The sequence below is a fragment of the Gouania willdenowi genome, chromosome 16 (genome assembly GCF_900634775.1).
Source record: "Gouania willdenowi chromosome 16, fGouWil2.1, whole genome shotgun sequence".
NCBI lineage: Eukaryota > Metazoa > Chordata > Actinopteri > Blenniiformes > Gobiesocidae > Gouania > Gouania willdenowi.
The window spans coordinates 12,245,867-12,363,904 of NC_041059.1; the positions used below are offsets into that span (position 1 = coordinate 12,245,867).

Here is a 118,038-nt window from a genome sequence, read left to right on the forward strand (position 1 = left end):
AATGTAATTGATGTTCTGAGGATAAAAAATAATTAAATTTAATTGTAATTGGAAAAATTGCTGGTCACTGTAATGGTAATTGAACATAAACAAGAAGACCGTTATCAACATAGCCTGCCAAAACGGAATAAGGGCAATAACTTAATTGTGTGCCTTTCATTTTTGAACTCCATCAAGGTATTGATGCTCTGAAGCCACATGACAAATTTGGTTGTCATATCTTAAACAGTTTCTGAGAAAAGCTGTCCCCTTAAACTCGGACGCAGACGACGGAGCTCAAACCGATAGTCTAATTATTCTCCGTCCACACTTTGTGGTGGGGAATAATTATTGAAAATGTAATTGTAACTGAAAAATGTATTTGACCCCGACCCTGGTTCCAACGCATGCAAACGGACAGTATTAAACATAATATTGTGTGAATGGTGGCCAAAGTAACACAGAATGTAGATTAAATATGGGTATGTTAGGCTTTTGTACAATCTTTTATTCCAATTTTCCTTGAACAAGATGTTGAGGACCATAATGATCCTACATCAGCTACGTCAGACTTGAGGCCTGATCAGATGATTTAATTGGGCCAAATTTGCACCAAGTAAAAATTTCAGGGAAAACTGAATGTTTCATACATAAGAAACAAGTCATTTAAATGTAGAGTGTTTCATAGTTTAAAATTAGGGCCAGCTTTCTTAAGTACCCAGAACCAGATGAGTGGATAACAAGAACTTTCTTCAAGTATCGTAATTATATTTCTCCTCTTAGAAAGTACATAGAGAAGTTTTTCTTCACCTTCCAACAAAGTGATAAAAATGTGCAACCAAGCACGTATTTAAACAAGAATCAAAGATGCCTTGAATAGTTGACACATCTGTGGACCAGACCAGGTTAAATTGCAAACATGTGTTGTGCCCGTGTTAGCAAATAAATGTCTAAGAGGTTTATTACGTACATAAGTATGTTATTTATACACACACTATTACAAGTTTCCAACAGTCCTTGATAAACACACAGGAGATATGATTTTTTTTTTTTTTTTTTTTTACATATACAAAGGCTGTACAATGTGTTTGTTTTTAAGAAGAAGACTCCTGGGACTAGACAGATATCGTCCTGAATATGTTGAATCCTGACAGAGCAGTGGAGACCATCACCCCTGGGAACTGAGGGTGCCAGTGAATCTCCTTGATCTCCTTTTGCCCCTGGTGCAGGAAGAGCAACTGGGGAGGCAGGTCTTTAACCCCTTCCACTCTGGCACCTACATCACATGACTCTACTGACAAATCCCACTGGCTGATGACATCATCGGCTCCGGAGGCAGCGAACACGCTGGAGTCTTTGGGGTTCCACTCCACTGACGTGATGGGAGCGCTGTGCTGCTTGAAGTTAGCGACGGGTCGTCCGGTCTAAAGGTGGACGGGAGCAGTGAAGTGTGAGAACTGCTCTCAGCCAGATTCCTCAGAATACACTATACCTCTACGTCACGGGTGTCAAACTCATTTTAGTTCAAGGGCCGCAGGTTTTAGGGAGGAAAACGAACAATTTCAACAATAATGTGCCTGAGTTTGCACTTCCAATTAAAATAAACAAAGTTTGGAAGGCATCAACAATATGTGACAGATGATTTATTTATTTTTTGACCAATTTTTATTTAATTTGGGAGATTTGGTGAAATAATTTGAGAAAAACTGCAGGATTTGGAGAAAAAACACTTCAAGAGTTCTTTCAACAACAATTTACAACAGAATTATTTGGTAATTTACACAATGACGATTGACGTTTTTGCTGTCATTTTAACTTTCTCATGCGGGCCGAATCGGATTCTATGAAGGGCCGGATTTGACCCCTGGGCCTTGAGTTTGACACAGGTGCTCTACGTTAACTTTCAAAGCTCTCTGGGAATGTTTGAACATATATTTGAACATTCCTGCAGAACTAGTTATGTATTGGTTCATCCTTTTTGAGTTAGTTGGATTTTTAAACTCTTTCTAAACACTCAAAGCTCTTAACATGAAGCCTAACTAAGGAATGCAAACTGTAGTAATCATGGTCTTCTATTGGGTAACACAGACCAGATATAAATCTAGGCAGTGAGGTGTTGCATTTCATGATGATGTAACTTTAAAAGCCTTTAATACTGGTAAATCCTGAAGTAACCAGAACAAATTACTTTAATATGATAAACAAATGAAAAAAGCTCAATTAAATATTAAAGGACTGCCGATAGTTTTTTTTTTTACCTTAAACTGCCGAAGGTCCCACACTTTGAGAAGCCCATCGTCCCCCCCAGACAGCAGGAATGGTTCGCTCCTGTTCCAGCTGATCACGTTGATGTCTGATGAGTGCGCTTCATTGGCTGACAGCATTGAGTTGGGAGGGGCACGGATGTCCCAAATCCTAATTGACTGATCCACTGAACATGATGCAAAAACCTGCAGGATATGACAGACTTCAGGACAAGGAATTTGAACTTTGAGCTCAAATATTTACTAAAACAGGCCAAACGTGGTTCTCATTTCAAACCAAAGGCCAAAGACAAGTATAAGGTAATAATTTAATGGTCTCACAATGGGAATGTGGGGAAATTCTGCATATATTTAATAACAGTCCAGTTTAATTCATAAAGATTCACCCCATTTAATGGAGTTTAGTTTGAAGAAATAATAGGTTTTTATTAAGAGAAACTTACAAAAGTAAAAACTCCAAGTGTAAAAACCAGCCATCAACCTAAAGTAATCCAAACACACTATCTTGCTACTAGCTGATTTTAGTTGCTTGATAGTCACACTTTGTTTTAAACAAGCACTCAGTATGTTTCTCAGCTCTACACACACTTTTCTCTCTCATTTTTCTTGAAAACTGCCCAAAAGCATTCTGGCTCCTGCTTTCAAAATTATTTGTGCAGTTTAAAGAACTGAGCTCATCCCAGAATTGGAGTTATATAACTAGCAAAGAAAGCAACGTGTAAAACTGAAGAAGCCAGAAAGGAACAAGCAGCCTGTTGGTCTGCATGATACAAACCTACATACCACAAAGGCCTTTAGTTGGAGACAAACAAAGAAGAAATAACATCTTTACATTCAGCTATGTGTGGGTACATTGCAACATTTTCAACAGCTGTTTTTAAGGTCGACGTAGTTTCATTCATACCAGTCATTCCAGTCCCTTCCCCACATCCTGCTCTTACACCAGAACACAAAATAACACACAGCTGACTTCAGCTTGACAAACTGAACCCTTCTGTAGAACTGCTTTGTTTAACATTCATCAGGAGAATTAATGCAAACAGAAAAAGCTTGGACTGGCTCTCGCAATGTGGCCAAGAAGGACAATTGACATGCATGTCAAGAGGTATTTATGAACATGTCTGTTTAGGTGTGGGAATTTCCAAAGACATTGAGGAGATTTACTACTGAGAAAGGTTTACTTAGGCTAACCACGCACGCACGCACCCACGCACGCACGCACGCACGCACACACACCGTGGCTTCTGTCGGAGACCACTGCAGATCCTCCACGGATTTGCTGTGGGAACTGAAGGGTCGTTGGTCAATCTGCCACGATGTCCCTCCCTCCTGAGGCTCCCATACATGAATGTTTTTTTTGGAGTCTCCGCTGACAAGACGACCTGTTCAGTTAAAAAACAGCTTAACATTTAGCATCCTCAATTCAAGACAGATAAACACATACTAAGCAGCTTCATTCATCTAGATCAGTGATTCCCAAACTTTTCACAGTCCCGTACCCCTTTGGACATTTACTCCTGCACACTTAAAAAACATAATGTAATGTCATACACAATATATCCCTATAGTGAAATTTGTCTCTGCATTTTAAATATCCTGTTGACAATATAAAACATCTTATTCAGAATTATCGCTTGATTTAGCCGACTGGCATTTTCGGTGAGAAACTATTTATTTCATTTTGGAAAAAGAAATCCAAACATTTTTGTTGATTCAACATATACCAGTAATATAACACATTCATCACCCTGAAACTGTGAATTACAACTAGCTACAACTTTAAAGAGTAACTTAAACCCAAAACCACGTTTTTCTGCTGAACACAAATGTATTTGGGTAAGAAGTAATGCTGTTGATTAATCCTGGTCCAACTCTCAACATTTTAGTCAAAGTATTTCATCTTGGCATATTATTTAGTTGTAAAAAGTCGGAGTGACTGCCCTCTATGGGTTGAAATCTGGCAATTACTATACATTTTTGCTATTGGCTGAGAACAAGATCATGTGACGTTTTGGGACCCTCTTGCATTACAAACAAGCACTGTTAGCCCCGCCCCTTTGATAAAAGCTAGCACTTACGGCTCTAGAATCTGTGGTGAGTAGGTTCTATTGAGAGAAGAGTGAATAGAGAAGTATATTAAGTAATGAGTAGCTAGTTAACATAGCATAGATTGTTCATTAGAGATTTTATTGTATAGACTGGGTGTGTCTTACCTGCTCCAGGAGCCACTCCCATAATCAAGGCATTTTTTTTAAATTTCCCTTCTAGTGGCAGGTCAGGAGAAAGCAGGGGTTTAGTTACTCTAACTCATTCAGTGCCAGCCATTTTCAGAATTTCTACCCACTCAGTGCCAGCCATTTTTGAGCATTTTGACTGATTTTTAAAAACCCTCAGAATATTTTGTACTATGACAATCTGATTCTGAAAGATTAAAGTCTCTAATATCATGATAAAAAATTATTTTGTTTCTAGCTTGTTTTGTTCCTCCATAATCAGCAGTTGAATAGAGGCAAGTTTCACACAGATCGCCAGTTTGTGACAAAAAGCTGAAAAAAAAAGGGCTTTTTCTGACAAAACCTATTTAGTGACTTTGAAGCATTTTTTTTTCCCTTTAGGAACACCTCAACATTGTTTTCCTTCTATAAAACTACAAAAACAACACTGAGCCCGGACTTTTGATGGCAAAATTATTATTATTTTGCTATCTAGGTGAGAGTTGAATGGTTTGCTTACGGTCTTTTGGCCGTCCTCCAAGTCTCTCCCCCCGTCAGTCTCCACACACGCAAATTCCTCCTCATCCCGGACATGCCGGGTCTCACCACTTGCCCTGTTTTTTGATCGTTTTCTCTCACCATCGCCACACTCAATAGTCCACTTAGTTCCACACATGATCGCGTTAAGTGTGCGCTGCTGTGAGCTGCTGGGAACTTCAGCATCAACTCTCGTAGCGCCATTTTCTGTCTTATAAACTCCTTTCCTCTCCCTCTGAGCTCTGCCCATCACGGGTGATCTCTCATCCAAAGGTGCACTGCTACCACCTACATGTCGCCTATTATTTTGCTGGCTCACAAGTTGTTTTTCTGTATTTTGTTTTCATGTTTTGTCAAAACTGAAAATCCACTTTCACACAAGCACGTTTGGCTTGCGCAAAGCAATGTAGCTATTTGCACTTTTTTGTTGAGATTGCTTTTCTGTCACCACTCGTGGTTAGACTAACAGAGGCCAATGTGTAATTTGTGGCAATGCATGGAGGCTCCTGACTGCTGCTCTATTTATATTACGTATACAATGTTGGTACATTGTTTCTATTTTTTTTTTTGCATACCCCATGACAATTTGTTTACCTCACTTTGAGAACCTAGAATCTAGAGCCTTTAAGTGTTGCAAACAAGCATGTAATCTGGAAAATACGATACTGGTTATCAGTTTAGTTAGAAAACATTTTCTAACGAGCCATAGGAGCTAAGCTAATTACAGGCTCTTTGCATTTATTCCAGATAGCTTCACAGTAAAAACCACGGTTACATGCTGTCAACTTGAATGTGTGAAAAGTTGCCAAGTCTTTGTGACAGTGGCGTGACGCAAAGCAATGTGAGAAAGGAAATGACACCTCTTATTAAAAAAAACAAAAGGTCTTGTTGTGTTACTCACACACTCATGGGAATCTGAGAGCAGTCAACACTTTATAATCAGGTCATAACAGATGACATTAAACGGTCGATATAATTAAAACACATTCCCTTACCCGGCACTTTAGGTGACCAGTCGAGAGCGAAACCTTCACTCATGTGTCCTGAGAAGCTGAAGATTGCTGTAGCTTCTTCCCGTCGCTGGAGAAAGTTGGTCATTGCAACAGAACTATGGACGGCCTCCAGCTGAGCTCGGAGATCAAAGATTTCTACTTGTCCTTTGTCTGACCACACAGCTGCCAGTGACTGTTCTCCACATCGACATACCTGGAAACAATTACGGAGATAAAGCCTTTAGTGCAGTGGTGGCAAACTCATTTTAGTTCAGGAGCTAAATATGGGCCAGTTTGTTTTCAAGATTATATTATAAAGAATTTTAACATTAATATGCTCTCGTTTGCACTTCCACTGATGATAAGTGACAGATATCAATCCCTGCAGGATCTTCACCTAAATGTCCCTAATAATTATTATTATCATTTTTTTTTTTTTTTTTTTACCAATTTTTATTGATAACGGTTCAATATCAGCCAGAAAATGAATATTGGATTTTATTGGACTGGATCTAAAATCCCTGATAAAAGCGCTCCGATAAGTTTTTGTTGTTTTTGTCCCCACCGTCAGTTGTTCCCACCATATACTGACAGTAAAAAATAAGTGAAGTGAATTTGAATTGTTAACTATTGTTCTCTGTTTGATCAAGCCTTTTCTAACATTCCACACTACAAAATATGTAATGAAAGTATGTATGATTCGTGCTGATATTGTATCGGATCGACATCAACCAATACTCAAGGCTGCAATATCGGTATCGTATCGGAAGTGAGAAAGATGTATCGGGACATCCCTAAGGAAAATTGCAGGATTTTGGAAAATGTCTAGAGTTTTTTTCCCCTCCCAAAGGATTAAAAATGACTGCCATTATGCAATATCAGCATGGGAAAACTGAGCCATGGTAAATATTTTGGGATTTTATCAAATTTGTGTATCTGGAGGGGCTGAAATACTGTATATCTACAACTGAATTAGATGGTAATTCAAACAAGAATTAAGGTTTTCTCTCCGATTTTTACTTTCTCCTGCGGGCTGATTAGGATTCTTAAAAGGGCCGGATTCGGCCCCCAGGCCTTGAGTTGGACACATGTGCATTAGTGTATGAATAACAAAACAAATAAACATGTATTTCGTTGATTCATAAGCTAAAACACACTTACTCTGACTCTGTTGATCCCTCCATAGTGAGGCAGCATGGCCAGTTCCATCTGCGGTTTCTTATCTTCATCTTCATCATCGTCTTCATCACTCTCCTCCCCGCTGCTCTCTGCTTCCTCCGTCTCCGTTCCATGAAGGTTATACATGCGCATGACCAGCAGTCTGCGAAGAAATACACTTTTTAAAGATGCAAATTTGCACAACAGAGACTGCAGAACAATTTTCCTGTCGCTATTAGTTTAGTTTTGCCAATGTGAAAATTTGACTTGGTTAGCTGATGGTTATAATCCGTGAGGTTTGGCGTAGCAAAATATAAAGTTCTGTGTTGTTCTGGCTCAAGTGTTTCACTGCAATCAACACTGTGTCTTAATTCACACATGCACACATTGTGGTGTGGGCTCTGTCATACACTAGCATCCTGTTCAGGTTAGAGCAAGCTTGGTGTCTGAGGTTAGCTGAGATGGAAAAGCAGACCACCTGTACTGGTTGAGCTGGTAGAGAAAATAAATCAATGAAATTTCCTTTATGATCATTCTTGTTCATATTATATTATTAATTCAGGTGTGGTTTGCAAATGCAAAAACATTATTCACAAACTAATTGTTTTTTTTGCAAATAAGAAACGTAACCATCAAACAAAAAGAGTGTTTCACACAAAGAGAAACATATCTTTGATTACAAAAAAAACCTTCAAGTACAAAACAGGACATTCGCATGTGTATATGGAAAATTAATAAATTTGTGAGAAAAGTCATTTTTCTGTACCTAAAATCTGTCACAAAATGCATTACTTTGAATAATGTTTTGTATTTGCAAACGACACTGAGTTTGTTTGTAAATTATTGTTTAAGGGTAAAACATGTTTTTTGACGTTTGATTTTAACCCCATAAAAAAACCCCAGAAAGTTTCATTCCTCTGGGAATCAGAAGAACAGTTCATCCATGTAAACCACCAAATGTGTAACATATAAAAATGTGCCAATACACCTGATCACATCATCCTTAGACAGGAAGACAAGTACCTGTTTGCCATGGCAGTGTCTGCTTGGGTTCCTGCACACATCAGCATGGAGAGGGGAAACTGCTCTCTGCCGTCTCCGTCTCCATCCCTCAGAACGTCGAAGCTCAGACACGGCGCGCCTAGACAAAGTAAACAAGGATTAAATGGAGCTGTACACAGATAGGATGGAGCAGGCTACAAATTCATAGATTCAAAGTGAAACATGTTCCCCTGTACAATTCCATTCTGACTTTGCTGTCCACACTGGATGCCACAAACATTAAAAACAATTCAATTCAACTTTATTTATATAGCGCTAATTACTACAAGTCATCTCGAAGCACTAAAAGAAAGAAACAAATAAAAGTATTGTAATAACGATAAAAATTTAAAAAGTGATTAAGATATATGTGTGTACATGGTAGAAAAGATATATAAAGTGTATTGTGCAGTATCATATGCAATCACCTATTAATAAGTGATTTATAATTAAATAAGTTATTTGGATGCTTGAGGAATACCTTTTATCTTTTCTAAACATTTAAAATGATATACACACACAACTTTATAACCATTAAATAGATACTCTCTTAGTGGTGCTTGATATATGATATGCGCTTGCAAGCAACAAAAACATTCATCTGAAATTCAAAATAAAAATGTTCTACATATTTTCAGAGTTAAAAAACGAAACAAAAGCAAGCATAAACACTACAGCAGTAATTTACTAAAAGAACAATTGTGAATGAATAAATCCACATCTGAACTGCTACCATTCTTTAACACACAATGTGCTAATAATTACATATGTAGTAGCACTTTCAGGAATGAGGTGAAGAACTGAATTAGTTTGGTTGTGGCTTATTAAGAGAAAAGTTGATTCAAACAGTGAATGAATTTAGCAGCAGTAACAACTTTCTACTTTAGTGTTGATGCGATAACAATCCTTACTGTATTGGCCCTTTACATGAACTAGATTGTATTGTTTATCATGGACACGGTCCACGTTGTGTCACGTGCCTGTCTGACACTCGTGGTACATGCGGTAGGCTGAGCGGTCCATCTCCAGCTCCTCCCCGGGCTGAAGCGGCTCTATCCCGGGCACGTACACCTTGTTCTCCCGCTCTCCTTCCTCCTCCATGGTCTCTCCATCGTCGCTGCTCGCCTCGTCCATCTCCTCCACCGGTTCCCCCGCAGCAGGCGCATGTTCATCGGGCGCAGACATCTTGAAATCAACTCCACACTTACTTCCGGTTTGGGGGGGGGGGCACGCACACGTGGGTTTAGCTTCCCTTCTATTCCTCCCCTACTACCTCCTCTGTGTGCTGCTGCCCACGATGTTTCCTACTTTACGGGAAACCGCCTGGCCTGGCTTCTTCCTGCCAGGAAATATTAGACCAACACGTTCATTGGAAGTTTTTTAACTAAAGTGAGGTGACATTTGGGGTCACGTGGACAGTGACCCGGGACAGAACCTGTGACTTTCCTGAGTGAGTCCAGCTCCTAAGTTCACTTACACGGTCACATCCACACACACAGAAAGCTGGACCACAAAATAGGTTATGGATACAGTACTATATATGATCATATAATATGATAGGATAATAACTGATATTATACTTTAATAAATATTATAATATAAAAATGCACATAATAAAGTAGTTGTGTGTGTGTGTGTGTTTGGGTATGAGCACTTCTAATGTGTTTTTAAAAATTTAAAAGTGTATTTTTTTTTAACGAATAAACCTTCATTATTATGATTTTTTAATTTGTCAATATAATCAACTTTAATAAATGTTTTGCTTGGGTTAGCTAATGACAACTAACATTTCCCCAAAATTCATTTTTTTGTCTGGATATAAACACTTTTAATGTGTTTTCTATTTTAAAAAGTATTTATTTATTTATTTATTTTTTTTTTTTTTAAAGAATACGCCTATATTAATTATTTTTTACAAATGCTCATAATCGACATGAAAATAATTCACTCGGATTAGCTGTCAACTAGCATTTCCTTAAAACTCATTATTTGTGTGGGTATAAGCATATTACTACTAGTGATTAGTGGTATTATCAGGCCGATATGAGGTTGTGGTGATGGGGGAGAAAATTGGTAATCAGTCAATCGCAATTTTATTTTTGACAGTTGTAAATCGATTCTTAATTATCCAAAAATCAATTATTCACAATTTTATAATTGTAATACAAACCAGGTGAGGCTTCCTATTTGAGATATTTCAGTTATACTATACAATATTTAATGTGCTGTGAGGTGTTACTTTAAAGACAATAATTCAGCAGCTGAAAATTGGTTTGTAATGGAATCTAGACTTCAGAAATCAAATCGAATCAGGAAATTGTGCTGAAATGTAATGTAATTGCATGAAATGTCGTATCGTTCTTCATTGGTATCGGTTTTTCCACTGATAATTAAGACAGATATGTGCTGTTTTTTGTGATGACATATTAAAAACAAATATTACACTTTTTCCATTACTAAAGTATAACAAGTTTTTCTATTTTTCACGGATGACGTTTATTTGTGGAATACGTCCAGTGAGGCATCACATTCAAAGTAAAATTAAAATGTTATTTTCATGGAGATATATATCATGTGACCTAAAATTAGATTGGGGAGTGGGTCTATGTATATATTGTATCGGTTAATATTGGAAATTTGAATTTTGATGTTGGAAAAAAATCGGCACATGGATGTCAGCAAAAAACCGATACCCCTAATATTACACATACTCAACCTCAACTATCAGTGTGATTTCCAAAGAAACTTGAATTTTCCGACCAGGCAAACTTCCAGTTCAGAAGTGCTGCCACTGCCTGTATTTCAACCCTATCTGTGGAGGAGCATGAACACCCTCCCTTTATGCATAATATGTATTCAGCACATCCCATTATAGTTGATGGATTGAGACCAAGTATAGCCGCGTTGTGTACTTTAAAACTTTCTAGAACACAAGACTTCACAAGAATAGGCGCCTCACCACCTGAAATGGTGTACTGGAGTTTCTACCTTTATGTAATTGACTGGCAACCATTACTTCTGCCTGGTCAATGTATAGATAGGCTGTTGAAACTGTATAGAGGGGTGATTTCAGTTTCTTCCTTTTTGCATACAGTATTTCCTGTTTAAATTGCCACAAAGCACACAAGCTGAGGCAAGTAAGAGCTGAACCTCACCTCAGATTACGCAAGTCTACACATACCGGGTTGCTTTTTGTGACTCGTCAATATTTTCCTTTAAAAATATCTAGACTTGGCAGCTGAGAATAAACACATAGCCAAGCGTCCAGTTCAAGTCTAAAAAATCTTCATGCCAGGCCATTTCCTTTCATTACTCATTGGTCCAATTCACATTTGCACATGATATTTTTCAATCCTTTCTGCAACAGATGGGACACATCAATGATAAAACTGCAATGCTCTGTGTATTCTGACACATTCCTATGACAACCAGCACGACCATCTTCAGCAATAGTAGCTGATTTGAGCATTTGGAAGCCCACGATAATGCACTTAGGTTATTGCTTATTTCTTTTCTTCTATGAGCCACTTTGGAAAGAGACTGACCACTGCAGAGTACAGCTCTTGTCAAGGGTTTCGCAAGAGCAACAGTTTTTGGAAAGAGTCCCAGCCATCCTCTCATCACATAGCCTTGTTGAGTTCACTCAAATTATTATGCAGTTTATAACACAAACTGTCAGGAAAAAAATGTTTACCCGCTGCCTATATTATTAGGTACATGTTGCACTGACATATATAATAATGGCTGTATTTGACGTCAATCTCTTAGGTGGTCTTAACATGTATGTGTATGTAGTGCAGATTTGCAAAACAATCACCCCAAAAAAATGGCAAATGCAAAAAAAGAGCAAAGCTGTTGTGTTTTAGTTGAGAACGTCATTGCAAAGCACAGAAGAAAACTATTTGTAATATACACTGCACCCTTGAAACATTTTGAACAGCCTCTTAGAATTAAACTTACCAATAAGTGAGGTGCTGTCTGTATTCTAGAATTTGACAATGACACGCTCTGTGAAACTGGCAAAAAACAGCTGCTGAGAGTTTATAAGATCTGCACTTGAGCCATTTTATCTCCCCCCCCCAAGTTGTTCACAGTCCTGACTTTCCTGTTACTGATTAATTTATTGTCTGCTCATTTCAAAATACGTTATAAACTCAGGGTACATATTTGACAAGCAGTTCTGGTCCCCTTGTGACCCGCCAACATCTGTCTTTTAAGCATTATGAAACTAGAAGGAGGGCCTAGAGAGCGTTCAATGCGTGGGTGAGTACAAGCAGAGGCAAGTGCAAGAACAAAGTGGTGCCCTTTTCTTTCTCCTGTTTTTTATGACAAAACTCCAAACATCCATTCACAGCACGTTCGTGTTATCGTGTTACTGTTTTTGTAATGCATTCCTTATCAAAATACTGCTTCGAACACTTTTTTTTTTGTCTTTTGAATGTGTGTACGAAAGGAAGAGCCAGCGTGGCTGAGCTCACAGGAATACTTCTGCAGCTGGAATGCATGATCATAAACAAAGAGACTTCTCTTCAAGTAGAGTGAATAAAACTGTGAACAGTTATTGTCCGACAGTCTTGGAGGAAACACTTTGACTTTTTACTACACGGGAAATTAACTAAAAAAAACACGACTCCCTCTTCTCAAATAAAGTAATATATATTTTATATATAAGTTCCTTAATGCATGGTTTTATCTGTGTAAACACCACGTGTTCGTTCATGACACTTTATCCTCATCAGGGTCATAGTGCCTTGGAGCCCTGCCTTGTTTACTTAACAACAAACCAGACAACAAGACAACAGAACAGAAACATACGCTCTCATTTCGCCCTCTCGTCAGTTTAGATCGGGCGTGTGTCAAAACCTTTTTAGTCCAGGTGCTTATTTTTTAACAGTCCAGTAGACACTAAATTAACCTTCTATTTAGAATAGTTTGAGAGCCACAGAAAGACACTAGAGTACTGAAAGGGAATGTTTATAAAGACATTGGTGAAGACATGGATTTGAACCCACAACCTCATATATTAGGGGTATGGCTGCTACCCCTGCCACTGCACTATATTAGAAGTGTAAAGGCATATTACGAAAAAGCTTTACAACAATCTAGTTTCCAAGAAACTCTTAAAATGTCATTGTAATGACCTATTTTTAGACTGTACTATGACTAAACTGAGCAGCATTCACATTTGTGTGGCACATTGATGTTCCCTGGTCATTTAGGGGCATTGGTTATGGCATTAAAGTTATCCTGTGTATGACACTTTTCATATTGCCACAGTAGCCATTGGAACAAGTAGGAGGAATTACATTGTATCATTGTATCTATTTTACCTCACAAAACATTTCTAGAGCCTATTGGAGAAGTTGCAGTAGACCATGTAAAACTGGAATTACATGAGTATGTATTAAAAGACAAGGTGATTTTTGTTGTGACTCAACTGGATGAATGAAACATTACCTCTATCATCTTATCCACAGTTGGAGATATCAGGAAACCAAAACCTAGCCATTAGCGTGTGGGTTGTGCATGGGGAAGCTTGCCATTCGATTGTACTATAGCACACACAGACGCACACACGCATTTCATTCTAAGGTCAATCTGAGGCTTCATCTAGCATGAATTAACATGCATTTTGTTAAGTTGAGGTTTCGTTTACCCAGATCTCCTGACATGTTTCGAATGTCAACTACCAGTCTTCGTCAGAGGAAGTCTGCTGATCGCCTTTGATGGTTCCTTTGAGTTTCACTTGACTTTAGGGTAGGCAGTTGACAGTCGAAAGATTGCAGTAGATAAAACTTTCCTGTAAAACCTTGTCTGAACAAACAAAACCTCAACTTAACATACTATTCAAAAAGAAGACAAAATTAATCTCCCTGGAACTATAACATGCATTTTCTTAAACCAGGAAGAAGCACAAAAGCAGTCTGAGCAGGTTTAGGGAGAACATGCGCTCTTCATAGATAACTCAGAGCCCAAAAAGAGGATTGACCAAAGTTTCTATAAAGATGAACGTCCCAAACTCATTCTTGATTACTTGATCCAAACTTTGTTCTCCGACAACAAGGAGCCATATTCCACATGAAACAAAGCAAAACTTTTAAATGTAATTGTCTAAATGTCTTTAATTTACATTTATGTACAAAAGTAAACACCCGCTGACACTAATCGTTTCCATTTCCACGACATTCTTTGTAAACAGTGATAAAAATCCACACGGGCCATGGCTAATGTGCATGTATCTGTTGTTAGTAGACGAGTAGCTATAGCTGGAGCGGTTATAGCTATGATATCAGTGGCTACTGAGCACTGTTGGACAGCGTGTTTAGCATATTCAACTAACTTTGGACATGGAGTGCAACCTGTGCATTTAACTTCATGTTCACTAAGCTTACTGCAGTAAAAACACAAATACAAGGAAACAGTCATTCAGTGCCAGGAGAAATGTCTTGCATTTTGTGTGCATCCTTGAAAAGAAAAGAAAATCCTCTTTTTAAGTCATGGCAGCAACCACCAGTAGAGTCTGAATAGTAAAGGGCTCCAGAAGAAAGCAGAATATGACAGGGACAGCGTTCCCCCGCTGTAGGATGCCAGTGGGAGGTCTATCAACTCTTCAGGCTGTCCATCCACGCTGTTGATAGCTCGGGTTGTTAAGAGTCTGGCCCTTGATGGGCCGTAGTCCTTCCTCTCAACGGAGGGTGGCAAGGTAGGCAGAGTGCAAGTTTCTATATTCTCTGAGCAGGCGACCTCAAGCCAACGTCCGAGAAGTTCAGATGTTAACTTTAAAAGTTCTTCCGGGGATGAAGACAAATTGGAGAACTGGGACAGGTCCGTCTCCTCTTGGAACCACTGGGACAAGTGACAAAAGGAACGGATGAATATATGTAAAATAAAGTAAGACAGACCTATGAGGTCAACATGAAAAGCTTATTCGATCCAGTTTAGAACAACTGTTCTCAAAATAATACAATCACATGTCATATAATGAGAGACAGATTCTTCTGCGTTTGTGCTAAACTCAACCAAAGCCTAATATGGAAAGGAAAAACAGAGGCAAAAAAGAGTACAAATAGAAGAATAAAACCTTACCTCAGTGTTTTCGTTCTTTTTAATAATTTTATCCAGTGTGAACTTTATATCTAGGATCAGGGAGTGATTTAAGTGTTCAGCCCAGAGGTTTTGAAGAAGCATATGCCAGGAATCCAGGAGTACCACTGCAGCAGGGAATACACAGCACTGCAGGGGAGGGCAGAAGAGCCATGAAGACCAGATCCTAACATGCACTACATGGGAAAGATCCTCAGAACAAGTCACTCATGAAAATACTAATGAAATGAAGATAAGAAACTAATGTACTTGTACTTATCCCACAGAACTCAATAAGAGAAGTCAAGTATGTTATCATTGATAAACTCTTTACCTCAAGGTTGATTTGGGTGATAGAAAATTCCATTAATTTGCATTTCAATATTAAACCTCCCTTCATCTTTTTGAAGCTACTCACCGGATCGGTGTCACAAAGCATGCTTTGCTTGTATCGGTGCACTACATAGTAATCTTTCGGAAAAACTGTTCGCTAAGAGAGAGAGAGAGAAATTTCAGAATACACCACACGTTTCAAACAGTTACAGCAAACTTCAACGTAGCTCCTCTTTAGTCTGACAACTGATGTTAGGATGTAAGAAAGCTGATTTACAAGTTAATATGCTATCAGGTATATTGCCAGTCATTGCATCATGAAAGATAAACATATGAAGAAATATAGACAATTCCCTCTCTAGCACAAAATCAGAATCAGTCTGAAGAATGTCACTTACAAATCCATTGGGGTTAGAGTCAATGGTCGATTTTATGTTTTTCACCCCTTCCCTGTCAAAGTCGCATCCACCACATTGGACAGTCAAAACCGATAGCAACAGCAAAACTGTATGTGAGAGAGAAGAGAGAGCAACAGGACGTACTTTAGATAATTCTTGGAAACTTTCTGTTGTTTGCTGCAAACCTACTAAATAACATGACATCATCTACCGTGTCATTAAGCTACCCCTGCAGAAAACAAACTAGACAAATATGCAAGAGAAATTCTACTAAGAAAACAAGTGAGTCATCTTTGAATGAGTGTACGCTCTAGCTTTGCAGCTCATTTAGGGTTAGAGGAAATTGAAGATGAACTTGTGCTCTCTCACCTGGCAGTGACATCCTTTTATCTTTCTAAGAATGGACACTTCTCCATTTCTCTTGTTGACGGCAATCACTCTGCAGACGGGTTTCTGTGTCAGCCTGTGAAAACTTTCCTCTTCTGAGCCTTCTTCAGGTCTTTGACAGTGTGCTGCTTGTCTCCTCTGCTTCAGCGCAAGATGTTCAGTCTTCTTGTTGACATCCCGCATACATTCCTTCTATTTTGAGTTCTTTGGGTACTTTCCCAAAAACACCTCATTTATCATCTCAAGCCATCTCACTCTCTACTTTGGATTTTCCCATTTAAAGCCTTGAGTGGCTGCAGCGTTTGCCTTTCAGAGCTCTTGTTTTTTCTTTCCCCTCTTCCTTTCTTTACTCTATCTTGTCCCCTTTCTTCCACCCTCTGCTGACCTAGAAATTTCCAGCACAGCCTAGTCTGAACCCCTCCTCTGTGCCTTTGAGGTGGGTAATGGATGAAGCGACGCAGCCTCTGGCCTCGTCCCTGCTTTTATCTCTGCCTCTGGTCAAATTTGTGCCTCCTCACTCAGTCAGTGGCTCGGCTCAAAGTGAAAGTGCTTTGCTGGATTGCTTCTGTCTTCTCCCTTTAAGTCTCAGCCCCTCCCACAGCCACACGTTTTACCTCACTATTGACTGACCCAGCACCCTCCCCCCTGCTCCCCACATTCCCTGCCTCCCACCCCCTTTACCCCCCTATCCTCCCTCCTACAATCTGGGACCGAGGAGGCTTAGTCATGCAGTTGGAGCGTATGTTTTTCATTTGGACACTCCCCCACACCTCTGTGCCTGTGGATCCCCTGATCGTTACCCCCCCCCCCCCCCCCCTTACACACACACACTCCAGACCTCAGTGTCATCCTGTTGAACCATCACATGATTTTATTCTATTTTTTTTAAAGAACACTGACACTACTTCCCGACAGCTCCTCTTCAATCAATACTGTATAAAAAAAAGAAAAAAAGCCTTCTTCACAGATGTGAATAGAGCGACTGTGACGTCTTATCAAATGTGTTGCTCCCTGCCTTTGGGCTGTGTGAAGCTTCCTGCTGTTTTGTATTTCACTGAGATGTCAACAGAATACTTGTTAATTATTAATCAAAAAAGAGAAGCACAATGCTGTAGTGTTGGACTTTCTCTGTGCGTGTTCATACGATTATTGTAAACCAAAGTGCCACCTCGGCAGGGGAAGAAGAAACTCGAGAGCAGAGGTCCTAATGCTCCCCAAGGCCTCATCAACTCCAAACCTTTCACCTCCACTGTACTTCTTATTGACAGCCTATATGCATGCCTTCCTGTTTCATACATCTCTTGCATGATTAGAAGAGTAGTATATGTGAAACCATAATCTGTGGAGCTGCTATAATTGATGTTATGCATCTTTTAGAGTAACTTTCCAAATAGGAACCAGATTTGAGTTGTAGAGCCATGAAAAAGATTACTCAACACCAAGAACATTCCTCACTAAAGCAGAGCTTGAGTCCAATATTTACTAACTCATTGTTCCTTCTTAATTTGGAAGTTGTTTAGATTATTTTTAACCTCACAATCATTGTATACTTTTGTGTTAAGTAATAAAAAAAAGTGGACCTGGCTTTAAACAAAGCCGTATGCTGGTGGGTTTTACTGAGCTCAGACTGCAGGCCTCAACACTGTAACAGGCTCAGATAACCATTCCCATTCAAAGCACAGTGGATTGCTTTGGCTTTTTAAGGTTGAATCCTTGCCGATGTGGTCAGCCGTACTGGAGCAAGGCCCCGTTATGCAACCATTTTGTACTTTTTAGGGCACCAGAAGGTGTTGTCTTACATCTCCCAACAGTAGCTGGCTGACATCCAGTCAAACATGTAAGTAGGAGCTGGGTGAAGAAATGCAGATTGCACACTTTTTTATATACTTCCTGTTCACCACAAGATGGAGCCAAGAGTAAAATTTGAAGACTGGAGGTTAGTGAGAGAATTCACATTATTTTATTTTAAAACATTACCAATAAAACAAAGAGTAATAAGTTAAAGTTTACAAAGCAGTAAAAAGTAGTCATTCCAGGATCTTCATTTAACAAAAGCATGTCAACCATTATCTAACCTGACTAAACCTGGTGGTCTGTGCAGGGTTTAACTTTTTTAAAGTGACAATTAGAGATGAGGAAATCACTGCTCATCTATTCAAAGTCCTTCATTCAGCTCAGGGAGAAAAAGAAAAAGCCTAAGTCTTTCCCCTCGTTAGGATTTGTCCTTTCTTTTGAGCTGCTTTTGCGTCTTTATTCCTTCGGCTCCCCCTCTGTGTCACTGGCTCAGGCTCCTCTCCCCTCCCCTCACTGCTGTCATTAGATGACTCTTGTAGGTTTTGCTCAGTCCAGTCATCCAGTACTTGAGCAGCCTGAGGTTGTCCTCCTCGCCGGGTCCTGTGGCACCAAGAAGAGCCAGAACCTTCTGGGTGTCCTCTCGGCCTCGTCCGTCAACTCTGGAGAACTTGAACAGCACTTTGACTTTACTGAAACAGGTAGAGTTACGGGGGTTAGTTAAAAGAGGCGTTTCACGGTTAATCTAAGATAATTAAACTTACTTCATCCATTCCTCTTTCAAACACAGCAGGCAGTGAGACACCACGTCCACAGACAGATTCTCATTAGACAGTGCAACCTCAAGCTTGTTTAGTAAGTTTGGACCTGGAAAAAAAAGGGACAAATTAACAGTCAAACGTGTGACGGTTAAATACGTCCTGTTTACTGTTTTATTACATAAAAATTAACAAAGTTTACAGTAAAGTGGACTCTATCAAATTCACTGCAGACAAAAAACAATCAACAGCTGAGTAATAAAATACTACTACTAATGAATATTAAAAAATGCACAGAAATGTGTTGATTTTTAATTTTTTTAATTTTTATTAATACTCTAGATAGGTTTGTAAAACAAAGAACTATTAATAAAATTATCCTTTACTTTTAGTATAACACTGAAAGTGAAAAAATATGTACATTTATTATTAAGTAAACCTCTAAACGGTGTTCAGCAAAATCTTGCACTAACGTAGGTTTAGCATTAGCCTGGCAATATCATTAGCACTAACCTACAGTAGTAGCAATAACATTAGCCTAGCATTAAAATTAACCTAGTATTAGCATTCACGTCAGCTAGCATTAGCTTAGCATTAACATTAACTAGCATTAGCATTAACCTAGCATTAAGAAAACTACAATCATTGTGCGTTTCCATAGAAAAAAATGTTGCAAAATAGCCAACCTAAAAAACAACCTATAAATCAAATGCATTTATAATTAGTTCTAATTAGTATTCAGCAGAATCTTGCATGGCTGCTTTGATGTAATTGCAGATGTAGTAAGAGGAAAACATCGTTAAAAAAGCCAATAACGTGATAAGGACATGCGCACACCCTTGTCTGTTGGCTGTGAGTTGGCACTGCTGATATTGAAATGATAAACAAAGCCGATGCTTTCGTCGCCTACAGCTGCGAGCTGACAGTTTCTGTCTCTAACGACATCCACCAGCACCGAAAACTCTGCAGGACAAAGAAAAGATGAATTTATTATTACTCGACCGATGACACTTCACATCCATCACAGGCACACCGTTACGGGTTTAGTACCTGAAGAACTGACGTGGGATGGAATGGGAACCTCTGGACTGAGGCCCAGGAAGTTGCACTTGTAGGCCTCCTCATACTGAGTGCTGTACGGCACAGCGCGCACACATCCCACTGGGAGCAATGACTGATGGGAAATGAGGCAGAGATAAAGATGAAGTTTCTGATCCCCCACTGGATAAAAACCCGTATGATCATGTTGCATGGGAATGTCAGCGGAGCAAGTACAGGCAAAAAATAATAATTCAAAGTTATGCAACTACAGCTTTAACAAAAACATATTCAACAGTTTGTGGTCGTCAGGCATAAACAACATTATAAAAATGCACAGGAAAGAACCAGTCGACACTTTCAGGCTGATGAAATAACCACAGAGTGTTGGTGGTGATTAAAAGTCATATACAGTATGAGCAGGTGACCTCGATGTTTTCACAGCTTTCCGTGCAAATGAGGGCGGAAGTGAATAATTGTCAAGTGATGCAGTCACGAGATGAGGTAATTAATCATATGCTGCCAATTTTCCACTTGTTGACTTTTAAACGCATTCTTCTCGATACAACTCAGTAGATTTGACGCAGCAAATAACTGGACTTGTGAACTTTATAACAGGTCAGCACAGGCTTGATCAGCACTGAGTGCAGTCATCACATGCTAGAAACATTTAAAACATCTGTACAGATATTCAACAAATTGATATAACTATTTTTGATCCAAAACAAGGTACAAAACTAATTAGTCCAAAAAAAAAAAAAAAAAAAAGATACATTATGACTGGAACTGGTCATCTGGGTTCTTATAGAAACAAATAATACAAGTGTAATAGCTGTGGAGTAAACTAAAATCACAGCCTTGTGTATGTATATAATAATTGATGTATTTAATGTTGAAAATGTCCTGAAGATGGGTTTAATACATATCATGTATAGTAGCCATGTAGGCTACAAGTGGAAAAATATATGTACTCATACTACTAAAGCATTTTCTGTTTGTATTAAATTGCTCAAAATAAATAAACTCGATGTAGCTGATTATGCACAGTCACACTAAAAGTACACAGCAGAGCGATGGAGCAGAGTACCTTCAGCACTGTAAAAGCTGACTGGATGAGTCCAATGTCAGCTCCTCTCCATATCACCTGGTTTCCCATGAGCACGTGCCATGCGAGCTGTCGGAACTCTGTCACCCCGAGAACCTGTGGAACAAGACATGCTGAGTCGCTTTTAACATCGCACACATTGGGAACCAATCAGCTGCAGGCTGGTGGTCACCTGCCTTATATACACGTGACATAAACACACCAGCAGCACAGTTTACACAATTTGCAGATATATACAGTAGCCTGAAACCCAATTGGGTATTACAACAAACATCAAACGTACGTCAGACACAATCAACCATGACTAAAATACTTTGATTATCATTCAAAATATTTAAATCCAGTAAATCTTGCCTGAGTTGTTTAATCTATCTGGTATTTTTGAACAAAAGGTGCATCATATTTGAATGTCTTAAAATACTCTGCTCACATCTGACCCTAGCAACAGCTAATAAATAAAAAACCTTGTGATAACTGATTATGACTGAACTCTGCCGATTTATGAGCACAGAGATGTGAAAACAGGCCAAAAATAGGCTTTCAGATTAGAATAAGCCAGTTTTTCAATCTTCTTGCAAATGAATATGCTTGTTAAACCATGCTTCATACAAACTCAGTGATGAACCTCAGATCACAGTGATAAACAGTGTAATAGTAACCAATGAGCCTATAGGAACAGAGACTGCTCCATGCAGCACTAATGACTCAACCTAAGTGGTGATGGTCAGCCTTCAAACTCAACCAAAATAGATTTGAGTAGTTTGAGCAACTCAAATTTCCAACATCAAGGCCAAAGTACGACCCTGTAGCTGAATAAATCCCACCAGTTCATATGTCATGATAGAGCTAATCCCTAGTTTTAATCATTTTTAATGAATTTACATAGTAAAAATGTTGTTATTCACAGTTAATTTCGAAGTTAAAAAAACCAACAAAAAAACCCCACCGGACTAGTGCTGTGTTCAATATGGCATGCTACATACTATATTATTCACTACAAACTCAATGAGTATATATTGTCAATATACAACGACAAAAACCTAAAGCACACCGAGGCTAAATATCTCAGCTGATTCTCCACCTTTGAAAGTTCTGAAAGCATTTTAAGCGAGAATGTGACCAAGTAGAATATCAACATGTGCTCATTTGATCCATAAAACTCACGAAAAAACACATTTTATGCCCACATTTCGGAGATTTTTAGGGACCCGTCATTGTGGTACTGACAAAACTTCCTGTTTACTTCAAAACAAAAGCCCTGTTTACTAAAGCGTTAAAAACTAATGGAAGACAAAAAGAGATGCTTTTGTTCTGAAAAGGGGATCGATTTTTAGCTAAAAAACGGTCTGGGATGATTTTACGTTCCACTCGCAATGCATCATGGGGAGGTTGAGTATGACTAGTGTGCCCACCGCACATACTTAAAAAATGTCCAGATATAGTATACATCCGGGTATTTCTCACGTACTCAATCATTCCATGCCATCTAATGTGAACACGCTACATACTCATGTTGACGTCAGACTTAGAATGAGTAGTATGTTAGTGTGCCATTTGGAACACAGCTTAGTTTTCCATTTACAGCCTTATTACAGCAGTCCTGTGTTTACCTGTCTCAAATGCCTCAGAGATCTGAATTTTGGACCGGGCAGCTCAACTAGGTTAGCATTATTGTACAGAAAGTCGTGGCTCAGCTTGCTTTCTGATTGGTGTCGCTGTGGCGTTGGCCCGCATCCTCCTTCTGCTCCCTCCCAGCAGCTCATTTCTTCTTCTTCTTGCTCTTTAGAGAACACACAGAGACAGAAAAAGAAGAACTGGTAATGTTTTTGAAACCAAATAAGAAATTATATTAAAAAAAAAAAAAAGATCAGCCCTGCATCACTTTCCATGTTGAGACAAGTAAGATGGTATCAGCGTAAGAAAAAAAAAGTATATTCACCTTTTTCAAAGGCCAATACAAATACCAATTTTTATTTTTTTTATTTCAGCCGATGGCCAATATCTAAAGCTGCTAATTAAAAATCAAACTGTAAACTAAATAAAATAATATTAATAAAAAAACTAAAAAAATTAAAAATGGCTGATCTTGAAAAAAGTCCATATATCGGTGGACCTCTAATTTATGGCCACATTTAAAGGTTTTTTTTTTTTTTTTTCTACTTGTCTGCACATGCTGTCAAAGGTCAACACCACAGGAAGTGCAATCATTATGAGACAGCAATGCATATTTTGTTATTGCAATAAAATACATTGATTTATTTTATTGCTTAATTGTGACCATCACCAGCCCTCCCTAAGGAAGGGTAAGAAATCTTTTATTATAGGGAGGATATAAAAAGGGAGAGCAGTGTTACACCTAAGTGGAGGGGGAAGGGGAGGGGAAGGGGAGCAGGGAGGAGAGACTCAAGGCAGGAAATAGAAAAGGTGGGGAAGAATAGACTTAAAGGTTTTTTTAAAGCCATCAAAATATGAGGGAATTAAACAGAAAATGAAATGAGACAGAAAATGAAACGAAACTGAAACAAAAGTCAAGTCTTTTTTACAATCTTAAATTTTAAACAGTGTATGATCTTAACGCACACTACAAGCAAATACATTTGTATGGACACAACATCGGCACATATAATTAACAGATAGGAAATGAGAGCCGATCTGTGTGGGGGTGGGAGGTTGAGTTAAACATCAATGTTGTCAGACTAAGTCCTCTGGTTAGAGAAAGAAAGGGAGGCATTTCTAGTGAAACTGGTGGGGCCTTTGGAAGAAGCTTGGAATGAAGCCAGTGAGATAGATGCTCTTACAATACCGAACTCTGTCCTGGGAATTCCAGGGAGAAAGGCCGGCATCATGGCTGTTCCTGCTGAGGTAGGGTGGGGGGAATTTCCAGCACAGTTCAAACAATACACCCAGTTTATGAGAAATGGACAGGATGACAGGTGTGCATGTGAAGATCTAAAGTTAATGGGCAAAGATTAACCACCACTGCTGATGCACCAACTCCAGGACGTCATTAAGACTCTTGCCTAAAGGCGACAGGCTGACAGGCATACCCCTAAATTCAACTGTAAGTTCAACAGAAAGTAAATGTTTTTAAACTGTGAAAAAACTGAAGTACCTGGAAAAAAAAAAATTACACTTCTAGTGAAAAACCTTAGAAACCAGTGAAATCTCCCGAGGGGCAGCATTTCCTCTGTCCGATCCAGAAGCCAACAGACTGTAAAGCTGACTAAACTGGTAAACCTTTTCCTGAAAAGGCACAATAATACGATGATTTGTGGGTCTTTCCAGCCAGGGTTCCCTGACTGACCCCTGTGAGTCATAGTTTCACAGGAAGTATTAGACTGTTAATAATACCCTTGGAACACATTCCGACCAAATACTGATACCACTAATCAACAAGAAGACAAATATTTCCCATAGACTAAGGTTTTTTATTCAGTTTAACAAGAGCATTTTATCAACCTGTTTGTCTCTCGATCAGCACCAGCGTGTCCTCTGTGGGGGCCCCTTCAAGAAGCTTCTCAGTCAGACGACCTCCACAGGCCTTAAGGAGCCTTAAAATGAGGAAAAACCACACGTCAAAATTAAAAAAACCAAGTCTTGCAGGCAGTAAAGAAATATGCAGCCTGTTTTGGGTAGAGTTGGAAAACAAATTTAAGTCACGGTATTTCTTGTGTACGTATGGAAAAGCAATGTTTGTGGTTATTCTATAAAAACAATCTAAATAAAGAAAACATGTTTTTACTGATAAACAAGCAGAAAAAAATCAATTAGTAGTGCAAAGGAAGCAGGTTTTGTTTCATGTTAGCCTTGCCCAGTGTTTTTCAACCTTGGGGTTGGGACCCCAAGTTGGGTTACCTGGAGTTTAAAAGGGTAGCCCGAAATGTCTAGATATACATTTTTTAAACAATATTAAACAATTCTATACTTTCACTTTGTGAAATATGAATCTAGTTATTATTATTAATAATTAATAATATGCAGTTAAAAAATATCTGAGTCGGCAAAACTTCTCACGAATTCTTGATATCAAAATGGGGTCCTGATCTAAAAAAAAAAGGTTGGAAACCACTGGCCTAGTCTGTGGACTGACCAGCTGAAGGAGGAGTGTAGGCTGGCCCACAGATTGGGATGCTGGGTGAGAGAAGTCAGTGATCGAGCTGCATTCCCACTCCTATGGTGTGGAAAGACAGCGGGTGAAAACACACTGTTCATCCTCACTGCTCGCTGTGGGCACACTCCTTGCTCACTGTCAAACACCTGATTGAGAAAAGGAAGAGAAGAAGAAAATATAGAAGTCTAAAATCTACATTGGTGTGGATTGATCTAATGATCCATGCTAAAGCTCCACCTTCAGGGCTGTGCTTTGCAGGCTTTGTATCGTGAGTCGAAGGTGGCGTAACAGAAAAGGCCAGGAGTTGATGAGGTAGATCCTGTCCATGGCTACCATCACAATGCTGTACCAGCGCTGGAAGCCCCTCGCCAAACTGTCTTTGATGAAGAAGGTGTGTGAGAACACAAACCCATGCTGCTCGTCCCCAAAGAAAATGGGCCCTTCACGTCCAGGACAAACCTGAATGTCCAAACAAAGAAAGAGATGATGGGCGCACACTCGCTCAGCTATGACATGTTTATTTTGGTGCCTGATTTGTGTGAAACACACACGTATATTTAGACCCATGTCATCAGTTACCTCACAGCTGAGACTGCGGACACACGCCTGGCGGACTACGCTGAAGAGCTGGGACTGCCGCGGGTGCTGGTGGCTCAGGAAGCGAATGCCTGTTTCGTCGTCAATGCTGACAAAACCAGGATGGGAAGCAGGCAGAGACCGACATCCCTGGGAAAGCACAGAAGCAGAGGGAGCACCGCTAAAAATGGTTCAAACTCTTGATCACTTAGGTTAAATGTTTTTGATAAATCTAGGCAGTGGTTTTAAACAAGGCAGCGGGCAGTGGCTATCCGTACGGTTGCCGTATCAATATACCGGCATTCTATAAGCAGCGCCCCTCATTGGCCAATTTAGGTCACGTGATATGTCAGTCATTGGCCAGTTTAAGTCACCTGACTAAAACTAAACCTAACGTAAACCTAATCCTAAAAATTGTTACGATATAGGTATACGCTACGTACGTGGTAAACGTACCAATAGCACCGGGGGTTGTCCGTACGGCAACCGTACGAATAGACACTTTCTTTAAACAACAGCACACATTGATCTAGCAATCCTATATAGTATGCAGAAAAATAAACGTAAAGTTGTGTCAACAATAACAAACAAGAATGGGAGTCTTGACAAAGTGTGTGTGTGTGTAACAATTGAAACAATTGTTGGATGTGTTTGTAAAATTTTCACAATATATGAATACATTTAAATATACATTATTTGTAAGTTTGCTAAGCCATTGTGCTACACTTTGTGTCTTTTGAGATTTATTCCTGAGAAAGTAACCAACTGATTTTAAATACCGTAATAATGTGCATGCAGGTTCATGTGCCGTTACCGCCATCAAAGAGGTAATATTTTCTGGTGTTTATATAGGGTGTATAGATTGCAGAAAAGTTAACAGAATGATGAGCGAGAAAACCGGTACCAATCACATTCCCCCTGGCTCTGGATTGGTTTAGGAGACTGGCCTCCATGTCTTGAAAGAGCAAAACCCATCTAAAGAGCTGAGAGGTCCTTCATTACTCTACTTTGATTTATTGTTGTGACTAGGTGTAACACAGCTAGGATTGATTAAAGGTTACAGTTAGAAATGTTCTCAAGCATCATGCAGAAAAGATAAATGCATCCCTTCCAAGAAGTTTGGGGGTAGTTGAAAATGTGAAAGTACTGAAAGGTTTAAAAGCAGAGCTGGACAATATGGGCTAAACTCATATCTCAATATTTTTACTCAGGATGGCGATATGCAATATAAATCTCTCTAATTTTTATTTTCTTGTTTTTTTTACATTTTATTTTATATTGCAACATACAAGACACGACGAAAACAATAAATACATTTGATACACTGACATAATACAGTACATACACAGTACACGAAGACAATAGGTGAGGAATGAATATTTACAAATTTACACCATGTTTGTGTGTGTGTGTGTGTGTGTCTGTCTGTGTGTGTGCATGTATTTTAATTCAAATAAGATTGTACCAGAAAGACAATGCTGTGTGAAATTTTCTGATGCGCAACGCCACACAGGCACATTTATTAACAGCTGCACAATGTGCACTACCTTTTGGCTTTTTCACCTTTAAGGGACAGCACGTGTGAGTGAGTTCTGTAGTGTGGCTTGTTTAGGGGAAGCTCTGGGTTAGGACACACTCAGTTATCATCTAACTGTGCTGTTCAGAAAACTTGGTATATCTTGAATCTCGATACATCGCCAAGCCCAGCACTAGTTTGAAGCCCTTCACTCACCTCACACATGTCTCCTCTCTGTGTAGCTGAGCTGTTGGCCCTCATCGTCAGCCCTTCACCTTCTCGGTCAGCATCTCTGTCCCCAGGACCCACTGCTCCAACCAGGGAGGAGGGTGTGGGGGATGGAGGGTGCAGAGCCTCGGTACAGAACAGTGTTCGTGGGCCATGGAGCTCACAGAAGTGACAGAGAGCCACCAAAGCATTCATCTGAGTGCGACAATATCATGTAATTACGGTCTCAGTCACTGTCCTAACATAAAATCAGTGTCATAATAATATAATTAAAGACATTAATACGCTGCAGTCCTACCTTTAGAAAAGTTGACCGAATGGCTGAAGCTCAATGCAGCTTTACGGGAGATCCGTTTATTGGTCGCAGAGCTAAAATAATAAATAAAAAGCCGTAATACTTGATAACTACCACAACCTTGAACTAAACCAACCCCAACTTCAGTTAAACCTGGATCACATTTGTTGAATAATTGCACATTTTCATCACTTTCCTGTTAGCTACAGCTGAGCTAACAGGCAGCAACAACAACACAACACGTCACGTCACATGACATGACGCAGTCATGCGCTCTGGTGTACTGGATCAGGTGGTAACCATTTTAACTGAGGAACGTCTTCTGAGTTACATAGCCTGTTTTTTTATGGGCATAAAACTTGGAATTTCTGGGATTAAATTATGCTACATGTTTTAACAAGGTTCATAGGGGAGAGCCAACCAAATTGTGCGTTAAATTCAAAGTTCCTGGTAGTAAGTAGGAGTGTTAAAATGCAAAGTCTACGATGTAAATGTCAATGAGTGGACTTAACTTAACAGCTCTTGTGATTTATTTGATGAATTTACAATTTTAAAAAAAACAAAAAAAAAAAACTACAGATAAACCTGAAAGCAAACATGGAAGATGGTAAAATGAATTTAAAAAAGAAGAGGAAGTTAGTCACCAGTTAAAACGGTCACCAGTTGAATCGTAAACGCCAACGCTTCCAGTTGCCTTGATTTTCTTTTATTAATTTACGACTCAAAATGTATTAAACAATAAACACATGCTGATTATATTAGTAAAATAACAAAAATATGTTTTTTTTTTGTAAACTGTTAATTTTATAACGGGAACGGCACTGGTTTTACCGTGTAGACTACAAACCTAGCATTCTCATTGAAGCTTCCTACAGGAGTTTAAAGGTTGTTAAAGAGGCTCCGTTCTTCTTTTAACAGTATGTCAAACCTATATGTGTTCGTGTAGCGTAGACTATGGTTGCGTTTTGTTTAAAATGTTTACATTGTCAACTGTTGTATATCACGGAACGTTTACTTCCGCATTAGAGGTTTGGACCTTCCGTCCTCAGGTGTGTCGTGTTAGTGAGTTTGACTGATTGTTTTCCTCTCACACAGAAACCAAACCGTAACCTGACCTGAACATGGCCTCAGGGGAGCCCACACACCCTGCTCCTGAAGACCCGGAACTGGAGGTACCTCACCCCACAACCAGGGACCAAATACAGACCCCGAGTTCTGAGACCCAGGTCCAAGCAGCAGATACTGGTCCTGACAGCCTCAGAGCCACAGGAGGTAACCTACACCAACCACCAGCCTGATCAGCAAACACTGAGAAGTTTAGTTACTTTGTTTAAAGATACTTTTATTTTATCAGGGGTGTCAAACATAGGGTGAACGGGCCAAAAGTGGCCTGTCGGGTCCTAGAGTTTGGTCCGTGTTTTCCTGCTGTGACAATATTCTTTTCCTGCCAGTCTATTCATACGCAGCGAGGGGTGGTGGGGGAAAATAATCGATTAATCACGTTTTTATTCTTGACGATCATGAATCGATTCTTAAAATCCAAAAATAGATTAGTTACATTTTTCAGACTGTGGAACAAACCAGACGAGTCCTACTTATTTGGATATTTCAATCACACTATACAATATTGAAGGTTCTATGAGGTATCACTCAAAAGAGAAGTCAAATATTTCACCAGCTGACTGGTTTTGATTGAACATCAGCAATCCAGCACTAATAGAAAATTAAATTGATAAGCGTTAATAGAAAAAAAAAAAAAAAAAAAATAGATTTCTAATCGAATTTAGACTTCAGTATACGAAATTGGGATTATTAACCACTCCTGTGATCCCAAATTGATAACCCTTGAAATAGAACACAGTCATAATATTTACGGTACTGAGGATGTACATAGTATTAAGTATCTCAAGCTTTTGTGATTAAAATCTGTCGTTCATAACCTTTGTCTGTGTTAGTGAGAATACGATGACCGCTAATTATATTTTAATATGTGGCTTTGGACTTTACATGTGAAAGAAGGGAATGAAAAGAACACTGGTGTGAGCCTCGGCACATTTTAAATATTTCCTCTTAAACCTGTCAGGTGGTTGGCAAACATGCTGAGTCAGGATGACTTTCTGTACCGCTGAAGTCACGGTTAAGGAAGCGAGCTCGTAATCGGAGGTTTACTGGTTCGAATCCAACCTGGATCATCACTATGGGATGTTGAGCAAATCCCTTAACCGTAACTGCTCGTGTCGTACGTCACTGCTAGACTTGTAGATTCCTGTCAAGTAATTCCAGACAGTTGTCCCAATATTCAGTGTGGGAAATCAGCTTCTCATTTACAGATGATTAACAGGAAAATAAAAACCTTTCTGTTTTGGTTTGTGAGTCATTCAGATCTCCAGTCTTAAGATAGCGTCAGACCATGTGATGTGTGTTAGAGTTTACAGACAACTACACCCCTTACTACTTGACAAATACTTGGACACGAGTCACAGCCACGTGTTGCACTGCTCATAGTTTTTGGAAGTCATCCGCTTTCCTTTTAAATAACTCATTTAATGAGCCTTGAAGAAAGAAGCTTCCGTTTGACCTAGGGCTGCACAATTAATCAAATTTTAATTGTGATCACGATTTTGGTTGAAACGATGAAATAAATCTCATCGTCTGCAATATTTACTTTTAAAATACGGGCTCTGCACTCTGTAATTATGTATGATTTTAAATTCTTGTTTTGTTTTGTTTTTTTAAGTGTAATTCTTTTTGCACTGTAAACTGTACACATATTGTTTGTTTAAAAGTAGTGTAAAAACAGATTTTTTTTTCCTAACATGATAAATAATTGTGATTATAATCGTGATTACAATATTGATCAAAAATAATCGTGATTATCATTTTGGTCACAATTGTGCAGCTCTAGTTTGACCATATTATATTAAAAGCATCCAGAAAATGTACTGAAAAAGGAATTGTGTTTTTGCTTAAATGAATTAATGTTGGCTTCATAATTCAAGGTAAACAAATTTTTTCAACTTTTAAAAAAAAATCTATTCACAGAGGTTCCGGAATGTGAAAACAGTGCAGCCAAAGTGTGTCAGTTTTTCCGCAAGAAAAAGTGTCGCTTTGGGGACAAATGCCGTTTATCGCACAGGTTTGTTCCTTTTCGCTTTCACAAAAAATAAAATAATATATATATATATATATATATTAGAATTTCTCTTGCAAAAAGAAATGTTAAATTAACTTTCAAATATTTTCTTTAACAATTGAAAAACTGAAAACATCTTTTTCCCACAGCGATCCATCCCCAGATGATGCAGATGCTGTGTCTCCTGATCCTGACACTGATGACAAACATGAAGAGGAAACGATGAACAAACAGAAGAAGGGCAGAGCAAACAAAGCGTCAAAGAAGAAATACAGTGACAAAAAAGGTTCTCCTACATCAGACGTAGGCAACTGGTGGCCCGGGGGCCACATTCTGCCCTCAGTCTAATTTTATGCGGCCCCCAAAGCAAATGTACAAAATGACACAAAAATACACAAGAGAAAGAATGCATGAAAAAACACAAATAATTACAATATTGCAGGAAAATACAGTAAAAGCCAGAGAATAACACAGAAAATACTCCAAAAACACACTAAACTACTACTAAAATTAACAAAATGACAACAGTAATCCACAAAATTACTCAGAAAAATATACAAAATTACAGAAAATGACAACAGAAGTTCACCAAAAGACAGGAAAACCACAAAAAAATTACTCCGCAAACCCCTACTACTAACAAACAAGCAAAACGGCAACAGAAATACACAAAAATTACTCCAAAAAATGCAAAATGACAGCTCATATACACTATATGACTCCAAAAAACATATATTTTAGAGGAAAAATACACTAAAGGCCAACAGAACAAAATGCCTCACAACTAGCAAGACAATGAGAAACATATGCAGAATGAGAGACAAACACAAAATTAAAAAACTATCTTTTTTTTTCCTATATTAATGCTCAGATCGCTCATTATTCTAAATGCTGACATGAATGTTGATCATGTGGCCCTCCGATCAAACAAACACATTTTTGTGGCCCCGCTGTGATAAAAGTTGCCTTCCTCTGTCCTACATTCTGTCTCATTTAGAGTCTTTTCTCACTTTGTAAATTAATTTGTCTCTCTGTCTGTTCCCCAGAGGTGAACAAAAAGCCTCGCATGCGCACAGCTGATGAGGTGATTTCTCGCATCTTGTGGGATTCATCAGTGGATGCCTCAGAGTTTGTGGTGGGCTACGTGGATCGCTTCCTGGGTGTGCTGGAGCGCCCCTTTTGTGACTTTAACTGGGAAACCAGTCCGTTTGACTGCGACTACTCCAACGAGCTGGCTCTGCCCAGACACAGAATCCAGTACTTCACCTACAGAGGGCACCGTGTCTGGGACCGACACACCAGGACTGACAGAGTCTTCGGATCCACTGGTCAATCTCTGGCTCCCCCCTTTGGAGGGGAGGAGGAAGTAAAGGGTAGGACCTTTTCATTGTTCATTTTGATGCTTTAGATAGGAAAGTGGCTGAATTAAACCATTTGTTCCAAAGAAAAACACACAGAAGACCAAGAAACTGCTGAAGATCAGTCACCTAATGCAAGTACGCAGGACGACAGCGATTCAGAGGAGCCTATTCATGGGGGCGAGACATGTTTGGAGGTGGCACATCCAGCTACAGAGTGTGAAGAAGGCATTTCTCAGGAAGATCAGGAAGCACAAGAGAAATGTTCAGGGAATGAAGCTACAAAAAGGTCAGCTGTTTACCACTGCTTTACAAAACTAAACATGACTCACATTTGGTTTGAGACTCTACTTATTGTGCATGTAAACAAACCAACCTGACTTCAGAGTTGACTGAAGGATGCTTATTATTGCTTATTTTCACCACATTTATTTATTTGTCTGTCTGTTACCAGGATTACGTCAAAACCAATTAACGGATTTTGACATAATTTTAACCAATGATAGACCTTGGGCCATGGAACGTTCCATAATTTTTTGGAGGCGATCTGGATCAATATATTTTAAACTGGATCAGTTTAAAAAATAAAAAAAATACCTCACCATTAATAAGAATACCAAATTATAGCACTAAATTATTCATTTCTTTTTTGTTCTCCACCCAAATTACAATGAAAATGTACCTGATAATTTACATTCAGTGATCCTGATCCCGTGTTGATTCTACAGACCTCAGGCTTCAACAATACCCGCTCCCTCGCAGCAGGAAGGTGAAAATGCGGCGATAGATGAAGGTGAAGAGAAAAAACCGGAAGAAAAATGGGAAGAAAGCTGGGAGGGCCATGAAGACATTAAGGTGGGCACAGCAAATGTTTCCAATATATTTCCCAGATGACTTAGTGCAGAGTGAAGACAGAAAGACGTAGGCCTAGTCAGATTTAAAGCCAAAATTACTAGATGAGCCTCAGCTTCGCTATCCCCCTCTCTGTGTTTGTTTATTTATTTATTTGTTACTTTTGAAAGCAAAAACTGTTTTCAGAAGTATGTTAGTCTGTTTGTATGTTAGTCTGTTTGTGTGTTAGTCTGTTTGTGTACACGATAACTTAAAAAGTTATGAACGTCTGCTTTAAATGAGCGCAGGTTCATTTATTTGTTAATTGGATCCCCATAAGCTTAATCTTCCTGGGGTCCATTAAAAAAAAAAATATTCCAGTACATGTAAGAACAGAAAAAAAATAGACCGTTTAAAATATACAGAAACATTACATAAAAAGGTACATCAAGACAAATACAGTACATTAAATCAGTGGTTCCCAAACAGGGGTACACGTACCCCTAGAGGTACAGGAGCACATTGCAGGGGGTACTCGGAAAGTTTTAACAATTAGTTTAAAAATAATCAGGAAATGCTACTAATTTTTTGGATATTTTTTGGACAAATTCACCACAAACTAACAGTATTATTGCTCAATAAGATACTATATTTTCTTGCAATTTATTAAAACAGGATTATTTTATGCTGTCGGCGACATTTCATCACACTTCTGACAATAGGAGGCAATGATTGGCTACATTTTACATAGAATGCATTAACTTACTATTAAAATAATCACATTATTAATACATTGGTGTAAAAAAAAAGAAAAAGAATTCCACTTTAAATTTCAGTCTTTTTTTTGGGGAATTTGTAGATTAAGCTTTTCGAGACACAGTTAGGGGTTTAGGAGAGCCCACTGTTCCACAAATGAATTAGCATATGAAATTATGGAGAGTATAATGATATGATTGGACAAAAATGCAAAGGGGGTACACGGGACAAAAAAGATTGGGAACAACTGAAATGCATGATATATACAAATTAAAATAGGTAAAAATAGGATTTTAAAGCATTTTTAAATAGGTGTAAAGTTAACAGACCTTTCAGGTTCCTAGGCAATTTGTTCCATAAGTGAAAATCTCTAAAATAAAGACAGACATTTGTAAATTGTTGGTATTAGGACGATTAGTTACTAAGTTGGAGTTTGAAGCAGGTCGAGTATTATATAAGTGGATATGATGGGAGTATTTGATCTTTTTTTGAAACATGTTAAAGATAACATGTTTTGTGTTTTACTTTCTCTCCACAGCCTGACTTTAAACCTTTACAAATTAAACCGAGACAAACGGCTCCCCTTGAACAGAGAGACGACAAAAGCGGTCGTCGACCTCCAAAAAAACGTCCCACTCACTTCATCACCTTCAGAGCCAACACGCCTGCGATCCTCTCCTCCTTCCAGCAGCTGGAGAAGGAGGTCAGCGCCCTCCTGCCCGCTGCTGCTCCTCATTGGCTGAGCGCCTCCAGCCTCCACGTCACCATGTGCCTCCTGGTGCTGCGTAGTCCTGATGAGGTGGAGGTCGCCACGAAGATTCTCCAACAGTTTGCCTCTTTGGACCGCAACCCACCTGTGGCTGTGACGTTCCCTGTGAAGCTGAAGCATTTCAGCGGAAGGGTGCTGTACCTGAGCCCCCAGCCTCAGCTGCCCCTGCAGCAGCTGAACAGTGGCCTGCAGGAGGCCTACAGGAGGCAGGGCCTCCTCCACAGGGACTCATACAACCCACGCTACCACCTCACTCTGGCCAAGGACAGCGATGGAGACAAGATATTTGGGGGTGTCGGAGACTTGAAGGTGGGCAAGGGAATCAATTTTGGCAGATTGCCAATTAATACCTTACACCTGTGTGTGATCGGTGGCTGCAACGTCAATGGTTTTTATGAGATTGTGAGCACAGTGACTCTACGGTGATGTATGAGGCTACACATAGAGATCAGACTTCATGTAGGAAGCTCAGACATGCACGTGCCTGCTAAATTTTACTAAAATTGTAAAAAGGGACATAAATATCTCTATTTATTGATCCTAATGTATTTTAAATAAGTCATGGACCCACATTGCTTATACATTCAATAGTTCTGTTGTATACCACGTCTTACATTCCTGAACTTCAACCTCAGTTTTTGCAACCTAACAAATCCCTGTATCCCTGTAACATATTCAGAGCTATGCATGGCCATGATGATTTAGTGAGTACTTAAGTCACAATAATGGAGACATAGTTAAGTGCCTAGCTTCATTCAAAGCCTTAAAATAGCATGAATCAGACTTTTGGTTAACATTAACAACAGAATTTAGATTTTTTAAAATTTTTTTAGATCATCTAAAATTCCAAGGATCTATGAAAAAAATGATTGTCTTATAATTACCTTTTGTGTCCCAAGTCTTCAGATTCTGTCACTGAGTTTATTCCAGCGAGTCATGAAAAAAATAGGGATGTTCTGATACAACTTTTTCGATGCCATACGGATATTGCAACCTTGTGTGCTGGTTCATCCGATAAGGTATCAGCATAAATCATACATGCTTTTATTATACTTGTTTTGTTGTGTGGAACGTTAGAAAAGTCTGGAGAACAGTAGGTTTGAGAAAACTCACTTATTTATTAGAAGTGCTGGAGCGGAGTCTGGAATGGACTGATTGTACATGCAGGCCGACATAATCTGATATTCTTTTTCTTTTCCTTTTTTTTGCACTGAATTTGGACTGATGCACCCATAAAAATGTAGTTAACACATCTATACAGAATAGAGCAGAAATTACGCCATTAAAACATTGTTTGTTCAGTTTATATGCAGCGTTATTAGGTTGCAGCAGCTACTCCCGACACCAACTAAATAGAAATATAAGTGTTGCATGTATATCTGAATGCTGTGGTGCAGAGGTGAAAACGCCTCCTTGACACAGCAGAGATAGGCTTCTAACCAAATGTGTCAAATTATTTTTGCCGTTGTCATTGTTCTGCTCACAACAACCAAAAAAAGTATGTTTAGTCTTTTTTTTTTTTTCTAGAATGATAAAAGCACAATGTGGTGATGGACATGAAAAGCCTTTGCTTCTTCCTACTCCTTAGGAGCCTGGTTTGAAAACTGAAAGTAGCAGGTAAAAAAATATTTAAAAGAAATTTAGAAATGACTTTTTAAAAGAAGGGGAAAAAGTGCCTTAGCTCATTTAGAGGCTGGTGTTTGTGCATCCTTTGCTTCCGTTTGCACGTACCTGGATTCTGGGTGGATTCAGGGTAAATTCTTTTAAATGGGGCTTTTACTCGCATCTACTTTAGGATTTGGTTTTTAAGAATCAGAATCACTTTTAGTGTTTATGGTGATTACAATAACTGTTTCAGACGTAGCTGATGGTAAAGCTGGTTATGTTGATCACGTAATACCAATAAGTGGACTCGTCTGCAGTCTGAATCCAAACTCCAGCTGATGAAAACAACTGTAAAGAGAATAAAATAGGTTATGATTAATCATTGATATCTCTTCCACACTGTAACACCTTGCAGACTTTTTTCAGCTTATTGCATCGTTCACATTTTCATGTTATTTTGTTCTTTACTCGACGGACCAAAGCAGGTGATTATTTGGGCCAACGCTGCCTGTTGGTGACTTCTGCTTCTACTGTATTTCTCTCACACAAGTGGAGCATTGGCTTTAAAAGCTTTCACTGAACTCATACATTGTTTATTGAGTGAAAGACATGTTTGGGTTTTTTTTTTTTTTTGCAACCTGAGTGCTTTTCTCCAGCTAAATGATCTCCTTTGAATGAATATTATAAGCACTATATCATACTTTCTTACAATGAACTCAGAACACTGTATTTCTGTTGACATTAAATATTGACGCCATGATTTCACCTCATGCGAGTGGTAATGTTTTGTTCACGCAGCGACGTGTGTTTGTTGCTGTTCTTTAACACACAAGTTGGTATGACCCCCCCCCCCCCCCCCCCCGCCAAGATGAACTCTTGTCCCTTTAACATAGTTTTCAGACCCCTTCATCCTACATGCACATGTCGAGGCTAAATGAGTCACTGAATATGTTCATAGGTTCTCTACAGCTCCCTCATTCGCATTATCTCACTGCTTCCCTTCCCCCATGCTCTTTCAGTGACACAGAAAAACGAACGCCGCCCCCTCCCTCCGCACTGCCACCCCCCATTCCTCTTTCTTCCCATGGTAGGCAAACACCAAACTGTTTTTTTTTTTGGGTTTTTCTTTTTCTAGATTATGCTCTTTTTTGTATGGTTTCATCACCGTGTCTTAGATACAGCTGAAATTGCCCACAGAGCATCTCCCATCACCTCTGTCACGTCGTCCGCTGCTTTTTGCACTGAATGTGTGGTGATGCTGTCCTGCAGCCTTCACTGAAAACTAGTTTTGCCTACAAATCCAGTGCACGCCTGCTTTGCCCCTTTCTCTTCATTGTTCACTCCATCTCTCTCCCTCCCTCGTCTCTCTCGCTCAGCATCACTCCCTGGGAACCCACTTTCTTTTTTCTTTTTTTTTCTTTTTTCACCCTCTCCTCACGATTTTTACGTCGCCTTTCTCTGCATTCCCCCTCCCATGTTCATCTCTGTGGTTTGACTTTCTCTCTCTCAATTCTCTCTGCATCTCTTTCTCTCATTAGCTCCCATCACTGTGTCAGAGGCAGGAGTTCACTGCTTTCTATTCTGCATGTGAGTGGATCTTTTTTTTTTTTTTTTTTTTTTTTTTTGGTTAAACCTCTATTTACAATTAGGTAGTGAACACAGTTGGCTAGAGATTGTGTGTTTGTAGATTTTCTCTTGGTAATCTGCTCAGGGGATCAGTCTGGTAGTCTGGGCAGTGATTGGTAAGGTTGAGGGGCGGTTTGCAGCACATAGATGCTGGTGGGGGGTCGGCATTAGAAGTGCACCTCTTGGTATGAAGAGTGTGAGGGGTTAGCAGTCGCTAATCTGTGTTAACGGTCTAAAGATTCATTATTATTTTTGGGTAATGTGTCAGTGCAGTGTTGTGAGGTCGCTCTGGGTTTAAGCTATGGAGTGCAACCATGGAGGGTCCCTTAGAGGTGTCTCCTCAATCTTAATCCCTCTCCCACCCTCCCTCTCTTACTCTCTCACTCACTCACCCTCACTGAGAGCTCCTCTCCCATCCATCAACACAAGCACCTCTCCGCTGTCACCAAACAACCTGACATTTATTGGCTATTTAAGATTCTATTAACTACTACGATTTCTTCGCTTATTTACTCTGCCTCTTGTTTTCTGCTGTGACACATTTTTGGCATGTCTCCAAGCCATTTTTTTTTTTTCAGGATGATGTTTTTTCAAGAGCATCAAGCGCTGATGGTTGGCAGTATAGCTCTCTGAGTGGGTAAATATTTTACGGACACCGGCACAGAAGAGACAGAAGGAGAGCGCATCCTCCCAGCACAGCGACAAAGGTAAGACATCGAGTTTTTTCTGGACCAGTTGATGCTAAATTGCTCAAGGGGGTTTGCAATTATATGGATCATCAATTAAGAGACATTTGGTCATCTGTAAAAGTGCATCACTTTACATGACAATGCATTCCTTAACTGTGCTAAATGGTGAGATTTGTCACTGTGGCTGTCACATAGAACTGGTTTTCTTCTTCATGAGGTATTTAAAATAAATATTAGGGACATGATATTTGATTTGGTTCATTAATGGCTTTGATGCACTCTTTTGACAGATTGATGTGTATTTTATTTGGACTGTACATCCCACTGAACTCATGCACACATCAAACACTGACCTAAAGACGATGAGATCCACACGTTTACCTGTCGGAGGCTGCCTCGCACCCTGAATCTACGCGTCTTTCAAACATTCATTACAAAGAGAGATTGGATTTTCATTCTGAAGCTAATCTTTTGATCCTTTTGCGTTGGTAATGGTGTGTAAAAGTAATCCATTACAAAAGGTTGCCGTTGATGTGGCCAACAGGAAATATGCATCATTTCAGCTGCAAACGACCTCCATTATTTATCCTCTCTGATTTGAGGAGCTGTTGAAAAGGAAAGGATGGAGAGGTTTTAATTGCGCTTGGATGATCCTAAATTCAGCTGACAGGAGACACATTAGCCATGCTTTCATTCGCTTGCCTCGCAAAATGGCCATTTTCTTTACATTCACACATCATGGAGTCTCACATTGTGCAAGGAATTTCATTCTTTGTCTTCCCTTGAGCTGCTTGCTGATCAAACAGTGGGTTGTTTCTTTGTTTTTGTTTTCCTGCCATGAGATTATCCTTTTTCACCATCTGAGCTAAAATAGTTTATTTGCAGTCAGTTGCACAACGTTAACAAGCATGTTATTATGCTGACAGGAGGCATCACGTCTACTTGAGCTTTTTTATTTGTGACAACTGTGCTGAGTAACTACTGCCATGGACTTTAGACCCCCATCCCCCTTTCTACTCAATGTCCATCAGCACCTCATTAGAAAAGACACGTTTCACTTCAACAATGACCTAATTTATTATAAATGTGTTTTTCTTGCATTTTGGTGGAGTTTGTTAAATATCAAGCACACATTACGCTTTTATGCTGCTCACCTGGGCTTCCTTATTGATCATGTTTTACTGGATGTCACAGTTAGATAAATGGGTCTTTATGGTATTATGATTATTCACACTTTAAAGGCCTGGAAGAAATTTCTATTTTTTATTAATAACGATACAGAAGATCAAAAATTAGAGGCACCTTTATTTTATGAAAAATTTAGATAAAATGTGTAATCTGGATCTGATCCAGATCAAACTTAGTGGGGTAATTGAGGAACCAACCAGACGTAACTGAGTGAAATTTCATAAAGATCAGTCGCTTATGAACTGAGATATGAATGTTTGGAATTTCACAAATTTTGACAGATTGGAATTTTTTGATTTTTTTCAAACTGATCCAAAATCAGTTTATTCATCCGGATCTTATCCAAAATGTAATGGAATTTTTGAAAGTGCAAGGTCTATATTTGTTTAAAATTTTGGCAAAATTTGAGATAAACTAATAAAAACTATTAAACTCCAGTGAAAACTCTACCTCCTCGGCAGAGGTAGACTTAACTTTTTTTCTCTCCTTTAGATTTTTAAATGAAAATATGAATGAAGTATTATTATTAATAATAATAAAAATTAAAGCTGCAAGCAGCAATGAACGGGCCCTCGCAACCACAAGTATGTCGGGAAGTGACGCACGTTGAGGTGTGTTGCATGTAGAAATTTTAAAGTGTTGACGTACAGTAGCTGACCATTTTCAAGTAATATCACAAACATTCCTGCAATGTTCTGTGCAACTATAATGCCTATGATTTCCTTTCACCAATAGGTGGCGACTCATTGCACTCCGTAGCCACGTGTGCGCGCCAGAGCCAATCACTGGAGAGCCCATCTCCACGCACCACCCATATTGGAACATACAGTGATGTCATCAGTCCTACCTCTGCCTTGATGATGTCATCTCTATGTTTCAATGTTTTAATCAAATCACTGGAAAGCCCACGCCCATGCCCCACCCATTTTGGAACATCGGAATATTAGAACATTGGAACATTGGCCCTACCTCTACAGTGTGATGTCATCAGTCCTACCTCCACAGTAGGACCAATGCTCCAATGTTCTAATCCAATCAGTGGTGGAGAGCCACCCCCCCCCCCCCCCCCCCCCATGCCTCACCTATTTTGGAACATTGGAATATTAGTATATATTGTTTGTATTGGAGAATCACAAGGCTTTTGTTGGTGGAGGTGGGCTCTCCAGTGATTGGCTCTGGTGCGCACGTGGCTACGAAGTGCAGTGATTAGCCAGGTAGGACCAATGTTTCAGTGTTCTAATGTTCTAACTGATGACATCATCACTGTATGTTCTAAAATGGGTGGGGCGTAAGGGTGGGCTCTCTAGGCCCGGGCGGTAAGACCAATGTTCCAATGTTCTAACATTCAACATCTGTCACAGACAGACAATGCACCTTGTTTTTACTATTACTAGTGCAGTGCCTGTAGGAAGTATGTATTACTGTGATGATGTCATCACTGTAGAGAAGTTTACAGAAGTTCCACGGGTGCGCCATTGAGTCATTTTGCCATTCACATGCGTTCAAATCTTTTAAAGGGATTATTACAAAGTCTGAAAAAACCTGTTATTAAATTGATATAAATAATTTAAAAAAGCTTAAATAGTACTAAAATATGTTGTGTTCAATCCTTTAAGAATCACCTCGCTCTTGACTACATTAATTTATTTTTCTTATGCTCATGTGTTTCTCATCAGGGCATGTGTTGATTAAAGTATTTATGATGGTATTTTTTTTCTATTTCGTGGAAGATACTTGACCTAAACTTAATCTGTCAACAGGTGCATTGCTCTTCCTCTGACTGTAGAAACATCTTCCCATTTGTTTATATTACGCCTCTCAAAGTTTATTATCTAATAGGCCTGCCTCACAGCTCTAACCTAATCAATTCACTCAGGAAACAGCCATCAAAGGGAAGCGGAGTCCGCAGAGCCCCACTCAGCCTGCACACTGCTGGTGTGTGCTGGATGGAAGTAACTCTCACAGCGTGTGAACCAATATGCTCGACTCCATTTTAATAAGGGAAATGGAGTGTTGGCAGTGATTTGATTTGTGACAGTTGGGCTGCTTGAACCATTCAGGTGAACAGGCTCATTGTAATGGGCTTAGGGCAGAGCTGTCTGGCCTGTAGGCGAGCCAATATCTTTTCTGGGCTATAAACCCCCAAAATCTGCAGAGCCAAATCACACTTGTGCTGCAATTGAAACTGTTTTTTTTTTTTTTCTTTTTTTGTTGAGTAATAACACAGCAGTGGGAGATCAATAGGGATGGCGGAAAGCCTAGATAAAGTCGAACACAGCGTTGATTGAAAGTTTTATTCACAGTCACTTCAAGAGACGTAAAAGCCAACACAGGCCTTAAGCTCCACATTCCATATCAATGGATGCTGTTCTATGTATAATGGTGCTGGTCTGTGACATCAATGCTGTGCTAGACTGTCACTATTTGTATTCTTATGTATGAGCGTTAATGATGTTGCTATTTACTGTCTGAAGTCTATGTTGGCTTTTGTTTCATTCAGTTGAATGGGGCATGTTGTTTATTCTGCACTTTCTGCTCTTAATGACTTCAGTTAGAAACACTATGATTATTCAAAATGCATCTTCTCTTCCAAATGACCCTATATATAGTTTTTCCTAAATGAACCTTTGAGGAAGACCTTTAATAGTCTCTACATAAAGTTCATCTCCTTGGTATTCAACACAAATGCATCCTTTGTATCCCTTTCTCAGAGGCTTGAGGGTAAAAGAGTTGTTTTGTCTATAAACTGTTGTTTTTCTGTGATTCCTTTTAAATACCCATATCTACTTTAAAAGATCAGAAAGACTCACAAAAAACAGAAGATTTTGAAGACACTGGTGCAAAGCAGGAAAAGAAAATCCACCATTATTAACAAGCTTTCTTTCACCTTTCACTAAAGCTGATCTTTGAATAATTCTAATGTGTAAGTATAATATGAGAGCCGGAGATTGGCACCGGCAGACCCCCGCGACCCTGTAAAATGAAAATGGATGGATGGAAGTATAATATGTCTAAGTAAGTAATTGTATTTAATTAAAAGTATGGTACACAAAAATGTATTCAACCAAGGATTAAGTCCAAAGCCTAGAACTAAATAGATTTACTTATTAGAGATGCAAACATAATATGAATATTTCACCATTCCCTCGTTGGCTGTACCTGCTGTGCTTCTCCTGCTGGTGATTGATCGAGCTCAAGAGTATAATTTAAAATCGATTTGTTTTATTAATTATTGCATCGCACAGATCAGGTGCTTCTTTAGGTATACTTGATTTTCTCCTCTGTCACTAATTAGATTTATTTTTCTGCTAATACTTAAACAACCTTATTTAAAATATTTGTATTTTGTTTCATTTGGTTTAGTTAGATTGTTTCTGCTATCCTGCTCTATGTGAACCTACAATTTCTTAATCTTTACGTGAAAATCTCAACCAGAAAAAGGACAAAGAATCACTGCCACTGGTTGATACATTGGTTTTATAAAAAGTTATGTTTTGAAACAGTAAAGCACTTTTATGTTTCTCTGTTGCATCCACAATTTTTGTGGGTGCTCTTAAGTTTTTACATCCATTTAAGCGCCTTTAATCAGAACTTAGTAACTAGTGCTTAGCGCTCCTCCTAAAGGTCCCTTTGGTTATGTCACTGCCATAAAATCTCTCCCCCCCCCGCCGCCTGCCCCACCCCACAGCTACATGCGCACCTTTGCTCACCCAAGACAGTAGCAACCGATCACTGAAAAATCCTAATACAACAGTGACACTAAGGGTGCTTTCACACATGTAGTCCCATGTGACCATGTGAACAGTATGAGGAAGAGAGACAAGTAAAATAAATGAATGATGTGGGAGTAATACAGAAGGGAGTGTGGAAATGTGTGTGATGTGTTTGTTTGTGTGCTGACAAAGCGGCTCTGAAAATGGATGGATGCATTGATAGATAGATGGATGGATATTTGTGTGTGTGCTGCCTGATGGAGCGCTGGGTTGTGAGTGTGTGCGTGTGCCTGTTGCCTCCGACGACAGTGTGTGTGATTGCTGTGTGTTGCTGCTGAGCTGTCACTGCATGGAGTTGCTCTGTTCCTCAGACAAAGGTATTCTCTGCTTTTTTTTTTTGCTGGCTCCGCCATGATATTAGTTTGAAAAAAAGTGAATTTGTAGACAACCGTGTGCAGCCACGGGGCTGGTCATAATCTAGCATTAGTTTGTATTGGGCTGCTGTAAAGCAGTGCGTCTTGCCACCGGGTAGGAGGCAGGTAAGTTGCAAGTGCTGGCCAGAGACAGCAAGCAGAGACTCCACAATCACCCGATAAACACTTGTATTACCCTCACAGGGACTATGAGAAGGATTTATAAAGCTGAAAAAGTTACTTAGTTCTGCTTTAATGAGCTTGTGAAGACTTTGAGTCAGGCAGCATGTTACATGGAAGGTATAAGAAAATGAGAACATTTGAGCCTTGGCTGAGATGGAGATGTAAAGAAAGGAGGACAGAGAGTTGCATCTAAGAACTCGTCTACAAACTTGTTTCCTCTGCTCACGTCTTCACTGATAAATCCTACAAGTCTCATTGAATCCTCTGTTTCTGACCTTACAGCTCCTTATTCTCTATCTTCTTCCTTTTTTAATAACTTCCCTTCCTGACTAATCTATACTTTTGCCTCCTGCAGGGTGGAGGAGGGGACCAGCGGCAGTAGAAAATGGCTGCCATGACAACGGTACCCAGCTATGCCCCTTCGATATGGGTGAGGATGTGTCACGCCCTCCCACGGCTGGATCTTACCATGCAGATGAGAGACAACATCTTTGTCCCTGACAGCTGGGAGTACCAGCAAGTAAGACAACTCACTCTGAACACAAGACCATCCATTTATTAATATGATCATAACTTAGTGATGATGTGATCACGTACCTGCAGGCTTTTCATTTAGATATTAACAGTTCTCTGTATCACTTTTATCTCATTGACTAGTCTAACCCTTGGTGAAGACTTCAATTCAACAGTTAACCAACTCATCTCTGCTAGTTGTGAGGTGCACAGAGGTGAACATGAACTAATTACAAGTACTCACGTTACTGTAATTCATTTGCTTTTATGGATACTTGTACTTTTTTGAGTATATTTCTGAATCTTTAATTTTACGTGTACTTAAGTTTTTATTTTGTTACATTTCTACATCCAACCTTGACTGAGTAAATTAATATTTTGGGTTTTAAAATGATCAATGGACATTGTGAAACAGCAAAAAAATTAAATGACTAGACAACAATCAAATGCATCACATCATAGCCGACCAATCAGAGTAGATGTAATGCACGGCGCCAAAACGAATGCTGGTTATTTTCTCAGTTTTAGAGTTCATAAATTTAGCGTTTATTTTATTTATTTTTTCTTTATTTAATTTGTTGATGTTGTTTTATTTAAATAATTGTACATTTTGACAAACCTTTTATTTTATATAGATGCCTTTGTAAAAATTGAATTCAGTTCCAATTGTGCAAGATTTGGTCTCTTCCTTTTTAAGTTTATACATGAGATGTTTACTGTATGCAAGGGAACCGTGGCAAGATTTATTACCAAAAATAAACACCGGGGGTGAAAGTAACTAGTAATTTTTACCTTGAATACTATTTCATTGAGCTACTTTTTACTTGTATTTGAGTATTTCAAATATGACTTACTTGTACTTAAGTACAAATTCAATCAAGTAACGGTACTTCTACTTTTGTAGGATTAATCAATATTCTATACATGTCTGTTAAAGTGTGACTGGAGAGTTGTTTCATGCAATTTGGTCTCAGATAGTGCATGAGATTCAACATGGCTTGATGAGGGCTTTAGCATCTTTTCTTTGTGTATTCGTTGCGTGGTTTTATTTCTGCAGTGAGTTGCCAGGAGTCATCGCTGTAACACAAATGCTCCTGTACGCCTTGTCTCACAGTGTGATTTCACTGCAGTGCAAAAATAGGGGATTGGGGGCAAATTATATGGTAGAAAATAAAGACAAAAGACTCTGAAAGTGTTCATGTACACAGAGAGAGAGAGAGAGAGAGAGAGAGGGTATGAGTAATGCAAGGATGTTGCTGAACAGAAAACTGGGCAGAAGGAAAGAGGGAGATGGGGAGAGAGGGAAGGAGGAAAGACAAACTGAGCACGAGTGGGAGCGAGCGAGAGGCAGTGAATGTATTTAAGTAGGTCACAGATTATTAATAGAGATTCAGTGGTGTGGATAGAAAGAGAGAGGGGAGAATAGGAGGGAGAGAAAGAGAGCGAGTGAGAATATGGGGAAAGGGGGGATGAAGTGAGGCTACAGAGAGCAGGAGGTGAGACAGAGGGAAGGTAGAGGAATGTGGGAGCGAGTGACAGACGGCCAGATGGATGGAGGCTCATTCTGCAGATATGTGTCCAAGCACAATGCATTTCAGTAATGTTGACTTTATGACACGATCAAAGTCTGATATGGCTTAGTGACGCTAAACCCAGCGCAACGCAGATCAAACCAGGGATTCACGGGTTAAAGCCCTTTTGAGGGGGAAAAAAAATATTATGAATAAGAATCACATCAAGTTAAATGCGACTCCTCTCCTCTCAGGTGCATGAAATATTTATCTGTAGTTCTCTCTTACTGCTTTGAGCCACACATTTTACACTCGCACTCCTTTTAATCATCATCTCCTGCTATTAATGGGGGCAGAACAATGCGTCAAGCTATGGAATTTAACAGGATTAGCCAGTATTCCACCCTCTTCACTTGTAAAAACAGAATTAAAATGCCATTTATAATTATTGTTTTTTTATTTTTTTTTTTATTTTACATACACTGACTCATCTGCTGATTGCTTTCCAAACCCTGCCTTCTCCTCCTCCTGCAGACACTGCTGGTTTTGTCCAGTTTATCAGCCATCGCTCTCCTCATCTCCCTACTGGTGGTTCTCTCCTTCCTCATACACTACTGTTGCTGTAACCGTGGTGACCGCGGCGAGGGCTCGGAGGAAGAGGAGGAGGATGAAGACGGGAGCACAGGTCACGGTTACAGCGGGAAGAAGGGGCGGGGCATCTGCTGCGTCACGTGGGTGGCGGTGGCATCTGTCACACTGTGCTGGTAAGCAGCAGGCAGCCAACGTTTGATTTCATGTCAACGCAGAGGATGGAGAGATGCTAAACGCTAGGCTATCCAGTTCAAACCATCATACCAAATATAGTCAGACAAATGCTTTAATTTCCCTAATTCATATCCTCACTCACAGTAACCCATATTTTTCTACTTTTATTTAGATTTTTTTAAACTAAAATACAGTCCTTCATTAAAACTACTTTCCCAGGGTTTCTCTCTTCTCAATATTTATATTTTTAACACATGATGAAAAGCGATCAAAGCTCAGTATGTTTCGTCCCCACTCTTTGTCGTAAAATTTAACAGACACTCCTTTTTCAGTAATGAGGCTGTAACACAGCTTAACTGGCCGTATATCTGTCACAGAGGTATTCTTCATACACTCAGGGAATTGAATATTCACATGGACACTCAATCTTTTACACTCAATCTTAAGTTTATTGGTCTTTAATTCAGATTCACTATTAGTCATTCAATCAATAAAGCTTATAATATTCGCAACTTCCCAGGAACGTGGTTTTGTTAAACTTATGTTGTCTTTGTGACTATAAGGATGGTAAAAAACCTTAGATATTACCTTAGCTGAGATTAAATGATCCTATTTATACCACTCTAACATCAGATTCAATTAATCAGCTTAATAAAAGTACCACGATCTTCTCCAAAGTCACTCATATGGTGTGTTTTTACCTAATGCTCATTACTTTGTAACAGGTTTGACTTTTCTATCTGATTTAGGTGTTTCTGATGATAGCGTAATGTAAATAGTGGGATTTCTCATTTTAGTAATCTCACCAAACGAAGTGTTAATATTGTTTTTTTTCACTTGGTTTTTTTTAAGGTTGCAAATCTACTGTAATGTCATAATGTTTAAAAGAAATGGACCAAAGTGATGCTTAGTATATCTGTAGGTGAGCAACTCTCTCAATTTAAACGACTCATAAAGTTGACCATCAGCTCGTAATTCACAGCAAATACACTATTTAAAGCTAATGCTGTTTTTCAACCTTTTCTACATTTGAAGAACATGCAAATGCCTCATAAGCCCTTAAAGGTAACAATCTGACTTTTTTTTTTTTTACTTTAACTCTTGTGAAGTTATTGAATCTTAAAATGTCTTTATCTTGCCGTTTTTTTTGGTTTTCATCACTATTCTGTAAATGTTGCTAAAAAGATAAAATTATTGATTTGAAAAATTAAAAAAGCGAGTGTGAAAAGGATATTTAGCTTTAGAGCTGATTGGACTGGGCTCTAAATGTAGGAGTGGCTAGTGCTCCTCGTGCAGGAAGTGACTGTTTTCTTGAGATTATAAGCTCTTTCACTCTCTCGCTCGCATGAGGTCAAAGGTAAAGAGGGATAAACTCACCATAGCTGACGGTGTAAACAGCGAGTCCGACAGACATTTAGATCATTTTTCCTCATTGGAGCGTTGATTCTTTGAGAGAGAAAAAAATTGCGGAAACTTGGTATCGGTCTCTAAGGTAGAAATGCAGAGTTAGCCGCTAAAGCTAATGCTACACACGAGCTAAAAGTTCAGGTTTTTCCTGCTTTTCAACAAATATCAATCAACTAAACAGTGCTGTTTCACTTATCAGCCTGTCCATCTTGTGCACATTCTTCAAATTTGTAAAGTAATCATGGACCTGGTTAGTGAATGGTGTACCCCGTAAATTTACCTTTTCAAAGTGAGAATTCATACTGTCCTTTTCACACTCGGAAATCTTGCTTGTCAAACAAAAAAACAAAAAACCTACCAACAACAATGGTAAATAAAGAAAATACAGGAGTAGGATGCGGAGGAGGTCGGTTGCTTTAATGCTGTTTCTTTCATCGGTTTTACAAAAGTGCTTGGATATATGTATCATTCCTGGGTAGAGTCCAAATTCCGCCCACTGGAGATTAAGTTAGTCGGTGTTTTCGTGCACCAGGGGTCACCTGTGTGGAAGCTATGGGACTGCCCTCGCTTCCACACTGCTGCTGAGCTGCTCCCATCGGTTGTTAAAAGTGCTCGGATCGGTCAAAAGTGACATCAGCGGAAAACCCTGGACACCTATAATATTAATAATATAACCACTATTAAAACATTAACGATCTCTGGAATAACATCACAAACACTGTTAGGTTGGAAATTATCAACAGAGTGAACGAGCTTGTTTACGTTTTTATCCGCAGTTCCAGAGTGTGAAAAGGCTTATTGCCTCTGGTGAGACTAAAGATCAACCATATTCAACAAATGATTGTTTGAAGGTAGTTTTGTGACTTGAAGATTTATTCAGAAGTTACGAGGCTTTGTGTTGAAATTCTAAATAAAATTAACCCATGACTCAAAGTACAGGCCCTACACTTTTTTATGTACTGTATGTATGTAAATATATATATGTATATATATATATATATAAAAGCCTCCTTTCAATTTCTGTTTTCTATTAAAAATGTAAAAGTACATATCTTAATATATGAATCTCAAACTTCATCATTTTAGTATGAAGTCTGCATTATTGATTAGCTGCTACTTCTGCCATCACACAGGAAGTTGTGCCCATAATCATGTTTGCTGTAGCACCTATAGGAATAAACTGCGTAAAAGCTGCATTTCTTCCTGTAAATATGTAATAAAGTATGTATAAGCCAGTACAATGTAAGTCGACTAAAAGTGTTGCTCTGCGGCAGTGACGAGGCTGTGAATCATTTATTGACACGTCCGTCATTTCTCTTGTTCTGAGTCTCTCACATGGTCACTGATGTCACCGTCAGCCCACGGTCATGTTATGTGGCTGTTTCCCAACCACAAACCCACAGCAGCACTGTGTGTGGGTGCTTCTGTTGATTATCTCTGTTTAGCAGCACCTACAGCATCTACGGCTCTCAGTCACCCACCGATGGTTCCTGCAGCTCTGGTGGCCGCACAGTCATCATGTCTGTACATTGTGTTCACTGTCACATTACAGCGAAAATGCTGTTTGACGCCTGTCCAACACACTCTGGTACACTGGAAGTACGAGTCATTGAGGGGAAACTCAACTGCCCATCAGACCTTTTTGAATCAGCAAGTTAGGAAGCAATTTAATGCTTTTTTTTATTGTACCATAAGCCATTCGCTGCACAGAACCCCAAATGAGTCTCTATTTTTATATCGGAATTTTTTCTTCTGCAGATTGGATTCAAGCAGCATATAAAGGCTGTGCTGCAGAGGTGAATCATGTCTCCTTTAAATAAATCGTGATATATTTTCACTCTCTCTCTGATACTTAATGAAGTGCAATATATTGGACAAAAAAGTTCAAATTGTCTTTTTTAATGGTAACAGGCTTGGGGTCAATTATCATTGTAATTGTGTAATTGATTATTAATTACAATTATGGCGTAATTATTATTGTAACTCTAATTTGACAAATCTGTTGCTGTCGTAATCACAATGAAATGGTAATTGAGTTTAGATATATGACTTTGTAACTGTAATTGCCATGAAAACTCTATAAAAATTGTCAATTGTAGTTTAACGCAAAACTGTAACAGTTCTACACACATGTAGTTAGCAATTATTAAAATATGTTTCATATCAAGCTTTCTCACATTTTACCATTTTAAAAACAAATTGAAAAGAATTAAATCGAGAGGTTTATTGACACAAAAAAGGCTCAGACGCCCACACCAAACATATTAAAACCTATGTTTTCATTTATTAGGAAGCCTAGCAAGGCAACCACTAGATAGGAAAGAAATGACATAATAGATATCTGTTTTTAGCGTATTTAACAGCTGATTTAAGAGCCGCATGAGGAAGGTTAACTGTTATTTCATTCTGAGTAATTGTGATCAGTTGTAATTGAACTTTGGTAATTAAGAACGTAATTGTAATTGACTTTCTGAGGATAAAAAAAATAATTGGAATTTAAATGTAATTGGAAAAAATGCTGGTCACTGTAATCATAATTGAATTGTAATTGAAATTGTAATTGTAACTGAAAAATGTAATTGAGCCCAACCCTGGATGGTCATAATGTGACATGGTTTTGTCCCTTTTGGCTTCGTGTACCTTCCAAAGCCTCTGCATTCTTGCGGCTGCTTTGAATTGCAGAGCACATACAGAGTCAAGCACACATTTTCCTCCCGCTTTCTAATCTGGGTCACATACTTGGTGGGAGATTGGGTCATACCATTTCCTATGGTCTGCAGGGATTTGATGAACATCTGGCCCCGGCTTTAATCTGAATATGTGAATAGCAGAAAAATATGTAAGCGAGCTGCAACGTTTACCATTTCGAATGGTTTCCTCGGTGCAGATTAACACTTGAGTGCTGCAAGTCGGCTCTTTCCCTATCATCTGCCTATTCCTTCCCCTGTGCGTCACTCTTTGGTACGTTCACCCAGAGCTCACACATATCACATCCTCACCAGCTCTCTCTCTGCGTGTCATGCTCATTTAAAATGTGCATACACACTGAATTAAACATAGCATTTATTCCTCTGCCATCCCTCTTTGTTCCTGTCTCTCTCTCTGTGTGTCACATGCACCCTCCTACAAGGTTTTTTCATGTCTTTTCTCTCCCTTTTGCAGTGTTGCCATAGGCATTGGTTTCTATGGCAACAGCGAGGCTAATGATGGGATGTATCAGTTGACCTCGTCTCTTCTCACAGCCAATTACACGCTAGCTTCCATCGATCTGCTGGTGAGTGCTGCTCTGTGCAATAAAAATTCATGCCAAAGTGTCTGAGTGTGTCTGAGTGTGTGTGTGTGTGTTCACGCTTTACATGGTGTCTGCAAAGAGAGAAAGAAAAAGCGATACAATCTTGTGTTTCATCGATCCTCACTGTGGTTGAACGGCAGTTTGGGTGTCAGACAGACTAAATGTCCCTCTGCCAGTGAAACCAGTACAGGTGACATAATATCTGACAGTGACTGATGGGGAAAACACACGAGGGGAGCCTTTCATGCAAATATATTCTGCTTTGGGGGCTGAGAAGTATGAAGGAAACTAGGCAAGTTTTTATAAAGAGAGGCTATAAGATCCCACAAAAACATCACCACTGACATAAACGTCAAAGTATGAAAATGTATAGTGAAAATAGATAAAAGTATGTATTTTTGTTATCAGAATATGTTATAACAGAGGAATGATTGACACATTATGTAATGTTTTAGATGCAATCTGATTCTCCTGATTGAGGGAAAGGACGGCGTCTCAATTAGGGCTGAACAATTTTGGAAAATAATCTAATTGTGATTTAATGTGCCATTATTTTTTTTCAAGGGCCTCTTGTCATGTATTTTTCAATGAACACAAGCAATAAATCAATCTGTTTCATAATAAACAATTTCAGATTTGATTAAACTTTAAACAAGTATGACATTTAAATTCTAAAGCACAGATTACAACAGTAAAGCAAAGAATCTGTGGCTTTACCTCTTCAACATACTGTATCTAACTAACTTCACGTTTCATGAAACATGTAAACATGTGGACTGCACTTCTTAAACACAGGACAGGACAAGAAAAATAAAAAATAAAAATTGCAGCCTTTGCGATTAGAAAATTGTGTTTTTTGATATTGCGATAATATTGCAAATGCAATTAATTGTTCAGCCCTAATCTTAATGCTGCGACAGCATGTTAGGGCCACATTAAATGAAAAAAAAAAAGAAATCTGAGGACCAAGAGACTAAAGTCGTAATATTTCAAGAATAATGTCGTCATTTTATTAGATTAGTCATAATATTTTGAGATTAAAGTAGTCACATTTTGAGAATAGAGTCGTAATTTTATGAGAATAAAGCCGTATTTTTAAAAACTCGTAATGGTACAGCTCTCAGAATTCCCTGTTGAAGTGAATGCAACTAACACCGATAGCCCTGAAGTTCCTCCTCCTAATCAGTCTGGAACAAACGCAAACGTCTGCAAAGTGGCTTTAATGTCCTTAAACTGATAACAGTGTCGTGGTGATGGGCCAAAAGGCTCAGCATTTCACCATGTGTGAACACAGACAAGATCCTGTTTGTATTTCAATATAATTTTTCAAAAATATTATGACTTTAAATTTAGATGTTTTGACTTTAATCTCATTAAGTTAAGATTTTATTGAGACACGGCTTTATTCTCATAAAATTACGACTTTATTTTCAAAATATTACAACTTTATTCTTGAAAAGTTATGACTTTAATCTTATTCAATCAAGATTTTATTGAGATACGGCTTTATTCTCATAAAATGACAACTTTATTCTCAAAGTATTACAACTTTAATCTCGTAGTGTCCAGATTTTTTATTTTATTTTATTGTGGCCCTAATAAGCTGCTGGAATAAATAAATAGTGTAGGCCTCATAGATCAATGAACCAAAGATAATTTGCTGAGAAAAAAAACATGTAAAAGGTTGAAATTGCCGCTCAAATGTTTGTTGACATTTTTTGCAGATTGCATTCTGGGATGTGTAGTTCCGTAAACAGATGCATAGAATTGTTTTTACTTCCCTCTTACTGTGATTTCTTGTTTGTTTTTTTTCACCAGGCAAATATCACAGTGATTGGTTTCACAACATTGTTGATCTTGTTATATCGGAATTAAGTAAAAACACTTCAATGCATCCGTCTCCGTGGCAATGTCAATAAACAGCGAAGATCAAAACAAACTAATGAGCGGCACTTTTAACCTTTTCCATTTTTTTTCCATCAAATAATATTAAAATTATTGATCTGTGCGGCCTACACTACATTTTTATCTGATTAATAATTTTCATGGGTTAGCTTAACACAAACTGACTAATACAACCATCCTCTTTGGTTGTTTTTCTAATTCATTCTTCCTACAGCAACCTTTTAAAGCAGGGGTGTCAAACTCATTTTAGTTCAGGGGCCAAATATGGAGCAGTTTATCATAAATGAGCCACAGATTTTAGGCGATAAAATTATAATTTAATCATTATTGTGCTCTAGTTTGCACTTTCACGTGTAAATAAATTATAAAATACATATGGCACTGATAATATCAAAGCGATAAGTGGCAGATATCAGTCTTTACTTTCAATTTATTTGGTTTTGTGACCCGTTTGTGGAACAATTTGAATATAAATTGCAGAATTTGGGAGAAATTGAGAGTTCTTTTAAGAATTTAAGATTAAAAATGACTGCCATCATGTGATATAAGCATGGGGGGGGGATTGTGAGCCTTGCTAGTAGTGTGGAGCTTCAGTCGATTTGTGTATTATTTGAAGATATCCAGCTGCAATATCTAGGACTGAATTAGTTGGTAATTTACACAAGGATTCATGGTTTCTCTGATTTTTTTGCTTTCTGCAAAAAAAACTAGATGCTTTAAAGGGACGGATTCGGCCCCTGGGCCTTGAGTTTGGCACGTGTGTTGTAGAGTTCCAAGTCCTTTCCCCCCAAAGTTTAAACTTGAGGTTTCATGAATATAAGAAATGCAGGCACACTCATTATACACTGGAGAACATACATTAGCAGACAGACATTTTTTGATGACCCACATCCTCAATTTTCTCTCCCCACAGCAAACCACCGCACCCTGTTTTTATGGCTCATCATTGTTCGTGGTTTCTGACCCACTTAACTCCCCTCTGTTTACTGGGATGTTTCCTTTCCAGATTTCAGACACAATAAATGGACTGCAGCTGTCCATCTCCGGCCCGCTGACCTCAATGGAAGAAATGTTTACTGGCAGCAAACCGTTCCTGGTGTCCACGCGGAACTGCCGAAGGTTATCTGAGAATGTGATAAATCTGCTCTCCTCCATCTCCCTGGCTCGGTCCAGCGTGGGCACTGCAGTGGGGAATGACAGCGCTGTCAGCGGGGCTTCCATCATCCCTCTGACCCCCGCGCCGCCTTCTGTGGCTCCTACATTGGTGCCCAACAGTAACTTGATTCCCAGCCCTTTCTCTCCAGGCTGGGCGGCCAACACGCTGATGGTCAATGAGGACTACAGGTGAGGCTGCCATGCACTGAATAGACATGTGCGTAAATAGTAACGAATTTGCCTTTCGATTTGTAAATGAAGCAGCTTTACTCCAAGAAGGTGTCACATCACTGCATTATGAATGAGGTGTAGTTGTTGAAACATGGTTGTAGAAATTCAAATCCAAACATTAATCTCTCACTCATCGATCCACATTAAAGAAGAGAACAGAACCAAGGAAGCATTTTCTAATAGGGAAACACTGAAGGACTAAAACTAGTGAGCAGGTTTCTTAGATCTATGAACACAGGTCAGATAGTGGAGCCCAGAGTTCACAGCAAACACTGCTTTTAGTTGTTATGCTGCAACAAAGTGGAACAAACTGCTATCAGAGCTGAAGTCAGCATCACATGGGAACATTTTTAAATCAAAATAATTGTTCATTTAATGTATTTATCAGTTTCATTGTTGAGTGCAAACTCTGTTTAATGTTTTAATGTTTCTACTGTTGATTTTTAAACTCTGTTTAATGTTTTTTGTGGCACTTTTTAATCATGTAAAGCCTTGTGTGTAAAATGTGCTGCGCAAATAAATTAGCCTTGCCTAAACTGTAAAAAGTAATTCTTTTTTTTTTAAATACATAAAATAAAAAAAAGTTTAAAATGTAATTAAATTTATAAATAAATGTATCGAGCTTTATAGACAGCAGAAACTTAAAAACAGCCAATAAACCCTGATTAATCAATAAAGCATCTCAGGTTTATCAGGACCCTTTTCCATAGACTCATTTATGCTACAGATAATCTTTATGAGATGCTAAAGTTTTTTGTCACAACTAAATGGAACAAAAGGACTTCCATCACCACAGACTTACCACTATACCACTAAAAACATAGTCCATCAAAATGAGGGTTGGAGAATGAATTGCCATCATAGTTTTTAAGTGTTTTGTTGATTCTCAAAGGCCTAATATTTCATTGTCAGATGTGATGGACGATGTGTAAAACAAGGCCAAAGTACAATTTATAAACCAATTAGAGAACATTAACATTAATCACAATGACATCTAAGAATAATATTTTTTTTATTTTTTTTAATTAAAAATACCCTATTAGGAAACATTATCTCCACATTCAAACTAAAATGGTTCTAAATTGTGAACTATGTATTAATAAAAATGTATTTAAATACACCATGTAAGGATTTTTAGTCCAATGATTACATTTATTTATTTTATTTTTTTTAAATCAACAAAAACCGATTCCTGGAGGTTAGTCACAGTCCGTAAGAAACTGTAAAAGGCTGATGCAACAAATTCTAAAAGCCACATTGTGGAAGTTGGCCACAGTTGAACTTATAACAAATCCAAAAGCTCTGATGAATAATGTCATTATACAAACCACATCCTCTCTCCTCTCTTACAGCACACAGAGGTTAAGTTCAGTTCAAGGTCTTCTCTGCTTCATAACACTGCTTTGTTTTATTCTTAATGTGGATGCAGGCAAACGTTTTAGCACTAAAACGCTCAAACTAAATGTTTAGATCAGTCATTATGAGCAACTGATGGCCCGGGGGCCATATGTGGTCTAATTTTGTGCGGCCCTCAAATTAAATGCACAAAAAAAATGACTCCAGAAACACAAAAGATGTCAGAAAAATTCACAAAGTAACTCCAAAAATGCATAAAATGTCAACATAAACACAAAATGAGAGAAAAAATAACCAAATAACAAAATAACAAAAACATGCAAAATGACGAACTGAGGAAATTATGAAAATTTGAACAAAAATCTTTGTTATTTGCTGTTTGAATGCTCCTATTATTTATTTTCATATTCTAAATGCTGACATGAATGTTGATAATGTGCCACTCGGTTCCGACAAACACATTTTTGTGGCCCCGGCTGTGATAAGAGTTTCACATATCTGGCTAAGATCAACAACAAGTGAGTTTAAATCTTATATCAGGTGGAAAATACTAAATATGTTGTGGAAAGAAACACTAGCCTCAGGAGAGGTTTTTGGACAAACACACATACAGAGATGGTCTCGAATGATGAATAAAGTGTGAAATACAGAATTTATTTATTAACTGCTATGTTTGTGTCATAGGTGGCTCTCATACGTGTTGCTGCTGCTGCTCGACCTCATAGTGTGTCTTTTCATCTTGCTGGGACTTGCCAAGCAGGCCCGCTGGCTGCTCATCCTGTGAGTAACACACATACACACACACACACACACACACGTGATTTAGTCCAGACTTATAGGTAACTGGCAGCCCGGGGGCTAATTTTATGCGGCCTTCAAAGCAAATCCCCAAAAATTGTATTTCAAGAAGTTGGAAGGGATATAAATTCCAACATAATACACAAAATAACTCCTTAAACACATAAAATTGACAGCAAAATGCACAAAGTACCCAAAAACAGAAAAAAAAAAAAAACAAAAAATGCACAAAATGACTCATAAAACACAAAATGACAACAAAGACAGAATCAGCAACCACTTAAACAAAGTGACGAAGAAAACATAAAAAACAACTACACATTACAGAATAGCTCCAAAGACACACAAACTGTCAACAAACATACACAAAATGACAGAAAAATACAGAAATCAACAACAAAAATACAGAAAGTGACCCCAAAAACGCACAAATCGACAACATAAATGCAGAAAATGACAGGACAATACACAAAATTACAACAAGAACAAAAACACACGTAATGATTCCAAAAACCACAAAGAAAGACAATCCCCTTGTATTAATGCTCAGATTGGTCATTATTCTAAATGCTGATAATGTGGCCCTCAGATCAGATACAATCACATTTTTGTGGCCCCCACTGTAATAGAGTTGCCCATCCCTGGTTTAGTATAGACACAGAAATACTAAACTTATGGCAGTTAATGTATGCTTTTAGCTGAAGACTGTGTGTTGCACCTCCACAGGATGACTGTGCTGGCATGGATGGCCCTGTTCCTCAGCTGGGGCTCTTTGGGTCTGGAGACGGCCACTGTGGTGGTGAGTAGAGCCAGAAACGGAAAAAAGGAGGGATGAGGGGTGCTGGAGGAAAAAAGGAAGTAAAGAGGAAGGGGATTGGCTAACTATGGCTGAGAGCAAAGAGTTTTAGTAGGCTCGATCAATGACTGGCCACAGTGATGTGTGTGTTTGTGTGATTTCTTTGGCCATTGTGCTAAGCTGTGAAAAGACCTGCCTCCTAGGGAACAAACCCTGCAGTTGTGGCAGGGAACCAAGAAGGCAGGGAAATGGGTCTGGGATTAAAGATTATGTGTATATTTGTGTGTGTGTGTGTGTGTGTGTGTGTGTGCGCGCGCACGTACGTGTTTTTGTGAGCCCCTTTCTGAACAGAGTGCGTTCATGCCCCAAAGTGCATGTTTCACATGTATGTTTGAGTGTGTAGGCATTTGAAGAAGCAAGGATGGAAGAGTGAGAGCGAAGAGTGCTTTTAGTAGCGAAAGAGAGGGAGAGCAAGCCTGAGGAGGAGGGATAGAGGCAACAACAGCAAGTGGCAGAGATGGCGAAGAAGAAAGAGGGACAGGCAGAAGGAAAGGAAGGAAACTGTGAGCCAATAACAGAGAAAAACACACACAAAGAAAGACAAATTGAGAAAGAGCTGAAGTCATTGAGGAATAAACAGACTGAGCAATCAAGAAAGAAATACAAAAAAAATGTAGAGAAGAGAAAAAATGCCACAGTTTATGAAAACACTGCATACATGCATGCTGTGCTGCACATGAAACCAGAGCCCAGTTCCTTCCACACTACCACTGAGTGCCACTTATTGCACTGAGAGATTTATGTGTAACAAAGTGCACAAGAATATTTTCCCCATCCTCACAGAACGCGTTCCATTTTCAGCTTGCTCTGTGCAGTCTGTTCATTTTTAATCATGCAAAGCGGGTAAACGGTTGGTGTTTTTCTGCCCCGCTCTCTGCTGAAGAGTCTCTGTGTCATGTGGGGCTAACGGGAGATGTCCCAGGGACGGAGGGTCCACACAGTGGAGCTCTGTCCCTGATCACTGACGGGGAAACAATGGGCCAGCTGTGGACCTGCCTACTTATTCCTGCCCCGGGTCATTGCACTTCCAGTCAGTCTTCAGACTTTCTGTGTATGGCTCTCACTCCCTCTTCTGGATGGGCTTCATTTAGGTGTGTGTGTGTGCCCCATCTCTTAGATTTAGTGGAATATTATCTAAAAACATCTATGTACTGTATCATATAGAATACAAGAGCACTCGGAACGCGCAAACTTCCGCCAAGTGCCAAATATCCTTTTTTTTTTTTAGATATTGGCAGTTATCTGGATTAGTGATTCTTATGTTGGTACCATGATTATTCTCACACTATAGAGGCTTGGAAGAAATGTCTATCCCCATTATTAATGATACAGTAGGTCCAAATGTATGGGGACCCCCATTTTTCCAAAAATCATGGTGAAATGTGCAATTTGTATCCAATTTGAATGAAACTCTGTGGAGTAATTGATGGATCAATCTGACATAACTGAGTCAAATTTCATAAAGAGCCGTCAAATATGAACCAAAATGTAAATGTTTGAAATTTCACTGATGAGTAATAATGATTTTTTTTTTTTTTTTTTTTAAACGTTTGAAACCGATTCTAGGTTTGAAACCGATCCCGAATATTTCTTTCCAAAATTGAATAGAATATTCCATGGCGTAAGGTCCATCTTTGGTTAGAATTTTGTCAAAATCCGTTGAGTGTTTTTGACGTAATCCTGCCAACTGTAAGGTTTTTCTCTACCTTCATCCTGGATCTTGTACTTGAACAGCTCCGAGGACAGATGACGAGTAATATCATTTCAATGTCATTTATTCTAATTAGTCACAATGAAAGTTTAACAGACCTGCTGCTCCTGCAAACAGAACAGCTCAGACGCAGGTGAGCATCAGAAGCAAGAGTGTGTCCAGAGAATTGGGAGTAGACATTTTATCTTCTTGGGCTGGGTGTACCCCGTACGATCGTTTGATTGGTGCAAGAAGTTTGGGCCAGTTATCAGTCACACCACAGATCAATCTCTGCAACTTGTGATTTCTGAGCTTTTATGTCAACAAAATGTGGGTGTTGACTGAGCCATAGTGACATGTACTAAAATGTATTTCATAACAGAGAAACAAACAAACAAATCCGCGCTTGTTTAGCGCAGACTTTCGAAAACGGCCGATCGGATCCGTACGTCTCCACGGAGACACTGTTCCAAAACAAAAATGGTTTTCGGAAGTATGTTGGTCATTCTGTTTGTGTGTGTGTATGTGTGTCTTTGTGTACATGATTGTACACTGATGACATCACTGTTGATGACATCATCAGTGTTCTAAAACAATGTTTTTTTAACAGGAGTTCCACAGTGTGGATGGGAAAATAAATGGGATATATATCTATATGTTTGTTTCTGTTTGCCAGAACATCATCAACATTTAATCAGCTGTTCCTTGACCCTTTATCAACATTTCTTGAAAATTTCATCAAAATCCGTTTAGAACTTTCAAAGTTATTGTGTACACAATCAGACAAACAAACACACAAACAAACTGACCAACGTACAGTACTTCCGAAAACCGTTTTCGTTTTCGAAAACGTTATGCAATACATTTTTCGTTGGTAGGGGTATCGAGAAAAAAATTGATGGATCCAATCCTTAATTTATAGGATTCAGGCTGATTAATGTGTGCCTCCGTTCTGTCAGAGAGCAGCCAAAGGAAGTCTCTGTGTGTCCACTAATGTTTTACTCATGTTCTCCCTCATCCTTCTTTGGCCTCATCTGCTCTGCTGTCATTCCTCTCCTCCTGTCATCAATCTTCCTGCACCAACAGGCCCTCAGTGACTTCTGCTCAGATCCAAATGCCTATTTCCTCAACTCCACCCAGTTCGGCAGTGGGACCAGCTCAGGTGAAACATGGCTTTTTGTTTGATAGTCATTGATCCACACTGTAAAGATGCAGATAAGTTAGAAAAAACAGGACACACGACATGCCAAGCTACCCGACTTCAGGGATGGGGTCAATTATAATTGTAATTGTGTAATTGGTAATTAATTACAATTATGATGCAATTATAATTGTAATTGGTAATTAATTACAATTATGATGCAATTATAATTGAAAAATGGTTGCTATTATCATGTAATTGACTTTGTAGTTGTAATTTTAATTGTCATGGAAATTCTATAAAAACTGTCATTTACAATTTAACCATTGGAACCATGTTACACTTGTATGGCATACACATACTGTACGTAGTTAATAATTATTAAAATGTGTTTCAGATCAACTTTTCCCACTACCTGTCACTGCTCTTAAGGATCATTTTACCGTTCAAAAATAATTGAAATTTATTGGTATCTTGACACAAAAAAAGGCTCAGATGCTCTCACCATGAACATGAATATCAATATTTTCATTGATTAGGAATCCTAACAAGTTAACCAAGAGATGAGAAACAATATAGACGATGGATAATATTTTTCAGTGTATTTTACAGCTGATTTAAGACATGGGTCAAAACTGATGCTAACACAAGATTAAGGTTGCGTTTTGTCAGGTTATATATTAAAGCTCAGTACTCGTGATTAATTGTAATTGAACTTTAGTAATTAAAGTAATGAAAAAAAACGATAATTGTACATTTTATGTAACTGGAAAAAATACCGGTCACCGTAATCTTAATTGAGTTGTATTTGAACATGGATAATTGAAGGTGTAATTTAATTGGAAAATGTATATAACCCCTACCCTGCCCGACATATTGTGACACGTGACGCGTCACATGACATAAGTTACAAGAATAATCAGCGCAGCACATGGCACGACCGTTTACTGTTGTTCTGTCGACCACAGACGTGTTGGACTACTACCTGACCTGCAGCAGACGCATGAACAGCCCGTTCCAGCAGGTAATGTGACTTCATCTAAATCATCTACATATTATTATTACATTGCCAGTCCTACCCTTTGGAGTCTGACGTCGGCGAGCAGGCTGAGTTCACGACCTTTCCACGTCTCATCAGAGGACGGGATGCACAGCTGTGGCTGAGGGTCCTGTCCTCTGATCAGAATAACACTCAGCATGTTAATGTTACCCATGAGCAAAATGCAGCCTCTTTTTTTTCCCCCACTGACTTATTGGTTTTAGCTGCTGACCCAGTCGCAGAGAGCACTCTCAAACATTCACACACATCTCTCCAGCCTGGACAGGAACTCTCTCACACAGTTTCCCAAAGCTGAGGTACGTCCTCATAGCACAGAATGACGACGATTAGAAACATGAGTGACCCTGATTTGTCTATATCCTCCTCACATTTCATATGTTTTGTTGCTGCAGAAATCACTCAGGGAGGTTCAACAAATTCTCAACTCAACAGAGGGAAACTTCCATCAACTGGTGGCGCTTCTCAACTGCCGGGGTTTGAATAAGGTCGGATGAGGAGAAAAAACCAGCAAAATCCTCTTAATAATTACGACTCATGATCAAAACCTCACTTTTTTGCTTAATATGTTTCAGGATTACATCGACTCACTTAAAGGCCTGTGCTATGATGGGATGGAGGGGCTGCTCTACCTCTCCCTTTACTCCTTCCTCTCTGCTCTGGCCTTCACTGCCATCCTTTGCTCTCTGCCCGGTGCCTGGAGGAGCTTCCCCAGGTTAGAGGAGTGCTAACCTCTGTGTGTGTGTGTGCTGAAAGATTAATTGCATTTGCGATTTTATCGCGATATCATAAAACGCAATTTTTCAATCGCAAAGGCTGCAATTTTTTTGTTTATTTTTTTTTTTTTTTACTGTCCTGTTAAGTTCAAAGAGTGTTTAAGAAGTGCAGTCCACATGTTTGCATGTTTCATGAAACGTGAAGTTAGTTAGATATGTTGAAGAGGTAAAGCCACAGATTTGTTTGCTTTAGAGCTGTAATCTGTGCTTTAAAATTTATATTTTACATTTATTTAAAATTTGAATAAATCTGAAGTTGTTTATTATGAAACAGATTGATTTATTGCTTGTGTTCATTGAAAAATACATGACAAGAGGCCCTTGAAAAAATAATCGCATATTACATCGCAATCGCAATACTGAGGGAAAAAAATCGCAACTAGAGTATTTTCCAATATCGTTCAACCCTAGTTGTGTGCACAAAATAATGAAAAAACAAAGGAAGCGTGTGTGTGTGTGTGTGTGTGTGTGTGTTGTATATGCTGTTGTTTATGATAATCTGAGGCAAACACTGGCAGGACATAATCATGCATGACCAACTTTTCTGTTGGCAGGAAAGGTTTGCTTTATGTTCAGTTGAATAATAATTTACTGTATGTTTACTGCTCTGTGTTAACAATATTAACACTAAATGTCAGCAAATGTACTAATGTCTTCTTGTGTACAAAAGTTGGAGGTTTTCTATTTTTCCTTCTTAACCTGTGCAGACAGGTGCAGTAAAAATAATTTGGACTCCAGTACCAGAACAAATTCTGCAAAAATCCAACTGTTTTTGTGACTGGATATCTGTTGCAACCCTATTTTATGTTAAATAGTGTTATGTTATTGTGTCTGTATCACCTGAAATGAGTTATTCTGTGCAGTCTTTGAAGCATAATTATCTCAGGACATACCAGTAAGATGTGAAGACGACATCAAGCATAAAGCATCAAGCCTGGTTAGGATGTATAACAGATATGTTTGTATATTCTGAGAGAGGAGCTGAAGCTGTATAACTTTACCAAATTTCAGTTTCCTATGTGATGTAGTTCCTGAGATATTATAAGCTGAAAATGGAAGAACAATAAGGAAGCACAGAAATCAACATGTACACCTCACTACATATTGCAAAAAGTATTGATCCGACCAAACTAAAGATGTACAGGGCGACCGTGGCTCAGGTGGTAGTGGGTCGTCTTCTGATTGAGAGGTTGGGGGTTCGATCCCAGTACCTGGGCAAGACACTGAACCCTAAGTTGCTCCCAGTGGTCGACTAGTGCCTTGCATGGCAGTCCTGTCCCACTGGTGTGTGAATGTGAGAGTGATAGGGTGAATGAGCTGATATGTAAAGCGCTTTGAGACTGCTTCAGTGTGGTGATAAAGCGCTATATAAAATCAAGTCCATTTACTATTTACCATTGCCTATTGAATAATCAGGGAACAATTGGTAAAAATTTCTGAATTTTTTTAGACTGAAGTGCGTGGGCCATTTGTGAAATCCTGATCTGGTCACTTTTGTCCCTTCAGTGATTCCGAAGACTACGAAGACTCGGACAGCGAAAGTGAGGACCCCTTCACCTCCCATCAGGCACGTAGACAGACGGCCTCGGGGTCTCAGCGAGGGGCCATGACCCCCTTCTATAATTACCCGGGGGCTGGGTGGACCCCCCCATTTTCTAGCGCACCGCCCCTCCCGTGAGTAACACAGACACTCAGACACACAGACAGACAGACAGACAGACAGAACATGCCAGCTCAGTGTTTGTCCCATCAAGCTTGTTTTTCACCTTCATTAGCTGTAAACATAAAGACAGGTACACGCACACACGCACACACGCACACACACACACACACACACACACACACACACACACACACACACACACACACACACACTTAGTCTCACATTGCCTTCCAAACACACTGCTGTTTGACTGATCACACATGGACACTCCAGAAAGGACAGGAGGACTAGTTAGTCACATCACCACACATCAGTGTGATCCTCTCTGCACATGTACAGTAGCTGCCAACTTATGCACATACGCATTGCAGACAGACACACAGACAGGTCAATGTGGACTCCAGTGTAGGCAGAGAAACAGACACAGCTCCAGAGGTCTGTCTGTCTGTCTGTGTGTCTGTCTATTGGTCTGTCCAGTGTTTCAGGACAGACGTCCGTAGGCCGCTCGCTCGTTTTCACAGCTCTTGTCTCAAATGGCGTCCTGTCTCCCAAACAGCAGTATGCTACTGCTGTGATGGGGGGAGGGTGTCATTGACGACGCCACGCTCGTTAAAACTCCGGCGGTGTGATGTGAGGCTCAGGTTGACTGTAGGTAACCCCTCCCACACCCACACACACCCTCCTGCATCAGCCTCATCTGTGCTGTCCAGCTCTTTGAGTACATCTGCAAATCTGTCCTGCAGCTTTTTTTCTCTCCATCGTTCCACTCCTCTTTGTTTCTCCCTCCGTCACTTGACTTATTTATTTCCTCATCTTTATTTCGTTTCCTCCACCCCCTTACAGTAGAACCAGCCGTAGTCAGTGCAACCAAACCTTGGAGTATTACACTTTTTGGTAATACTTTACTTCAAGTTTTATACATAAAGCTGACATTACTCTGTCATTAGCATTAATAAGGTGTCATGAAGGCTGTCAGTAAGTGTCGTTCACTAAGTTATGACACCTTTTGCTATAAATTATGACACATTTGGAGCTATGTTGGCATTTTTTGGGTTAGGTGGAGGGATCTAGTGGGGTTAGACAGGGTTAGGTAAAGTGCTTTGAGACTGCTTCAGTGTGGTGATAAAGCGCTATATAAAATCAAGTCCATTTACCATTTACCATTTAGGGGTTAGGGCACATATGTCAAACTCATGGCCCAGGAACCAACATTGGCCTTTTGCAGCACCCAATTCGGCCCGCAGGAGAAAGTAAAAATGACAGAGAAAAACATGAATCATTGTGTAAATGAAACTCAACATTATTTGCAGGGGCTCAGTTTCCCCCGGTGCTTATATCACATGAATGCAGTAATTTTTAATGTTAAACAGTTGAAAAAAACTCAAAATGTGTACAAAGTCCTTTCATTTTTCTCTTTATTGTTTGCAAAATCTAGGAAAGGTAAAGTGAAGATCCTAATAGGACTGATATCTGTCACTTATTGCTTGGATATGGACGGTTTCTTGCATGTTATTTAATGTATGTATACATAGAAATGCAAACTAGGGCACAATAATGTGGAAATTACTTGTTTTCCCGCATAAAACCTGTGGCCCACTTGAGATCAAACTCCTCTGTATTCGGCCCCTGAACAAAAAACGAGTTTGAAACCCCTGGGTTAGGGTAACGAAGGGTTAGGGTAACGAACGACACTTATTGACAGCCTCCATGACCCCTTGTTCATGCTAATGACAGGTATCATGTCATAATAATGACGGCATCATGTCTCCTGTATAAAACTTAAGTAAAGTAAAGTGTCACCCACTTTTCACTCAAAACAGTTGACAGTCAGGGCTTGACAATAATAACACACTGATAGTGGTGAGACAAACCGCCATGCACTAATAATACAGTCCACTCCTCTTATATGGAATCAGCTCAGGGTGGCACTAAGGCTCTCTGGGTTTTATTGGAGCAGATAAACACATTTACTAAAAAAAACCAACGCTGCAGCTGCAAAGCCACTGGTGAGTGACACCAGTCCTAAATACAAGTAATGGGAGATTATTGTTTTAAATCCCACTGAGGAGTGGATTGTACGTCTGCCGCTGGTGCTCACATAGCGCTACCAGTAATGCGAGCAGCAGCTAACAGATCCACTGAGTGCACTCTATCTCTAATGGCTTTCTCTCCTTCTTTCCTTTCACCTGTCCTGGGGTCCCCCCACCCCCACCCCTGCGGCTCCTTCTCCCTCATTCTGTCCGTCCTTCTCAATGTGTCTCATCCCATGTCCCTCTCTTCTTTGTCCTCCGCTCCTCCTCTGTCCTTGTCTCTTTCTATCTCTATACAGGACTCCAAACGTTTCCTCCAATGGCAACCCTGGCTATGAGAGCCTACCCCTGACTGACAGGCAGTCCCCACCCCCCTCTGTGAGTTCCTCTGTACTTGTGACGCCATCGCAATCTGCACCATTTTCTTCATCGTTGTTAGTTTCTAACGCTCGCTTTGATAATCAGGTGAAAAACGTGGGGGGGTGAGCCCTTGCAGGACCCCTTGCAGGACCCTATAGGCTGGCCTTTGTTTTATTTTTTTGTTTTTTTTATTCTTTCAAATCTGATGAACATTTACCGCTGTTTGTACCAAACTATTTATAGCACGTTGTGTTGTTTTCTTCTTACTATCTGACCCCATCATTTTATAAAGGTTTGGCAGAGAATATCTTTCAGCTGTAGTTGTTGACCTCGTCCTTTATATAACATTTAGTATAGGAGTGTGAAACTAATGGTCAGGGGGCCCAATGTGGGTCCAGATCTAAAACCGCTGAAAGAAAATGGATCAATAATGATGACGATCAGATGCTCTAAACATGTCATCACTTCTATAAACTCCACCTAGCCTTTAGGTCACTGGTTCACAACCTTTATTGGATCATGACCCCATTTTTAAAGTGCAAATTTCTTGCAAAACCAAATACTTTTTTTTTATTTCTTCTAGAATGAGTTTGTTATACTGTGTTACAAATACAGAGTAACCAGGATTTCTGCACACTGACGAGATGTACCAGCTCAGATATTTTCATACTGTATTTGATCTTTTAATTTATTTCATTTGTTTTACTTTTTCTTCTGTTCTCTATACTGAATTTTATTTAAACATGATTTACATTTAAGAAAGTGAAAGTACCAAATCCAATTGTTGAACAGTGTTAAATGTAATGTAATTTTTAAATTAAATATTAAATATATTTTTATTCAGTAATTAATTTAGGGTCATAACCCCAAGGTTGAAAAACACTGCATGAGGTTGAAGCATTTTAACAGCTTCTCTCTTTTATTCTTGAATCTGAACCTCACATGTGTTAAAAACACCTCAAACCCTTTAATGGAACAAGCATCGATAGAACAGAAGACCTAACCACAAAGATAGTGACTTTTTACTGCGGAATATAATATGTCATGGTTTCATTTAGTCAGACAACTTTCTTCAGGAAATTTACTTTGAAATTTGCTTTGATCTCCTGACATGTTTCGACTGCCAACTGCCAGTCTTCCTCAGAGTCGTATGCTGATTGTTTTGATGTCTTAATGGGCGTGGCCAACTTGACAGTCCCGTCAGGCTGGCCACGCCCCCTGTCGCCCGATGATCTCTGGAGAAGAGACATGATGCAGTCGAAACATAAAACCATAACATATTATTTCAAAAAAGAAGACAAAATGAACTTGCTGGAATTATTACAGTGTAATATGATCAAATAAAGGCTAAAAATGATGATGAAAGTGAGGTGGCTGATAGACGACAAGGCTTTCCAATTCCTAGAAGGTGAAAAGCACAACTCAGATATATTTTGCAAGTACCAGCTTCAAATAAACGCTGAATCAGCAGCAAAAACAATGTAGAAAATTTTAAAAAAAAATCAGAAGCTGTAAAATACTACCAGGATTGATGTTTTAACCTGCAGGATTCAGACCAACTGGTGATGTATTTATCTGTTTACTGCCGCTTTGGTTGACAAAAAGTAATTCTTGGTGGAACTGATGTGTTTTAAGAATGATATTAATGAACCATTGATCATGGGCACAATGGAATATCTTCTTTATTTTAAGCTCATTTACGATTTAATGGACAAAGCAATCCCATTAGTTACAGGTATTTAAATCTTTAAGATAAGTGATGTGAGCCACACTTAAAAGCTGAACAGGAACCACGGTCACAGTCTCTATTGCACTTAAGTTGATCTTCACTTTTATATCTTACAAAACTACTTCTTCTCTCTCTTTTTTTTCTCCTATCCACCCACCTTGGAACCATGGCACCATGTTTCCTGGACCTACAGTACTCTCCCAGCATGCTGACTGGTTACGGGGGAGGTCAATCACACCCCAACCCTGCCCATTCGAGGAACCTGTATTCACGTTGATTTTTATGTTAGACAATTGTATAGGGTTAAAAAAAAAAAAGAAGTTTAATTTTCATATGGAATGGACACTTTACTGAGATGAAACTAATCTAAATAAAATGAATGCTAGGTGTGATTCCGAGGTGCGTAATGTCGGTACCACAGAGTCTTGTTTTTTGAAAGCACTTAAATGAAGCTCCTTCTATGGACTGCTGACACAGCTGAGAGTGGCACGGCGGGTTTTGTTGTGCAAAGCGTTGAAAACCAAGCCCTTTGGCTCTAAATTCTCTCCTGTTATTTGTCCAGATTCTGTGTAAACTGTGAACAGTGGTGAGGCGAATCAGAGCTGCGGTATTGACGTTTCTATACATTGTAGTTTTATATTCTTTCATGTAATCTGTACCACTGATTTATTTTCAAGTTTTTTTTATATAAATGTCGTAGAAAAGCACTGGCACGTAGCAACCTGACACATTCTTTATTTTTCTGTGGATGGTTATGCAGTTTTTTCACTTGGTATTTTTTTAAGTTACTTTTTTTTTTTTTTTAAATATATATAGGTGGCAATTCTGTACTTGTACTACCTGCTGATATTCTGTATATCTCACTATCTATAATATCTGGATTATTATCAATTGTTTAAAAAAAAAAAAAAATAGACTGAGGGCTACACGAAGATGGATTTAACAAGTTGAAGGAAAACTACTACTGCCTCTTAAGTCAAATCAAGTGCTGCAGTAGCCCTACCGTAACTAGCAATAATACCTACAGTATGTATAGCATTGGGAACCTGAGATCTCTACAAGATGTTTAGTGTGTGTGCACATACACACACTCATATATATATATATATATAAATTGTATGGTCTGAGATTTCATCAATTCCCCCTTTCTCTTCCTCGCCAACTGACCCTGTAAACCTCTTTAATTGAGTTTGTATGGTTATCAATGCTCCTTTTGAATGGCATCCTTTTACACTCAAGAGTCTAATATAAATAAAAATAACTTCAGTAACCCAACACTTGTCTTTGTGTCAACTAGTAGTCGTGCAATAAAAACACGCACAGACGGAGCTTCAAATACAGAAAACAAGAGCTCAACCTTTTATTATAAATACATTTTTAATTCAACCTCCAAGCTGAGGTTCACGTCAGTCACTAGTGTGTGGAGACTTTTGGATATGCATAGATCGACATGGGAGACAGAAACAGTAGAATAGAGCCCTATAAACAGTGCTTTTTGTATGTTTTTATAATTAGTGTATTTGAAACTCAACATGTGTTAAGCTACCTCGTCAGAAAACCCAAAACCAAAACAACATTGTTATAGTTTGAATCTCAAAAGGTAGATTAATTAGTTTTAACCTTAATATCTTGGCATTCAGTATCAAAAGATGTTCAGTCGATGGATAAAAACATGCAGACAACACTGGTGTGGTCCTTCCATGCCTCATCAGCTGATGTCTTCACTGTACCTGTGTCTGTAGAGGTAAAGCCAAAAATAGCCCGACTTCAGTGCATTGAGGCTTCGCAACAAGTGAAGGAGGAAAAACTGCAGCTTCGCTATCACAGGGACACAATGGTGTATTACACGTGACAACGTAAATGCTCTTCAGCTGTCCAGACATTGTGGATTATTATTCAAAATCTGTTTGGCATCACTGTAGATGTTTCTATGCACATTTGTTCAGATTTCAGAACCTCGCCCTCTATTTTCTATCAAACTTGCTACTTTAGTTTCCCTCCTTATTACTACAGAGGAACAACAACAGTTGGTTTTAAAGCAATAACTTCGACAGTATTACAATCGTATCAGCCTTCAAGTTGGGAATAAATGCTCACTTCTGCTTCTCTTTGGACTTTGTGTAGATATCAAACGTATCTTGGTGCATTCCCTGAAGTAATTACCTAAATGAGGTGGTGGTTTTGTTTTTCTTTAAAAAAAAAAAAAAAAAAAAAGTCTTTTTATTCAACCGTGCTGTGTATTCAGTCAAAAAGCGTCACTTCTGGGCATTCTCAGAGTCGAGCCAAGAACCGTCCTCCTCGACCTCTCGCCGGACAACAAGAAGCATCTCTGCCACGTCCTGAGAAAGCTGTTCACTGAGGAATGTTCTGGAAGAGAAACGAAAAAAAAAAAAAAGTTAAAAAACCATCAGGGCAAACGACGAAGACAAAGAGCCACATTGTGGCACAAACAATGTGGTAATCCTCATGTGACCACGAGTCGCATGCAATCACGAAAGCAAGATTTGATGCGACTCTATTGCACGCTTACCGTAATTCTGCGTCCCCTCCGATGCACACGGGGCTCTTCAGCTTGGAGTCTAAGTTGTAATACTGTCCGTTCACTTGTCGAACCGCCAGCCAGTGTCGCCGCCGCAGAGGGAGGGACACGATTCCCAACGACACTCGTGATGGAACGTTGAGAATAAAACCCTGAACTTTTGACGTACACAGACTCTGAACGGTCCTGCGTTGATGGAGAAAAGAAGAGGTGTTTGTTGTAAAATCTATAGTGTCAGATCTGGTGCATTAGACAGAAACACAATACTCATTTTAGCCTGTAATTATGGGTGCTTTACACTAGGGATGCACCAAAATGAAAATTCTTGGTCAAAAACCAAAAATGAAACACTGAAAGAAATGATTATGCAAATGATTAGTCCCATTGTTTTTATGGTATAAATGTGTACTAACCTCACTATAATTAAAACATTGCACTTGTATAAATTAATATTAATATTTCAAAGAATAAATCAATTAAAAATTCCAACAATGCACAATATAAAATCAAATAATAAAATGTTTAACTTGTCCCCACTTATGCATTAAATAATAATGTACAGGCCTATAACGGACTGAGCTGCTGGAAGAGAGTCATATTAAATATGTTCTCATTAAAACACAAAGGGCATTGAAGATTGTTAGCTTTATTTATTAGAGCGATTGTGACGTGGATCATTTCTTGTGCGCGCTGGTTTAATTTTAATCCCATCGATGTTGCCCCGTTTTGCTCATCCTGGTTCGGTTGTGTTTTTTTCGGTGAGAAAAAGTGTTTTTCAAGTAAATAGCACGAGAGCTTGTCTGTCTCTGTTAAAGGGGGACGAATTATGGAAAAATCAATCCAAAAAACAAGTATTAACTTAGTCATGATTACCAAAACATTCTTTTTTTTATGTGAAAGAGCTTGAAAGACTTTACAAAATCTGCTAAAATTATAAGAGCTGGGTTAAAAAAAGCGACGAGGGCTTAAAAAACAAAGAGATGCATGAGTCTGCAAACAAAAGCTTAGCGTCTGATGCTCCTTCCTTTACCTGCGTTTGTCCCACCACACTGCAGCCAGCTCTCTGCTCTGCAGCGCAGCCATAATAACGTTGACGTCGTAGTTTCCTGTTCCCAGCATTGACCGATGAGGGTTTACCACACACTGTGGAGCCAATCTGACAACACATAATCACATTACATTCAACACTAAGATTTACATGTCATCATTTATATCGTAGCCACAATTACTGATAGTTATTAAAGCTAGGGTTTCTCTTTTCTCCAGATACACTTTAAGTTTTTGGTTAAAACGTAAACCTGAAATAACTTCGACGAATGGAAAAAAAAACGAACCTTTGTTTTTTTTAACCAATCACGTCTCCCTGTCTCCCTGCTCGTTCTCGACCCCTGGCATGCACGAGCTCACACTGAAAGCACGTCACCGCTGACAGAGTTAAAACAGACTTTTTGGTCACGTTTTTTAACATATATAATGCTAAAGTTTATTGACTGAATGACACACGAGACAACAAAATTTCTACACAATACAAGCGATGAGCTGAGCTCCTCTTCTGAAAGGCGGAGCCATCGGGGAAGCTACATTCAAAGTCATGTTAGTTTTTGAAAAGCGCCTACCCTACCTTAAGAATTTACAAAACTGCACAATGAAGGCAGAACATTTAGGTTTAACAGGCTGTGTTTATACTCATGTATTCCATTCATTCAAATAAAGGTTCCTTGTTCACCAAACACATGGCATGTCTGGTCTCATGCTCAGTTATTTAGTAATGGTGATGCACAACAGCACTGCAGGTTAACCATTACAGTTAAAATTACATCTTTGCTATTGACAATAAATATATTTAAAAACACATATTTAAAGTGTTTAAGCATCTTTTACAAACATTACATGGAACAATTATAATCATCATTCTTTAGATTGTTATTGCACCTTTCCAACCTACGGTACTAAAGCACTTCACAGAATCTATTATTCCATCAGGGGATTGAAAACCTGGTCCTGAAGGGCCTCAATCCTGCAGTCAATAAAAAGATTTTTGAAAATAAAGTTTGCAAAATATACAGAGTAAAAATGTAGCATTTGAATTTCATCATGGCAGAACCAAAAACTCTGAGAAAGTGTGATGGTCTGCACTTAGTTTGTTCATCTCAGATCATCTCACAGAAGCACCAAACAGCTGCTCACTTCATAAAGAACCAGAATAAAACCACTGCACTACATCATGTAGTGTCAAACTTTGACAACATATGCAGAGAAGACAGAATATAAATATATTTTCAAATAATAAAGGAAAAAGCATGTTGCAGATGGAGATATGGGAATAACTTAAAAACTACTACAGTCAACGTTAATGAGTAGTAAAGGAGCAAAAATGGCTACATTATCAAGTTCGGTAACACTTTACTTGAAGTTTTAAACATAAGGCTGAGATTATCTGTCATTAGCATGAATAAGGCGTCACGAAGGCTGTCATTAAGTGTCGTTCTCTAATTTATGACACCTTGAGAGCTATGTTAGCATTTTTTGAGTTAAGTGGAGGGATCTAGTGAGTTTAGGTAGGGTTAGGGTAATAAACTACACTTAATGACAGCCTTCATGACACCTTATTCATGCTAATGACAGCGTAATGTCAGCCTTATGTATAAAACGTCAAGTAAAGTGTTACTATAAGGTTAAAGAGGACATTTGACATGACCTATTGCTATTATTTTAAAGCACTTATTCACAAGTTAAATTACATTTAAATGTGCTCTTATTCCTTTGGGTTCCTCTATATTGAAGAAGGTGTAAATATGTGAAATTCTGAAAACAATAGAATCCAAATAGTTTATCTGTGCTGGTTGGAAATTTGTCCGACTCATTTCAACTTATTATTTATATTATATTATTAAAAGCTGCTAGGGTACAGGATACAAATCAATGGGACTCGATCACAGCAAGGGGTGCTTCACTTCATCATGTGAGTCACTGTTATTTATTTAGTTCATTGTGCACCACCAGCCTTCCTTAGGGAGGTGATGATCACAATTAGGCATTAAAATAAAGTGTCTATTGATACGGAAACATACCAATAGCCCCGGGACTATTGGTATGTTTTCCGGAGCTTTTCTTCATGTGCCTGTGTTTTTTCACCATGTCAGGATGGCTTAGTGGTCTAAGGCGCCTGACTCAAGGATTCTTCCTTCCGCTGCCGTGGATTCGAATCCCACATTTGACATATATAATTTTTCATTTTAACATATTTAACACTGCAAACTCCATCTTTAAAAATACATGTACGAAAAAAAATAAACATTTTAGGTTATTTCCTGGGTTAGGGATAGAGCTAAAATTAAAATGGTTAGCGGGGTAGCTAAAAATAAACATGAGCTAAAATACAACTGACGGAACTTTAAGTCACGTGGTGCACCTATCACGTGACTTAGAAAAAGGAGAAAAGAGAGCAAAAAAAAGAGGGTTATATCCAGTCTTAACTCTTTTGACGAAGTTCTGTATAACTCCATATCTTCACAGACACCTAACCTACCACACCTTGTGGAAGTTAAGCTCTGAACAGGATTATAAAGAGATTTCTGGGGGTTGAGGTCATTACCTAATAGGAGACACTTCCATTATTTTAGCGGTGTTCCTGCACATTTCCAGCGGTGTAACATAAGAATGTGGGTGTAAACAGCCCCCATCACACACACACACACGGTACCGTTTGCAGATGTCATCGGCGGTCTCCTTAGTAAACACCCGCTCCTGGAGCACGTTGTTGAGCGCGTGGATGGCGCACAGCTCGAGCCGCTGCTTCTCGTGAAACACCTCCGCTTCACCCATGACCAAAACTTCATCAAAAGCACAGGAAACAACTTCATATTAATGCTTGACACACGTCACGGAGAACATGTATATTTCTTGCAACTTTCACACACACACAACAAAGAGGGCGGCGTCAAACTACTGCTAGCTTACAGCGAGCATTCAGCTAACGAGTCAATGAAACGGACCCGTCCGAGCCCGCTGCTCAGAAACACACCCACAAAGTAAACACATAACGGCGTATAAATGCAGCGGCTGACCTGCTGACGAAGCGGTTTGCTATGGAAATGATGGTGCTGGAGTCGGACAGCTACATCCAGAAACCGGAAGCTGAGCTTCTGCTGTTGTTGATGTTTTTTTGATGATGATGATGATGATGCACGTCTGCCACGCCCCCATAAAAACACCAACTCTGAAAATGACTATAAAGCAGGAGTCATTAAAGGTACATTGAAGTTAATGGTGTAATAACGTTTGCACAATGGTTTTGACGTGTTATACTGAATAAATAACAGTGATTCATCAAGAGACCGTTCTTATTTTTTTTTTTACCCTATTCCTCCTGTAGCAGATATAATAACACAATATAATGAACAGTGTTGGGTAAGTTACTCTAAACTTGGAATAAATGTATATTACTAGTTACTGGGATAAAAATGTAATATATTTGTATTACAATATTACTGTTTTTTTTTTTTTTTTTAAATGTAACTGAATTTCACTACTTTGAGTTACTTTTGGTCCAGAACACTAGCACTATATCACACTGATGGTATTCGAATAACATCGGTCTAAGTTTTGTTTCAAATACTTAATTCTGCTGTTTCAGGAGCAGAAAGCTCTTTTTTGTTCCCCATACGTTATATTAAACTATAATGATCATCTTTTTTTCCTCAAATAATTACAAACAGTGAGAAAACGAAGCAAATATGCACTTAAATTAAATATGCATGTAACTTGAGTTACTTTACACTACTGAGTTACTTCAAAATTAATATATTACAAAAAGAACTAGATACTGCCAACACTGATAATGAATAAGTTAAAATGAGTCACACACATTTCCAACCAAGAAATTAACTACTTTTATTTTAATGTTTTCAGAATTTCACATATTTACTAATTCTTCAATATAGAAGAACCCAACCACCCAATAGAATATGAGCAAATTTAAATGTAATGTAACCAGTGAATATGCGCTTTAAGATAATAGCCAGAAATCATGTCAAATGTCCTCCTAAACCTTATTTATCATCTGTGCATGGCGAATGGCCCTTCTGTATGATTGAAAGTAGGGTTGGGGCGATATACAAAGTTTGCAAGATTGTATATTGTAGTACAATATATCGTGACGATATATTGTACTACAATATATCGTGACGATATATTGTACATCAAGATATTGCAATCGTCCCACTTTTATTAATAAGTAATTTTATTGATAATTCTTCAAATTACTGACTCAAAAACTAAAGATCAGTATAATGATGGTTTCCTCCTTTCTTTTTCTGGTACATTTCAGAATTGTTTGTAACAGTGTTTTTTTTCCTCAGAATTTTAAAGGATCAAGAGTTGGTCTGCATGTGTCCCACGAGTCGCAGGTTGATAATCCTTGTTTTCTAGGCTCAAAGATGCGCCTATCAACCAGAAACCTGGACAAGATTGGTTGATTTTGCTTTAAAATAAACAAAGATATACCATTCAGCTGTGTTGAGGCGCCCCCTACTGTTAAATCTGGGCATGTATGGGATTAAAAGTGGTGGAACGTCATTTGGTAAAGCTTATTAGTGTTAGCCACACATTAAAAGAAAGAGTTTAAAAATTATAACTAGGAATGAATATAGCTGAAAATGTTTAGTTAGTCACCTCAGAACTAAAGAAGAGTCATGAGACAAGTTAAGAAGTTCACTTGTATAAATGCAAAATTATTGGGTTTAAATGTGTCATTATTATTCATATTATTCATATATTAGCGGATATTTTGGGTATATCACGGAATTTAAAAAATATCAGTGATTTAAAAAAAAAAATCACTGAGCATTCAATGAGATGCTTTCTGTGATTTAATTTGTTTCAATAATTAATTATATTTGTAAAATTCAAAAACATGCAGTAACTGTCATGATTTGATATATGTTACTTATATTGACTTAACCAGCATTTTTTTTGCACTAGGATTAATCTAAAATTTAATCCAGTATTGTTTCCAATTTCTTTTATTGGCATATCGACACTTTCATGGTTTTATTGGTTTCAAAAGGATTGCGGGGAGAACAGAATGTACTCTCATTGGTTTTTGTCAGTGATGTGTATTAACATTCACTTCTTAGTATGTAAAACTATGTTTGCATTTAAAACCACATAAAGTGGGCCTTTTTCACTGGTCTGAACAATATGGTCCTATGATAGTGGTAAATGGTGGTTATTGTTATTCTAATAGTGTTTAATAGTTTCCAATCACTCTCTTTACTTGCTATCAGCAGCGTGTCTTTGTCGATGCGTTCAGAAGTCGTCGCAAATGTGAGTTTTTCAAACGGACCAATAGCAGGCCGGAGTCACTTGTATTGTTCACTCTGAGTGGCTGATAGGATCTTAAAACCTGACGTAGGCCAGCATCGTGTCCTGATAGGCTCATCTTTTCCGTCTCCCTACGTCACTTGCAGCTGATTGGCCGGCGGAAGCAGGTTTAACGTATTGTTGTTCCTGTGTCCGAAGAAAAGAGTCCGAAGCAGCGACGCTGGCTCTCTTTTCATTTTGACTGAGGTTTCTCACACAATAATTCAATAAGATTATTTATATCTGCGTCCACCCGAACATCCGCTGACCTAGCAGTCCTTTTTATTGAAGATGGTAAGATGAACGACAGACTCTTGCTAACAGCTAGCTGCTAGCTTGTTGGGATGTTTAGCCGTCGAATATTTATTGGATGATGTGTATTTTACCTTAACTTTGTCGTTTTAATTTTCTTTCTTTTTTTCTTATTTGTTGTCTCTTGTGAAATATTTGAACCCCTACGTTGCAGATACAAAGCTTTAGATTAGCTGAGTTAAGCGTTAATGATGCTAGCTGCCGTATGTGTGTTAATGTATATAACGTTAACTGTGGCTATTCACTTCCTGTTGTGACACAGTCTGTCTGTAGAGATGGAGACACTTCTCATATAATCATGATTCAATCAAAACTAGTGTGATTATGAAGATTATACGTAATGTAACCTTAGAGGAGAGGTGTGTTCCCCATCAGCTCAAAATGTGTGAAACGGAAGTGAAATGTTGAACCTAAGCTGTTCTCTCCTTATATGATGTTATTTTATTAATGCGAATGAAAGTTAGATTATTTCGGGGTTTTATTTATTTATTTTTCACCTTTTCCATCGAGCAGATAAAATATAAGTACTGTTAGGGGGCAGTATCTGAAGAAAGTAAGTGGTTAAAAAATTATTATTGCCATTTCCTCCATTCAAGGATTTGAACATGCACAGAACGAAATTAAGTACCACATTCCCTCTGTAAGCCCTTAAATAAATATAGCAATATAATAGAAAAACACACGTATAGACAAACATTTAATTGTGCATAACATGTAAAAATAAATAAATATGTAAAATATACGTGGGACATCAGTGGTCCTACAAAAGTTAAATTCAAAATATCACAAGTAAAGGCTTAGTAATATGTTATGGTCTCATTTATTCAGACAACTTTTTCACCTTATGAGAACTCGTAGGGATACAACAAAGCAATCACCTCTGAGGAAGACTGACAGTTGGAAGAAGGTCAAATTCCCTGAAAAAATGTTGTCCGAATAAATTGAACCATAACATATTCTTTCCAAAAAAAACCAAAATGTAGCGTTTTTGTGCCTGGGGTCAGTAACAAAACTATTTGTTTGGCTATGCCAGTGAATATTTACTGAGTTTCCTAGGATGGGACAGGCTTCACATAGTAAACATGTTTTCTGTAGCTTTTTACCTGCTGGTATGTGTGAAAGTCTTTGTAAAAACACAAGAAGGATGTATTTCTTGTCTCGTATTAAGACTGATTGTGGTGGTATGCTAACCGTTTTTCAAGAAATCCTGAAATGTGCATTCTAAACCCTCCAACAACTATTCGTGCTCAATTTTGAATTACACATTTGCATATTTGTTTTCTTTTTTAATAATTCACTATCAGGCATTGTTTGGTTTATTTTAGCCCTTTATATTGATTTTTCTTCACATTGGTGGTTTTTTCTTCTGTTTTTTGTTTTAATCAGAACTCCAATGTGGAGAATTTGCCCCCTCATGTTCTTCGCCTGGTCTACAAAGAGGTTTCAGCTTTAGCAGCAGATCCTCCCGAGGGTATCAAGATCTATCCTGGTGAGGAAGACATCACTGAGCTGCTCACAGCCATCGAAGGACCAGGTGAGGATGACTAGAGGGAATCTAACCTGCACTCCTGTTTGATTATAAGAAAATCTTAGCATGTAAATTAAAATAAGAAAAGGTTCAAATAAAAGTGGTTAGTGCTATTTAGGGAGTGGTGTTCCCTCTAATCTGACATAAAGGAAGACGTGTTAAATTTACTGTAATTTTCAGGTGAAAGTAATGGTATATATGTTCTAGGTGTGAATTTTTTTGCATTATGTGTTGTCGTAAACGTCATTTAAAAATCTGTCTCCTCTTCTTCATCTGTCCGTCAATGCCTTCGTCAACAGTTCTTGGCTTTGTTTGAATTTCTACTGGACGTCGGTGTCTTGTGACACATTACCCACTCCAAGCAGCACAATCGACACTTTCAACGCCAGCCCGTTGCTACGTGGTCATTGACTCAGACGGTGTTATTTTAAGTAGACTTTGAAGGGCTAGACACTTCTCCACATGAAAAACTCCTCCACAAAGTCTTTGTGCACCGTGAAATATATTTATGAGGGACTTGAGTTTCTGTTGTTATTAGGGCTCTTTAGTTTTTGTTAAATACATTAAATGTGAATGTTGGGGTAAATTATCACTCCCTCCCTCATGAAGACACCAGTACTAGACTTGGACAGTATATCAAGATTTTTGTTTTTGTGATATAGAAAATTATAATATTGCCTATTTTATAGCTTATTTTGTATTAAAATACTTGTTTTCGGAGTCGCTGCTTTCCTTACTTCTCAGAACAGCATGTAAAGCTCAGTTAGATGGATTTCTGAGTGCATCCTTACCCAGACCTTCCTCTAAACAAGCCACATTATAGAACTCACTCACACGTGCTGTCCTATACAGGAGAAAAAGTCAAAAGTGGCACATATTGTGCAGCTTTTTGTTAATATTTGTGCCTTTGTGGCATTTTGCAGCTGCAAATTTAACACAATTGTTTTTCTGACTTTATTGAATGCAAAATATTGAGATCGTATACAGTATTGCCATTTGGGGAAAATATATCGAGATTCAGTAGTGTTCTCTGAATGCATATTGAATTATTTTGACCCGAGAAGCAACAACATTGTTACTCAATCAGAAAAGTTTGCTTATAGCACGTGTCAAACTCAAGGCCCGAGGGCCAAATCTGGCTCGTTATAGCATTCACTGTGGCCCTCAACCGAAATCACAGAAATTCAGAGAAACTCATTGTCAAAATCATTGTGTAAATTACCAACTAATTCAGTTGTAAATATCTCAAAATTTTCGCACATTCAATGAAACTCCACAACATTAGCAGGGCAAACATTTTCCCCCATGCTTTACTTGTACAATGGCAGTCATTTTTCATCTCAAATTGTTAAAATAAAACGTTCAATATCTTACCAAATCCTGCAATTTTCCTCAAATTATTCCACAAAATTTCCCCAAATCACATAAAAAATGGCCACAAAATCCAAACATAAATTTAAAGTGAAGATTCTGCAGGGACTGATATGTCACTTATTGCTTTAATATTATTGATGCCTTCCATATTTTAAAATGTATTTATACGTGAAAGAGCAAACTAGAGAACAATAATGATCATGTTACTCATTGTCCTGCCTAAAATCTAAACTGCTCCGTATGTGGCCCCTGAACTAAAATGAGTTTGACACCCCTGGCTTAAAGTTTCTTGCAGCTAACAATGATTGATCCATATTTCTGAGTAATGAGATTTAGGTATAATCAGGGTCCCCACTGTCATGAAATTCCTGGAAAAGTTATGGAATTTGAAAAAACGATTTTCCAGTTTTGAAAAGTCATGGAATATTTTAACAGCTTTGGAAATATAGCCTATTTTATTTTAATGTTTGAAATATGTTAAACCCCAAAGATGTTGAGCGTTATCTCAAAGCGAATGTGCTGTATACCGGCAGCATAAAGGAGCGGGAATCACAAGATCTCACAAATTCACGCAAATTCATTCTCCACCTCATTTATAAAACTGTGCTTAGGTAAGATCACTTCGCTAAAAACCAGGAAATCCATACACACACACAAAAAAAAGATCCTAGCGCTTCAGAACTAAGGAAATATGGTAAAATGTTTTCGACAAATTTTGAAAAATCATTGTGAAAAAAGTGTGGGAACCCTGTATCAGTTTTGGTTCCACTTTGCTCCATCATTGTCTTCTGCTTGTTTAGCTGATGTCATGAATTGTTTATACTTTGACAGAGGGAACTCCATTTGCTGGTGGCATTTTCCGAATGCGTCTGGTCCTTGGGAAAGACTTCCCCGCTGTTCCACCCAAGGGTTATTTCCTGACCAAGATTTTTCACCCTAACGTTAGTCACAAGGGAGAGATCTGTGTGAATGTGCTGAAGAGGGACTGGAAGGCAGAGCTTGGCCTCAGACATGTCTTACTTGTAAGATCATCTTTATTTCTTCTTCATTTCTAGCAGTCAGCTTCATCAACATTATTGATGCTACATCTCCACATTTTCTGTCGTTCTTACAGACAATCAAGTGTCTTCTTATCCATCCGAACCCAGAGTCGGCTCTGAATGAAGAGGCGGGCCGCTTGCTTTTAGAGGACTATGCAGAATATGAGTCCCGGGCCCGTCTGCTCACTGAGATCCACGCAATGGGCGGGTCCGGTGGTACCTCGGGAGCGCCACAGGAGCCAAACGACGGTCCGCAGCCCAAGAAACACGCGGGTGATCCCACGAAGAGAGCGGGACCCAGTGCAGCAACCGTGCCGTCTGCTCTGGGTAACGGTGCAAGCGGCGTGGGTTCAACCAGCAGCAACAGCAATAGCAGTAGTAGCACCAATAATGTAGCAGGGAAGAAGAAAACGGATAAAAAGCGAGCGCTGAGGCGACTTTAATACCTCAGCCAGTTTCTCAGTGGGTGTGTGTTTGTGTGAGAGTGTAAATAGAAATATGAACGTGTGCAGATGAAGTTTGTTTCTTCTTCTTTTCTTTTTCTAATCCTTTATATCCACAGTCAATGGGGCCCATTTTGTACCTTAATTTGCAAACATTCTGTTTGACCATCCTGGGATTACTGGTTTATTGAATACTTTAATACTTTGATATGGGAAACTGCAGCCTGTTACCAATGAGTGACACCAAGTGGCTTTCACTGTTCAACATATGGCCTCTAAAGTCTGTTTTTTTAGAGATGCCGTTGCTGTTTGATCATAGTCTGGGCTCTAAAAAGTGACTTTTGGGTCCGTGCTGTGCACTGATCTGTTGTATTTGCAAAGTCTGACTCGTTCATGAGTGTAAATCATTATAGGAGTTTGTATTTAATTAAGCAGACTTCTCAGATTTTAGCCTTTTAGGACACTATGGCCATGTTTAAACAACATCTGACTTCTGAACATCATTTTTGTCTACTTTTGATATCAAAGGAAAAAAAACAGTAACTTAACATCAGGGTTTCAAAAGGTCAAAACCGATTCTTCTCTTATCCTCGGAATAAACAAAATTGCATAAGTTGTAATAAAAAAAAACTGGGAATTGTATTTTTTTATATCTGGATTTGAATAAAGTAAAAGCATGAAAAGAGATTGCAAAGGAGTGCAAAAAGTCTCTTTTCTCCCCTAAAATGTTTCACTGTCCAGTATTTTCACGAGTTGTGTTTGCATGTGAAGATGTAGAGCAGTGTCTGTTAAGGGAACAGGGTAGGATGAAGAAAAAGAAGTGGTGTGTTCAGTTGTGTGGAGCGTACTTTAGTGCGACTTGCTTCAACTATCCTGTTGTCTCGACAAAGCTATGCGTCTTCTAACATCAGTTGTGTGAGCACCATAGCACAAAAACATCTGTTTCATAGTCTGACTCCACACCTGCTGCACTGGCAGGGTTTTTCCATCATGTTAAAAATGCCTGCAGGGTCTTCATTTCCCTAAGGAAACACTGACATGCTAACTTAATGCGGAAGCTGACACAGGCTGGATTATTTTGTGTCCATTTTAAATTATTTAAATTAATAAAAACCCAATAAATATGAAATATGAGAAGTGAAACGACAAGCGAGTCCTGTCTGTGTTTGAGCTACTGCTCAGGTTATGTAGCAACAACAGACGCATTCGCTCTTCACTTATGTGCAGCAGTGCCTCATTTTGTTTATATTGGTCTCCTGATCGGCAGCAATGGAATGAACATTATGTGAGAACAAGTAATAGCATCCACCCCAGCAAACCAGTGAGTGAAAGTGCTCCCAGTAGAGAGTCATCTGAGCATCTAATGACGGGCTCTGCTGCAGACGTGCAGCAACACACCCACCCGTGTAGAAATTGCAGCCTGCCATCCAGGTAATCATTGGTCCTGCTTTGACACCTGGGCTACCAGATAAACCTCAACACAATCCTGACCGACATTTTCAAAATGATCAACTGGTACGCTTCTCATTTATGTATGTATATATATATATATATATATATATATATATCCTGAACATACTTTAAAATATTAAGGAAAATAATTTCATTTATTCAAAGGTAAAGGAGAGGTTGGGGTCTCACAGCAGGAAGATTGCTGAATCCAGACCCACTCCTTTCTAAATATATATTTCTGTTATTTTTTTTTTCTAGGCGTTTATATTAGCCGGTGGCAAAAAAAACAAAAAAAAAAAACATGTTTGACATAGAGACCCTGTTCCCTTATTTGTGTTGAAAAGTGAATGTGGGTGTTTTCTGTGCAGCACACTCATAATTTGCATGTAGAAGATGAAAGGATATCCATATTACCAAATACAATTCAAAGTGAGTTATCAAATGCAATAATCACAACTAACATTTACACACTGATGGCTCAATGACACTAAATATCAGTTCAAATGTTAGATGTGTTGCTAAAAATGTGAAAAAGAGCGCGCTTAAAGAATTAGATGAAGAGAAATGAGTCTAAACATACCAACCTGCGTCTCATTTAGGGTCATGTAAAGGAAAGGCAATACAGACTATTTGATACATGTAGAAAAATTAGGTAAACATTAAAAAAAGAAATGCTGACACTTTATTAGGAGTGGAAGACAACCTGACAATCTATGATCGATGCATACATTTCCAATAATCAATATTACATAAAGGGTAAATTACATGAAATATTGTAATGAGTATTTAAAAGCACTATAGTTGAAATGCATATTTTGTTTACTATACGTAATGTATAATTTAGAAGAACCCTTTTTGTTTATTGTATATGCTACAAGAAAATAACTTTGGCACTTTCCCATGTACAGTTCTAACTGAACAGTTTATAGATATCCACTACTGGTTTAATAAAAAAAAAGTAAAAGAGGTACATTTCTCTCCTGTCTGAATGTAATGTTTTACAAAAATAGCAATTAATCAGCAGTCGTGGTGAGAAACAAAGAAATGCTGTGAAAATGTGTATCAAGATGATTCATAGTCAAATTACTGTACCTATAATTGTAATCGAATCACGAGGTTTAGGCTGATTCTAATATCATTGCAGATTTAATAAATCTGCAGCCATAACAGATAAATACAATCTCTAGACAGATCAAAGGATAAATCTCCCTGAGAAGGAGAATAAATCACTGTCAACGTGAGTTTATAGTAGCCTATAAGTAATATTAAATATTCTTTCAGATAGATAAAAAAAAAAAAGAGTTTTATATTGAAATAATGTTTCTAACTAAATCAAATTTGATTTAAAAATGAATCACCTTGCACTGGGATCCAAACATAACATCATCCCATATGACAACTTGGAGATTTATATATATATATGCATCTGAGCTAAATTAAATAAACATGCTGTTTTGGAGATAAATTTGATTTGCGACCCATAGCTTGGGAATCACTTCCCTATTATTTTGGCTAGAAATATGTGTGTATATTTTATTGTTCCTATGAAATGTTTTTTTTAGTTGTTTGATTATTGCAAATGGTCTCTCACTGCCCACCTGCAGCATGTTAAAGGACCCTCAGGAGGATGACAAGACCCACACTTCACTTGAATCACTGTCGCAGCCTTTCATACTGCAAAAAAAAAAAAAAAGAAAAAAGGTTTTTCTTCAGCCTTCATGATTTTGTTGTTTGCTGCACCACGAGTGAGCTCACAGCTCATGATGCCCATTATGAATCTTCTCCATCTTGCTGCTGCTGCTACTCACAAGGGAGCAGAAAAGACCCCATATACAGATGCTCCTCTACCTTTAATCCACTTTTTTTTCTCTCCTTTGGCTGCTCGTGCTTCTCCAGCTGCCTCTCTGCTCGTCATACTCTTGGAGACATCTCTGTGTGTAGGACTGAGTCTAATTGACAGTTTCGTTCATGCTCCAGTGTTAAGGCTTTTGCGCCAATCATCTCCCCTTCCCCGTTTTCATCGCTTTCATAATTGCCACCAACATAATGACACAGTTGCCACAGCAACGGTGTCTCTCTCTTCTTCTTTTTTTCCCTCTCCCTATCTTGAACACACACACACACACACACACTGAGAGGTCTTTTGACAAAATTCCTTTAATAATTTCCTCTTTTCCATACTTTTTTTCAGCTTTTATTTTGGACTTTGTGGCTTAATCAAACACAACAGACAATTGGATGAAATGGTAAACTGTGTCTTTATAGATGCATGTGTTCAGTGGTAAAGGTCTGATTGACGGAGAGGGCAGTGGGGGTGAGGATGGACTCCACCAGTTGAATGGGGCTGACGGCCATCAGCATCCATCCGCGCCAGTTGACTCTCATCAGCACCAGTCCTGACCGACCAATCACAGCGCTCCTCCACTGGCCAGTCGCAGTGAGGCGGTGTAACCTGTGTCGTTGGGAAATGATGAGAGGAGCCAGCATCAGTCAGGCTCTGATGGAGAAAGTTAAACTGCAGCCTATTTAATGCCATTTTCAGCTCTTTTTGTTGGGCTGTATTTTGCTTTTTGTTTTTAAACTCATCCAGCTGTGTTACTGAGATCCACCTTGTAAAAAAAAAAAAGAAAGAAAAAGACTTCTTTGTGCATGTATTCATTGTGAGACATCTCGTTTCTCACTGACTCTCCTTCTCATTCCTCATATCTGATGGATTTATCATCAACCTGATGGAGGCAGGACTGCAGCATCACTGACAAACCTTGGGGGAAAACACGCACACACACCGGTTGCAGATCCAGGAACGGTTCAAGCTCTTTTTTTCTTCTTCTTATTTTTCTTTAAAACGGTCTGCCGTCAGAGACCGGCTCTGAGACTGAGTTTGCAGGTTCTCAGACGCTCCTGTCGGCGGTCAGAGCTCAGAGACGCGCACAGGTAAGACACGACACCCTGTATCTCCATCACCATAACCCAGGGACATGCACTTCATCCCCCTCTGTTATCTTTCCATCTCATCACCTGTTTATTTGCACTGCAGGATTATTTTTTAAACTAAAATCATTTTTAATGAGTGAACGCTGCGCCACTGTCCACGCGCGCGCGCACGCACGCACGCACACCGGATTGACGGTTGTCTTTCACATCACTTTGAAACAAACGCTTTGATTCATCATTGTAACATTATGTGTCTAGATGGGAATTAGCACAGTCGGACCGACAGCCGGACTACACACCGGCACAGATACACACCCACGCGCTGAGCCCACTGACAGACGCCAGACGCGTCCGTTAGTCCGCGTGCGTGCTTATTATTGTAAGTTGCCAGTGATGGGCTAAAATCACGGATGCAGCCGCTGCTTTCACTGCAACCATGTTGTCTGCTATTCACGCTTCTTTTCTGTTCACACACACATGAGCGCGTTTTTCAACAGCGCGTCTGAGGGGGGGAAAAAAAGAAAAAGAAAGAAAAGAGGCCATTTTGTTTCATTTCCGACAAACACCTGTTGATGTCAGCGTGCACAGGCGTCTTCAAAGCACATTAAGCATTGTGCAATGCAATGCAATGCAAAAAAAAAAAAAAAAAAAGACTGCATAGGGACCGTTTGGCTCATTGGCTTTGATGTAGTCACTTATTAAGACAGGTATTTGCTGAAATGCATCGTACAGAATCCCCCCCACACCCCACACCCCCACCCCCCCTTTCTGCTGCATTGCTTTAACGCCACAGCATAAACACCCAGAGGAAAACATCTCCTTCAACTGTATGTTGAGTCACTGAAAATAGGAAGAAGACTTTAGGCTGCACACACTGATCCTGCTCCTTTCACCCTGCACTGTTGAACGGCGATAAATAAAGCCTTTCAATTTCAAAGCAGATTTTCTTTGTGCAATAATACATCTAGGTTTAAATCAGTAAAAAAATAAAAAAAAATCCTTCATCCATAATAATCTTTTTTTTATTTTTTTTAATTTTTTTTTATTTTTTTTACAATTGTGAACCATAAACCCCCTTGTGACTTTTGAGCAGCATCCGAGTGATTTTCTGTGACGTTGACTTGGAAGTTGAGCAGCGTTCACAGATGATGGTGATGCAAGACATGAGTGTCATTTTGCTGGGGAACTAATGGACAGATGTGACTTTGGGCTAATGGGTGCAGATTGGATTGTGCCTCCCTTTCACTGCCTCTTTCACAGACAGAGCTGCAGTGCTATTCTGAGAGAGTTAGCTGCCTCAACCCACGCACTGAATCTGAGAAGGAGAGAAAGGCTTAACATGGGAGAAAAGAGGGAGAGCTGAGCAGGGAGCTGGACCAACTATAAGAAGGTCTAAAGAAAGAACATTCTGGTACCTTGCAATCAAAAACCTCCACACGGAGACAAAAAAAAAATCACTTCAGCTTTCCTTATGACACTAAAAGAGTGTCTGATTTACATTTCTGATTGCAATATTCTCTAGCTGTGTGTGTGATTACATGGTTCTGCAGATCTGTTTGCTGTTACTGCGTGTCTGATGTTCTGTGTTGTATTAGTGAGTGCTGGGAGAAATGTACTTGATTCTGTGCCACCCACACACCGCCCTCCCACTCATGGTCGTCTCTGCTGTTATACCTCTGGCTCTTCCCGCTTATATACCATATCCCTTTGCTCATTTTAAATCCATGCACTGCATTTATTGCTTTATCTCTTCCCCTTCTTTATTTCTAGGGGCGCTACGTGCAAGATGTGCACTCATTGGTCATGTGTTGAGCTTCCACCTAACACAAAGTCTCTTGTTTGTATTACAGTGGACATCCGGCCAGCTTGTTGACACTTAACCTCTGAAGGCATTTCTGGAAAAACCATCAGAACAATTAAAGACTAAAGAGTTTTTTTTCTTGAGGAAAGCTTTTGGAGCATTAGTCAGTAGGAGAGTGGCTGCTTTGTGTGTCTGGTTTTTTTTCTTTCACCAAAACGTCCTCCAAAGGTTTTCGAGGATCATGTAACTGAAACAAGTAGAGATCTCTGTGATTTCAGCGTTCTGTCGAACCCATCTGTGCCTACATTCTCTGCTACAGATAGGAACGTTTTGATAATTACATATAATTATAATTTCTGTGGGAGACAGATCTGCCTCTGTCTATTATTGCCAACACCTCCAACACAATAACTTCACACATTTACATATTTCTCAACAAAAGCGATATTCTTTAAACCTCAGAGAGAACTCAGAAATAATTTTACTTAGAGAGACATGTCACATGGAGAAGTAGTGAACCATTCAGTTCATATCTAATTACTCGTACAGCCAAGTGACACAGGCAACATTTTGTGCCTGAAAGCTGAGTGCTACACACTTAATAGCAAGACATCTGCCTCACTGTGAGATGTGTTTCACTGATTGGAAGTCATTTCCAAGCTTTATGCTTACTCCTGATCTTCAGCTGTCACACGCTGCCAGCACTTAAGCAGAAGCTTCTTCATTATCACCCACAGTCCAATCACAGTAACAGTTCGTACCAGACGAGTACTGATACACACAGACCCTGAAGCTGAAATACATTGTGGCATCGTACATTGTGTATCTGCAGAGGTTAGTGCCTACAACAAGTTATTGTAGGTAATGCCCCTTTAAGATGCGTTAACAGTGAGTTAGCTTCAATATTTTTCTTTATTATGGTAGAGATTACCAAAAGTATCAAAACATTTAGATTGTGTACTTTGTTTTTTTCCAAGTATTGCTCACAGAATCATTAAGTGCCCAGTCTAAAATCGTGACGAAAAATATTAAACTGTTTACATTCGACAACAACAGCAGCCATAGACTAACATTCAAGTGCCATATTAAGCACGGTAATGTAAAGGGATGACATTTTTCAATAGTTTTTACATGTTAAACTACTATATCCTTTGAAGATAAAAATACAGTTACACATGTCTTATTTATTCAACACAAATCATTCAGGAAGTGAAACATGGAGCCCAGTGTTCCTAGTTGATGCTTCTTAAAAACTGCATCCATGTAAATGCTTTAGATATAGGATGTGTTTTTGGGAGGCTGAAGATGAAGTCCTTATCCTTTTACAGTTTCTCTCTGGCATATAAATAAAACCATTTTACTCTAGCACTTTTTGAAACCTTAAAAAGACTCAGTGTTTGTACTTTAACAATTTAATTAATCCTGAGAACTACTCTCTGTAAGGACTAGAATTTCTTCTATTGTCTCACAGCATTAAAACTAATATTGATGATTCAATGTCTTAGTCATGCAAAAATGATGCCCACTACCAACATCAGAGTCCTTGCTATTGCCCTGCTTTCCCTCCTTACTGCCCCGCCCCTCATTGTTGGACAAACCTCGATGAACCCTCTCCTTCAGCATTCAGATCACTCAGTCAGACCTACTACCAATGAACCCAAGACCAACCCTAGTCCTTCTCTTCTGCTTTCGGCCATCCAGGCTAATGTTCAGCCAGCTGCTCTTAGAAACAGACCTAAAACTCCTGAGAAACTTCCAGAATTCTCAGAGGGGGTTCTGGAGCCACCACCAAGGCCCATGCCCCAGGTAATGTTCCCCAAAAATGTAACATCGTCTGAAGCTCTCGCGCCTCCTCTTGGTGCAGCACAGGTAGCCACTATTCCTCCCCGCATGGTGGATGTATGGATGGATGTGTGTCGGGGATATTATGATGTGATGGGACACTTTGACAGTGCTTTCAACTGCTCCAAGGACACCTTCGTCTTCTGCTGTGGTACCTGCCACTATCGTTTTTGTTGTCCGGACAGAAACCAGCAACTTGAGCAACACATTTGTAAGAACTACGACTCTCCAGACTGGGCCAAACCTCAGACAGACCCCATGATTATGTCCGAGGAATTAGGTCCTGACCCAGACGTCGATCCACTAAAGCAGCAGAGCCACAACACCGGCTTTGTCATTGGGGGTGTGATCGTGTTCATGGTGGTCGTAGCTGTGGGCATAAAGGTGGTCTTTAACAAGGTGCAGCAGGAGGCGAATCAGAGGGACCTAAACATGCCCAGGTACGAGAGTAATGTTTTCTTATTTAAACCTTTTTACCTTTTGATTCATTTTACTTGGTGTCTTGTTTTTTTTTTTTTGCTGTACTGAAATTAGAAACTTGGAGCTCTGTTAATCGTCAAGATGCATAAAAATGACTTGTTATTAGTCAATGTATTGTGCAAGCACTAGAAGGCATAAGTACAGGAGATCATAATCACAGTAGTGAGACTTTTTCCTTCGTTTCTTTCTTATAGTGGCACGGTTGCTCAATTTCTTACAAGCTGTTAGAAAACACATTAACAGATTTTTAAAAAGTCACAGGAAATTTTGAATGTGTAAATATGATGTTGGTATAGTTTTTCTGTTGCCATTTTATTCTCTGTATTGCAGCCTGATTCACTTATTCACATTTGTTCACCATCATTAGAGCCCTAGTGGACATGTTACGACACCAGTCAAGTCCGGTCCAGCAGGATGAGAGGAACAACAGCGTTGCTCTGACTGTAGGAGATGGACAGGGGACACTTGGGAGGCCACCAAAAAATCTTTATGCTCCTGGAATTCCAAGCAAGGACAACAGATGTGAGATTCATTAATATCCACCGCATCAATAATGCATCAAGCATTTATGGCAGACTTTCATACAATGTAGCAATGATGTATTCATACATATCTTGAGCTACTTAAGAAAAGAAAAACTTAAAGTTTGGTGGAGAATGCTTTCTAAGATGTGATCTTCCTGACTTACAGTGGGAAATTTGCAACACAATTTCATCCACCCATCTGGCTCCAGTCCCAAACACACTGCGACTATTGGTAAGTTAGCTGCTAAAAGCACAAGCAAGCATTAAGATACATGTGATTACTATGATGTTTTTTTTCATCCCAAATTCATTTTCAGCTGACGTCTTAGACTTGTTGATTGCAGCAATCATTGTGGTTATGATAGAATTTGTTGCTTCTTTTTGTTTAATAATCTCTTTCTACCAGTGAAAGTTGCCACAATGACAGACTGCTGCCTGCAGTGTGCAATATCCAGAGGAGCAAATCTCATTTAACACTTGGCGTTTTCTCCCTGTGGTCTATAGAACGCACCCCAAGAATGAACAATGCTCAGCTGGCAGCTGGAGGCACCCTGCTCTCCAGTAAACACAACAACACCAAATCTCAGCCTTCTTTCCATCACTCCCTGCACAACTTGGCTCAGCTGCCACCTTCATATGAGAGTGCCACCAAGCCCGAGCTCAACAGATACTCTTCCCTGAAACGTCTCGGTAAGTGCTGCTAAATTTCTTGTTTAGATTACTAATGTCATACATTTTCAGTCATGGAACTTTAACCTGTATCATGAAGGTTGTAGACACATATTGTCCTAACATTTGCTCAAACAAAAGCTTAGCGCTGATCTTCATCTATGGGTTGGGTTGTGTCATTGTGAATTTTATTTTATTTATTTTTTTATTTATTTTTTTAAATTTCTGATGTTTTGTTTTTTCTAGAAAAAGGTCTTGACGAGTACTCGTCTGGTTACTGCACCACCAAACGTAGACCTCACACAGCCCAGCCAGCCCTCCAATCATCTCAGCACCACCTCCACTGGGGAGGAGACTACACCCTCAGTGGGAGAGGGACCCTCCCCAGGCACGCAACTCGTCCCTGGATCCCTCCACCTCCTTCTGGCATGCCTGCCTCACCTACTCCCAACCCCTACCCACTCGATCCCCCGGAACCACAGTATAACCCCAACTACGACACTCTATCCAAACCGAGGAAAGTTAAGTCCTCTGACCAGCTGCTCAACATGGGGGAAGTTCCAGGTAACACTGGCACTCTGTCACGCATGTCCAAGAACCAGCAACACCAGTATTACAAAGCCATGACTGCCTCTAATAAGAACTCCAACACGCAGACCCTCACTAGGAAGACCCTGGATAGAGATCGGGATAGGGATCGAGATAGAGACAGGGATCGGGATAGAGAAAGGGATAGAGATAGGGATAGAGATATAAGAGAAAGGGATAGGGATCGAGATATAAGAGAAAGGGATAGGGATCGGGATATAAGAGAAAGGGATAGGGATCGGGATATAAGAGAAAGGGATAGGGATCGGTTTGGGGAAAGAGACAGGGAAAGGGACAGAGACAGGGAAAGAGACAGGGACAGGGAAAGAGACAGGGACAGGGAAAGAGACAGGGACAGGGATAGACAGGACAGACCAGAACGGCTGCTTATGTCTCCGGATCATTTGGAGGACAGGATGGGCGGTATGGGGGTCATTGATCCATACGCCCATACAGGAGGGGCTGTCCCTACGTTGCCTCGCCAGCAGAAAGCTCAATCTCAACAGAACGTCTGCGCCACACCCTCCCTCGACCGGCACCACATGATCAAGATGAACTCACATCCCACGTCTGGACGAGAGCAAGAAAGAAACCCAGGCATGACGGGGCACATGAGCGGGGGTATGGGCTGGGCGGGGGAAGGGCCCAGTGCAGGGGTAGTTATGGGAACGGGAACATTAGGGGGCCACAGTGCAAGGAGGATGGCTTTTGCAGCAAAAAGGCAGAACACCATTGAGCAGCTACATTTCATACCAGGTGGAGGTGGTGGGGGGTCGGTAGGGAGCTCAGGCAGTCAGGGGATCAGGACGGGGAGCAAAAATGAGGTGACGGTGTGAGGTCAGTGCCTAATGTAGAGTTTAGCCCACATTAAAGTTTTAGAAGCAGATCACTCTTCTGCATTTACCATTAGATTTTAAAGCTACATAAAATAGGCCACAGGCGCATAAAGTATAGTGCATTTAGTATAATCTGTATAACATGTTTAGGCAATTCAGAATAGTGTTATCTTGTATTTAAACAGCTTGAATATGACTACTTATTACATCTGGTGTTAGGTGGGGGACACCTGTTTGAGTTACGTGATAGCTTGTATCAGCCATATTTTGTAACAGATTTTGCCATGTTGCCATATACAGCGGTGCCATTACTTGCAGAGGAGCCTGCATGGAACGGTGAAACAAAACTCTCCAAGCTTTCGATCATACTTTAGTTTTTATATGCGTTTTTTCAAAAAGTACTCAGGAGCCATAAAAGGTCCACAAACAGATCATATAAGAAAGAAGAGTCAGAGAACTGTGTGGACTGAGCTAACTACCTGGATCATCTATCTGCTTGGCATTTGCTGATGATGTTTTATTAACGGACTTGCATGGGTGTCCGAGCCCCCGTGGACCTGAAGAGTCTGAGAGAACTGTGTGCCTGGTGAGGGGTTTTGGAGGGCTTGTGTTTAGCGGGAGCAGCTGTGTCCTGACACAAAACTGATTTTAGTTGCTTCCTGTGTAACGGAGCAGACAAGGCTGCTCGCAGGTGACACTAACAGCTGGACTCCACATCTGACTTATACATTGGACATACCCACATTACCAATATGATGCCTGGGTTGCCTATTTTTCCATGTGACCTTAGATTAAATCATGAGAAGAACTCACACTCTGATCACTGTTACACCACAGGAGTGTAAACTAATACAGAATGGTGTTAGGGCTGAGACTGTCCTAATGTATCCACTTACAGATCAGGACCTACATGTAAAAAAAAAATGGGCTATTGAATGCTATAGAGCCATCAGTCATGATATTACAAAAAAAAAAAAATATTGACACAATCAAGAGATACATGTTAAGTTTACAGATATGGAGCCAACTTGCTTTAATATCGGTTGTTTCCAAGGAGCACAAACACACTGACCATGATGCAGAGGTTGCACTTGCACAACTGTCCTTCAAAGCCATTTTATGGAGATACAAAGAAATAACCACAGAGAAAGCTAGACTGACAATCATTATTTTATCACCGAATGACAAGTTCCATAAGTCACTGATCATCTGTAGGGTTAATGAACTGGCTTCAGAGGGAGCTAAAAGCCACTGAGTCTGGAGCTGAAAGGGCAACCAGAGGCCTTCTCCTGCACAGCCGAGTACGCTGTAAGAGACTTGGATGGCGAGGAAGCCCTTCGCATCCCTAAGACAAAGAACTTGCTGTATCATAATGCACTTCAGCCAGTGTGAGTAGATAAAATGGAAAAAAAAAAAATTAAAAAAGAAGAAACAAACAGAAAAAATACATCATCAATAACAAAGCTTATCAATACTAAGGGCTATCCTATCATATATACTGTAGTATGTGGTATCTGTGGTCCATATAAAATGCTATCTCTTTCTATTGATTTTTTGTGTTGATAGTGTCATGATGTACAAGTATTGATGTGTACTCAAAAAAAAAGACAAGAGCAATTTCAGCACAGTTTGAAATGAAACACAGAGTAAACTTTGCACAAATCTAACCCCTGTTATTTGCACCAGATTCAAACAACCTACGTATCGCATCCTCAAGGTTTACATTAAAAAAAGGCTGATCCTTGGAAGGCGTTGTCTGTCTGAGAGTTGAGATTGTTTCTGTCCACAGAAATCAAAGTAAAAACAAGTAGATCTAAGAGGAAAGTCATGTAGAAAGACCCAGAGGTGAAATACCGAGCAACGGAAACACAGATTTGATTCGGACAGGCCTCCTATACACAATGCTAAATGTGGTTGTTATGAATATGATGATGTGTTATTATTAGTATTTATTATAACTGTCATGGTTCTTATTAACGATTATCTTATGACGTGATGTTCTTTTAACTTGGTGGGATTTAAGTGTTTATTGTTTTTAGATAACTAGCATCCTAATGACTAGATGGATTTTCATACATCCGGTCATGAACTTTGAAAACATTCTAAATACTGATGCATGCCAGCTTCATCCCATTGAAAGGCATTTACACTCTTGCCTGGATTATATGGTCATTTTTGCTTGTATGGCCAGTTTTCCAGTTGTATGTTCCGTGCCTAGACATCAGCCTTATGACTTCTTGATCTCACATGATTACTAGGTTTGAAACTCTGTTACAAAAACATGGAAGAACATCTGCAGTCTCTAAACTGTATGAGTTGATAATGGACGATAGATAAAGGATTAGTTGATTTCAGCTTGTTCTGAGAGCCTGACAGGAATTAAGGGTTTAATGTGTAAACCTATGAAGCTATAATGTATGTTTGGGTGAATGTTCGTCACATTGGATGGCTTATGAACAAAGGACTAATGGGAACCTGAATGTTTTGAATGCAGTATCTTTTTTCAGGGAAATAGGACAGGTGAAAATACAGTAGTATTCGATTTTTCTAATAGAGAAGCAAAAGGTCTGTAGCAAAGTCTGTAATATCTCACAAGCCATATTCATCATCATTATTACACTTTTATAAATGGTTACTCTACCTTGTGCAAGTATTGTATTTTGTATAGCTAGTACAATCAAAATATATTTTGAGTGATATCTTTGATTTTGATTTGAGGATTCAGAAACTATGTGTTGGTATTTATTGGATTGTACTGTGCACAACTCACAGCATCTTGTTGTCTTTTTATTGTCATAACCTCCCACATGGCTAAAAAAGAGTAATTAATAATTTCACATCCAAGAAGTGATTCAAATGAAAAAGTAGCCAATGTTAAATAAAAAAGGAGTTGATTTTTGATCAGAAGGAAATGAATGAATATGGTGTTTGTTATTACCATTATGAATTCATTTGGTTAAACATTGGTTAAAGACGATTTGAACGAAGAGGGAGCAAGTGTCCAGCAGTCAGAAAATATGTTAATGCTTTTATTATTTTTATGCTTTTGAATTTGAAAGTGAGCCTTTTGTTATTTTTCAATGCATCGATCCCCTTGGAGATGACAGTGAGATCAGAAAAATTTGTATAATAAAGATGGTGGGAAAAAAAAAAAAAAATGTCTTGTCCAATTTATTAAATAAGCAGCCCTTTATGAAGGACACAACACACACATACACACGTCTTTAATTTACGTACATACAGCCTATTTGCTTAATATTACTATTTCTAAAGTTATTTCATGCCCTGTAAGCTTTTTATTTGTCATTTTAGGTTCACTCCTCAGTTTCCCTAAAATGAACCGTACGGTTTGTGCTGACAAAAAGATTCAAATGATACAAATATTAATCAACCCCTGCCTGACACATCACTCCTCTGCATTTCTGAGCAACTCATAATGCATGCAAATGCTTTTTAAGTGACTGGCTGCTCAAACCTCTCCAGTAGCTAATCTATGCACCAATAACTCAACTTCTGAATGACATCCGTCATTCGACATTCAGCGGTGACACAAAGAAAATCATGGAAACTGTCACATATGACTAATTTGCTATGTAATGCAGTTAATTTCAGAGTCTTTGAACTAAAACAGGAAAATCAGCTCCCTAGTGGAGGAAGTGTTTGAATTGCTACTTAGTAAAATGTTGGCTTATGACAAAAAATAAATATATCTAATTACAAGGAAAGGTGATGCTTTGAAATGCTAAGTTTGTAGTTACAGTACGTGCACAGTTAAAAGCTGCTTTATTGAAAATTATAAATATTCACTGAATAACACTGATTATGTAAGCAGTGATTTATTAGATGCAAGAAAAATTGACTTTTAATATTTTATAATGTGACTTCATAGACAAAGCACCGAAAAATCATGAGATAAAATTATTTGTTTAAATATGGATTAAATTTGGGTAACAATGCTCTCATCAGTGCCATTAAAAAGTTAATTTATGATGACATCAAAAGCACTGCCTATTTGCCCCCAGTGTTCCAGACTCTCCAGTGTTACTCACAAAGTGACTTTCTGCTACAGTTCTTCCTCACAGAGCTGAGAGTAATGTCTGGTCTACAAACCTGCTACATTCCAACTGGGAGTGGGTAACTTTAATGAAATAGTTTCTGTATAATTCACAGCTCTTGATTTCCTTTGCAGACTCATATCAAACTGAAGCTGCTCCATCACTGCAGTAAGTTTAGGGGTTGATAAGTGCACATTCAAACCCTCCAGAGAATGCATTTATTGCACTGAGACGCGTGAAGGTTTAAATGAAAAAGGAAAGAAATATTTTTTTACAGGAGATACTCCAGAGAATTAAAGGTATTACATTTGGTATTGGTGCTCGAGAAGCAAGCAATACAATGCAATGTGTAAATTTCACCAGTAGGAGGTTGAGTGGCTTAAGAATGAAATGAGATGAGCTAAGAATATCACATAACTCCATCTTCTGATCTGTTCTTGTTAGCCTGCATGCAGCTAACTACTGGTAATGTTTATACCTCACCAAAGAAAGAAGATCATATGGAAGTAACATATTCATGAATGTGTTGCTCACATTGTACAACATTTGATCAAAATCTATGGGGCGCATGCTAAAATAAACAGCAACTTTTTGTAACATTTAGCAACAAACCGTGTTTAAAAAACGTATGTGAAATTTTTGTTACTTTTGACTACATTTACAGCAAGTAAAATTTGTGATTTTTTTTTTTCTCATAAAACTATAATATCAAGGGCATGGAGCTAAATATTTAGTTACACTCGTGACATTTATATTTAACATTTAGATTTAGATTTAACCTGTACATTTAAACTTTAGATTTAGATTTAACATTTAGATTTAGATTTAACATGTACATTTAAACTTTAGATTTTGATTTAACATGTACATTTAATCTTTAGATTTAGATTTAACATTTAGATTTAGATTTAACATGTACATTTAAACTTTAGATTTAGATTTAACGTTAAGATTTAACATTTAGAATTTAGATTCAACATTTAGATTTAGATTTAACATTTACATTTAGATTTAACATTTACATTTAACATTGACATGACATTTTTAGGAGAAAAAAAAAAACTATTGCTGTAAATCTTGTCAAAAGTAACATAAAAAAATTCACATGCATGTTTTAAACATGGTTTGTTGCTAAATGTTGCAAAAAGTTGTTTAATTTAGCATGCAAAACTTTAAAATCGGTGCTCCATAGATTTTGATCCAATGTTGGACAATGTGAGCAATACATGAGCAATACATTCAAGAATACGTTACACTTACTCCCACATGTTCTGCTTTCTTTGGTGAAGTATAAAAAAATCGACCCAAAAGAAGTTATTTAGCAGCACCGTGTTTTATTGCTAATCAGAGCAAACTGAAGACCTAAATCTCACAGCTAAACTACATAAATAAACCTATTTGATTTGTCTATGAAACTCTTGACTGATTTTTCTTCTTTTACTGAAACTTCTCTCAAATTTTCAAAGCAAACACACCACGGGGTGTCTGAGGGTGGAGTGGCTATATGTCCAGTTCTCTATTTCTAGGCCCAGTGCTGCTTTTAATGCTCCTCTTACCAAGCAAGAGATGGTTTCACTAAAACTCAAACAGATGGGCCAGTGTGTCACTGCAGGATGTTGTGGTAGCCATGCTGGCGTAAGTGTTGTCTTGAATTATAAAGTGGGGGGAAGAAAAAAAACAGCAACCATTTCTCACACGTTTACACCTCCCGCACTGTGCTTCCAGGTGGGAACAGTACACGCTGCTACCATCCGTTCATCTCTACATCTCTAGGTAAACTGAAGTGATGGAATTTCAGGCTTGTCTGAACAATTTACAGTATTTTCTGCTGATCTGAATTTTAAGTGTTTTTCAGTAAAAGACTGAAACCTTCCACATCCTGCTGAGAAATGAGTCCCTCATATACTGTATATATATATCTGAAGTATTAAAATGCCCATTTTACAACTGATTTGAAGTACAAGCTCCGGTGAACACACCGGCGCTTCTGCCTTTGTTTGCTGAACTTTACTTCAATTGTTTACTTCAGATTTGATATATTGTGTGAGTAATATGTGTGTTTATATTTGGGAACATTTCTTCCTGAGCCTTACCATAAGAGAAGATCTGTTTTTGCAATGCTAGACAGCTGAGCCTACAACACTTACAGTATATGGCGAACATGGAAAATAAAAGAATGCATCGATGTAAGATTGACAGACTTGAAAGCAGACACGTCATGATTTATTAAGCATTTTGAAAGCCGTTGGAATACTGATATGAATAGTGCGACAGTAGTGGGATTTACATGAAAGCAAAGACCAATCATTCTCAACTGGTCTATCAATGGGATCCACCATCACATTCTAATGTTGTTACCCAACCTTTATTCCTTCTCGGAGGTATTTTTTCATGAAAAGCATGAAACCGTGATAGCTACAACATATGTTAATTCAACAACTGTTTCTGAAAGTGGAATATAAGATGGGAGTGTTACTGTATGGTGGGCTTTGTATTTTATCATGGTAATACAAATGGAAATCAGTTACTTGCTAAATCTGTGTCACTGAAACTATTTGAAACTATGACTCAGACATGGGCTCTGTCAAGTAAATCAACGAATTTGAAGTAATTTAATGCAGTTTGTACATAACAGATTGTTGAATTAATTTTTAATCATATATACAGTACATATTTGGGTCACATGAGTCACCAAAAGTGAAATAAATCTAGCTTTCTGAAATGCACGTTAACATTGCTGACGTTAAACTCTTTCAAATTCAGCAGGACTTTGGATTTTAAGTTGGGATGTTCGATAATAGCTCTTTGCAGATATCCGATGTTCCGATAATGTCCAACGCTAAATTTTTGTGTTACAATATTAACCAATATATACACAGACCCAATCCCCACCTAATTTAACTTTAGGCCACATAATACAGGCTACGTATATCTCCATGAAAATAACAGGTTAAGCCTACTTTTAATTTGAAGCCTCAGTGGATGTATTGCACAAATAAATATCATCTGTCAAAATAAGAACACTTATGTACAGTATTTACTGCAGTAATGAAGAAGTGCCATATTTGCTTTTAATATATTGTCTCAATAGAATCGGTATTGGTTTTTCCACCGATACTACATTTTATGCCCAGTATAATAACATTGGTGGGCCGATACTATTGCCCATCTCTAGTTTAAGAGATTTAATATTTTAGGCTAGTTCTAAATACAATCAAGAAGTGCTCAAAATGTGTAAACTGTATGTACTAGGGGTATTTGGAAAAAATGATTTGGCAATATGTCGTGATATTATGTCACGCAATTCTCGGATCGATTCAAAATGCATCCATTAGGAATGTGCGATATTTTGTCGTTTATGATTTATCATCAAAAACATTCTTACCGGTAAAAATATGTCATCCCACGATATAAACTAAATTCCCATGTCGGAAAATAGCGAGGGCCATTTGTCCCTCAATTTAGTCAAGAATGCCCCCAAAAAACTGTGTTCCACGGACCAAAACTGCCCGTTTGTTGTCAACAACTTATTACTCTCTGGAGCGGAACTATGCTGCAACCTGGGCATGGTGACCTAACCAGCTTGTGTTTTTTCAATAAAATCTAAAAAGAAAGTAGTAACTTTCAGCATGTATTTGTTGTTCTAGGCATATACCTCAGTTAAGTTGCACTAAAGCCATGTTGCACTAAATTCAAAGTTGGTTTAAAAGCCACGAGCAGATTGTATGTTACTTTTTTATTTGAAGTTGTTGGCACATGGCATGTTAAAGCCATTATTTTAAGTGTAAAATATGCAAAATAAAATATATTTCATACAGAACGTTCTCATGAAGGCGTACACATTTACAGATTAGTTGTTTCTTAAGTCATATATGAAAAAAATTGCAATAATCGCCTTATACTTTAATAACGGGATATATTGTATCGTATTGTGACCTAAGTATCGGGATACGAATCGTATCGCCAGATGAAAGGCAATACACACCCCTAATATTTACCATAACGCATGGCTGTGGAAGGAGGAACAATAAAGCTCGTATGTCGGATTTTAGCTAAAGCTTGCATAGAGTGCTGGTAATCTTGTGTAGTGTAAACAAATGTATGTAGTTATAAGTGTCACCTATATGTAATTTATAGGATTAAATAAGGCTGAGCGAATCCTAAGGTGTTGTAGTATTACACTTGTAAAAGCAGAGCTGTACTTTTTGAACAGCATGTCCTCATTCTTGTTCTCTAGCCATCATCACCCAACATAGAACCCCGCTGATGCAGCTGCTGCTGCTGCTGCTACCCGGAAACATTAGCACTAGCTGGGCCGGAAAGGACCAACGTTAGGGGAGCACACGTCACTCACTGCTACCCAAAAATACCACCGCTGTCCACCTCCTTTTCTGCCCTGCCGTCGAAACGTTCGGCCCAAAGACCCGTATCGGCATAGTCTAATGGCAAAAAAGAAGCGACTTCGGCGCTGATATCAGAGGCAACGCAGCGAGCACTTAGCAAGCTCAGCATCCGTGAAAATGGCTCCGTCTAATACCTGGGAAATAGCACGCAGCAGCGGTGCGAGCGGCCACTAAGCTAGTAGTAGCCAGGCAGCGAGAAGAAGGCGTGACAGGCCCGAACCACCCGCAGCTGGATGCGTAGGTAAACATCTGCTTACATATAAGTCAAGTACATGCTAACGTTATTTTAAGCGTAGGCAGTAAAACGAACAGTAGCTAGCTAACGTTAGCATCGGGCTCCGTACGTGTTTTCTGGACTTCGTGAAACACCAGATACTAGCCCAACACTCCGAGCGCAGTGGAACAACAAGAAGCTTAGCTTAGTTTCTGTACGTGCACTTCTAATGTTCACCCTTTTAAATGATATAAACATTAGGTGGAGCCCTGCTTAAGTGCATCCGTCATTGCATGGGTCTGTGCTTCACTGTTGGTTGTTTACATTGCGCAGCAAGACTGTGGTTCTACTGTGTAATTTTTTTTAAAAACAGACTTTTCCTGCCTCCTCAGGAGCGCAGATTTACACAAAATGAGAGGCAGACACGGGTTTTCCTCGTCACTAACCGCCGGGTTCATCGCATTCATCAGAGGAAGCGGTAAGTTATGAAGAGGTGAGCCAAACGACATGCACTGAAAGAGCTGCTAGATAGGGAAGTGCACCTAAAGCTAAGAGTTCAAATGGTACCTTTCTATTGTCTATAGTGGTGGGCGATATTGTAAGATTTAGTATCGATCCGGTACAAGTAAATACTGAACCAGCATTGCTGATCCGGATACTTCTCTGATCTGAGGTTGATGTATCATCAAACTACTGACCTTTCGATGGTTTTGTAATCATTTGGTTAAAAAATCTAAGACAGAATATGGGCAAAGTTTATCAGTCGCTACAAAATACTACATTGTCAGGATTAATCTATTGGAACAGTTTTTAAACAAATTCTCCCCAAACATGTGTGGATTTTTCTTAAATAAACAAAGTGAATTAAATTATTTAAGAGCAAACTGAAAGAAAGTTTTTTTTTTTTTTTTTGAGGATACGGCAATGTGAAATTATAAAATAATAAGGGTTGAACTTGTATGTAATCATTTAGTATTTCTTTCACAGTTAACAAAAGAGTGATTATATTCCATCAAATCTGAGCCATCTTATATTCAGTATATGTTTTTTATCTCAGTAAATGTATTATGTGTGTTTTTTTTTGTGCCTTTGTTATGTTATCAGTCATTATACATTCCATACCTCAGTGGTTTTGCACATATTTATTGGAGTTTAATAGCTTGGTACATAATCTTTTTCCAGTTGCATGCAGGAGAGATAATTAAACTAGAGTATCAATCTTTTTACACTGGGATTGTCCAATACCAATGTTGCTATCGATATTTTGGATCGATCCGCCCACTACTAACTACTGTCTTAAGGTCACATTTAAATCTGTACCCTGTTGTGCAGAAATCTATCATCAAATACAACTGTAGAAAAGTAAACTACTATGATTTTAAGATGTTATAAAGTGGATTACTTCAGAAACTCCATAATCGTAGGTGTTCATTGCCTATGCAAGTGCATGAAAACAATATATTCACAATGACAAATGATACATTATCTGGAACTGATCATTTATCTTGCTTTGAAATCGATGTTTTCTCTGTGTTAGTATATTTACAAAGTCAGTGCAGGGCACTTGGAACTTATTTATATCTGTACTTATACTTATATCTGTAATCAAAGATGATGCATCAGAATATTCTACAGTTTCAGTTTTCCACCATGTCAAGGTTAGAATTGATTATGATCTAAATAATGGAGAATCACTGAGTGTCAAATCACAATGCAACTATTAAGTCACACTAGGGCTGCAAGTCAGGTCTAATTTAATGTCCCTACGTTAGCAATTTTCATGTTGATTGTAAATATAATTTCTCACTCTAGATAGGACTTCTGCAAAGTATTTTTCATTGTGGTTTATCTCAATAATACATTTTGCATTGTAATGGTGTCCTTTCATGCGTTGCCAGTCTGCATTTTGAGGATTGCCTTATATGGATTGTGAGGGGGTGATCCGGTCTGGCACTCAAGCAAGCTGAGTTTATGCTTGTAAACTCCACCATCCAATAGTTTAAAAAACACATTTGTTTACTTTATATAGGGTTAAACAGTTCTCCTGGGATAACTATAATAATTGTTACAGCAAATGCATTTAGTCAAATTGCTGCTGAGGCCATATCTCGCCGTCTGGTGTCAACTTAACAAACAGATTTCGGGAATTAATTAAACGGATGCTGACCGAAAGTGAAAATTACGTTGCTTAATTAACATTTACCAGCAAACTGTGGATTTATTAAACAGGTTATAGTTGTTTATTGTTCTTCCTTTTTTTGTAGAATGAGATGATAATCAAGCATATCAAAGATTGTGACATAGACTTTACCAGTCAGCAGTTTATCAACCTTTGGTCATTCACATTATGAACATTGGATTTAAAAATGTATTGCTTGTCAATGTATTTCATTTAAAATTCAATACAACATCTATCTAAAGGTGCGTTCACACCGAACGTGACTATAGCGACTGGAGTCACTTCAATCGCCACTGATGAGTCGCTTGAACATAGTGGTGCTTTTTGGTCACTTCATCGCTCTAGTGACGCGACGACCAGGGGTGGGTGGGTGGGTGTGCGTGCGTACGTGGGAAGCCGGTGACAGCGGGGAGAGAGAGGGTTGATCAGTTTTTCTCCGGCCGTATGTTTACAGCACTTTTCATTGATGGCTCCGCTTTTATGGTTTAAATGATCAACATACGGAGTTACTAAAGGATGAGTTCACTCAGAATTTAGGTTTATTCAAGAAGTTAACCGTTATAATTTAGCCCCGAAGAATTGAGGATCTGTAATACAGCCCTCAGCAGCAGCCGTCTGCACTATAGTGGGAGGGAGGGGCTGCTGCTTCGGCTTGAAAGACAGTGAAGGACGGGGAATTTGTCGCTTGAAAAGTTAAAATTTTTCAACTTTGAGCGACGAGGTTGTGCTTGACCTAGTCGCTCAAATCACACAAGTCACGCCGCTTGAGGGAGGATAACTTGAGATTGCGTCATTTACATTGATTTGAATGTTATCTAGTCACTCCAGTCGCGTTCGGTGTGAACGCACCTTTACAACTACAAACATTCTAAAAGGTTAAAGCAGTGTTATATGGTTTGTCGGTCATTCCCAAACACTGGAATGCCATGGCTCTTCAGTAAAGGCTCAAATCTATTTTAGCCTACCAATTGTGATGAAATCTTTTTTTTTATTGCATTGGAATTTTTATTCCAGAAACAACATTTTGATGTGAAAATGCACTAATGGGGAAGAAGTGAATATTTATAATTCTCACACAGTTTGTAGTTTAGGTTTCAACATTAACTTGGTAAGTGCAAGGTGGTGAAATGATACTGGTGGTGTATTGCTAAAATTGAATTGATCTGATTCAATAAAAACAATTGGCATGTATGCAGCAATTTCCACCTCGGACTGCAACTGAGAACAAGTGCTTTGTGGTAAGTTGTTCCAGAAAATGCTCCCAATGTGGTTCCTTTGCTTTAAAATGTAAAAAAAATGTCTTGAAATATTTTGAATCTATGGTTTCTCTCCTTGTGCATTTTACACAACAAGTAAGAAACAATTGGTATTTGAAATTTTATAAACCTCTAACTCTGTGTTTTCCCATTTTGGCTAGGACACCTAGGATTAAAATAAAGCCAGTGAACAACAGACAATAAGTACATTTTTGTGTATTTTTTTTCTTCTGTTTTTCATGATTAGACCTTTTTATGACTGCAATCTTTTTTTGAATTTTGTATTTTCAGCTGTCGAGACTTGGCTGAACACGGATGAGGAATCTTGTTAAGTGATGGAAAATATCATCGCTGCTATTCTCAGAGGAAGCAAGAGGAAGCCTTTTAAACGTTTTTAAAAAAACAAATAGATATTATTGAAGTTAGTTGGAACTCCTGCTAAGACAAGACACCTTTGCCTTGTGATGAACAACTTCTTATCTCAGGCAACCCCACTCATTTTGGAAAACAAATGTGGGCAGTGAATTATCATCTAAACAATCTGGAGGGACAAACTTAACAGTTAAGTCTTCATTTGATTGTTTCTTACAAGAAAAATAGTTGTAAAGCCTCACCCTTGGTGTCAAATAGTTTTTTTTTCACCAGTCTGTGGTGAAATTATTTTTGCCGCCCCTGTCACTTGAGGTTTGGCACCTACACCCCATGTACCAGTGAGTGGGAGATGTTCCAATTTGGAAAATACAATCTGGACATTATAGAGATGTTAAGTGGGCACCAGGCCCACCAGTTCAAAGGCCTCGGTTTAGAACGACAACTACAGCATCAGCAGCAAGTGCAACTTCATCAGCATCAACTACAGCAGCAGCAGCAGCAGCAGCAGGCTGAATCATCTGGAGCTCTACTGTCTGGACTGGGCTTGGGACCCCTGCAGGGGTCTAGAGGTAACGCCTTTTCTGATTCTGCCTCCATTTTTGCCAAGATGAGTGCCCCTCCTCCCCCACCTTTACAACAGCAGCCTTCCTCAACTCAGAGCTCTCGTTCAAAGTCAAGCAAGATGAGCAGCAGCAGCTCAAGTCATTCTTCAGGCTACCCACAGTTCCTGCGCTCTTTCCACCCGTCTGAGGCAGCACTAGCTCAGGAGCAGTTACATCCAGGTGTAGGCCGCTTTGATCACTTTCCTGGGGGAAGTAGCAGTAGTGGGAGTGCAGGGGGATTAGGAGGATTAGTAACATCAGCACCTCCACCCCCTCCTCCTTTGCATCCTGGCCTTTCTGTTCCCCAAGCATCACCTGGTCCTTCCTCTTCTTCTCCTTCTCCTTCAACCTCTGTAGCCACCTCTAATAACCCTTCTAGTAGCAGTGCTATCAGCTCATTGGGACACCAGTTGGTTGGGGCCCAGTCTGATGCACGAAGCCTTCACCAACAGTTTAGTTGCATGTTAGCCGCTAATCAGTATTTCCTTTCTGGGGTGCCTGCTAATGCTAGTTTAGAACAATTCTTGGTTCAACAGGGGACCCATAACCATTTAGGACTTGGTTTAGGTCAAACAGGTGGGGAAGCTAGCACTGGCCTTGCACCACCTCCTGCTTTGCATTCTTCCCATTCACATGGCCACTCTACTCAGCCACCACAGACTTCACACCAACCCCCTCAGCAGCAACAAGTTCCACCTCACACTCTTTCTCATTCTCACACTCATTCTCATCCGCATCACCCTCTCCACCCAGGTTCCCAGCCCTCATCCCTAAGTGGTTTTGACTTTCAGGGAATTCCTTTACTCTCATCAAATCAATTAGCTTCTCTGATGCAGCAGGAAGCAGGTTTGCCCCTTACTTTGCCTCTTCATTTATCCTTATCTAAAGATGATGGCAAAGGGGAAAGCAGTGGAGGTGGAAGTAGCGGCAGTACAAGTAGTAGCCGGAGGAAAAAGGCGATGGCTGGCTATTTGCCACAAAGAAAGTCTGATAGTGGTAGTAATAACAATAGCCATGGCCACAATAGTCATAATGGTAATCCAAATGCAAGTACTAATGGAGGGCTTAGCCACAGTCAGCCTCCTGCTTTAATTGGTAGTGGGGCTAATATGTCAAATATGGGTGGGGACCCATCTCTTCTAGCCTCATCCTCTTCATCATCATCTGTAGTTTCTTCCTCCTCCTCCTCTGCTCCCTCTTCCACTGCTGCCTCTGTATTGGTTACTATTGATTCTCAAATGTCTAAATCTGATAATCAAAGCTCAATGCAAGTAAACTCCACAGGTTCTGATACAGAACCCAGTTACAGCTGTGTAGAATGTGGCAAAAGCTTTCCACACCTTTCAAGCCTTCGCAGGCACATGCGCATGCATGAACCAACTGCCGCAGGCACTAGTAATACTGCCACTACTGGCCCAAACCCCATACACATTAAACCACAGCCTGACCCCAGCCTTCCCCATTCCACCCAGGAAACAGCACAACCTTCCTCCTGTCATAGCCCAGAAAAAATATTTAATTGTCCTGATTGTGGCAAAAGCTTTAAGAAAAAAGGGCACCTCCTGCAACATGGGGTTTTGCATTCATCTGCCCGCCCATATGGCTGCTCCACATGCTCTCGAGCTTTTAATCGTAGAGAGTCATTAACACGCCACGAGAAGATACATGAGGAAAAGCCATTCCGATGTCCTGCCTGTGGTCGTGCCTTCCGTGAGAGCACCTCTCTACTCAACCATGCTGCCTCAGGCACCTGCGGCAAGCCAGGTAGGGGACCCAAACAACGAGGCAGCAAGACAGGAAGTGACGGTGAGGACAGAGTTGGGGGAGGAGATAATGGAGGAGGGGAAACTTATCAAAACAATAGAGGAGTTATTTATGGGAAAACTGAGGAGGAAGATGGTGTAATCATTGTTGGGGAAGGAGAACCAAAATCTGGTTTAGGATGTGATAGTCTGTTTCAGCCTACAAGGGGAGGTAGTTCAAATGACAGGGAAAGAACAGATGGTAAATACCCCACTGACTACTCTCGGAATCGTTATACAGGCTACCATGATGACCATCGATCTCAAGGCAATCCATCTCCGTGCTACTCTGGTGCCTCCCCCTGTGGAAGTGGGATGGCGGGCCCAGCTCTGAGAAAGGCACCTTTGGCCCCAACACTGCATCCGCACTCACAGAGCCACAGCCAGCACCACCATCCGCAGCCGCCGCCGCCGCCGCCGCCGCAGCCTCATCTGCCCCTTTCTTCTCTACTGGATGACTCGGAGGATGACGTTACTAGCTCTGTCAACAATGCAATTTCTGCTATAACAGCTGCAAGTAATCGAGATGATAGGGGAGACATTATTGGGGGCCTTTTGGGTGGCCTTGGTTTAGGACCTCTGGGCTCACCTTCATCAACGTCTGGCATGGATAAGGGTTTTAGAGGTGGTGGAAATCAAGAGGTTATGAGCAGCAACCCACAGAATCCTGCTGCAAAACCAAAACGTCCTCGCAAACCAAGAGCTAAGAAAGATCCTGCAGCTGATGGGCAGCCACCTAAACGTAGGCAATACACTGCTAGAATGGGGCCCAGTGGGCTTCCTCGCACTCATCTTTGCAGCGTTTGTGGCAAGGGATTTGCTCGTCGTGAGACACTACGCAGGCATGACCGTATACATACCGGAGAAAAGCCCCATCACTGTACTATCTGTGGAAAGTATTTCAGAGAGGCGTTTCATCTAAGCAAGCATCAAACTGTACACTCTGGAGCAAAAAATTACAAGTGCAGCATTTGTGGGAAAGAGTTTGGTTACTCCCAGAGCCTCAGGAGGCACAGCAAACTCCACCAGAAGGGAGAAATGGAAGAGGTGCCCACAACACCAGCTCCAGAAAACCTTAATAGCTTTAACCCAAATTCTCAATGTAGCGTGGTCCAAGAAAGGAGCCAGAACCAAGCCCCAAGCACCTCCTATTACCCCTATTCTCAAGACATCAAGCCTCAGGACTCTACTTCCCAGCCTCAACCTCAATCACAGCCTCCACCACCTCGCCTCTACACCTGTGCTATATGTTGGAAGTCATTCCGCCATCACTTTCATCTGACGGCCCATCATCAGACTGTTCATGAAGGTGGGGGAGAAAAGCTTTTCTGCTGTGAGGTATGCGGCAAAGCATTTGCTTACTCTAATAGCCTCACTCGACACAGGCAGTCTCAACATGGCATAACCCGATCCGAGTCATCTAATCCCCAAGAAGGTAGCAGTGGGTCTGGAGACACCACAGGTGGAACTGATGGAAGTCAGTCAATATCTGAGAGTGAGGCTGCCACAAACGCCCTACTACAGATGGCTCCCTCCACCGAAGGCCATGGAGGCCAGAACCTTAGTGTAGTTACCCATAGCCACCAACAGGCTCCCCCACAATCAACAGCCGGTTACTCTCCCCTCTTTTATGATGCTGCAGTAGCCCAGGCTTCTGCCTCCAATGCCCCATCATACTCTCAACCTCTACCTCCTAACTCCACAATTATGCCACCACAGCACCCACATTCCCCAGCGGGTGTGAAAGGAGAGCACATATATCCTGCTGGATCTCGTAGTCGCACGCTTCACACAACAGCCCCATTCCAGCCTCTCACGGAACTGCCCTCTACTGAACATCATCATCTACATCACCATCCTCATCACTCCCACCATCATCCTCATCATCAGTCAGGTACCCAGTCCTACCAACATCTTGACTGCAACACCCAGATATCACAAGATGAAATCAGACGAGACAAGAAGAAAAAAAAAAAGTCCGACAGAGGTTGGAAAGAGAGTAATTGGGGAGATGTAGCTGACTTTAAGGGGGGTAGAATTAAGAAAAAAGTGAGTTGCTCAATAAGAGGCCAGTCACATAAAAAAGAAGGCTCCCTGCGTTTGACCATTAGGCGAGGAGGATCAGGTGGTGGCGGGTATAAACTTGTTAACCCTGGTGGAATGAAAGTTCAGATCCTGTCGTCTCTCAAAGTCCCCGTGAAAAGATTTGGCTGTCCCATATGCTCAAACTCTGTGTTTTCCCGTAAAGCAGGACTACTCGTACATATGGCTATAAAACACCCACAAAAAGCCATGAGCACTCAGGAGCGTTTAAGGTGCAACGTATGTGGGAAGCAATCTCACAAGGCTTTGGCAGCCTTCATCCATAGAGCCTTCCATCGTGCCAGAGGATCTTTCTCATGCCGACGCTGCGCCACTTGTTTTTGGAATGGTACACTTCTTCAAAGGCATAAGGAGACCTGCCGCCGCAAGGCGAAAGGTCTGCAGCGAGGAGATGCAAACAGGCTGAAGCTATCAAAGAATAAATGGGAGAAAGGGCCAGAGATGTCATTACTACAGGGACCATACAGATACTGAGAATTTCAGTGTCCGTAAAAGCTCAAAGGAATAATTTCCTCCGAAAATGGGAACATGAGGGGAAAAAAAGGACATGAGATGATCTCTGCTGTCTATTGGAGAGTTTGCCTTGTTTCTCTGTTGCATTTAATCTGCTGACTATTAGAATGAGTATGTTAACTACTATAGAGTGTTCTATTAATTATCACAAGAATTTCTTCCAATTTTCATTGGAAGGTATTTTCAAAGATGTGACTGTTTCTATAGGATCATTAATTAACCCTTAAGTGCATTGACACTATGCTTGGCTGACACTGTGCAGTTAATAGACAAGTTTAGGTAAAATGACCTGCTAATGTAATCCTCTCTCGATAACTAGAATACCTGCAACACCTCTTGCTGTATGATAAACATCTCTACTGTGTAGTATGTCTTGTTGTTGTTCACTTAGAGCCTTTAAGGATTTTTTAAACAGTAAAGTGCATTCATTAACAGTAGGAACATGGAGACAAAAACCTCTGTGGATAGTATGTCAGTGCATGTTTGTTCTCTGGTCAGTTTTTCTGCTGAGGGTGTGAATCACTGCTACATTTTGTGTTGGTCAATTCAATATATTCCCAACGACTTGTAGTGTAAGCCTGATTAGAATTTTTCTGCATATTCCTTACTGATTTATTCACACCTTGGTTATGTTTTAGGTTGCTGGTAGAGGATCCTTCTGCCAAAATAGGAAACTTACACAAAGCCTTGTTTATGGAGCTCAAGTTGTTTTATTGAGATATTCCTAGCTTTTATACCAAGATATTGATAAGAGGTTATACAGGTGTTAAAGTGTAACACATGTTTATCTCATGATATTTGTATGCTCTTTTTAGCAGTGATTATTTCTACAGTAATTGTGTTCAGTGAAAGGACCTACCATGGTGGAAAGTAATGTGATATTTCATGTATTTATGTGTGTAATCCAGTAAGTCTTCATGCCAATCTAATTCACCTTTTGGATTTTGTTGTTTTGCTGAGTCGCAATCATAATCTTTTTTTTTTTGTCAAGTCTTGTTTTTATTTCCCTTAAGGAAAATGAGTTTTACGTACATGTAGTCACTTTATTCACGTAAAACGTCTAAACCCTTGCTTATCCTTGTTTTTTCTTTTAAAGAAAGATATAGTTTTAGTACATTTTTACATTATTTACACAGAAGTTTGTAGTTGATTATATTATGGCAATGAATAAACATTAACTGTAATTGTTTTGTTCTTTTATTTTTTTATTCCTACTCCAATGAATAGCAAAAAGCACAAGCTGCTGGTTTCAATATATTTGAATCTGTTGAAGTTTTAAAGCTATCTTTCAGTATTTCCTAAATTGTTATCCAGCTGTTCTCTGGATGATGTAAACGTTAGGGTTTAATCACCTGATATTGATCGACACAAACTTTGAAAATACAAATATTAAAATTATGCCACATAGGAAAAAACATGCATTATTATTTTTTTTTTTTATCCCTGCCTAAGTTAAAGCATCCACTAGATGGCAGTAAGTAACATTCAGCATATATTATTTTTGTGGTCACATGGAGATCAGTGAAGAGTTGAACCAGGGGCCAAAGATTGGCTTTCATTGATTTGTGTTACTGTCTGCTGATCACTACTACACTACAAACAATTCAAACATGCATGGGCCTCTTTTGGTGGTTAGAATTGTTACACATTCAACTAGTTTACCAATGCTTGACACATATTTATATTAAAATTCACTTTTTGAAAAAAGACTTGTTTCTTACAGAATACTCGTTTTCATAAAACATGTTTATCAATAACTAGATCAGTGGTTCTCAAACGGGTACAGGAGCACTTTGCATGGGGTACACGGAAAGATTTAACAATTTCAAAATAGTCAGGGAATGCTTCTAGCTCATTTATAGGATGTTTTTGGTACAAATTCACCATAAACTAACAGTACTATTGCTCAATAAAATACTTTATTTTCTTGTAATTTATTGAAAGGATTATTTTATGCTGTAGATGCCATTTTATCACACTTCTGACAATAGGAAGCAATAATTGGCTACATTTTACATATAGGAGACTGGATTTAGTTACTATTGAAGTAATCACATGAAAATTGCATTGGTTAAAAAAGAAAAGTGTTTAAATCATTGATTGGGACACAGGAGAGCTCACTGTTCCACAAATGAAAAAGCATATGAAATTATGCAGAGGGTACACATGATTTGACAAAAATGCTATGGGGGTACACGTGACAAAAAAAGATATTAGTGCAGATTGGTTTTTGGTGCTTTACCATTTGGAGGTCTTGGGTTTTTGTCATACAAAGTCAAATCTCGGCAGTGATTATTTTTAAATGCAAAACTTTGTTAGCACGTATAGAAATAACCATTGGGGATGTCCTGATACAACTTTTTCACTTCCGATAGGATACCGATATCGATGCCTTGAGTATTGGCCAATATCGATACGATATCAGCACGAATCATACATACTTTTATTACTTTTTTAGTAGTGTGGAATTTTAGAAAAGGCTTGATCAAGTGATGTTAATCAAACACAGGACAATAGTCAGGTAGGTGTGAGAAAAACTGACCCATTTGTTATTAACCAATTGGTTACATACATTTTAGCCTTCAACATAATATATATCGGAGATTTTAGATGCAGTCCGATAAAGTCTGATATTCATTTTCTGGCTGATATCAGACTAATATATCAATATCGGATTGGGACACCCCTAGTAACCATTACAAACTTCCAAAACCTTCCAGACAGTCAAGACTAAACTGCATCGCATGAATTACGTTCATATTATCAAAAGATGTGCAGCAGTTTGCAACTCTACTTCAGTCAGAAAGCTGTAGATTTGTGCTGTGGTAAAGTGCACCAATTGCACGTTCTCCCTGCTTGTCAGTTTTCTCAAGATACTCCGATTTTCTCCCATATGTCCGTGTTTTATCTCTTACTGGGCCGTCTGGGTTTGTGCTTGTGTCAATCTTAGCTCACATTGAGCACAAGGTGCATGTGTTAAGCTTAAAATTTGATTTTAGTCTGTCACAAGGCCAACACATGAGAAGCACAGTAACACACACACACACCCTTGATTACAATGGATGATTTAGAGACTCCCGATATGCTAAGAATGGAAAAAAAGGATTTTGTAGTGTGAGTGGAAACTGTAGTTCAGGGGAAAACCCACCAAACATTGTGAGATCATACATCAACAAAAAAGCCACACTCATAGTTTGTGGTCTTTACCCTTGTAGACACAAATTTGTTGCAGACACTTTCACACACATATTCACTATCAGATCTAAATTATAGAACCAAAAGTTGTTGCACTGGGAAGGAGGGCAAAGTTTCTTGAAAAATACCCATGCAGGAATAGTGAAAACATGCAAACTCCACACATAAAGTCTTATTTGTCTTCTTCTCTGTGTGTGCATTGATGTCACCCATGCTACTTCTAGCCCAGGGCTGTCAAGCTCAATTTAGTTCATGAGCCAAATATGGACCAGTTTGATGTGCATCTTCAGCATTATTGTGCCCTAGTTTGAAATTACACTTGTGAATGATTTATACAGTACGTAGTATACAGTTGTGTAAATTGCCACCTAATTCAGTTGAAGATATTTCAATGAAACGCCAAAATTTGCCAGAGCTCCCAGTTTTTCTGTGCCTATATGACGTGATGGCAGTCATTCATTATCGCAAATTGTTGGACGACCTTAATTGTTCCAAAATCCTGCAATTTTCTTTAAATTATTTCACCAAAGTTGGCCCCCAGGCTTTGAGTTTGACACTTGCTCTAACAAAGGATTAAGAGTTATTCAAGCACCATCCCGAACACAGAGATAACCAAGATGACCCCACCAACTTCTAGATTTATGGAAGAGAGTTGAACAACAGCAATCTGCCATCAGAAAAAAAACAGTCCCCTCTTCTAACCCCCCTCCCTCCCAAAAAAACAAAAAAAAAAGACAGGGTCACAATCTACTTTAAGAATGCTAACAGACAGATAACTATAGGGAAGGTCTAAACAAGGCACACTGTGTAGTAGTGATAATAGAAAAGGCTCACAGATAGCCAACAGTAACTTGTGTTGAGAAATTAGGAGGGGTGGACAAAAGTATGTATTGAGAATCATAAGACAATGGATGAGCCTACCTGGGGATTAGCTCTATGTCCCTTGCTGTTTTCATTATGGATTACATCAAAAGTACTGGTAAATAAACTACATAAATAAACTCCATGTTTTGGCTGACTTTCCACTAGGGAGAAAAAAAAAATGCCTTGATTGTGGGCGGGGCTCCTGGATCAGTATGTACACCCAGTCAACACTACAATCTTCAAAGAACAATCGATGCTATGCTAACTACCTACTCAATACCCGCTCTACCTCTCGATTAACAATTCCTTCAATACAACATACTCGCCACAGATGCAGGTTTTTATTGGAGGGGCGGAGCCAACAGTGCCTTTTAGTGACGTAAGAAGCCACCAAAACATCAAACATCTCTGGTTACAACCCATAGAGGGCGGTCACTCTTACATTATTATAACAAAATACACCAAATTGTATTACTTTGACTAAAATATCACGAATTGGACTAGAATCGAAAAAAGTGGTTTGGGGGTTTGGTTACTTTTTAATGAATTTTACCAAAATTTTAACCAAAGGTAGGCCTTATGCATTAGAAGACTCCAATTTATGGATCCTGGATCGAATCCACATTACGCATTTCATGGGGATTTTTTTAAACAAATAGGGGTCATTTGGACCTTCTGTATTGTTAAGAATGGGGATAGGAATGTATGTATTACAAGGCTTTAAAGTAGTAATAGTCACGGTACCATGATCAGGGTCACTTACCCAAATAACTGCCAAAATCTGGCAAGGGTAATAGTTAGTGCTTGGCATTGGTTTTTGAGTGCTCTTGTTTATGTGTCTAGTAAAGATTGATATGAAAATGTTTGATCTTTGCATTAGTGCAGCTAAAGACAAATGATGAAATAAGATTCCTTACTGTGGCGACCTCTGCACCAACAGTAGTGTAAACCAGAGCAGGTATCAAACTCATTTTAGGTTAGGGACTGTCTAATCCCAGTTTGATTTTAAATTGGCCAAAACATAAAATCCTATCAGGGTATGGGTCATTTCAACAATGGTGCCCAGCAGTTTTTATTTTATTTTTTATTGAATGTTATGCAGAGTACATTCGTGTTTCTCAGTAACAGTACAAAAAAAAATTGCTTCGAACATGAAGGAAACAAAAATCAGGTCGATCAATCTAGGTTAAAGTAGTCAGAATTCTAATCATAAATCATTTATCAAACTGAATGTGTGGATAGACTTCTTATTATCAATTCATTTGATGGATTCTATGAAATATTTATACTCAATGCTGAATGCTGTAAAATGTGGGTTCGTTTTCTGGAAGTTAGACTTGTAGATGTGGAATTTACCAAGCAAAATCATTGGATTAATTGTTTTTTGTTTTTATTTTTGTTTGACAACATTATATATTTTGCTGTCAGCTTTACTGTAACATTGAAATTATGAATCAAAAGGTGCCCAACAGTTTTTTGTCACTTTAAGTTTCAAACTGTTTATTACACATCACACGATCTGCCAATGCTAGACATGCAGTCACAGGCATGTGTTCACTCCTTTTTCTAATATTTGAAGTCTCGTGATTCATACCTACAGCTGCTCCGAATAAACGTGACTCGTGCACAATTACAATCTACTTTGAATGTTTGAATAAAAGATTTGACTGTTTACTCTGTCATTTAGAAACATGTTCCCCACCCATGTTTTTATACTCATTTATTCAAAGCCCATTGAATGAGGTGAGTTGTAAAGGGTGGGTTAAGCTTTTGTGGCGCATGTCAGGCAGGAGAACAGCAGCTCCTGTGGCGAGCGTTTGCCTTCGCATGTGCTCTGCAAATGTACAGTAGACCGGACGGACCGCTCTCATCGCGCTAGTCCGTGTCGTGGTGTTCTCACGCGGCAGGGGCATGCATGAGGGGAACCCGAGCAAGGCGGGACCTGTTCGACCTAGTTCTGACCAATGGGAGCGCGGAGTAGGCGGGGCGACATTATCCCAGCAGCCTATTGGAGCGGGCGCTGCGAGCGGACGGGCCTATTCTCCCCCGTGCTTGCTACACGTGAGGTAGTACAGCCATTGTACGCTGGGAGGCAACGTGCTGAAGCGTCCTTCGTCTGTGAAAAAACAAAACAGCACACTCACGTTTACTGTGGATTACAAGGAAACTGGAAAAGCCACGCAGCAGCTTCTGGTTTACTCTAGAGAAGAGACGTGGACGGAACTCAGCACACAGAAAACTATTAGCCATGATAAATTTAGATAGTTTAATGTCTGAAAACACACCATTATAGGATACTACGTCTGTCATTGTGTTTCAGACACACAGCTACACTTCAGGCATCTATATGTGTGCGCGTGCATGTGCGTGCGTGCGCGCGCGCGTGTACCAGACGAAACAAACAGCCTGCTCTCCTCGAGGTGCTGCACGAGGGTGGGTGTACCTCATCAATAATAAACAAGTGCTGAGTGCTGCGTTGCCAGACACTAATGATAATTATCCGCCCTAAGCCTCTTTCATTCCTGGAGGTGCTGCTGTGGATCTCATAGTGGGAGTAACTACTCCTCTGTTGTCCTAAAGTTAGACATTGACTGGTCAACACAAATGGTGGCTTTTAATAAAGTAATCTACAATGTTTCCCCTCTAAATACAAAGGTAAGCTTTTCTTTTTTTTAAATGATATGTGTGCAAACTGTGCAAGCAACACATTTCTCCATTTGTCAAGTTTCTTATATTTTACAAATATTTTTTTTAATTGTGTATTTATGTCATTTATCATTCAGTAATATGTCATTTTAATCTGAAAGAAGTTCCCCTATGAAAACACTACAGTATATGATTAATTGCTGTAACCTTCACTAATATACAGTACACAATATCACTATTGCACTCAAATTAATTTGATGATGAAAGTTGCAGAGTGAGTTTCTCTTATTCTAGTTTCAAGGTTATCTCAAGTAAATATCCTGGTAAACTTAAGGCTTGTATTTTTAAATCCTTTAAAGCTGACTACTTGTTCATAAGGTAATAGCACTTTTGGGTGTGACTAACAAATGTCTCATGATGACACATTAAGCAAGGATGCAAGGAATTGGTAGCCATTCAGAAGTTCCTAAATATACCGTACATGACAATGAAGAATAAATCAAACAATATTGTGACGTGTATCAGTTTGAAGACATGTCTAAATCCACATGGCCATTCACAGAGTTCTTTTTTTCTCGGAAGTTCAGTATTATTATCATCCATTATGTTGTGCGACTGTATTAGCAGCAACAACAAAATGTTTGAATTTTTTTTTTGTTTTGTGAACAGTGAAATGTATAATTTGTACAATACAATACAATGTAACTATATTATTTTCAGAGGAACTACCACAGACGGGCAAATGTAAATGGCCGTGGCTATGGATACGTTAAACATATCCATAGACTACCACTCTATGCATATGCA

The 118,038-nt window shown here is 39.1% G+C and overlaps 9 protein-coding genes across 18 annotated transcripts; 5 read left to right on the plus strand and 4 right to left on the minus strand.

The window, feature by feature from the left end:
- Positions 1 to 639: 639 nt before the first annotated feature.
- Positions 640 to 9,392, minus strand: grwd1 (glutamate-rich WD repeat containing 1). The gene is made up of 7 exons (XM_028469796.1): positions 9,165 to 9,392; positions 8,167 to 8,284; positions 7,147 to 7,306; positions 5,989 to 6,199; positions 3,480 to 3,625; positions 2,238 to 2,429; positions 640 to 1,403 (listed from the first exon to the last, which is right to left on the minus strand). Exons 1-7 carry the CDS (start codon positions 9,367 to 9,369, stop codon positions 1,095 to 1,097), a joined length of 1,341 nt encoding a protein of 446 aa, XP_028325597.1. The 5' UTR covers positions 9,370 to 9,392; the 3' UTR covers positions 640 to 1,094.
- Positions 9,393 to 14,286: 4,894 nt separating this feature from the next.
- On the minus strand, positions 14,287 to 16,988 carry LOC114477491 (uncharacterized). The gene is made up of 5 exons (XM_028469823.1): positions 16,368 to 16,988; positions 15,999 to 16,105; positions 15,686 to 15,757; positions 15,271 to 15,417; positions 14,287 to 15,030 (listed from the first exon to the last, which is right to left on the minus strand). Exons 1-5 carry the CDS (start codon positions 16,378 to 16,380, stop codon positions 14,680 to 14,682), a joined length of 690 nt encoding a protein of 229 aa, XP_028325624.1. The 5' UTR covers positions 16,381 to 16,988; the 3' UTR covers positions 14,287 to 14,679.
- A 1,365-nt stretch (positions 16,989 to 18,353) lies between these two features.
- On the minus strand, positions 18,354 to 28,371 carry flcn (folliculin). Its single transcript, XM_028469780.1, has 12 exons — positions 27,807 to 28,371; positions 27,497 to 27,703; positions 25,768 to 25,914; positions 25,426 to 25,647; positions 25,168 to 25,334; positions 24,537 to 24,628; positions 22,688 to 22,857; positions 21,060 to 21,173; positions 19,985 to 20,108; positions 19,772 to 19,897; positions 18,941 to 19,043; positions 18,354 to 18,868 (listed from the first exon to the last, which is right to left on the minus strand). Exons 2-12 carry the CDS (start codon positions 27,701 to 27,703, stop codon positions 18,661 to 18,663), a joined length of 1,680 nt encoding a protein of 559 aa, XP_028325581.1. The 5' UTR covers positions 27,807 to 28,371; the 3' UTR covers positions 18,354 to 18,660.
- A 181-nt stretch (positions 28,372 to 28,552) lies between these two features.
- leng9 (leukocyte receptor cluster (LRC) member 9) lies at positions 28,553 to 37,003 on the plus strand. Of its 2 annotated transcripts, none has more exons than XM_028469777.1 (8): positions 28,553 to 28,688; positions 28,899 to 29,075; positions 30,846 to 30,939; positions 31,086 to 31,222; positions 31,983 to 32,309; positions 32,382 to 32,583; positions 33,023 to 33,149; positions 34,420 to 37,003. In XM_028469777.1, the coding sequence occupies exons 2-8, from the start codon at positions 28,925 to 28,927 to the stop codon at positions 35,074 to 35,076; spliced, it is 1,695 nt and encodes a 564-aa protein (XP_028325578.1). In that variant the 5' UTR covers positions 28,553 to 28,688; positions 28,899 to 28,924; the 3' UTR covers positions 35,077 to 37,003. The 2 variants fall into 2 exon arrangements, with proteins under 2 accessions (XP_028325578.1, XP_028325577.1); XM_028469776.1 differs by having other exon boundaries at positions 28,554 to 28,720.
- Positions 37,004 to 37,298: 295 nt separating this feature from the next.
- Positions 37,299 to 69,577, plus strand: ttyh1 (tweety family member 1). Of its 2 annotated transcripts, none has more exons than XM_028469773.1 (17): positions 37,299 to 37,342; positions 37,431 to 37,842; positions 38,460 to 38,588; positions 44,423 to 44,587; positions 46,626 to 46,855; positions 51,426 to 51,537; positions 54,467 to 54,804; positions 56,887 to 56,982; positions 57,727 to 57,799; positions 60,633 to 60,708; positions 61,656 to 61,711; positions 61,951 to 62,043; positions 62,140 to 62,232; positions 62,320 to 62,459; positions 64,027 to 64,194; positions 66,513 to 66,591; positions 68,496 to 69,577. In XM_028469773.1, exons 4-17 carry the CDS (start codon positions 44,453 to 44,455, stop codon positions 68,577 to 68,579), a joined length of 1,773 nt encoding a protein of 590 aa, XP_028325574.1. In that variant the 5' UTR covers positions 37,299 to 37,342; positions 37,431 to 37,842; positions 38,460 to 38,588; positions 44,423 to 44,452; the 3' UTR covers positions 68,580 to 69,577. The 2 variants fall into 2 exon arrangements, with proteins under 2 accessions (XP_028325574.1, XP_028325575.1); XM_028469774.1 differs by having other exon boundaries at positions 37,302 to 37,342; positions 64,027 to 64,087.
- Positions 69,578 to 70,500: 923 nt separating this feature from the next.
- Positions 70,501 to 75,038, minus strand: josd2 (Josephin domain containing 2). The gene is made up of 5 exons (XM_028469828.1): positions 74,909 to 75,038; positions 74,545 to 74,674; positions 71,872 to 71,997; positions 70,833 to 71,027; positions 70,501 to 70,669 (listed from the first exon to the last, which is right to left on the minus strand). Exons 2-5 carry the CDS (start codon positions 74,664 to 74,666, stop codon positions 70,558 to 70,560), a joined length of 555 nt encoding a protein of 184 aa, XP_028325629.1. The 5' UTR covers positions 74,667 to 74,674; positions 74,909 to 75,038; the 3' UTR covers positions 70,501 to 70,557.
- A 2,288-nt stretch (positions 75,039 to 77,326) lies between these two features.
- On the plus strand, positions 77,327 to 82,586 carry ube2s (ubiquitin-conjugating enzyme E2S). Its single transcript, XM_028469820.1, has 4 exons — positions 77,327 to 77,498; positions 78,903 to 79,050; positions 81,250 to 81,440; positions 81,533 to 82,586. The coding sequence occupies exons 1-4, from the start codon at positions 77,496 to 77,498 to the stop codon at positions 81,899 to 81,901; spliced, it is 711 nt and encodes a 236-aa protein (XP_028325621.1). The 5' UTR covers positions 77,327 to 77,495; the 3' UTR covers positions 81,902 to 82,586.
- A 2,901-nt stretch (positions 82,587 to 85,487) lies between these two features.
- Positions 85,488 to 94,667, plus strand: shisa7a (shisa family member 7a). Its single transcript, XM_028469761.1, has 6 exons — positions 85,488 to 86,287; positions 88,138 to 90,370; positions 90,778 to 90,932; positions 91,101 to 91,166; positions 91,439 to 91,624; positions 91,850 to 94,667. The coding sequence occupies exons 2-6, from the start codon at positions 89,577 to 89,579 to the stop codon at positions 93,025 to 93,027; spliced, it is 2,379 nt and encodes a 792-aa protein (XP_028325562.1). The 5' UTR covers positions 85,488 to 86,287; positions 88,138 to 89,576; the 3' UTR covers positions 93,028 to 94,667.
- Positions 94,668 to 101,360: 6,693 nt separating this feature from the next.
- Positions 101,361 to 111,710, plus strand: LOC114477445 (zinc finger protein 865). Of its 8 annotated transcripts, none has more exons than XM_028469738.1 (4): positions 101,361 to 101,726; positions 102,092 to 102,192; positions 105,296 to 105,338; positions 105,426 to 111,710. In XM_028469738.1, exon 4 carries the CDS (start codon positions 105,856 to 105,858, stop codon positions 110,485 to 110,487), a length of 4,632 nt encoding a protein of 1,543 aa, XP_028325539.1. In that variant the 5' UTR covers positions 101,361 to 101,726; positions 102,092 to 102,192; positions 105,296 to 105,338; positions 105,426 to 105,855; the 3' UTR covers positions 110,488 to 111,710. The 8 variants fall into 8 exon arrangements, with proteins under 8 accessions (XP_028325539.1, XP_028325537.1, XP_028325542.1 ...); XM_028469736.1 differs by having other exon boundaries at positions 102,092 to 102,177; XM_028469741.1 differs by having other exon boundaries at positions 101,361 to 101,722; positions 102,092 to 102,177.
- The last annotated feature ends 6,328 nt before the right edge of the window (positions 111,711 to 118,038 follow it).

What these genes read in the sequence shown, in the direction of transcription:
- leng9 (XM_028469777.1), top strand. Translation starts at nt 28,925, where the DNA reads ATGGCCTCAGGGGAGCCCACACACCCTGCTCCTGAAGACCCGGAACTG. An exon ending in CAGCCTCAGAGCCACAGGAG is followed by an intron (nt 29,076 to 30,845) that starts GTAACCTACACC and finishes ATCTATTCACAG; the next exon opens with AGGTTCCGGAATGTGAAAAC. An exon ending in AGGGCCATGAAGACATTAAG is followed by an intron (nt 33,150 to 34,419) that starts GTGGGCACAGCA and finishes TTCTCTCCACAG; the next exon opens with CCTGACTTTAAACCTTTACA.
- grwd1 (XM_028469796.1), bottom strand. Translation starts at nt 9,369, where the DNA reads ATGTCTGCGCCCGATGAACATGCGCCTGCTGCGGGGGAACCGGTGGAG. An exon ending in GAGGGATCAACAGAGTCAGA is followed by an intron (nt 6,200 to 7,146) that starts GTAAGTGTGTTT and finishes AATTGTTTCCAG; the next exon opens with GTATGTCGATGTGGAGAACA. An exon ending in CTGGTCACCTAAAGTGCCGG is followed by an intron (nt 3,626 to 5,988) that starts GTAAGGGAATGT and finishes TTAACTGAACAG; the next exon opens with GTCGTCTTGTCAGCGGAGAC.
- shisa7a (XM_028469761.1), top strand. Translation starts at nt 89,577, where the DNA reads ATGATTCAATGTCTTAGTCATGCAAAAATGATGCCCACTACCAACATC. An exon ending in AGGGACCTAAACATGCCCAG is followed by an intron (nt 90,371 to 90,777) that starts GTACGAGAGTAA and finishes CACCATCATTAG; the next exon opens with AGCCCTAGTGGACATGTTAC. An exon ending in CAAACACACTGCGACTATTG is followed by an intron (nt 91,167 to 91,438) that starts GTAAGTTAGCTG and finishes TGTGGTCTATAG; the next exon opens with AACGCACCCCAAGAATGAAC.
- ttyh1 (XM_028469773.1), top strand. Translation starts at nt 44,453, where the DNA reads ATGGCTGCCATGACAACGGTACCCAGCTATGCCCCTTCGATATGGGTG. An exon ending in GCATCTGTCACACTGTGCTG is followed by an intron (nt 46,856 to 51,425) that starts GTAAGCAGCAGG and finishes TCCCTTTTGCAG; the next exon opens with TGTTGCCATAGGCATTGGTT. An exon ending in GCCCGCTGGCTGCTCATCCT is followed by an intron (nt 56,983 to 57,726) that starts GTGAGTAACACA and finishes GCACCTCCACAG; the next exon opens with GATGACTGTGCTGGCATGGA.
- ube2s (XM_028469820.1), top strand. An exon ending in CACAGCCATCGAAGGACCAG is followed by an intron (nt 79,051 to 81,249) that starts GTGAGGATGACT and finishes ATACTTTGACAG; the next exon opens with AGGGAACTCCATTTGCTGGT. An exon ending in GCCTCAGACATGTCTTACTT is followed by an intron (nt 81,441 to 81,532) that starts GTAAGATCATCT and finishes TCGTTCTTACAG; the next exon opens with ACAATCAAGTGTCTTCTTAT.
- josd2 (XM_028469828.1), bottom strand. Translation starts at nt 74,666, where the DNA reads ATGGGTGAAGCGGAGGTGTTTCACGAGAAGCAGCGGCTCGAGCTGTGC. An exon ending in GCCGATGACATCTGCAAACG is followed by an intron (nt 71,998 to 74,544) that starts GTACCGTGTGTG and finishes ATGTGTTGTCAG; the next exon opens with ATTGGCTCCACAGTGTGTGG. An exon ending in GTGTGGTGGGACAAACGCAG is followed by an intron (nt 71,028 to 71,871) that starts GTAAAGGAAGGA and finishes CCATCAACGCAG; the next exon opens with GACCGTTCAGAGTCTGTGTA.
- LOC114477445 (XM_028469738.1), top strand. Translation starts at nt 105,856, where the DNA reads ATGTTCCAATTTGGAAAATACAATCTGGACATTATAGAGATGTTAAGT.
- flcn (XM_028469780.1), bottom strand. Translation starts at nt 27,703, where the DNA reads ATGAATGCTTTGGTGGCTCTCTGTCACTTCTGTGAGCTCCATGGCCCA. An exon ending in TGCAAAGCACAGCCCTGAAG is followed by an intron (nt 25,335 to 25,425) that starts GTGGAGCTTTAG and finishes TTTCTCAATCAG; the next exon opens with GTGTTTGACAGTGAGCAAGG. An exon ending in CTACACTCCTCCTTCAGCTG is followed by an intron (nt 24,629 to 25,167) that starts GTCAGTCCACAG and finishes CCTCATTTTAAG; the next exon opens with GCTCCTTAAGGCCTGTGGAG.
- LOC114477491 (XM_028469823.1), bottom strand. An exon ending in TGCTTTGTGACACCGATCCG is followed by an intron (nt 15,418 to 15,685) that starts GTGAGTAGCTTC and finishes CCTCCCCTGCAG; the next exon opens with TGCTGTGTATTCCCTGCTGC. An exon ending in AAAAGAACGAAAACACTGAG is followed by an intron (nt 15,031 to 15,270) that starts GTAAGGTTTTAT and finishes CACTTGTCCCAG; the next exon opens with TGGTTCCAAGAGGAGACGGA.